The 144179-nt window shown below is 38.4% G+C and overlaps 2 protein-coding genes across 2 annotated transcripts; both read right to left on the bottom strand.

The window, feature by feature from the left end:
• Nucleotides 1–27619: 27619 nt before the first annotated feature.
• On the bottom strand, nucleotides 27620–35161 carry NRIP1 (nuclear receptor interacting protein 1). The gene has a single exon (XM_043448695.1). The coding sequence runs from the start codon at nucleotides 34847–34849 to the stop codon at nucleotides 31379–31381; it is 3471 nt and encodes a 1156-aa protein (XP_043304630.1). The 5' UTR covers nucleotides 34850–35161; the 3' UTR covers nucleotides 27620–31378.
• A 41036-nt stretch (nucleotides 35162–76197) lies between these two features.
• LOC122428652 (translation initiation factor IF-2-like) lies at nucleotides 76198–124971 on the bottom strand. The gene is made up of 5 exons (XM_043448679.1): nucleotides 124939–124971; nucleotides 122583–122741; nucleotides 121486–122367; nucleotides 102203–102284; nucleotides 76198–76321 (listed from the first exon to the last, which is right to left on the bottom strand). Exons 1-4 carry the CDS (start codon nucleotides 124969–124971, stop codon nucleotides 102267–102269), a joined length of 1092 nt encoding a protein of 363 aa, XP_043304614.1. The 3' UTR covers nucleotides 76198–76321; nucleotides 102203–102266.
• Between the last annotated feature and the right edge of the window lie 19208 nt (nucleotides 124972–144179).

Here is a 144179-nt window from a genome sequence, read left to right as displayed (position 1 = left end):
ATGCCGTGGAGGTAACAGGTTTGAGGATCTGTAAGCCTTGTGTCAGTAACGCCAAGAATTTGGAGAAAACTCTGGAGCATTTAGAAAGAATCTTAATTGGAGATCTGAATTTGGTCTAGTCAAAGTTCAGTGGGCTAGTCTATTTCTTTCTTTCTCAGTCTTTTATGCTATGTGGGCTTGAATAACTGGTTCAAGAAGAGTATAGGGCTGGAGAGGTCTTGTAGTTGTCAGATAGCTACTGATTTCTAGGTATGACGGACACTCATACCCATTTGGAAGAAAAACATCCATTCCAAAGACCTCCTCCATACATTAGAGGCAGATCATAAAAATACAAAAGGCACAGGAATAGTGACTCTCAAAATAAAGCTAAAGACAGCCAAGAAGCATTACTCATTTTAAGAAAGTCAATAACATAGAAGTCAAGCAATAACAAAAAGAATGACCCCCCCAAGAAAAAAGTTAATTAACAAAAATGTATAAAATAAGTATATAGTTAGATTTGAAAGAATATTGCATCTACATGAAACATATTTCCTAGAGCTCTTAGAATAAAAATGAAACAGATATGAAAAATTCAATCAGGAGGTAATAATTGCAGTAAAACATACTATACAGTGAATTAATGGGTTGAAAAATTGAACTGAGATATTCTCACATGAAGGAGAACATATGTACCAAAGGAGGAAAAATATAAGTGTAGAGTTAAAGAGTATAAAGATATAAAGAGTATATCCAGAAATTCCAAAGTCTAGATTATAGAAATGATAGAATGAGAGAAAAAAAATGCAGAGAAATATATCATCAAATAAATATCAACCAAAAGTTTCTCAGGCCTGAAGAAAGCATGATTCTTCAATTAAAAGTGCTAAGCTAGACTTTAAATGAGCTCAAACCCTCTGAAAAATCAACCTGCCATCAGCATAACTTCTCAGGAGCATAGTTCAATACTAGAAGATAGATGTTACTATTTTCTAAATGAAAGAAAGAGAATTATTTCATGGGCTTCCCAGCTGGTGCTAGGATAAAGAACCCTCCTGCCAATGCAGGAGATGTAAGAGATGCAAGTTCGATCCCTGGGTCCGGACGATCCCCTGGAGGAGGGCATGGCAACCCACTCCAGTATTCTTGCCTGGAGAATCTCATGGACAGGAGCCTGGTGGGCTATATAGTTGAACATGACTGTAGTGACTTAGCATGCAATTATTTCAAACCTATAATTCACTCAACTAAATGGATCAATATTTTTATTATTTTATTAAAGTAAAAGATAATATAAACAAATACTTAGAAAATCAAAGCCTGACAGTGTTTACCAAGTTAAGCAATACCTGAAAGAATTAGTTGGTAATACACATCAACAAATAAGCAGTGAATCCCCCCAAGAAGGGCATGATGTAGTTCCAAATATACAAAAAGTAGTAGCAGATTTACAGTTATGTCTAAATAATTGTTGATGGGCAGAGGAAAACCAAAAGCATAATAAACTTCAGTTAAACTCAACATGAAAGGTGGTAACATTAATGCAGAAGAAGAAAATTAAACTGAGGTAAGATTTTGCCCTTTAGGTAGAGCAGATACAGATATTTTTAATCCTAAATAACAATAGAAATACTGATCAGAAAAGACCCTGATGGTGGGAAACACTGAAGGCAAAAGGAGAAAAGGGCAGCAGATGATGTGATGATTAGATGGCACCAGTGACTCAATGGACATGAATCTGAGCAAACTCTGCAAGATAGTGAAGGACAGGGAAGCCTGGCATGCTGTAGTCCGTGGGGTCGCAAAGAGTCGGACATGACTCAGCAACTGAACAACAACAGTCAATAGAAACATAAATTTTTTAAAGTGTGTTTAAATTTTAAAAGTACATTTTAGAAGAATGGTATATACAGCTTCTCAAGCACAATGTAAAAATAAATGGATCTTAGAAGAAATACCGATTTGAAATCATCATACTATCAGTCTTCCTCTTGTACCTTTGAGGCTGATGTCAAATGCAATCATTTTCTGCCAACGATGCACTACCTTTGCTGAAATGTTTTCTAGCTATTTGTCTATTAGTAAATTATTTTACAATATATGCTATATCAAGTCACAGTGCCAAGAATTTTTTGACAATTTAGAACCCTCTGAAGCTAAAGGAGATTATTAGGTGTATGCAGTACAGGAGGCCATGTGTAGTCAGCTTTCTTCAGGCTGACTAGGTTTAATCAGGGGCTCCACTGAAATGCACTTAAAAAACCTCTGAAAAAGAACTCCCAGGCCAGCTACTACTGGAGTATTGGGTTCTAGCAGAGTCATCTGGATTTTGTAGATGCCTGATTCATGCATTCTGGTATAAACTCCAATCTGAAAACAGCATTCCTTGCTTTTTCAGATGAGGAATATACCTGATATATAGAAATTTGCCTTTCCTTAAATCCGTTTAGACACGTAAAAACAAATTCAGAAAAAGACAATCATGGGTAATTTTATTAGCATCCTATCATATTGATAAAATGTAGCCATTTACAAAACTAACTTTTCTGTCTATAGTTGGTCCAATGAAAGCTCCTGTGGAAGGTGGGGCAAGGGTGGACTTGTAAGAAAAACTAGATGCCTGGGGTAACCAGATGTATTATTCATTTAAATACATTGTAGATGGAGTCTTTTTGACTATGACACAAAACATTAATTTTTTGTTTTGAGAGATAGTTGCTCTTTTACAGATGTGTGCTTTTACAGCTAATCAGACAATGGTTGATATGCTAGTTAATTTAACTTAGTTAGCTGAATATGCACAGATGTCATTCATATGGGCAAAGTGAAAAGCAAAACTATTTGTTCCATTTTCTCTGTAGCCTGTATTATTTTTTATGACATTCATGTGGAATAAAAAAACAACTCCTCAGTGGATTTAATCTAATACATCTGTAAATCAATCGTGACTTGGTAATGCATTGATAAAATCTACCTAACATTCAGTTCTAGCTATTCTTCTCATATAAAGGCTTGGAATTATTTAAATAAAATGGAGAACACAGAGTTGGCAAGAAGGAGGAAATACTCAGCTTTTTCAAACAGCACATAAAAAGTGTCGGTAGCAGATTCTTTATATACTGAATACAGACCTTGGAGAAGAGGGTCATTAGAAATAGAATTATTGATATACCCAGCAAGATCCTCCCCAACTGTATGCACAGAGATTTATTCTACCTACAATAGCAAATGATTTCATCAGAAAATAAGAATGTATAGCGTCAGTGCCTAACTGAATGGGGTGACATGGGTTCTGTGGGCCCTGTGAGGACTGGACAATCTAGCATTAATATCTTATACAGCCTCAAACTTTGAGACCTCTTGCTGAGAAAGACAACAGAAACTCTAGATCTAATAGAACCACATAAAATGCTTGAAAGACCTTGGTACTTTGATTTTTAGGATATATGTGCTTGTTTTTGGTTTTGATTTTATGTACGTATATATACTTATATACATATATAAAGCAGAAAAATTATGTAAGGTCAACCAACTTGTGAACTAGGCCAGTAGACATGTGCTTCTTAAGAGCTCTCTGACGGAAAGGTGAAAAGTTTAAATTGAGAAAAAACAAAAAAAGATTACTTTGGGAGTCACTACTTTGGAGGACTTTTCGATTTGAAACCCTGGGTCTGTCATGCATATGCACAAACACACACACATTCACACACATACAACACAATATTGCCAGGAAGGTATCTATTTTTAGCCCAAATCCAGACTACACAAACGCCAGTGTTTGTTTTTAAAATATCTATTATTTTGATCTTACTATGTTACAGATACCATTCTAAGTGATTTATGTACATTAATCATCAAAACAGCTATATTATGATCCCTATTTTTACATACTCAAATGAAGGCACAGAGTGGTTAAGTCATTCATTCAAGTTTCACACAACTAAGCAGTTGGAAAACCAAGCCTTAAATTCAGAGGGCAACTTCCAGTTTCCACAATTTTTCCACTACATGCAGGAGACACAGGAAACGCTAGTTAGATCCCTGGGTCAGGAAGATCCCCAGGAGAAGAAAATGGCAACCCACTCCAGTATTCTTGCCTGGGAAATTCCATGGACAGAGGAGCCTGGCAGGCTATAGTCTATGGAATCACGTAGAGTTGGATAGGACTGAGCAAGTAAGCATGACCTGTACTATCACTTGCTAAATTACTTTTCAGCAAGATTGGGAAAGGACAAAATATGCATTCTATCATTGTGTCCTCTGAGTAGTGGACAGTAATGTAGACTGGGCTTTTCCCATAACAGGAACCATTTCCAGGCCACAATAGCAGCCTTAATGGAGACTTTTACCTTTCTTCTTAGAGAGGGCATAGAACAGCAGCTCAGCAAGACTAGGACATGTCTGGACAGGATTCACATTATTTATGCTAGATTGCACCACTAAAACAGGTTCTCAAGATAAAGTGGGTCTGTTCCAAGATACATTTGTGTTCTTATATATTCATTTGCTTTAATCTTGAAAACTGTATCTGTCCTGCTGGAAATTTACCTAATTAACTTAAGAAGTCCCCCATGCTGTTCCCTTATCTTCTGCTCCCAATCAACTGCAACTGTATGGTTAAGTGTGGAATACAGATGTTTGAAAAACCTGGATTCTCCCCCGACTCTGCTACTGCATAACCTAGGTCAAGTCATTTAATTGCCTTGGTTTCATCATCTGTAAATTGTAAGGAAATCTTCCAGATTTAAAACTCTGATATTCTAGCTCACTGCATCCTGTGTGGACATTTCCATAAATTCCATGAATATTTGAATTAAAAAAAAAAAAAAAAACTTCATGAGAAGACAGATTATGTTCACCTTAATCATTAATGTGCATGCAGAACTTAGTACTTAGTAGATAGTCTTTAATTCTTGTTGAATATTATTTGGAAATGTAAAAATATTCCATATATGTAATAAGTAAAAACGAAGGTAATTCATAAAGAAGCTCTACATTTGGGCCAGTAAATGGGGAATGGCCAGAAGTATTTAATTTACAATTTGACACATTTTCTGAGAAAGCTCTGATGAGATTGAGGACATGTTATTCCAGCATATGGTACCTTGGTATATTGAATATTTTAAGCTGAAGGAGGTTAAGAAAACGGCAGAAGCAGAGAAGTTAACTCTGGCCTGCTCCTCCCTTACTCTTCTTCCCTGAAACAGGTCATAAAATTCCCAGGTGAAAAGTAACCTCCCTGAACCAAGAGGAAGGAAGACATTCGTATAACCAGAAACAGGGAACTGAGGGCAGAGAAATCTATGCAAACCAACCTTGTTGAACTAACTCTTATCTTCCTAGTTACTTCTTTATCATTTACAACTCTTAGCCCAAACTCCTCTGACTTGTCAGTTCTTCACAAACTTGCTATTTCTGGGTCTAAACTGTATAAAAGTTCTTGCTCTGGTTACTTCTTTGGGTCTTCACTGTCTTGTGGACTCTTATGTAAAAATTCAATAAAATGTGTATGCTTTCTTCTCTTAATCTGTCCTTCATTTTTAGACTTTTCAGACCTAGCCAGAGACCTAAAGCGGGTTAAGGAAAACTTTTTCCTCCCCTACAGATCTAATAACAAGTGATTTTTCTCTCAGAGACTTAACTTTCAAAAACTTGAAAATAACTTTGCTTTCCCTGTAATGTTTATTTAATTTTTTATAGCCTGGGGGTTGCCAATAAATACTTCTCATACACAAAAGAACAGTGCTATTACATCACTATCTTTACTCTTATTATAGCTCAAGTTCATAAAATATAATGGAAAACTAAAATGCTGTTTAGACTATGCATTGTTTTTTCAATAATCCCCCTTGGCTCACAAGCTCCTGCACTTTTTAGCACCTCACCTAGCTTGATTTGCTAAGGTTAAACTTGGGCGCACACACTACACACATATACTTAACATAATCATTATCTTGGGAACCCCAAATGACCAATGACAGAATGCTGTGAAATCTTCTAAGTTGTTCTGTAAAGTCTCTAGGTCAGACCTAAACAACTATTACCAACTTTTTGGTAAATATATTGAACCTGAAAGTATTAATTTGAATTCTCCTTTTCTACATATTTTGTCCCCTAAAATGCTATTATCACTAAAAGTTTAATTTAGGTTTAGGTCAAATTAGTTTTAGAAAAATAGCAAGAAGGAACCATGTGTTAATTTTATATGGTTCTGAGGATTTATGAATTGCTCCTAAATAAATGAACTCTTATGCATGGAAATTCTCCCACTTACTCTCGAGGTAACCTATAGGATTAAAAAGAAATAATAGGATAACTTTAAAAAAATAAACATTTGTTTGAATTGCCTGCTTTGTTTCCTTCCATCTTAGATGAAATACTTTTCAGTAACTGCAAAGTATTTAAATTTAAATTTGCACATAATTGACTTAGATTGGAAACTAGAATTTTATATTTAGCTACATTTATTTTGCTGTTAAAGAGTATTTATTATCCTAAATTGATAGGGTTTGATATCTTAAGTCCGTTAGAAAATCTTGTCTCTGGCTTTAAAATATATTCAGAAGAAGAAAGCTCCAAATTGCACTTCTGTTGCTACCATCCTAATATAGACAGGAATGCAAAAATCATTTTTCCACTGGATTACCGTGTGTGTGTGTGTGTGTGTGTGTGTGTGTGTGTGTGTGTGTGCACATGCGCACTCAGTCATGTCCGACTCTTTCTGACCCTATGAACTATAGCCCACCAGGCTCCTCTGTCCATAGCATTTTCCAGGCAAGAATATTGGAATGGGTTGCAGTTTCCCTCTCCAGGGGGTCTTCCTGGCCCAGGGATTGAACCCAAGTCTCTTGCATCTCCTGCATTGTCAGGCGCCATAAGGGCCTCCTAATCCTTCTCCCTGTTTCCATCCTTGCTTTCCTCTACATCTACTTTTAACAAAGCAGGTCAGGGAATCTTGTTAAAATGAAGATCAGGCCATATTATAACTCTTCACAAAGTCTTCAAATGCTTACTTATTTCACCCGGAAAAAAAACAAAAACAAAAAACGAAGTCCTTACAGTGACCACAAGGTTCTACATGACCTACCAGTCACATGCACACACATTGTCACTTCACTCAAGCCACACATGGTCTCCCTGTGGTTCTTGGGGGTTGACTGGGCTTGCTCTTGCTTTAGAATTGTTACCCTGGTCAGACCCAGTGTCTGAACTGCTCTTCCCCAAGTTAACCACAAGACTAAATATCTCCATCCTTCAAGTCTCTGTTCAAATGTCACTTTCTCAAACTCCTGTTCTGTTTGCAACCACGTCCGACCCTAAATCTGTACTTCTATTACTGAACCAAACTTGAGTCCACTTGCCCAAGTGCAATAAAGCCATCTAGTGACACTGGGTTTTGCTGAAGTACAGTACAGTGTTTATTGTGAAACACTGCCACGCAAGTAGTAGTGCTGAAAAAAGCCTCAAACTCCATGAATGGTTTCAAGAAAGCATTTTGAAAGGTCAGGGAAGGGTTGAGAGTCCCAGGTCATGCACAATCTCTGATTGGTTGATGGTGAGATAACAAGGTGCTGTCACAGGGGTTATCATTATCAGTCCTTAGGCTCCAGCAGGCCTGGGGGCTATGTGCTCATGGCCATCAAGTAGTTATCTTTCATCTCTAAAACTATTCAGGAAATGTGCATCAGTTACTATTATCTGGATATTTCAGAGAGGAGCTAAAGCTGGGTTTGGGAAAGGCAAAGGAAACAGAGATCAAATTGCCAACATCCCTTGGATCATAGAGAATGCAAGGGAACTCCAGAAAAACATCTACTTCTGCTTCATCGACTATGTAAAGCCTTTGTCTGTGTGGATCACAAGAAACTGTGAAAAATTCTTTAAGAGATGGGAATACCAAACCGCCTTACCTGTCTCCTGAGAAACCTGTATGCAGTTCAAGAAGCAAGAGTTAGAACCGGACATGGAAAAATGGACTGGTTCAAAACTGGGAAAGGAGTACATCAAGGCTGTATATTATCACCTTGCTTGTTTAATTTATATGCAGAGTACATCATGTGAAATGCTGGGCTGCATGAATCATGAGCTGGAATCAAGATTGCTGGGAGAAATATCAGCCTCAGATACACATATGATCACACTCTAATGGCCAGAAATGAAGAGGATCTAAAGAGCCTCTTGATGAGGGTGAAAGAGGAGAGTGAAAAAGTTGGCTTAAAACTCAGTGTTCAAAAACTAAGATCATAGCATGTGGTCCCATCACTTCATGGCAAATAGATGGTGAAAAAGTGGAAGTAGTGGCAGATTTTATTTTCTTGGGCTCCAAAATCACTGCAGATGGTGACTGCAGCCATGGAATTAAAAGATGCTTACTCCTTGGAAGAAAAATTATGAAAAACCTAGGCAGTGGATTAAAAAGCAGAGACATCACTTTGCTGACAAAGTTCTGTATAGTCAAAGCTATGATTTTTCAAGTAGTCATGTATGGATGTGACAGTTGCACCATAAAAAAGGCTGAGAGCTGAAGAATTGATGTTTTTGAACTGTGGTGTTGGAGAAGACACTTGAGAGTCCCTTGAACTAAAAGGAGACCAAACCAGTCAATTCTAAAGGAAATCAACCCTGAATATTCACTGGAAGGACTGATGCTGAAGCTTCAATACTTTGATAGCTGATACAAAGAGCTGAATCATGGGAAAAGACAGTGATGCTAGGAAAGATCCAGGGCAGGAGGAGAAGTGGGAGACAAAGGATGAAATGGTGGGCTGGCATCAACTGAATGGACATGAGTTTGAGCAAACTCTGGGAGACAGTGAAGGACAGGGAAGCCTGGTGTGCTGCAGTCCATGGGGTCTCAGAGTCAGACATGAGTCAGTGACAGAACAACAAACACAGTGAGGGAGGGGTTTGTCCCGCAAATGCCCCCTAGGGACTTTCAGGTCCACACATACTGCTCTTTCTTTCCTCCATAACAATAGCATTTTCTAATACTGTATATAATTTCCTTAAATACTGTGGATATTACTAATTTTTTCTTTCCCCCTACTATAATGTAAACTTTGTAAAGATAGGAAATTTTTGTTTTTGTTTGCTAATGTATTTCATATACTATGGGATATTATAGGTACATCATAAATATTTGTTGAATGGGTAAATGAATTTTAAATTTTAACCATTAATTAAAATTTTCTTAAAAGACAAAACTCTAGAGGTAAGTTGATGCCATTAGTTTTGCCATTTAACAAGGTCAGGGTCCTCATTCTCTGAAATTTCCTTAATCTTTTCCTTGTCTGGATTGCCTTATAGCTTCACTATGACTGCTTCTATTCCAGGCATTTTATCTGTGGTCCAGGCAGAAAGAAGGGCTTCACCCATGGCTCTGTGGAATCAGCCTGCAGTGCAGGAGCCATAGATGTGGGTTCAATCCCTGGGTCGGGAAGATCCCCCGGAGGAAGTCATGGCAACCCACTCCAGTATTCTTGCCTGGAGAATCCCATGGACAGAGGAGACTGGCGGGCTATAGTCTGTAGAGTTGCAAAGAGTTGGACATGACTGAAGCAACTTAGCATGCATGCACGTAAGGCAGAAAGAAAGCCTAAGGAAAAAGGACAGCTCTCCCTAAGAAATTAAATTAAATATTTCTTTTCCGTATTATCACCTATAGATTTCTGCTGGCTTAAATCTAGCTGACCAGAATTGGGTCATAATGTCAAGTTCAGCCATAAGGAACCTGTGAAAGGGGTACAGGATTTCCACAGTAGATTTAGATCAATCATGAATCATCAGCTTTAGATGAGAACATAGCCAGTGGATCCCTTAAGTTGTGCCCAAGGGGAAAGGATACGAGGAGGCGATGAAGACACTGCCAGTCGTGCTCTCATGAAATTTGCACTTGACCTTCTGAGCCTAGAGTAACACAGAAAAAAAATAATATAAAAGAAGATGGGAAGTGTTTATTTCATTGAAGTTCAGAGAAAAGAAACAAAATTACAAGAGTTGGTGAATTAAAAAAAGATAACATAGAAAAGGGTTCTTGAGTTTGTTCTTGGGTAGGAGAAGACAAATCAGGAAGAGGTAAAATTGAGAGTAGGTAACAGAATATCAACTCTATAATAAATGTAACCTATCAGTGATATAGCAAAGTTAAATTATGGCAAAGTTTTATACTGTCCCTTAAGGAAAGGGAAAGTGAAGTCGCTCAGTCATGTCTGACTCTGTGACCCCGTGGACTGTAGCCTACTAGTCTCCTCTGTCCATGGGATTCTCCAGGCAAGAATACTGGAGTGGGTTGCCATTTCCTGCTCCAAGCCCTTAAGGAAACATATATTTAATAGCAGAAGAGACACAGAGTAAATAAGCCATATGTAACATGTTATCAGGTTTCCCCAGTGGGCAGCAGTAAAGAATCCGCCTTCAGTGCAGGAGACTTAGGAGACGAGGGTTGGATCCCTGGGTCAGGAAGATCCCCTGGAGGAGGGCATATGGCCACACACTCCAGTACTCTTGCTGGGAGAATCCTATGGACAGGAGAGCCTGGCGGGTTATAGTTTGGGGGGCCGTAAACAGTCGGACACGGCTGAAGCTACTGAGCCTGCATGCATGGAACCTAACATCTCCTGGAAGGAGTTGGAGCTTTTAAGGACAGGATTGAACCTCAGTGACCTAATCTAATATTTTTATTACAATCATTTAAGAACTGAGGCCCAGATATGTAAATTGATTTTTCTAAGATACATGGTTACTTTAATGGCCAAGAAAGGACAGGCGTTGAAATCTTTATATTCCATCACTATATTTCCCAAATTTCATTATAGCATGAATATCCTCCCTTGAAAAAAAATCACCAAACAGCAGTTTGTTACCAAATAGCAAGATCCTTATTTTTCTCATCCTGGTCTTCCTGAGTCCAGCTCTAGCTCTGTTGCTAGTTAAGTAACAAAAATGCGTTCAAGATTTGGATAGGCCATAGTAAAGGAGAAAGCAGAGACATGTGTCAACAATATCTGGGGGAAAATTGGATAAGAAAAGGTCAGTGTTTATAGAATTGAAAACAGCTTTGACTATTGACAGGACAGCTGTTACATCCAGAGCTTTGTATCCCAGAAAAATACTCAATTATCAAAAAGGCATTCATTCATTCACTAGCTGCACATGGTTAGAATTTTCTAAAAAAGGCATAAAGGTTACCACGCTTAAAAAGATATTGAACATTACTGTTCTTTCACGGAAATTGATTCTTTTACTATTTATTAAACTGTTCATTCAGTTGAACTCACTGAGGAGAACTGTACTGCAAATATTGAAACGGGTTCCTGTTGGAGACAGTGAATCAGCATAAGTAGGCGGGGAGCTCCGTTGGCACAAGGCTGAAAACAAATACTCTGGATAAAAAGCCCAATTTCACATCCAGGACACCAGTCTCAAGCAGTTTCATCATCAGCAAGTCTTTCCAAGTTCATCATTTGTGCTCGAGATATGTAAATGCCCCATTTTAAACTTCACAACAGCGACAAAATGTACTAAGAAACCAGTGTAGGGAGAGCGGAGGAAAACCTGAAGTCTGAAGGACTAGGAAATGAAGTCACCAGCCCGTTTTCCTCCTTGACCTCAGGCAAATGATTGACTTTGGAACTGACAATGGCAGGCTTAGAGCTATTCAGAGTGTCAAGTGCCACCTGGGTTCATGTCACTGAACAAGTAACAAAGAACAGGGAAAGAGAGGCTGAAGTAATGGGGGAATGTACATATCCAATTACATCTTGAAATCTCCATCTTTCCCAAACAAATGTAAACACTTAGATGCACCTGAATCATTCATTTCGAAAGTTCAACAGAGCCTTTCCGGGGGAAGTAGGACAGATTAAAGCAACAATAACTCCTGCTTTGCTCAACTGATTTCCTAGATTGAGCTGACAAAACTGTTCTTGCAGAAATCTGGCCTTGCTTCCTTTCTCCTACAGAATTGAAATGTCCCTCTTGGTTATAATGCTGGGGAACCACAGCAGAAAAGCCTGAGAAATCCTAGTGGGGGCTGCGGGGAGGAATCCAGAGCTGAAAGGTCTGAGTTAGGACTGCATATTGACTGGTTTTATTTACAGTATTATGATAATTTCAGAATGAGTTAATCATCTGCCAGAGCATCATCACCAGTGTTGCTGCCTCATCATCGTGTTGTTACCAGCCACTCACTCATCATCTTATTAGAGAACTAAAGGTCCCAGGTTTCCTTCAATTGTGTTCACTTATTTCTTTATTCACTGGCTTGATTTCTTATTCTTTGTTCTCCCAGTTAGCTACCCAACTAACTTTTTTTTTGCATAAAATGAGCAGGCATGATGCAAACTGATGGGGATGTGAAAGGCAAGAAATGACCAGGTAATACGTGCCCTTCCAGGTATGGAAATGGAGAAGTTGGGGCAGACTAGATTAACTGAAGCTTTGCCTAGGAGCATTGAGGAGGCTTCTAATATTAGATCACTGGCTTTGAGAAGTGGTGGTGGTGGTGGAGGAGGGGGTCGGAGGGAGGTGGAGATAAAGAATTAACCAGGAAGAAGGCATGCCAGGCAGAAGGAATGGTAGGTATAAAGGCAAATAAGCATGGATGGTCTTGGTGTGTTCAGGGAAGAGTGGAAAAGATCAATATGTTTGGAAAGAGAGCTATATAAGGGCAAGGAGGATAGGGGTAAAGACCACCAGGGAGTTTGAGGAAACGAGACTATAAAGACAGGTCACTGTCCAAACCGCTTTTCTACCTACTGATTTCTCAAACCAATGTGATATGGCCTCACCCCCACCCCTCCTCTGAAAGTACAGATGTCATAGTTGCTCAGGACCTCCTTATGGCTGAATACATAAGTCACTCTTAGGCCTCACTTTACTCACTGTCTTCAGTAGTGTACCAAAGGCTGGAAAATAAAAGTTGATTGAGTACAGGCAATAAGTAGGTGCATTTTCTGTAAACAATTTAGAAGCAATAATAAGAACTAACAAGTTTGTGCTAATCACTTTAGTCGTGTCTGACTCTTTGCAACCCTATGGACTGTAGCCTGCCAGGTTCCTCTGTCCATGGGGTTCTCCAGGCAAGGGTAGCCATTTCCTTCTTCAGGGTATCTTCCTGACCCAGGGACTGAACCTGGGTCTCCCTCATTACAGGCAGATTCTTTACCATCTGAGCCACCAGGGAAGCCCCAAAATGCCAAGTCTGGTCATTTTTTGTTATTGCAATACACCAGCAATTGATCAACAAAACTTCTCCCACTACTTTATAGCACAGGAAATTATATTCAGCATCTTATGATATCCAGTATCTTGTAATATTCCAACGGAAAATAATCTGAAAAAGGATAGATATGTGTATATATATGTGCATGCTAAGTCACTTCGGATGTGTCCAACTCTTTGTGACCCCTTGGACTCTAGCCCTATCATGCTCCTCTGTCCAAGGGATTCTCCAGGCAAGAATACTGGAGTACGTGTCTGCGTCCTCCTCCAGGGCATCTTCCTGACCCAGGGGCCGAACTCATGTTTCCTGTGACTCCTGCATTGCAGGCAAATTCCTTATGGCTGAACCACTAGGGAAACCCATATGTGTATACATGTATAGCTTTGTATACCTAAAATTAACACAGCATTGTGAATCAACTATACTTCAATTTACATTAAAAAATTTCTTTTAGTTTTTAAAAAAAAGAATAAAGAAACACTCCCCCCAAAGCTCTTTTATTGACCTAAGATCTATGCTCACATTTTAATAATATACATATTATCATACATGTCTGTTATAGTACACTTTATGTATATTTGTAGGCACAATTAAAATAAGTACGTTTTTCTTACTTATCTTTACCAAGTATCATATTCTATTGAATGTGAATTTCAGCATCCACAATTAAACCATTCACCCCAGACACATGTGGACTCAAGAGTGAATCCATAACGATTCAGAATCATTCAGGCTTGCTTTGTTCATTGTGTCTCCAACCCTATAGTACACGTATTCCCATGTTTTGAATTTGTAGCTTCAAAATAAATGATGACAGCACAGAGACTGCAATGACAAAGAAATAGAAATTGAGTTAATTCTGTCATCGTTATGTTCTACAGGTTAAGAGTTGTTATTTGTGTTTAAAATTGAAAATGGCAAAGCAGACTATATACTCTGACATATTATTTACTTTCTTGGTAAGTACAAATTTTAAATCATACATGAAATAGTTGACTGAGTTTGCATAGTATCTTTAAGACAAGTTAATTTTTTAAAAAATGGTGTTCTTTTTAAAATTACAGAACAGATCAAGAAAATGAAGATAGTTATTGATTCTTACATGATGATGACTGAAAATAATTTCACCATATAGAAGAAAGACTCAACCCTGGGTATTAAATGCACTCAGTACTGAACAAGGCAACATTCAACACTTATGACCACACTGTATTTCTGTAAATAGTCTTTTCTTTTGGTTTCCATAATACACAATCTCCCAGTTTTTCCTCCCAGTGTCCAGTCTCCTTTGCAGGATTTTCTTCTCCTCATTTCTTAAAATAACATAGTTCTCAGAGTTTTGCTCCAGGAGGTCATCTCTTCATAAACATACAAGCTTCCCTGGGCAATCTTTTTGACTTCAAAGGCTTTAGCTATCAACTGCATGCTAACCAACCTCTGAATCTATAAAATCTCTCTCCTGAAATAGCTAGTTTATCCAACTCTGGACTGAATATCTTCCTTTGAACATACCTTGAGGTGAAGTGAAAGTCACTCAGTCCTGTCCAGCTCTTTGCCACCTCATGGACTGTAGCCTGCCAGGCTTCTCTGTCCCTAGAATTCTCCAGGCCAGAATACTGGAGTGGGTAGCCATTTCCCTCTCCAGGGGATCTTCCTGACTCTTCCCAACCCAGGGATTTAATCCAGATCTCTTGCACTGCAGGCAGATTCTTTACTATCTCCAATTAACTTGTCTGAAACAGTTTTGTTAACTTCACCAATCATTTGGTAAAGTATAGAAAACCTTAATTTACCCTTCTCCTTTTTCACCCATGCCTACTCAATTGCAAGGCCAACAAATCTATCTCATAAATATCTCTTGTATCATCCACTTGTCTCTTTCCTCACCATCATTACCATTCCCTATGCTACCATGACCTCTTGCCACAATTGCTCCAAACAGCTGTCTCATGCATTGTAGACAGAGACCTTTCCCTAAAGTGTAAATCAGACCACATCACTAAACAGCTGAACATCATTCAATACATTTTGTGTCTTACAAGATGCATATGAAGAGGCCTCTTTTTACCTTCAGGGCCTCATGTCTCAGCCACTGTGATTCAATTTCAGGTATTTTAATGCTTTAAATTCTCTTCTATCTCCAAAGTACTGCTTTTGCTAGTTCCAGCCTCTAAATTCCAAAGAAGATATAATTTCCTCTGTAAAACCTGGCTGCCCCTCAAGCTTGGGTTAGATACTTTCCTGCTGAATCCTATCATAGCACGAAGTCTCTCTCTCCTACCAGTCTTTAATAATTTGACTTCAAATTCCTTAAGAGCAGATATAAATCTGTCTTACTGAATTTCTAGGATATTACACAATGCTTTCATAGTATGAGAACTAACAACTATATTGTTAAATGAATGAATATATGTATGAATCACTTTTCCTCTCATGAGAATTTCTCTTTCTACTTCATGGATCATGGCTGCTTTGTCTATGGCTTACAGCGTCCATTGCTCCATTTTGAATTATTTCATTCCTAGAAAACTTTTCCTGCGCTTTATTATTTATAAATACATTAATGATTTATTTCAGAATACATTGTAGTATAAAAAATGTGACATGCTAAATGAAATCTGGCAAGATTTTTTCCTTACCCTCAGGAAGAAAATGTGAATGGTAAATATATTTAAAGTCCACCATGTGGGAATGGAATGACTAATCTCTGGTCAATGGTGAACGTTAGATACGTTGAACTCCTGAAATGGTGAAATTGTCCTTTCAATTTTATTTATTTTTTATATTTATAGCTCCACTATATATTACAATTATTTTTAAGCAGATAAATTATGATTTTTAAGTTGAAGTTTCACTATCAAGCTCTCAAAAATTAATGGAATGAATAGACAGAAAAGTACAAGGATATAGTAGACTTGAAAAGCACTCAGAACCAATTCAGCATGATTAAGATTTATACAATTTTCACCCCACAGCAGGGTACAAATTCTATTCAAGCTCCCATAGACTATAAACCAGGAGACACTGGAACATATCCAGGGACATAAAAGAAGGTGCAAAAATTTCATGATCTAAAGATATTGAAATCATTGTGTAGATTCTCTTATCACTCTGGAATTATGTTAGAAATCAGTATCAAAAGATACTTGCCCTTTCCATTTTAAATCTGTGTATGAACAGAGGTGGTCATTTTAAGTGTCTTTTGGTTCTGAGGTCCAGGGGAGAGTATGTAGAGGGGATCAGCCCTGACTCCAGATGAAGAGATACACAAAAATCACCAAAGTTGAGGCATTTGAAGAAAAGGATGAAGCATTCATCACTGGGGATACCCAACTAAAGTCCAATGCTTAGGAAGAGAAAAAGAGGACGAGTCATATTTTCTAGCCAGCCTGACCGTCTCTTCATGTTTGTGTCAACAGCAGCGGTGCCTTCTGGTCTGGTATTTACATGGAGATGAGAGGCAACTGGATGGATGCTCAGCTCCGTGCTGCCCCAGGCAGGGCTGATAAGCAGCAGGTAAGAGGCACCTGGACGGGACTCCCCACGGGTCATCGGGGGTTCTCATCAGCTTCTCTCAGCCAGCAGGTTTTTAACAGTGGGTATGTTCCAAATGTGTCAAGGCCTATTTTTCAAACATCACTGCAGATTCATTCGTTATGTCTTGCCTTTTTTTAGACCTTGACAATAAAGGGACATTTTTAACCAAGGAAGGGAAAGAGGAGCTAGTGTACACTGATGTTTTATGACATGCTAGGATCCACATGAGATTAACCTATTTCTTTGAGATCTTTGGGGCCCTATTGTCTGTGGCTCCTTGTTATTTTCCGTTCCAGCACCGCAATTATATCTCCAAAGGGAGAGGATTCAAACCACACTTTCATGTTTATGCGCTCTGAATTCTGACATATTTCAAAGTGTGTACCTTGAGGTAGACTTTGAGGAAGTACAGGAATCTGTTTGTGTGTATGTGTGTGTCTAACTTAAGATATAAATAACTCAAGTGTGAGAATCTTTGCTTTCTTACTCTCCACGGGACAGGGAATGCTTAATACTTAAATTTTCCCACACACAGGTAAATAAAACAAAAACTCCAAAGATCTCTAATGTATTTTGTGCCTGTTTACTGCACCTACCCTAGGAAGATATTTGAGGAAGAGCATTCGGAACATTACAATGAACTCCTTTGTATGATGTTTCATTTATTTCCTGTGCAGCAGGCAAATGGAGTATCTATTTGGTGACTTAAAGCAACAGTAATTTACTCTCTCGCTGTGCTGGAGACCAGAAGTCCAAAGTCAGTTTCATTGGGCCAGGACCGAGGTGTTAGCAGAGCTACTGTCCCTTCAGAGGCTACCATCCCTTGCTCCCTCCAGCTCCTGGTGGCTACTAGCATCCCTTGGCTTGTGGCTGCATCACCCCAGTTTTTGCCTTCATGGTCACACTGCCTCCCGTTCTTCTATGTTAAATAACCCCTTGGCTTCTCACATGTAAGAACTCTTGTGATTGCATTTCATATCCATCTAGATAATCACAATATCTTCCCATGTCAAAAGCCTCAACTGAATTATACCTTCAAATACCATTTTATCACACTAGGAAATGTTCAGAGGTTCCAGGGATTAAGATATGGACATCCACATGGGGGCCACCTTCAGCCTACCATAGGTGGTGAATGCATCACCTTACTAAAAACAAATTTCTCCTCAGGCACAAGCCATTCAGGGGCAATCAAAGATGAGAACAACAACGTGTCACAGCAAGAATCAGTCTCCAAAAAAATTAAAATATCTTATCCTCACTGTGTGATTCAGAAGTCAATGAGAAGGGAGTTCCTTGGCAGTCCAGTGGTTAGAGCACTGTGCTTCCATTGCAGGGGGCACAGGTTCAATCCCTGGTTGACCCTTCTTTCCATGGGATTCTCCAGGCAAGAATACTGGAGTGGGTTGCCACGCCCTTCTCCAAAGCAACAATATAGAAGGGTTTTACTAAATCATAGAAGATCAACAGAATGGAATGTCATTTAGCCATATTAAGTTGATGTAAAAATTGTTAGACATGGGAAAATATACCTGTGAAATTTAAGTGAAGTAAATCATGACAATATGTATTTTGCATGTGAATCTGTAATTTGGGCAGGGCTCACTGGGACATCTTTTCTCTACTCCATTTGGCATCAGTTATAGCAGCTCAAAGGCTGCAATCATCTGAAGGCTGATTTATGTACTTGCTCAGTCACTTGGTGTGTTGGGCTCTTTGCAACCTCATGGGCCCATGGACTATAGGCCACCAGGTTCCTCTGTCTATGGTTTTCCAGGCAAGAATACTGGAGTGGGTTGTCATTTCCTACTCCAGCTCACTTACACATCCAGCAATTGATGCCATCGGTCAGAACACCTCTGGGTTTCCAAGGGCCAACGTCCTAAAAATGAGAGCCGGACAGAAGCTGTCTCATCTTTTATGACCTAGCCCTAGAAGCCATGCAACATTTTTTCACCACATTCTATTGATCAAGGCAGTTGCAAGCCCCAGACAATTAAACATGGAGGGAAAATAAGACTCAGTGTGTTGATGGAGAGGCAAGGTTTTGGCACCCAAGATATGTGGTAGCCGCTTTTGGAAAATACAATCTGCCAAACAAGGACATAAGCTATATACAGGGCATAGTCCTGACAATGTTAAATACAAATACATGATTACTAGTAGATCAGTAGAAAGTAGTAATAGGTTTTCATGTTAATAGAGATAACTAACAGTATTTATGTCTTGGTGGTAGAATTATAGGTGATTTTTGTTTTCTCCTTCGTGTAATTTCCTGAATTCCCCTAAATTTTATGACTAAATATATGACTAAATATAATTATTATGAATGAAACCATCAATATATTTTTTAGAAATGAGAGTAGGGGAATAACACCTTATACAGTATTTTCATACATAATACATCATGCGATCCAAGCAATAATCTAGTGGGCAAGAGGTACTGGACAAATTTTCAGGCCCAAAATCTGAAGCCAAGACAAATTCATGTTGATTTGTAGTGGATTTGAACTTCAGACTCCAGTCTTTTGATTCCAAAGTCTTCCTTTCCATTGTTCCCTAGTTTGCATGACTTCTCCTTTAAAGTGGGCTGGAAATTGCAATTATACTTACAACCTCTAGGGCAGAATCTCTCCTTTCTTCTTGCCCCTCATTCCCACAGTGACAGAAAGATGATTCCTTCTCCCCTCTTTATGCCATCTCTTTTGCTCTAGAGCTAAGTGTTGGGGCGATGTAGCAAATTAGAAACTCTTGAGTTCCTGACAATGTTCATGGAAAGAGAGGATGGGAAATGCACAAGTCTGGGATGGAGACTGGGGAGAATTCTCATGCACAGGAGACATCAAGCAGGAGTACTGGGGTGACTTTGGAGCCTGTTGCCTGTAGGCTTAAACAGCACAGGTAGGAGCTGGTTGTGTTTTGATCTTTACACAGTGATGCTGACACAAGATAGATGAGAAAAATGGAAGCAGGATGACTTTCCTAGGACATCAGTTTCTGTAAGTAAGAAGAGAAGTTTCTGAGGATGGACTAATAAAGGAGTGAGTACCTACTTCTAAGAGGCTTCCCTGGTAGCTCAGCTGGTAAAAAATCTGCCTGCAGTACAGGAGACCCAGGTTCAATCCCTGGGCTGGGAAGATCCCCCGAGAAGGAAATGGCAAACCACTCCAGTATTCTTGCCTGGAGAAATTCTTGCCTGGAGAATCACATGGACAGAACTACCTAGCGGGCTACAGTCCATGAGATCACAAGAGTCAGACATGACGTAGCGACTAAACCACCACCACCTAGTTTTAAGAGTTGATCATAAATAACTAAAGGAGTTTCATAAAATAGGTGCTGCTGTAAGATGTTATGGGAAAACCTGACCGAACCTTTTTGCCAACGCAATATTATGATACTCTTCATGTGGGTACACATTACTGTACATTCATCAAAACCTATAGTGTGTATAAAGAAAGAATGAACCCTGCTCTAAAAAAAAGACTAGTTAAAATAATGTATCGATATTGGTTCATCAATTGTAACAAATGTACCACATGAATATAAGACATTAATAAGAAGGGCAGAGTGGGCAGCAGTGTGGAGGTATATGGGGGAGGCTCTGCTCTTCCTGCTCAATTTTCATATAAACCTGAAACTGCTCAAAAATTTAATTTTAAAAGAAGCATAAGAAAAAAGAGAATAATTTTCCTGAATTAAATACCCAAGAGCCATTCAGAATACTACAAACCGAATATAAAAGTGGTGGCAGGTTGTTGCATTGAGGTTGGTCTGTTGGGTTTGATTGTGGAGCATTGAATGCAAGAAGAGTTATGAATCAGAATATTATCCTGGGTAGGATGTGAAAAGAAATTAAACAAAATTCTTGGAGAAAAAAAGAGATTTAGGTAAACTATGTTTAATAGGAAAGAAGAAAATAGTCTTTCAAAATAGCATGCGGTTTAGTCCTCAGGGCCAGAAATGTGTCATCCTATGGTTAGAAAAAAATGCTGCAGCACAAAGTTGCTAAGTAGGGTACCCTGAAGGAAGGTGGCTGTGAGTGCATTTATTTGTTGATCAGAAAGATAAGGAGGAGGGATTTACTTTGGGAATGGCAACAGGAGGAGCTCTGCAAACCCATTCTCCAGCAACACAACATAACTGGTAAAATTAATTTTAAAAAACACTCTGAAAATTTTCCTAAAGGAACACAGCAAATGAAGAAACATTATGTAAGAAAATCTATTATATCTTGCTAACAACATCTGGGCCATGGCCTACCCCTTCCCCACTCCTGCAGCTTGTGAAAGTGTTGATTGCTCAATGTGACTTTGTGACCTCCCAGCTTAGTGTGATGGAAGGTCCCTTCAAGCTGGGTGTGGTCAAGAAGATGAGGATGCCCTTCTCCGGCTCTGTTAAGGGTATCATTATCTCCTTGGAAGGGCCAGGTCACCAGCATTTCTTATTCTTGGCAAAGTTCTATACAACAGAGGCTACTGTTGACTGAAAAAAAAATACACAAACTAAACATTGGAAGTTCTGTTTTACTCAGCAGACAAGAGGCCTTAAGCCCAGGAGGCACTGAGGGACTGCTCTGAAGGGGTAAGGGAGGAGCCAGGATATATAGGAGTTTCTGCAAAACAAAACAAACAAATAAAAACCCCAGGAAGTCAAACCATCAAAAGATTAGCAAGTTAAATAGAAACAGACACCTATGTTGAGTCTGTTGAGTAAATTTAGCACTTCTCTATATATGGGAAGATGTGAGAATCTGGGCTCCTTGAAATCATTCCACTGATATGCACCTTGACTATCTAGGGCCGGTATCCTGTTTTTCTCCATCCTGAATCCCCTCTGGGTACACAGTCAGCTGCAGTGGCTGCTGGCTTGGTGGCTGTTAACATCCTTTGTTTACTGATACAGCAGATGATATTTTTTGTCCACAATGCCTTCAAGGTGAGTGCCACTGAAGGTCAAAGAATTTCTTCCTCTGCTGAGATTCTTCTCTAGGGGCAGACAATCAATTCTAAGTGTGGCAGGGAAGAATATGGAACTTTGATTGCCTTAGCCCCAGCTCATTCATAGGGTAGAGGTTCCCCACTGAAAGTAGTCAACTGAGAAGACCCAAAGCTATCATCCCCACCCAGCACTCAGCTCATAAAAACCAGGATGTTACTCTTGAGAGAAACAGGCCACTCTCTCTGCCTAAGCAATGAAACAGTGGCTCGGGGAAATTTTAACCAGGGGATGCAGCAGACCATAAGAACACAGAGTTCTGAAGCTCCCTCCTCACTTAGAACAAGTGTGAGAAACTTAAAGCCTGAAATATTCTTGAAAACAACAAAGATCTTGGTGTTAGGCAGTTGAGAAAAGGTTGGTAGTTCCATGAGAACAATGAGCTAAACCACAGGTCAACTAGTTTACTAAAGAGGATCAGAAAAAAGAGACAACTTTGAAGAGTCCTCTGGGGAACAGAACAAATCTCAATGACCTGCCTCAAAAAATACACTTGCTAAAGGACCCAATGAAATTGGGTCAGACAATGGAGATATTTATGCCCAGGGCATTGTAAAAAAAAAAAAAAAATGAGAGAGAGTAATCAGAAGACAGTAGAGCCTAATAGCTGGATATAACACCAGAAGAGGCAAATAGCTTAACAGATAGGTCAGGGAGAGAGTCCTCCAAAGAAGACCCTGCTAATAACAACGTCGTCCCAGGGTGACTGTGTTGGAAGACGTCAAAGAAGATCTAAATATGTGGAAAGACACTCTGTGCTCACATATTGGAGGATTTAATTGTACTAAAATGACAATACTCCCTAATTGATCTATACAAATTCAATACAATCCCTATTAAAATTCTATCATTTTTGCAGAAATTGATAGCCTTACCCTAAAAGTCACATGTACATTTAGGAAACCAACAATATCCAAAACAATCTTGAAAAAGAAAAACAAATTTAGAAGACTCACATTCCCCGATTTCGAAAATGCCTACAAAGCTCTAGTGATCAAGATTGTGTGGTACTGTAGATTCTTTACTGTCTGAACCACAAGGGAAGTCCAGTTGGCATAGGATAATCATATAAATCAATGGAAGGGAACAGAAAGTCCAGAAATGAACCCCCACATTTACATTCAGTTGACTCCATACCCACATACTGTATGTGTGGCAATAGCCAAACCAAATATTCATTGGTTGTCTACCCTGTTTTTGATGAATGAGTACAATAACAAAGTTCACAGCACAATTATTCATAACAGCTAAAAATGAAAACAACCCAAACATCCATCAACAGATAAACTCTGGCATATACATACAGTGGGAAATTATTCAGCAGTAATAGAGAGGAAAGTACTGATACATGCTACACCATGGATAAACCTTGAAAACATTAAGCTTAAGTGAATAAAGCCATTCATGAAAGATCACATTACTATTAGTTATAATTTGGAACAAAAGCAAGTCCTAGAATACAACTTTAGCAAGATCACCTCACCCTCATTGTTTTGCTCATTAAGGCCAGTTGGGTAAATAAGCATGTTTTGATGGTGTTAGGTTGGCTGCTTGGTTTGGTTTTAGGGGAAATGTTCTTAAGCCTCTTATCACTCTATATTTCCTGCTGATATCCCAGTTCCATAAGTCTACAACCTTACCCAAGGATGAAGAGACAAACAAAAACAAAAAACACACCTGATTTTAAATATCCAGACTCACAAGAAACTCATCTTTGATGAGAATGTAAAAGTATGATTATATTCTATTAATATAGTTCACATTAGAAGCTTTCTTGATTTGCTTAAGCTAGACAGGAGCTCTTAATAGAGAACAGCTTAGGGAGGATCCCTCTTTCTTAGCAAAACTAGGGACACTGCTTCAAACTTCTGTCCCCCTTCTAAATACATCTAGCTTTTCCCACAATTTCTCTAATTACAAAAACATTCACTTAAAAATGTCCCCTTTATTTGTTTTTTTTTTTTTTTTTTTTATCAAACAGAAACCATGAGTCATCAGTCCTACTTGGCTAGGGAAAGGGAACTATTTCATCTCCATGAAAGCTAATCTCTTCATCCTAAATATGCCCTATATTTGGTTTTTCCACTGCCATTTGGACATATAGTAAGAGTAATTTCATCTAAGACTTTATTCTTTCACTTGGGGGTTGGGAACACGAAGAGTGATTTTTCTGGACAAATAAAACGCAAGTTAAAAAAAGTTTATTAGATTCATTTTGCTATCAGAATAACAGGGAAATCATCTCTCAGCCCCCTTCCATATATATGAAAGGGAGGACCTGCTGTCACAGCAACACAGCATGCCTTCACTAAGCACCTGCTGAATCACTGAATATTTGTATTATTTTCCCGATACTCTTAGAACCTGGTAATGTGGTCTTCTAGGTTCATTGCCACTGTTAGCCCTCCGATGAATGTGAACATGAGTGCCAGTGGACTAGTTCACATGTGGCCCCAGTCGCTTGCATTTCTACACCCATAGGGACCCAGATTTCCTTGAGGATCTGAACTAGCCTAATGCTAAATCAGATCCCACCCTGATGAGGATCTTATCAAGGAGTTAGTTGTATCATACTCATCAAGAGAGCATGTTCTGCCTAGTTTTGATTCTGGAGGTTCAGGAGAATTTGTCTGCGTGTGTAAGTTGCTCAGTCATGTCCAGCTCTTTGAGATCTCATGGACTGTAGCCCACTAGGCTCCTCTGTCCATGGGATTCTCCAGGCATGAGTGGGTTGCCACTTCCTTCTCCACTTAGGGAGAGTTTAGTCCTCTGCAACGTGAACATATTCATGACTGGCAGGAAAGGCCATGGATTCTTGCCTCAGGTCTTTGTCAGTGTGATGTTTGGAAGGTTTGGCAGCTTCTGCTAAAGGTAAAAATTCTAAGAAGCTTACTGATGTTTGTAAGAAGATATGTTACAAGAGATAATTAGACCTACATTGGCAAAAATGCCAAAGTTCCCTTCCCATTCTCAAAAACCAGCTCTTCTCGTCAGGAATTTCTCAGCTGATAGAATCGAGATTAGACTGAAGAAAGAATGCTTGGCTTGGCTTATGGAGATCATGGGCCTTAGGGCTAGAGGTGGCCTGGAAGAATGGGCATTGCTTCAGGGAAACACATGAAGCTCTTTGGCCAAAACTTTGGCCACCTGATGCAAAGAGCCAACTCATTGGAAAAGACCATGATGTTGGGAAAGACTGAAGGCAAAAGGAGAAGGGGCGGCGGAGGATGAGGTGGTTGGATGGCATCACTGACTTGACATGAATTTGAGCAAACTCGGGAAGACAGTGGAGGACAGGGGGGCCTGGCGTGCTGCAGGCTATAGGGTTGCAAAGAGTCAGACACACCACGCCTTAGCAAGTGAACAACAAACTACTTTGTAAATTACTCTTTTCCCCAGTCCAGGGCAGGGGAGGCAGCTTTACATTTTTTGTGCGAGGAGAAATCACTTTTCATTGACTCATTGACTGAGCATACATTTACCGAGTGACTGCTGGTATGTTAGGATTTGGACACACTTCACACTTCTTGCCTTTAGAAGGAATATAGGTATGTTGTTAACCACTCTAATGAGTGAAATGAGAGGTCTACACAAAGCATTATGGGACTGTAGTGGTCTGAAGAACACATTGTCTGGTGGAATCATGGAGGGTTTTTTAAAAAGGTAGGTTTTTAAAGATAAATACAAGCTTACAAGGCTAAGGATGGGGAGAAGAGGGCAAAGAGAGGAGGTAATAGGCAGAGAATGTCACATGGTTTAAAGTGCTGATGCCAAGTAGGCAGATGTGCTCAGGAAACTGAATTCTTATTGAGAAGGTTTGAACACGATAATGATTGGTGGTGATGGGCAGAAAGGTGCTTAACTGTGGGCGAATGAGTTGAAACTGTGAACACGCAGGCAGGGTCAGACGTCAAGGGGCACCCAACAAGATGCAGCAAGGCTTGAGGGCACATCCAACTGGGTGCCATTAGTGTTGGAAGGATTTGCAGGTTGTGGGAAGATTGGCTCCAATGACAGCCAGAGACAACCCTTCTAGTCCCTGGAGAAATCTGCAGTTTTCTAACTACAAGAAACGTCATCTCATTCTTCTAAGGCTTCCTCAGATGACACAGTGGTAAAGAATCTGCATTCAATGCAGGACACATAAGAGATGCGGGTTTGATCCCTGGGTCTGGAAGATCCCGTGAAGTAGAAAATGGCAACCCATTCCAGCATTCTTGCCTGGAAAATCCCATGGACAGAGGAGCCTGGAGGGCTACAGTCCATGGGGTCCCTCAGTCCATGGGGTCACAAAGAGTCAGACGTGACTTAGCAACCCAACAACATTTCACTGTTTTATCCTTAAATGACCATTTCATTATCAGTTAGCTAGGGAAAAACACAATCTCAGACAACATACCGACGCTGAAGGTCTACTCTGGGGCCCCACTGGTGTTCAAAAACTACAGGCTATGACACCCATGCAATGTTAGGCCATTTCCTTTTCCAGATGTGACCTCAGAAGTGAATGCATATCAGCAAAAAGAGCAAAATGGACAGCCCAAAAGGATCATAAATTTTTCTTAAAGTTCAAAGCACTTACCTCATGAAGCTTAGTAAAAGCAAAGACTGGAAAACAGAAGGTTCTCTAGGTCTTTGTCAGTAAGAACGTAAAAAGCTGTTTAGAATGGCTGAAAAACCCTCTTCTGACTATAGTATACTATTTTAAAATTTGACTGTTGCTCAAAAGGCTTATGCATTTACTTTCAGACACCAAATATGGGCATCAGCACTTCTCCAGGACCAGTTGATGGGATTTGAATTTTATTTCCAATTATTCTGCTACCAACTAAAGAGTACATTAACTCTGGTTTTTCAGAGCAGGGGTCTTGAACTTACCTATGAAGATGGAATTTTTAGTATGTTGTAAACATTATTATGCCAACCAATTTGAGAAATCTAGTAGTGAATTAATGCTAAATGAGGTCAACAGATTTCCTCCACCAACCATTAAAAGGTGCTAGTGTCAGATACTTCTTAAGCTTGATGGAATAAACGAAAAATGGCATGCTTAACATTTAAAATCTATTTTCTATAACCAAATGGGTCATTTGGTGATCGCAGTGGTAGGGAAAAAAAAAAAAAACTTTTCCAAAATTATTTCTTTGTAAAGGAGGTTTCTACATTAAGAAGCTTGAAACAGAACTTGGCATAGTGTGGGTGATCATAATCTGATTATATTATTAAAAGTCATTGGCACTAATTTATAGTCAAGAAGAATTGCTAACTGGGGTGGTTTTTATTACATGATGTGCTTATTATGCCTTTTCACCATTTAAATCAATAAATAAAACAAAACATGGTTATGTATCTCTGGTTCTGATGACAGTGTCTGTACAGGGCATAACTTTTCAACATTTTAATTATGTAGACCAGTTTCATGTATTTCCATTACTTGGATATTATTTTAGACAATGCTTATAAACTTGTTATGGAGGAGCTGCAAAATTTTCAGATTTTAATTTGAAATTTTAATAGGCCTACTTTAGTATCAGAAAATACAGATTCACCTGTGGGAAAATGTCTTTCTCTTATATTATTATTAATGTATTTGTAAAAGTAACTTCCCTCCCCTAAGGTCATCCATTCACAAGTATAGAGGTTTTTCTTCCTTTTTCTAAATAAACTGATCTCTCTTACTTACTATGCACATACATTGCTTATCATTCTCAACTACTCATTACCTATATACATATATTAATAGCATATAGTTATTTGATATATACATGTGTGCGTACACATATTCATTTTTGCAAAATGTTTGAAGACTTTTACTTTAAAAAAATTTAATGCCCAATGAAACTTGGATAAAAACCTAATAACATCTTATCTTACAAAAAGTTTGTATCAAATCAACTTTATTTTTGAACACTGTACAAAGTTTTTCCCACTTTAAAAATCCATGATGACCATCCAGTTACACACTAAACAGCAGAACCAAGGGTGGGTAGGCCAGGCTATAAGCTGATGGTCTTTCTGAGCTGTGCTTCCATGCCCTGTCTCTGGATACACTAACTCCAGGGCCATCTTCTTTTTTTTTTCCTTTATTTTTCCAAGGATGGCAAAGCATTCTTGAAGACTTGCTATTCTCTTGACCAGAGACTTTTTATGTTTATGAAAAATCTGAAAATCAGAGAGAGCCCAAAAAAATAACAATCATTTCAAACCAGAGACAATGAATTTTTTCCTTCATTTATTCAAAGTCACTGCAGGAAGTAAACACTAAAAGATTAAAAAACAAAACAAAAAAATTCACACTGCAGTATGTACAATTTCATGACATCACATGAAGAAATTAAATTTCTAATAAAAATGACAAATTATATTACTGAGCAGATTGCATCAAAATTGGTTGTGTAAACCCCAGAATTCATACCAGGAACGGTAGTGTGCCTGTATTCCAGAACCTTGGAAAACTCCTGGCACATGTTTCCAATGGGATTAAAAAATTCATGAAAGTAGTTGTGTGAACTCTTTAGTTTGAAAAGTGGTTGACTTGATTTAAAAAGTTTTAAGACCCTTGGATTCAAAGCATTCTTCCACAAAGCTTAAACCACAGAAGTCGTGTCCAGAAATGGGATACTGTTATGTTGGGATGAACATCTGATCTGACTTGTTAAGACATTTTTACCAAATGCACAGATGCACAGGGTCCCCCATGCACTTTTCATGCAGCAGGTAATCACAACTTAAATAAAAGGCTTATTCTATACATTTGTCCAGACTTGCAACTGTATACATACATGCACAATTTTTAAACCTGTCCGATTATATTTACACTTGTACATGGAATATACAGAAACCAAAGAGATTAAAAGGCTTTTCTGCTGTATTAGAACAATACAAAATATGTATTTTTTCATTAAGGAAATCACTATTTACATCACCTTTAAAAACCAATTTTAACATCTTCATGTAACAAGTCAATATATATATATATACATATTATATATATATATATATATATAAAATATATACTCTCACCAGTTTACTCTTCTGTAAGAAGCAGCAGAGAGCAAACAGGTAATGCTACCTTTCTGATGTCAACGAGAGCTGTGGTGCCCTTTCACAAGTGACTTTGTTAAGAAGAAAGTGTCTAGATATCTAAAATAGTCCTTGAAAATGTGTGTATGTGCATCCTTGTATCTACATATGCATAAACGAAGTGCATTTAGGGATGTGTGCCCTTTCTCACCACTCTTCTTTAAGACAGTACTAAACTCAAATTGGGGACACTCTCTAGTATATCAGAACAGCCTTCTTGGTCGGGTTTATCTATATATGACATAATCTTCATTTCTTTGACTGCTGACAATAACCACCACCAAAAAACAACCAACCAACCAAAGGAAGGAAACAAAAAAAAATACAGTGTTGGCCCTTGATCTTCTTTTTCCTGATCTAAATTTCACTCCCTTGTAAAAGCCCATTTTCCCCTAACCAAGGGGGAACAATGGCAGTTTTTCTAGCATACTTCTAAGGCTCCAGAACTTTCAGAAAAAAAATGACTTGTTTTAAAAGCTTATACAGTGTAGACAGTAAGACTGTCAGAGAATAAAGATGGGATGCAGTTGAATATCTTCACTGGCCAGTGAAATTTTCATGACATGGCATAATATTCACTTCTATTATTTTTTAATATATTCAGTAACTATTTACAAATCATTCTGAGAAAAAAATAATCATTTAGGGTTTTAGATCGTATTAGGAAATAACGCCCATTTTTAATATAAAAATCTTAGAAACAACTTCAAGTAGAACAATTTCAAATAGATTTTCTTCTAATTAATAGTTGATTATATAACAGTTTTTTGGTAGGTCAGTTGCTACCTGGGTTCACAATTAAAACCAAATCTATCTGGTGAATGAACTGTGGATGGTAAAAAATGAACTGAAAAACATGGATGTGTTTCAAGACAGAAACCCCATGTGGCTCAATAATATATTAAATTCTTCCAAGAAAACATCAATGTTTCCTTTTAATCACTATTTTAAAATAACAGATCAGATGGAGTGACTGTGTACAACTCTGCCATGTATATATGCCCTTTACGTTTTTGTTTAAGCAATCTGAGTTTAGTGCCTTTCTTGGGTGTGAAATGTGTTTTCATCTTTGCCAGCACTGTTCTTAGGACAATGGTTTTCACAGAAGTTAAGGATGTATTCAGGAGGAGTTGCCAAACCATCCTGGAATCACCTGAGTTTGGTAAGTGGCCCTGTTATTCCATCCCTAAGGCTAATTAAGTAGATGTTACTCATTGGAACACACAAGTAATCACATATTTTTCCTGAGATGTTGAGCCAGATATGAAAGTTGTCCCCTCCACCCGATTTTTTTTTTTTTTGTCATAAAAAGTATTCGGAACCCGATTTCCAAAGATATAACAGTAATAATATGAAGTACAATATTGCAAATTTTGAGTTGACGTGTGACTACATTGGGGAAAATATAGGCATCAAATAGTTTGTTTACAATCCTGTTTTCTGAGAAAAGTCGTAAGCAGTGGTTTCAATTTTCAAAATCCAAATTTCAGTGTGCAGAAGAAACCCCTAGGGAGTGTATTAAGATGCAGAAGGAAGACTCCCAGGTCCACTCAGCAGAGAATTCTTGTTTGGTAGATCGGAGATGCTGCCTGGGAATCTGCGTTTTAAAGCAAGTGCTCTGGACGATGCTAATGCAGGTGGTCTGAGTCCAGCTTTAAGAAACCCTGGTCGTCAGACTCACAGGTACCACAGAGATGGTAAGAAGTGGCTTTTACAAGACATGGTGAAAACTGTCCAAAGAAAAGCCATTTTGCTTGTTAAAAACAACTTATTTCAGTTATTTAGGAAACCACCTGAAGATAAATGTTAACTTTCCTAATTCTGTAAAAGGAGGAATATTAATTTAGTAAAGTAGTTAAAATACAAAAATGGAAATCTGCCATTTTTTAAGATCTATCAAACTTCCACCAATTGTAATCAATTTTTACCAAGTAGTACAAGGTTTAAAGAGATACAGAATATTGAAAAGGATTGGGGAAGGGCAGACACATTGAGGAATCACAAAACCCCTTTCAAGAGTCAAAAATAATTTTTTTTTTTAGCAAAAGTGAAAAATGTAAGCATATATTTTTCTAATTTGTTTTGGAACTGAATGAGAAATGAAACAGCACTAGGTTTTTTAAATTCAATTACCCTTTAAAGAGTTATTATTTAATAATGTGGACTTTAAAAAATGTGTTATGTAGGTTGCTTCTGAAAAGCAAAATCAAGTACCCTAATAAAGGCAGCAATGCATTAATCTGCTGGATGGAGATTTATATTTATGCCTATTACCTGTGATCAAAAACAGAATTATCGCTCATGGGCTACTCACAGTTGTTGTCTGATGCATACAGAAGGTGTCAAACCAATGGCTAGTTCGGCAGCTTCCTCATGACATTTAACATGAAGCAAAAAGTAGTCTGCATATTTAAACATCACCATCAACCAATACTTTTCAAAACGAAAAAGTTTCAATTATACCATGCTTTTCTCAAATCATGCGCTTATTTATACAGATCTCAAGTTCATATTCGTTAGTTTTAAAAAGATCCAAAGGTGGATGGCAGGTCCATTTTATTCTGATTCCTTTTTTATTGTTAGCATGTTTCCCAGAAGTCCATAAACTTCTCCGTTTGCGCTGTGCGGGTGAGAAGCATTATTTCCCATATGGCTATTATAAGTGCTCCTTAAATTAAAGAAAGAAGCTTTAGTTTCTGCAGCAGGAAGTAACTCTTCTTTGATTGTAACCTGTGAGATACTTTCAGCAGATGAAGGCTCCCTCCAAATGTCCCTGTCCTGTGTTTCTCGACTGGTAACAGAGTTGCCTCCTTTCTGGAGCATGTAATAGAGTATTGGGTTGGTTTTGGTCAGTCTCGGAGAGTCTTTCTCATACTCATTCTTGTCCACATCTGTGATAACCCACTTAATGGGTCCCTTCTCACTGGGCATGGAACACCCATTCACAAGCCCAGCTTCTGGTCTAGACCCTGTGCAGCCCAAGTGCTCCGGGAAAGGAGGGCTCAGGGGGGCCTTGCCGACACCTGGGTATGGAAATGTCCTGTTGTCCACGCAACCGCCGGGCTGGGCGGCACCGTACATCAGTCCATTTAGAGAAGCAATGCTGAATTCAGGCTTGCTGTTGGTCGCATTGTTTCTGTGGCCTTTCTTCTTACTGTCAGCCACAGAGTTACTCCTGTGCTGAGACAAATCTCTCACGCAGTTTTCTGAGAGGAGCAGCTGTTTCAGGACGTTGAAGCTTTTGCTCTCTCTGGCCCAATTCCTGGGCTCACTTTCGCTGGCCGAACCGTGACTGGCAGGATGCTTAAACTCAAGATCACTTCTGCTAAGTTTCAGCTCTTGCTGGTTAAGCAAGGACCCATAGAGCACCTCCGGAGCACTGTGACTGTTTGCAGCATCGACTATGCTATTTTTCATCTTTTTAAAGGGGTTTTCTAACGGCTCGGTGTAAAGCTTCCTTTTCTTAGGGACCATGCAAAGGTTCCTCGATTCTACAAGTGTCAGTTCACTGTTTCTGTGACTGCTGTCCAGCTCATCAGCCAGGTGACTGTCTTGATTTTGTCTCAGCAATCGACTCAGCAGACCGTTCTTTGAGAAAGAAAAATCCTGAGGTGAGCCGGGCTCTGGTTTCAAGTCCTCGGATGCTGGTAAGGCAGGGGCGCTTCTCCGCACGGGAGGGGCCATCCCTAAGAAGGGCGCGCCCGGAGCCTCGTGGCTCAAGTGCATGCCCGTGGCATGCGGATGTAAGTCATCGCAAGGCTCAGATTTTATTTTCACCATCAGTATTTGTTCACTTAAAGCTCTATCTGTATGTTCCTGAGTGCTCTCATCTCTTAAGGGCATCTTCTCTTTCTTTTCGGCCTTCCCTTTGTTGGGATTTCCCAGCAGTAACTGGAGGACGGTGCGCCTTTCAAGCAGATTTTCTATTTCAGACCCAGAGAGTCCTGGTTCAGGACCGATTGTGTGGCTGCCGAATGCTTTCTTCTCTTCAGCTGCACTGGTTTTATTGGCTAGCAGAGGGCTGTTCAGTCTGTCAATCATACCTGCAGGTTTTTCTGTGTTCACACCCAGCAGCTGTTTACTGGGTCTCTGCTCTTCCCCTGACACGGAGGACTGCATTCCACATTGCGCTAAATTTTGTAACAGTTTACTGGCACTGAAAGTGGCCGAGTTTTGTGCACCTTCATGTTGGATGGCTTTCTCCCCCTGCGATTCTTTGCTTTTTGTAAGGTCCATCAGGTGGTTTGAGGCGGTATTCGCTGGCTTTTCAGGCTGGGGGCCGCAGGTATATGGTGGGGAATTCCATTTGATGACCACAGAGTGTTGGGAAAGGTTGATGGGAGAGTCGGCTTTGGTGGATGCAAGTAACGGTGGAGTGCTCACGGGAGTAGTCCTGTTGGTGCTGGGGCTTTCTATTACAGACGTGCGCGTGTAATTCTGTGTGCTGAACTTTGCCTCATCGCTGTGTGCTTCCTGAGGGCTGCTGTTTCTTTCCACGTTTTCTTCATTCTTGTGGCCAAGCAGCAACTGAAGAAGGGTGACCTTCTGGTGCGGATTTAGCTTAGAATTCTTTGAGGTATCTTGATCTTCTTTGACGTCAACTTCGGGGACTTTTGGATCCCACGTGTTGAGCAAGGACTGAGTTAAGTTATCCAGAGAAACAGGCTGGTCGGGTTCGGGTTTTTCTATCCGGTGTTTGCAAGACAAGTCTATGGGGACACAGTTGGAGTAAGAACTTTCATCACCACTGCTCTCATCGGTAAAGCTGGGATTGTGATCTGAGTAGTCATCAATAGTTGTAGGGGTGCTGCCCTCCTCAAAAATGCTTCCTCTCTCACTGTGACTGTGTCCGTTCATCGGCTTGGGTATGGTCTGGCTTTTAAGAAGATGTAAAAGCAAACTGTTATTAGCAGCCTGTTTTATATTGTTTCTTTCCAGGGAGTTCTTATAGCCTGCATTTTTGGGGGAAGAAGGGACAATACCCATTGGATTCTGAAACGCTGTACTTTTGCTAGCCATTACTTTGTTTGCTGATGTTCTTGCCTGACCATTAAGATGGCCTGACATGCCTTTGGAGAGCTGGAAACTGCCCATGTCCTTCTGGCCATTTTCTTGTAATCTGGCCATGGCAGCAAGTCTTTCGCTTGCTGCCTGGTTTGCATTTTGTGTTTTTAAAGCATGTTCTCGAGAATACTGCTGTAAATGGGCTTCGCTGGAGAGAAGAAGTGCTAGTTGGCTACAAGCAACACTGGGTTTGGGTGAAGTGGCAGGACTAGCCCTTTTCTCCACCATGCTTGCGACAGCCTGTAATCTTGCAGCACAAGACAAGGGTTCGCTCATGACCTTTGTTCCGCTCTGCCCAACGTGATGAGGTGACTCTATGAACCGATCTCTGATGAGGGTTTTCGTGACATCAGGGACACTGGTATCGGGCTTTTGATCTTTAGCTTTGCTTTTCTTCAACAGAGTTTTTAAGTGACTCGATGCAACCCCATAGCACCTTAAATCTTTCTCCACTTTTAAAGAATTATGACTCAGGGCATATCCTTGCTCCTTAAGGCTCTGCCTAATTTGTTGTGACAGGGCAACAGTCTGCAGCCTGGAGCTGAACGACTGAAGCAGAGAGGCCAGTACCTTGCTGTCCTGCTTGCCTTTAGGCGCACTGTCAGCCATGCCAGCCAGCAGAGCCTCCTTCTTTACGTTTAAATTTACGATGGAATCAGACAGCCTCTTCCGCTTTGCTGCGTTCCAGTCCTCAGAAGACTGCAAGAGTCTGGCTTTTTTGAGGTGCAGCATGCCAGATCCCTGATACGTGTGCGTGCTGAGAACTGGACCATCACGCTGACAGGTGGGAAACGCGCTACCAGAAATGTTAAAGTTCTGATCGTCTTCATTACGCCCGGCAGACGCTTTGTCGACGGCAGTACCTGACCCCTCTGCTGCCTGATGCATTAGTAATCCTTCTAGGTAAGTTAGAACAACAGAATCCTGGTGCACATCAGAGCCAAGCTCTTCTCCATGAGTCATGTTCAATAGAAGTGCTCACGAGGGCTTGGTTTCTATTCACTTTGAGGAATGGTTTTCTGCAGGGGAGGGGGGGGGAGAGATGTAACTTCAATAAGTGAGTGTTGGTTTATCACCTTCGATAGTAATTAGATAGAGGTATGCGGTTCCATTCCGACCAGGATTACTGCTGGCTGGCAATGATGAGACAAAAGGCAGGCAGACTGTGGCGGAGTCTGACCTCAGAGCTGGGAACTCCCAAACAAGAAACAGCAGAACTCCTCTAGATACAGAGCTGCCGTGGCAAGCAGACAGAATCCTCAGTGAATACACTGCTCTTCCTTCTTCATCTTCTGTTCCCCAGTAAACACATATATCAGTGTTCTAAAAAATAAAGAGAAAATAGTTAAGAAGATGAAGAATTAGAATTATTGCTATGATACCTGTAGGCAAAAAATACAGCACTTGTAAGTGTCTATGTGTGTATATAGACATATATACAATATACATATGTATGCACTGCAGAGCTTCCTTATTAGCTTATTGTCATTGCTATCAAATTAGAAATCTCTACTGGAAATCCTATGGATTAATCCATATTGTTAAAAAGATCTAATCAGTTAGAGAAAATACTTTAATGTTCTGTAACTGTCTTACAAGCCCACCAAAGTTTTTGAATTTTCATGAACACCTTTCTGCAAAGTTGTATGAATGGTAAGTCTCTTCTACAGCACCACAGCTCTATGAGGGGCTGGAATGAGCTTCCTTACATTATTAGGAGCTTTGGAAGGAACAAGAGAAGTACGAAAAAAGGAAAAGAGATCCTTGTGACATGAACTCATCAAATGAGTTAGATGTGGGGTTGAGCATCAAAAGAATTGATGCTTTTGAACTGTAGTGTTGGAGAAGACTCTTGAGAGTCCCTTGGACTGCAAGGAGATCCAACCAGTCCATCCTAAAGGAGATCAGTCCTGGGTGTTCATTGGAAGGACTGATGTTGAAGCTGAAACTCCAATCCTTTGGCCACCTGATGCGAAGAGCTGACTCATTTGAAAACACCCTGATGCTGGGAAAGACTGAATGGGGGAGGAGAAGGGGATGACAGAGGATAAGATGGCTGGATGGCATCACCGACTCAGTGGACATGGGTTTGGGTGAACTCCAGCAGTTGGTGATGGATAGGGAGGCCTGGCGAGCTGCGGTTCATGGGGTCACAAGGAGTCGGACATGACTGAGCAACTGAACTGAACTGAATTAGGGAACTTGCACCATTTTTAGCTTAGAAAATATGATTGTGTGCTCAGTCCTGTCTTACTCTTTGCAACCCCATGGACTGTATAGCCTGCCTGGCTCTTCTGTCCATGTAACGTTCCTGGCCAGAATACGGGAGTGGGTTGTCATTTCCTACTCCAGGAGATCTTCCTGACCCAGGGATCAAATCCACATCTCCTGCATTGGTAAGTGGATTCTTTACCACTGAGCCACCTTGAAAGCCTTGTAACACATAAAAGACTATGTATATAAACTAAGCTATCACTTTACCCCGTAGAAAATTGGATAGGAAACAAATTTAGGATAGAATTGAAGAGGAATAATGGCTTCCAGAAAACTCTAAGTTAAAGTGGTTATTTTTCATTAATTTCTTTGAAAAGAAAATTCTATAAACAGCACCGATTACATGAAGCAAGCAAGATAAACAGCTTTTCATAGAAACCTGTATTTTCAACTTTCTAAGGTTAAAATAATTTGATTTAAAGCTAGTATTAACCCAACATTTTCTTTTTGTGGAAAGGCAATCATATTATTTCTGAATCTCCAACATATGGCTGGCCTGCTTGATTTTTATATACCTGTTACTTAATGCTGCCATGTGATGTACTCTACCTGAGCACAGTCAATTACAAATAACTCAGCGTCAACACACATTTAAAAATTAGGTTTCTTTGGAGATTTACAAGCAATATATTTAGCAACTAGAACATTTCATAAAATGCTGTGATTCACTGCCTTGTCAGTGAATCTAATGGTTTATTTTTAACTTCCATAGCGATTTTATTAGAGCTTGTATACACATCATTTTCAAAATATTCAATACTCTCTTCATAAACAAAATAAGGAAGAAACTTGACTTGTAGGACAAATACTTAAGTGATTTGTGTGGGAAGGGAACAGAATTAACCAAAACATTTGGTTTCTGGAAGGTAAGAAGTACCAAACAAACGGGGAGTAAAAGTACTGAGGGGCAGAAGAAAATAGGAAAAAACAAAAACAGATGAAGGACTCACAAATTTTGCAACTCTCAAAAGCTTTAGAAAGAAAAATGTAGTTTAGAAACTAACATATTAATACCTTCTTGAAGCATTAGGTTGGTAGGAATGACAGGCAAAATGAAGAAAGATTTCTTTAAGGAACACTGAAAATACATACATATTTATATATGTGAATGGGGGAAAGTATAAAACCTACCCAGTGATAAATTAGAAGCTGGATGAAGAACATCTGTTTCAACTTAGTTGCCATTTGTATAGGGTGATTCCATTAAATTCTTAGAAAAATATTTTCTGGTTTTAACAAAAAAATTAGTGTAACACTATACCAAGAAATGACTTAATTTTGATTTTGGAACTATAATTCTAAATCAAAATCAACTCTTTATAATTTTAACAAATTCATTTAACCTGTAGTATACCAAGAATAGTAGTCATCACCATTTACTATCTGTGTCCAATGAACATTTCATTACTATTTAAGTCAGTTTGTGAATAATTTACGTAATAGTAAAGAGACAATGGAAAACAACTTCACTAGAATTTTTCATGAGAATTTACACATAGCAAACCCAATTCTTAATTCTATATTTTCCTGGTTTTGAAGGACAACATATCTGAAATGGGCAAAGGCATTTTGGAACTGATAGCTTAACTACTGTCATGCATGAACCTGTAAGTACTTTGTAAATATCGATTCTAGATTTCAAAAACATGTCTAAAAGGTTCTAGACTTCTTTTTGTATTTGTATTAATATAATTCAAAATGTGCTAACTGGAAACTTTGACAACTCAAAATTATACTGAGGACAGGAGGATAGAAATCTTCCTTGTTACAGAATTACAAAATATTTTTTGTTTTTAGATTTATTAATACCACTTATATCATTTCCAGGTCATTTATCTTCTTTCAGTTTCTTTTATTACACACCGGCCTTGTGTACTTATCAACTTCTGAACTGTTTCAAAAAATGTGGGTGTGTCAGCATCATAAAAGCAAGCCAGGGCAGGTGAGGTTCCTGTCACAAAATACTGAGTGATGAAGTCCTGCCTATTAAGCAACTAACTTAATACTGCAGGAGAAAAATACTGTGTTTCCTTTTTGCTTGAGAACTATATTGTTATGGCAGCTAGGTGAAGTGATGGATATGTTAACTAACCTTACTTTGGTAATCATGTATGTAGCACATCACCACATTATACACCTTATAAAGTGTGATACATAAATTACGTATCTATTAAGCTGGGGGCGGGGAAAGAACCATACTGTTTACTCACTGACCCTTAAGTTTGAGAAAACTCATCTAGGATACTGTCATCTGAAGACACAGCTGGAGATGTTGCGTATACACTCAATGTCACCATCATCAGTTGTGTCTGGAATGCTACTATCAGTCTCTGCATTCATCCACTAATTCACCTAATTGAAGCATCTTCGTATGCCAACTTTCTTCTCTTTAATATTAGGGATGGAAGATAGAAAATACTGAATTCTCTACTATATTTGCTAAAAATTCAAAACCAAAAGACAACAAAGATAGTCTCCAGACATTTTCTTTTTACACTCTTGAAAGATAATACAGTATTAATGGGCTATGCTATTAAAAAGTTGAAGATAATATAATAATGATGACATTTCACTACTGCATTATCCTTTTAGGCACTTTCATTAAGTTCCTTTGGCTTATTATTTTAGTCTTTATATCCCACAGTTGGAAACAAATGATGAATTCATTTCCAAAATCATAAAAGGTCAAAATGATGAAAGATATATAGGAAAAATACAGTCACTAAGATTCCATAGTCTATGTTTGATTTATAAAAAGTTCCGATGGACACATATTAATAGCGAGATACAATGTTTTTCCCTATTAAAAAACACATTCATCGAAACTTTAAAAAAGAATAAAAGTCATATAATACAATCCTTCCTACCAAACAACTTCAAACCAAAACTGAGTCCAAAGAACCCTGATAGTATATACCAAAGGTTGATGCATTTCAAGATAATTTAATAAAATTCATGTATAACCATTTACAATATTAAAATCACAAATGAAATCTTTCTCTTATTAATTTAAAATTGTTTATAAGCATAAAAAAAATCTCTTAAAAATTGAGATTTTACTGGTTCACTAGCATGCAGTAAAAACAATTGTTGTGGCAGGACATTATTAGAAAATAATAGTAAAATCAAACTAAACCATAAAAGAATTCCATGGAATCTTGGCCCTATGCATAGACAGATTTTGGTTTAGAGTTTTAATAGATAAAAGACAGTTGTAAATAATATGCATAATAACAATTCCCAACTAGGTGTACTACTGATTCTCTGAGATAAAATATTTCCACTGAAGCACGGGTTTACATTTTCCATTTGAAAATTAAGCATAGGGAAAGTTCACTGAATTTTTAAACCCTTTTAAAAATGGTAAAATCCAAGTAAAAAGATTTTATTTTTATAAATGAAGAATGGTCTTTCTCTAGCTGTTTTTAAGGAAGGGATTCAGTAACTCACTTGCAATCAAATTCCCCATTAAAAACACATTTCAATGATTAACACCTATGAAGTCACTTCATATTTATTTAAATGATATCTAATGAATACCTCATGACTTCCAACTGTTTTCATGAACTCTCCTCCAATTTCTTCTGCATTATCAAGTGACACCTGTTTGAGTATTGAATTTAAAGGTATTTCTGCAATGCCACTTTAATGAGCACTTGGATTCTTGGCTCTGGTTCCTGGAAATGCAGAAGGAATTGAAAGGCTACTCCTATTAGGCAATATTACCTAAATTTCTCTGTAGATGATTTTGGCGATGCAATATGTAAAAGGAAAGCCAAAGAGTAAGATGTTTCAGCAAGCATTAGAAGAAAAATATGTCAGTACCAAGACAATTGCAAAGTCCTAATTATTGAAACGTTTTACCTAAGCAATACAAAATCCAGGTAAATGATTCAGAGAACCCTTGGTGTTCTCCAAGGTGAGACTTTGAAAGAAAGTTTTAACAGTTAAATAAGGAAAAAAAACAACAACAAGAAAAGCTTATCAAGAAGTAACACCAAACATTTTATGCAAATAGATGAGATTAGCTTTCTAAACCAAGGGTCAATGAAAAGTTAGAATATATATGGAATATTACTGAGCCATTAAAAAGAAATCATTTGAATCAGTTCTAAAGAGATGGATGAAACTGGAGCCCCTTATACACAGTGAAGTAAGCCAGAAAGATAAAGACCAATACAGTATACTAACACATATATATGGAATTTAAAAAGATGGTAACGATGACCCTATATGCAAAACAGAAAAAGAGACACAGATGTACAGAACAGACTTTTGGACTCTGTGGGAGAAGGTGAGGGTGGGATGTTCAGAAAGAACAGCATTGAAACAAGTATATATTATCAAGGGTGAAACAGGTCACCAGCCCAGGTTGGATGCCTGAGACAAGTGCTCAGGGCTGGTGCACTGGGAAGACCCAGAGGGATGGGATGGGGAGGGAGGCGGGAGGGGGGATCGGGATGGGGAACACATGTAAATCCATGGCTGATTCATGTCAATGCATGGCAAAAACCACTACAATATTGTAAAGTAATTAGCCTCTAACTAATAAAAATAAATAAAAAAAAAATGGAATATATAAAATCCAACACTTAGTGGCACAGAACAAGAAAAAAAAAAGTACAATTTCAAATAACGGTCTTGGGATGTCACTGAAAGGTGAAAACTACAGTGTATCTTCCATCATAAATGAAAAGTTTCGGGAAAAAAATTTTAAAAATAAAAGAAATGCTCAATTGTTGTCATTTTATAGCTGGGAATCATAATGAGCACAGTAAGGGTGGAGCCTGGAGTTTTACTTATCAGAATATAATTTCTTGAAAAATAAATCAAAATGTATATATTTAAATTGCAAGATAATAATTTTCCTCGTGGTAGTATCTATTGAAAGATGACTGTGTGATTGTTCAATTTGATGGGTGCCAAGAAAATCAACTTACCTAAACACATTTTGCTCAACTGAGGGCCTCAACATTTAAAATTAGACCACAAGAGCTTCTTGCCCTTTCCCAGGGGTTCTCGTTTCAGATGTAAATACTCTTCAGAGATCCGTAACAGAAGCGACGGACACTCATGAGTAAAACAGCTGCCCAGACTGCTCTCCACTGCAACCTGAGGGACTTACATATTTTTGCCCAAGGCCAAATCTGCTCATACCTTCCAGGTCCATCAGCTTTAACCTGCTGTCAGCTGCTTCCATAGGAGGGAAATAGTGTCACTCCCATTCCCTAGTAAGAGGCTCACTAGGAGACACTAGTGGTTGACTGACTCAAGTGTCCAACAGAAGGACATACGAATCTGAGGACCTCTTCAACTCTAAAATTCTATTTCTATGACTCAAAGTAATTTATCAAATTACAGTTGATAAAAATGACAAGCATTTTAACCAGAAGGATGATATGCTGTCATAAAAGTTGTGGAAACAGCTCTGACCAATATGTTTTATAGTCTTTTTAGTGAATTTCAGGGGAAAGAAATGATTTTGAAATAGCCATACACCATACCCATTCAATCCCCCAGTTATTTATCTTCACTACTTTCTTTACTGGGGAACAGAATTTCAAACATGTTTATTTAAAAGCTAAACATGAGCTTACATTCAAACTGGAGCTGTGCTTATCTCCTAAAGACTATATACTGAATAAAATTCAATAGTGAAGATTTAAGACCCTTGGTGACATAGATAAGTGCATGAGAGAGGTAAAATAATTGTCCTGGCAACAGAAACAAGTATTTCCTGTAAATTATACGGCAAAATAAAGAAGAGCTTCTCTGTTCTGAATTAGTCTCAGAAGGCTTATGCTATGAGTTGGATTCAATAAATCCACTATTCATTTTATTTGCCTCCCTAGTTTATAGAAAAATGAAATTTACAATCAAAATTAAGAGTATTCAAGTTAGAGATTTTAAGTTAAAAAAGTTCATAGAATCAAAGAAAGGAGCTAGAGAATTAGACAATTTCTGTTCCAAAATGAAACACCCTCATGGATGCTGTGCTGCATTATCTTGCAAACAGGGAAACTAAAATATTTTTAAAGAAAATTAATTCTAACTCTAGGTTTTAAAAAATCCAGGAGGATAATTATTCTATGATAAAGAGTACCTGTGATATTTATTTAGAATTAATATTAATAATGTCTGTTCACTGTCTTCAGTTAAACAATAGTTTCTCTGAAGAAACATAAAATAATTATTAAGAAATTATTTGGTGGCACATAAGTGTAGAAAAAAAGGGTTTAAATGTAAAACTAACAGGGTTGCTGCTGCTGCGGCTAATCTTTTCCAATTGCTCTTCAATGTAACTGGTGCTTTCTATCAGATTGGAAAATCCTAATAATTTCTAATCTCTATCCAAATATGAAATATAATGGAAAATGGTGCTTTCTTCTCCTGAAATTGTTTATAGTGTGTATACACACACACACACACACCCTTTGAGACTGGAGCATGAATCCTATTAAACTCAACTATACTTTCCCCATTCCTAAAATAGATTTGACATACAGACATAAGCACAAGGTCAAGGTCATAGCTCAGTAAGAAAGATTACCAACAGAACTGATGTAACAGCTGGCCTCTGATCAAAGCTCCTGGGGTTTTGGTACACTAGGAGACACTCTGCCTTTACTCACAGGGTACACCCTGTTTTAAAGATGTTCCCATCTTTGAAGACAAGATCTTCATGCACTTTTTGTTACAAAGTACGTTCTGTTAAAACTGCTGTACTGGATCAGGGAATAAAAAAAAAAAAAAAAACTAGTGTATGTGTGTTTCAGAATCATGAGTTTTTAGGTGTATGTATATTCATGCTTAAATATTTATGTATTCATGTTATAACTGATCCCTGCTACATGACAAATTTGAAATTAATTTAACTTACAGGTTCCTGAATCCACCATGCTCCCCCAGACCTCCAAGCCTTTGTACCCACTAAAATGGAAACTGTCTATTGCTCAACATCTTGGGTCACTTCTTCTCAAATACCGATTTAACTAATAAAAGTTGGTTCAACCAGAAAAACTTTACAATGTATCCATAGTCTTCCATGATAACTTCCAAATTATCCATATAGGAAGAAACTTTGGTTAACAACAGCAGCAACAAAAATGATTCTTAATGGAGTATATTAATTAATAGTGTGATTATCTAATAAAAACATGCCTTTTGTTTCAGCTGTTCAAGCAAAAAACTTAATTTATCTTAAATTACATTTATGAAACCAAGAGTATGTGATGAATGTTCTTACTGAACCATTCTGATCAAGAAATTATTTTTAAGAATGCATAAAATGCATTCTTAATGTTGGGGTAAATTTATAATAGAAATGCTTTCCTTGTTAAATTAAGTATCATCTGCTGTAGCTTTATATAATTTGCAAATTATTATACATGAACATATAAATGTTCTCAGTTATCAGTTTTTCATTTTGCAAAATTGTTTCTGAAGAATTAAATAGGTTTGAATGAAAATACCAGAATTGCACCATCCTAGAAGACCTGCTAGTTTCTTGATAACAAAGAAAAAAGGACAAAAATATTTATAAAATTAAATACCACTGCAAATGGAACTTTCTTTACCAGGCTGAAGCAGACCATGAGTTTATCAAAATTACCAGTAATGGGCACCAATTTGTACAACAAACTTTGATAACAAAATCTGTTGACATATTTTCTGTTTTAAAACAAACAGAATTACTTGTAAAATATACTAAAGTCTATTTAGAGGAATCACTCATCAATTAATAAATATGTCCTGGGTGAAAGTGTTGCCCTGCTGGGTGAACTTTGCTTTTCCAGAAACGGTATAAACATCACAATATCCCACTTGCCCATAATGGCCCAGAACACAAAGTTTTCTAGATTAAGGGTTTTGGTCTGTGGCAGAGAGCCATCACTACAGACACAATCCACGGACAGAGAGACACAGTGATGATATGTGTGGGAAGGGAAAAAGTCAATGAACCTAACAGGTTCCTGCCCCAGGGAATTAATAAGCAAAACAACAAGAATATGCACAATGTACCTGGAGAATCTCCATGTCTTTAAATATTAACAGGCAACATTAAAACATGGTTTTTCATCTAAGTAGATGAAACTACTGGCGTGCCGTTAGTACGCTATTTACTTTCAATGGTTTCATTTTGAATGTGAAACTGCCACCCATGCCTTTCCACAATGTCTCTTTTGCTCATCGGTTCACATAAGGACACAACTTAGCTTAGCCACTGAACAACACACAAGCAAATGTCTGAAGTCAGGCACTACTGCAGTCAGACTGCCAGTAACTGCCAGTCTGAGACCCAGCTTTGCTGGTGCCAAGGTCTCAGGCAAGCTCAGTCCCTGAGCCGGGCAGTTGGTATAACCTCAGTCATGGCACATGACACTCAGCTAGAGATTGGGGTGCAGGTAGTGAGGAGGCTTTATAAGACGCTACTACAAGTTGGAGAAGAAACAGGGAGAACAGTCTAGGTCTGTGCCTTCCTGGCTTCATTTCTTGGACTAAAAATATTTCAGATCATTACCTTTTAAGGTAATTAAGATCATTGGAAACAGCTCCTACTATGAGCATCACTTAATACTATGTACTATGGGCATCATTTAATAAAATTGAAACATGTTAACATTGAAAAATGAAATACTTTAGCTTTGTGAGAATTTCTATTATAGACCTCATTTTTCTTATTTTCTTTCTTTTCATTTTGGGGGAGACAGAATGGTGACATGTGGACTGGCACATATAGATACCATACTGACACTTCTCTGTTTAGTAGTTTGTTCAATGCCAATATCAATTACTTACATTCTTATAGCAATATTTCCTCTATTTATATTTTGTCTTATTGTTCTGCTATCTATCATGCTTTCAATTGTAAAACTTATGTAAAATGAATGATTTGTTTTACTGTAATTAAATGCTTGTCATTACATGTGTGTGTGTGTGTGCGTTCTCAGTCATGTTCAACTCTTTGTGATCCCATGGACTGTATAGCCTGCCAGGCTCCTCTGTCCATAGAACTTTCCAGGCAAGAATAATGGAGTCAGTTGCCATTTTCTACTCCAGGGGATAGTCCAGACCCAGGGATCGAACCCGCATCTCTTGCATCCCTGCACTGGCAGGCTGATTCTTTACCACTGCACCAAGCTGGGAAGACCTGTCATTACACATGAGATGATGACTAAGACACAACAGTGGGAAAAATAAGAAAGAAACGAACCTTTTGCTCCGTATCCTTTCCTCTTTTCACTCACACAATTCCGACCATCATCAACATTTGATAAAATATATCATAATTAAAAATGCATCACAGAATGATGTTCCAGTGGCTCATAATCAAGCTAAAGGAATCAGGTATCTTTTCTATTCTCTAAGTCTCAGCTGAGGCCACACCCTCTTCCTCCTTGGGCAACTTTCCCTAAACTACACAGGCTGAAGCACATTTCTCATCTTTGGGACTTCACAGAACTCAATAGATCTTTCAATCATCTCATTACAAAACTATTTTATGTTGCTTATGAATGGCCCTCAGCTGGAATGTAAACTTCCTCTGAATAAGGATTACACTTTTGTCATCTTACATCCTAGCACCTGGCAGAGACAGCACTCCCAACAGAACACCAAGTCAAACTCCTAAAGCCTCAGACTATAAAATGAAGGGTGGGCTGTCATAACTGTAAGGTACTTTAAGATTGAAGGCAGTATGACAATGCTATTACAATGTTTGGTTTCAAATTCAAGGCATCACCCACTCCCCTGAATGTAACAAAAAATTTTACAAAATTAAAGAGTAATAAAGTATTTTATTCTACACAAGAAGTTCTGTGGTTTTGGAAAACATGTGCACATTCTGTTAGAAAAACTCAAGATCTAGATATTTATAAGTGAATCTTTAACATCTGTTTATAAAAAAAAGATCATTCAGTTTCCTTTAATCAGGGTCTTCCTGGCTAAGGTTTATAAGACCTACTATACTCACAGACTATAAACAAGAATGAGCAAACATTTCAAAATTCTGGTATCATAAAGCTTTTCATCATTTTCCTCTCCCGAACTACTCATTGCATAGGAAGTTGAATAAAATCTACTTATATTAAACATTTCATTGTTAAATTTTCCTTCAATGAAGACTGTATTTAAGAAACAAGTATCATATTGAAAGATTCAATCCTTAAAAACTCAGAAAAATCAAACTCATCCTAAAAAGGACATAGTGATATGGAGAAAGAAAGCATTTATGAATTAACTTTGCATCATATATTAACCACAACTGAGAAATTATTTCTCTTTGGTCATTTGACAAATAAACCACTGAATTAGATAATAATTCTATACTACACAACGAACTCTTTAAATTGTGTGACAGTGAAATGAAAGATGATCAGTTGTGTCCAATTCTTTGCGACCCCATGGACTATACAGTTCATGGAATTCTCCAGGCCAGGATACTGGATTGGGTAGCCTTTCCCTTCTCCAGGGGATCTTCCCAACCCAGGGATCAAACCCAGGTATCCCGCATTGCAGGTGGATTCTTTACCAGCTGAGTCACAAGGGAGGCCCAAGAATACTGGAGTGGGTAGCCTATCCCTTCTCCAGTGGATCTTCCCGACCCAGGAGTCCAACCGGGGTCTCCCGCACTACAGGCGAATTGTTTACCAACTGAGCTATTAGGCTGTGATAAAGACTGAAATCAAACTGGTCAAAGCTATCCTTAGGATGATCTTTTTCATCTGAACCTATATTTACTGAAGTGTTTCAAATATGAGCTTGTACTGTGTTTGGCTAAATAAAAACAATATCCTGCCAGAAAGTGATTCAATTAGAATATGTAAAAGTGATCAAATTACTTTTAAAAGACTTTATACCTGAAAATGTGAAAACCAATTAAACAAAACAAACATTATCCAAGCAGGTCTGGAATACGGATGCAAGCAGACTCAACATGTCACTGCCCTGCCTTTTCTACTTCTTCCATATCTGCACGCTGCTATTAGCAGTAATACCAAATCAAGGGAATTCCCTCCCTTAACCTGTGTTGAAGGAGTCAACTTCCCCCACCTGCCTCATGCAGGGTTATCAAATCTAAATGATGTCTTTCAGGTATGAGGAGGCTAAGAAATCATGTGGGTTCAGAAAATAGCTAACTTTGATGTAGATGGAGACAAGTCTGAAAACACAATTTTCTAAAATGTATAGCAAGTCTTATGCATTAAAAACAAAATGTATCATACTATGCTCCAAAAGCTACTAAAGCATTTGTTTTAAAGTAATTATATTATCAGATTGAATTTCCTTGCCTATCATAAAATATTGTGGGGATTTTGGGGCAGATACTTTATTCACTGGGACTACTGACTTCTTTTCAAAGCTAAACTGACAAATATTCTAGCCTCCATAACACTGGGAATACAAACTTATGGAACTTGTATAAAAATGGACAGCAGCTAATTGTTATAGAGAAACCTATCTTCCTGCGATGATTCTATCACTAGCTAACATTTTCCTAACAGCAAATGGATTCTACAAATATAATGGGACCAATTAGGAAACAGTTGAAAGGTCACCTGCCTAACCAATCATCCCATGTAATGCTTAAACCCCTTTAATAACCTGTATGCTAACACTGGTTGTCTAGGTTACTTCTGAAAACCTCCAGTGACCATGGATTGTATTTTAAGGTGGTATTTTTTAGAATCAGATGGCTCTGGGTTCAATTTCTGGCTCTTTCACTTAGCCAACTGCATGACTTTGGGCAAGTTAACTACTCTCAAAAGTTTTATTCATAAATAAATAAAAACCAATACCAACTTCATAGAGCCTCTGTGGGGACTAAACCCGACAATGCTCATGTAGTGCTCAGCACAGTGCCGGAGCTCAGGGCGGGTGCTCGGCAAGGATCACCCACTATTCAGAGAACTCATTCCACATTCGCACAACTGCAATAGCATGATATTCGTCCTTGCACTGGACTATAATCTGTCTCCTTTACACTGATCATTAGTCCTTTGGGGGCCACAGAAAACAAGGCTAATCCTTCAATTATCCTTCAAACATTAGAAACGTTATTCCACTGACTAAATCCATCACCTTGTTAAGGTCTAGATAAGACAGTTAAATTCCATTGTTGAAGGAGTCTAGCAAAGGACAAACAAAGGAATACACACACATGCACCTGGGCACCCGTCTGCAAGGATGACATTCTTTATAAATTCCTGACAGGCCAAAGTAGCATATAAATACTCCTGGGAGCTCTCCACCACAGACTGCTGGCTCCTACTGAGGTTGTTCTTGTTTAGTTGCTAAGTCGTGTCTGACTCTTTGCAATCCCATGGTCTGTAGCCCGCTGGGATCCTCTGTCCATGGGATTTCCCAGGCAGGAACACTGAAGCGGGCTGCTATTTCCTTCTCCAGGGGATCTTCCCAACCCAGAGATCGAACCTGCATCTTCTGTATTACATGTGGATTCTTTACCACTGAGCTACTAGGGAAGCCCCTGACCGAGTTTACTGTATATTAAAAAAAAAAAAAAAACACCTGCTCTCTCCCAAGTGCTTTAGGCCTTATTTCCTTCTCCAATGAAATACCAAGTTATGCTTTCTTTGATTCTTCTCCTGAGGCTGGTTAATATTATACTGGTATTACATTCATTCCCATTTTAACATACAAGCAATTGAGTGACTAGCCAGTAAGTGGTTCATCCAAAACCAATTGAGGTTCTTCTGAGTTCCAGCCTTTCCTGTGAGTTTACATTGCCATGGACTGTAACAATGAGTTTGAAAACATTTGGCAAAGCAAATGACTTTATAGCACCTGTAGAACTCTGGATTACTTTTCCAACTCTAAAATCTGTGTTTGTTGCTGCTCTTGCTTTTATCAGAAAGACCACATAGCACAGTGGTTGAGAGAACAGTCTTTGGATTCCTGACTCTGACATTTGTCAGTGGGGAGCTCTGGTCAAGACCCTGATGCTGGGAAAGATTGAAGGCAGGAGAAGAAGGAGACAACAGAGGATGAGATGGTTGGAGGCATTACTGACTCGATGGACATGAGTTTGAGCAAACTCCGGGAGCTGGTGATGGACAGGGAAGCCTGGCATGCTGCAGTCCATGGGGTCACAAACAGTTGGACATGACTGAACAACTGAACAGAACTGAACTCTGATCAAGTGACCAGTGCTTGGTTTCTTTAACTGTAAAATTGAAATCATAATAGTATCTACCTCCTCAAGCTGTTCTATGACATGGAATGGAAATCGCCTGGCATTTTCTAAGCATGAGATTAACATTAAAATTCTACCGACAGAGCCGAGGCTAGGGGACTTTATCAAATTTTCTTCACTTTCCAGTCACCCCACATAAAGCTCCTTGAGAGCTGAGACATCGTCTTTGGCATTTGTATCTCCATGCCTGATATTGTCTGTTATATGCTTGAACATATTCTATATATATCCTGAAAAACTAAAAAAATAGTTTAGACACGCATTTTAATAATCTAGCTAATAAATTCTTTAACTTTGTGATTTTGTAAGACATGTTTACTTAAGCCAAAGGGTCATTCATTTCATGTACAAAAGATGCCTATCATTTTTTCCTTCCCTGGACTTTTTCCATGAAGAACCTATTCCCTGATCCCTAGCCCCAGGGAATGGACCACATTGAGAATGTGACTAAACAGGACCGATTCCTTTCGTCTCTTGGCATATGTAATTCAGAGACTGAAAACCTTCATTTTTAGGTTGCTTTAATGAGGCCACATTTCACAGCTCATACAGAGGAGTCAGTATGCTGAGAGAAAAGAATGAAGGAGGTGCAGAGACAGAAGCAGAATGAGGAGGGCAAAAAGGAAGAGAGAGAGAACAGGCAGCAAGGAGCTGATGAATGGTTTTCCAGTTTCAAGGAAGTGCAATACTCTCCTATCACTGGATTCCTGAAGAGCCTACTACCTGCCTCTAATAAATCTCCCTCTACTTGAGCTTTGTTAAATAGGCTTCTTTCTGTTCCATGCAAAGGCAGCATCCCTAAGCTACTTCAGTAATACTATGTGAGGCAAACCATGCCCTCAAATCCATGGTTTAAAGACCTCTGCAAATATCAACACCCTTTTCCCTCACTTTTCCTATAGAACCTACACCTCATGTACTAGGTCTACGTCCAATGCAAATCTCTGATTTTCAAATGGGGAGAGCGATACAAGGAGATAAAGAAGATGTTCAAGGTCACACTGAGAGTTTGCAGGGGCAGAGCTAATAACAGAATTTCAGATTTCTTATTCCCTAGGGCCTGAACTAACCAATAAACCAGCTGCCTCCCTTGATGAAACTAAAGTATGCCAATTATCCAAACTGTGTAGGAAACACTGACCAAAACAGGGGTTAATTGGACATTGGTTGCTTTAATTCCACAAGCAGCTCTTTCCCTGAGTTACCCTGGGAGTGAAGAACATATCTTTTGCGGGGATGGGAAGGAGGCCAGCACAGGCCATCTGGCTGAACATGTCCTTTTGTCAAGTTATCCGTGCAGCGGTGTGAAACTTACTGATGTTGAAGAACTTTACAGTTTAATTTATCATTTTGCTACTCTATTGAATTTACAAGTAGATAAATCTTTATTCTCATATTAGCCAAGCAGTTTGACTCTAAAGTTCTTGAATCTACATGAACGTATATATTCTATACGGTGCGCAGGCAGAGGAGACTGAAATGTTCTGACGTTAAAGACAATTTCTCATATTCAAAAAGAGAACAATTAGACCGTTAGAAAAGAAATGAAGACTCATTTTTTTCACATGAAAAGTAAAACAAAATATTGATCTTCCTTCAATCAAGGAAAAAAGGAATCATGAAAGACACAGATGAGCCAATTTCCTTGTCCATCTTTCTGACTTCTTCCGTTTTGTAATTTTGCTAAGACAACACATTTGGACTATTACATTCAAGATTGCTTCCTAAGACCTCAGAGTCAGAATCCATCAACTGGGTTCAACTCATGACTATAGTGCCACTAGCCAAGGGCATAATCAAGAGCTGTTCCAGTTCTTAAATATGTAGTTTTTTCCTCCATCGCTTCTTTCTTCTTGTCTTTCTCTACCCCTCCCAACCTCTCAAATGGTTTACTTTCTTCTTTCCCTCTTTTAACTCCTAAGTCTTTAATTCTACCTGATTTATTCATGCTGCTGAGGACATTCAAAACTACAAAGGTTCCTGAGACTGACATCAAGACTACATTCATATTCTCTATGTTGGGAAATGTGGATGGGATGGGATGGGGTGGGTTATTAATACTGAATCATGCAAGTATCAATGCCCAACTCTGGGTTAGACTAGAATTGTCCAAACCCTGAATGATGAGCCTTGAGCAAGGTTCAAGGCCTTGAGAATGAATGGATGATAGAGAGGCTGCCTTTGCCTAATATACAAACTAGGTACTACGGCTATTAGTTAGAAGAGGGTATGTGTCCATGCTAGGAAGCTAAGGTGGGAACTAGATAGTAATAAAATCTTAAGGGAGATGCTGGTATTCCAACTCTATGTATGAACAGACTGGAAAATAAATTCTTAAAGTGGAACCCAGGACAAAGGCCAGTAGATGGGTTGTAGTGAAGTTGGCAAGGAAATAAAGACCAGATGGTTCTTGCTCAGAGGGCTAAATAGTAAAATATCACATAAGGGGGATCTTGATTTGGCTACCTCTACCATCTCCAGCAAATTATGCCCCTAAATAGGCAAGACATCTAGCTGCAGGCAGCATCACACTCTTTCGATGCCTGCAATCGAAGTTCATCAGTGAAGCTGGGTGGTGAGAAGCCAGGTTACTCTGGGTCAGGTACGGCCAGGTTATGCCTAAGGTTCCAGGTGCTTCTTTAATGTCATTTACTGGGTTTCAACTGGTCTCCAATTCTTCTTAAATAAACTTTGGTGGCTCCTGGCCCTAGATAACAGCCTTGGCTCCAAAAGTTTCAACAATTGCCCAAAGGAAGGAGTCAGAAATAACAAATATCCCATGGTAAAATAAACGAGAAAAAGAGGCAGAAGGTTCCACTGCTACAGTTCTCCAACTACATTTCATTCAAATCCTTCCTGCATATGAGGTAAAACACTTCTTTTCAAGAAGAGCTGGGTGGGATCAACAGGGAGAAGACACTGGACTAACTCCCCAAACTCCAGGGTTATGAGAGATACAGAGGAAAGACAAAAAGTAACCATGTGTTATGATTTTTTTTGTGCCTCACTTTACTTGTTGAGAAGCTTTAGGCTCAACAAGATCTTCTTTAAGATTCTATTGCATTTCCCTGGAGCTAGTTACTTTAGCTCCTTATGTTGAAGCCCTTCTTGAGAATGTTCTTGGTATGGCTAAGCACAATCACTCTGCCTTTCTATTTCTTTTCTTGTCATTTAGGGCTGATGCTCCTTTCAGGGCTAAGTATGTATTCCCATTCTAGATAGAATTAAATGCCTTCTTTCATCTCATCCTCCCCCTTTTGCCCACAGAAAGAAGACTTTTATACGTTTTGTGCGTTGTGATACAGGAACAGAAATGGTTTATGTTTCTGTATTATAGTTACATAAGAGAATATTATTTAAATTTCCAAATCAAAAACTTAGTATTTCTCCCCAAAATATCTAACTTGTAAACACAGGTTGTCACAAAATTACTACTTAAGTTGACTTACCAAGTAAGGCATCTCCTCCACCTACCCCCTTAAAAGTATACACACTGTAAGGAATACTCAAAAGAGTGACATACAGGGGGAAGAAAAATTCTTTCGTCTGTTAAAAACATTCTCAAATTCGGCAATATTTTTGTTCTAAATATATTATTCAGTAGCATAAACACTGAAGTAGAAGTGGTTGGAACCCATGTTCAGAATAAAAGGGCTATGTGGACTTCTGTATAACCAGCAAAACGGAAGAACAAAATTACACATTAAAAATTGCATACTGGAACAAAACCAAGCAAGAACGTGCTTTGAATCGCTACTATATAATCAAGAAAATGGTCATCAGATAGTTGACATGACTCAAATCTTATTTGTAAAATTATGTCTGAGAAGAGATAAAAATGGTTAAACCTTAAAAATCTCTGTTTAATAATCAGTTTTTACTTCTTTAAAAAGAATGCCAGTTTAAAACAAGCACTTATACGATTACAGAAGGTAAACTATATATTTTGCAGTGTTAAGTATTTAGACCTTTTTTGTTATCAGGGGTGGGCCTGGTAACAGAAGACTGGAAGTAACCAACTAAAATCAAGAATGGTAACAACAAAATATCAGGACTGAGAAGCTCGACTTCATAAACTATTTTACAGTCCGGTATTGGCTACTCATAGGACAAGACACCACTCCAATCTATCTCCTGTCAATCTCAACAATTTATGCTGAAGGAAATCTAAGAGTTTCATTTTCCACAGCGCATTTCTGAAAGGCGTTCTTTTATACCTTTCAACAACCTGTAAGATAAAAAATTCCTTCCAGTTTTTATTTCTAAAAGATACCACAAGCTTTAAAAATAGAAACACTAAGGCTCATCCACCAGTTCTGTAACTCTAGGTAAAACTTTCTATGCCTCCGTTTAATGTGGACAATACCAACTTATTTAGTAGGAGAGTTGTGAATGTTAAATAATACATATAAAAATCCAACACAGCAAGTCCTCCAGAAATGTTACTTTTCCCCTCTTTATGCTCCTTGTTGCTATAGATAATAACTTATATAACTGTTGTAATACAATTTTATGCTAATTAGGCAAAAATCTATCCTTTCCAAAATCAAGTAGTATAATAGGAACCAAAATAGTACCACATTGCTAATGCTTTGGATCCTCAGGTATTTTAAATGGTCTTTTTATAAGATAACACTGCAAACCCAGAACCTGGCATTTCTAATTCCTAACTGGCTGACTCTGCAATTTAAAGTGGACTCATACACAGGTATTTTACTATGACTTGATACTTTAAAAAATGTGATGCCGCTTAGTGACCACATGCCTATTGATTCCACCATCCTACTGTTTACAAGATCACCCATTAAAAGCAAACTGCCAGATTTTTATGCTGCACAGAGAGTTTCCTTGAGTGCTACCTGATCTTTATTTTCATTAACTAGAGGAACTAAAACTAACAGTTTGCCAAAAAGTATCAGTCCTGTCAGTGATAAGAGACAAATCAATTTCCATTCTGCTGAAGAATGATGAGATGGTTGGATGGCCTCACCGACTCAATGGACATGGGTTTGGGTGAACTCCAGGAGTTGGTGATGGACAGGGAGGCCTGGCATGCTGCGGTTCATGGGGTCGCAAAGAGTTGGACACAACTGAGTGACTGAACTGAACTGAACTGAAAGAAATATCATTTTTAAAAATCTTAAACATTTTCACTTGAATTTCAAAAGTCCTTTGATTTTTATAATGAAAAATACTGTTCACAGTGTAATTGATCATAACAGGGACACTGTGAAGATACTTAACTTCAAAGATACCTAAAAATGGGTAACAAACTAAAGCTAAGAGTTCAGGTTTTGAATCTTGGTTCACCAACTAACTTAACTTTTCTAAGACTTTGGAGATAATGTTACCTAATTAATAAGACCATAAAAAAAGATTTCATGAACTAAGACCTGCAAAGCACATAACATTATAAATGGTGTCTCCTAAGTACTCATAAGTGGAAGCAGATTCTATAAGCAAATAAATTTCCCTCTAAAGCAAAAGACTAAAAGGAATTCAGGAAAGAAAAAAAAAAAAAAAAAGACATCTGAACTATACTGTGTCTCGAATTTTTTCAGTACCACGAAAGACAATCCAAAACTTGTACAATCAGAGCAGTATAAATAAGAGCAAAAAGCCAAATATTAAGAATTATTCCAGTTTTATACAAATTAAAAGGGGGTACTACAATTATAGCTTCTTAGTGCAATAAAACATGGCAAATCTAACTCACATTCTTGCACAAAAATACATACATACACAATCTATATATCAATAAAAGAAGCATATCCATAAAAGGGTATCACAACATGTACCTGAAAGAACTAAGTTTCAGCCTAGGGCCTGTCACTTACTACCCTATAACCTTGGCAACTTTTTAATTACTCGTAAGTGTCTAAGTTTCTTCACTTCAAAAGAGAGAGAACAAACTGTACTACAGAGAATAGTTGGGAGGGTTAAAGGCTACACAGGCCTGCAGAATCTGTGCTGCCAGTCAGTTCAGTTCAGTTCAGTTCAGTTCAGTCGCTCAGTCATGTCTGACTCTTTGCGACCCCATGAATCGCAGCACGCCAGGCCGCCCTGCTTCTATCAAATCATCACAACACCAATAACCTCAGATATGCAGATGCCACTGCCCTATTGGCAGAAAGCAAAGAGAAACTAAACAGCCTCTTGATGAAGGTGAAAGAGGTGAGTGAAAAAGTTGGCTTAAAACTCAGCGTTCAAAAAACTAAGATCATGGGATCTGGTCCCATCACTTCATGGCAAATAGATGGGGAAAAAGTGAAAACAGTGACAGATTTTATTTTCTTAAGCTCCAAAATCACGGCAGACAATGACTGCAGCTATGAAATTAAAAGATGCTTACTCCTTGGAAGAAAAGCTATACAAACCTAGACAGCATTTTAAAAAACAGATGCATCACTTTGCCGACAAAGGTCCATATAGTCAAAGCCATGGTTTTTCCAGTAGTCATGTACAGATGTGAGAGTTGGATCATAAAGAAGGCTGAGTGCTGAAGAATCAATGCTTTTGAACTATGGTGCTGAAGAAGACTCTTGAGAGTCCCCTGGACAGCAAGGAGATCAAACCAGTCAATCCTAAAGAAATCAGCCCTGAATATTCATTGGAAGGACTGAGGCTGAAGCTGCAATACTTTGGTCACCTGATGCAAAGAGCTGACTCACTGAAAAAGATCTTGATGCTGGGAAAGACTGAGGACAGGAGGAGAAGTGGGTGACAGAGGATGAGATGGCTGGATGGCATCATCAACTCGATGGACATGAGTCTGAGCAAACTCCGGGAGACACTGAAGGACAGGCAAGATTAGTGTGCTGCAGTCCGTAGGGTCGCAAAGAGTGGGACACAACTGAGTGACTGAACAGCAAACCATCACAAAATATCACAGGTTTGTCAAAAATGTTAAAAATCTTTAAAACTATAAATGACTTTAAAGTATCACTATTTTCGTGAATTATAATATTTTGGGAAATGTAGAAGTGTAATTTTGTAAGATTTTTAATCTCCCATGAACAGGGAGGAAAGAGAACTCCTACACATGTAAACCCTAAACCAACGCCCGCACCCATAGCTTAAGAAACTCCACCAAATATGACTGAAAAAACTCATTGATGATTAGATACTCTATTTTATGTAACATTATCCGACAACTGTTGTGATAAATGGTTCAGTGCTGTGTGTGTTGTATACTACTATATTAGCTTCCTAACTGGCCCCTTGCAATACAATCTTTACACTGTAGCCATCCATTATGGTTTCCTTCTCACTTCAGATAGTTTGAATTCCTCTCTAAAGTCTACCAGGTCCTGCATAATCTGGCTCCAGAGAATCTAACCAACCTCATGTCATTTAGTCCCTTGTTCATTGTACTCTAGTCAGGTGCTGTCCAACAAAATGTAATGAGAATCACATGTAGTATTTTAAATTATCTAGTAGTCATACTTTAAGTTTAAAAGAAAGTTAAAATTAATTTGAATATATTTTAACTCGATATATTTAAAATATTATGGCATCAGTATGAAATCAATATAAAATCCTTAAGATGTTTCACATCTTTTTTGTATACTAACCACCTGACCTGCCTCTTCAGAAACCTGTATGTAGGTCAGGAAGCAACAGTTAGAACTGGACGTGGAACAACAGACTGGTTCCAAATAGGAAAAGGAGTACGTCAAGGCTGTATATTGTCACCCTGCTTATTTAACTTCAGAACATCATGAGAAACGCTGGGCTGGAGGAAGCACAAGCTGGAATCAAGATTGCCGGGAGAAATATCAATAACCTCAGATATGCAGATGACACCACCCTTATGGCAGAAAGTGAAGAAGAACTAAAAAGCCTCTTGATAAAAGTGAAAGAGGAGAGTGAAAAAGTTGGCTTAAAGCTCAATATTCAGAAAAATAAGATCATGGCATCCGGTCCCATCACTTCATGGCAAATAGATGGGGAAACAGCGGAAACAGTGTCAGACTTTATTTTTTTCGGGCTCCAAAATCACTGCAGATGGTGATTGCAGCCATGAAATTAAAAGACGCTTACTCCTTGGAAGGAAAGTTATGACCAACCTAGACAGCATATTAAAGAGCAGAGACATTACTTTGCCAACAAAGGTCCATCTAGTCAAGGCTGTGGTTTCTCCAGTAGTCATGTATGGATGTGAGAGTTGGACTATAAAGAAAGCTGAGTAAAGAAGAATTGATGCTTTTGAACTGTGGTGTTGGAGAAGACTCTTGAGAGTCCCTTGGACTGCAAAGAGATCCACCCAGTCCATCCTAAAGGAGATCAGTCCTGGGTGTTCACTGGAAGGACTGATGCTGAAGCTGAAACTATAGTACTTTGGCCACCTGATGCAAAGAGCTGACTCATTGGAAAAGACCCTGATGCTGGGAAAGATTGAGGGCAGGAGGAGAAGGGGACGACAGAGGATGAGATGGTTGGAAGGCATCACTGACTCAATGGACATGGGTTTGGGTGGACTCTGGGAGTTGGTGATGGACAGGGAGGCCTAGCGTGCTGCGGTTCATGAGGTCGCTAAGAGTTGGATACAACTGAGCGACTGAATTGAATTCTTAATTGGTGTGTATTTTACACTTACAGTGCATCTCATTCGGACAAGCCCCGTGTGGCTCATGGCTACTATACTGTAGAACATCTGGAAAGCATAACTCTAAATACAGAGATCTCCTTCGATACCAGAAGAGACAGTTCTTTCTGGCCCCCTAGCCTCTGCGTGTTGTAGGTGCCTCTGCCAGGAAGGCTCTTCCTACAGCTTCACCTTTGCCTTCTTCCACCTGCCGACGTGTGTGTGCTACGTCACTTCAGTCTTGTCCTACTCTGTGGCCCTATGGGCCATAGTCCTCCAGGCTCTTCTGTCCATGGGATTCTCCCGGCAAGAATTCTGGAGTGTGTTGCCATGCCCACCTCCAGGGGATCTTTGCAACCCGGCGATCCAACTTGTGTCTCTTAGTCTCCTGTTTGGCTGCTGGGTTCCTTATGATTAGAGACACCTGGGAAGCCTTGCCTCCTTCCACAACTCAGCTTAAATGTTACTTCCCAAGGCAAGGTTTTTCCAATGGCCTTCTTTCTGTAAATGGGTCTCTCCATTTTCCTCTAGCAGAGAAATCAGGAGACCAATTGTCTTAGGACTTCTCTCTTTGCTTGCTTTTCCTTGCTGTTATTTTTAATACTTAATTTACTGCTTGTCTTCCAGCACTACATGGTACTTACTGTTTTGTGAGGACAAGAATTAGTTTTATTCTGTTTGCCACAGGCATATCTGCGACAATGAATTTTTGCTGAATAAGTGGATGTCTATACATATTCGTAGTTTCTCTCTGACTGCTTAATTCTATACATAATACTAAAAAGCAACTGGCAGCTTAGGAAATACACACACACACACACACACATATATATACACACACACACACACAGAACTACTTGGGGTCTCCCTTAAATTTAACAGGCAAGCCAAATAAAGATGATTATAAGGTATAACTTTAAGAAATCCTTTTTATAAAGATCAAAAGAAATAATCACTTCATTTAAAATTACAAGTATTGTATTGTATAATGGAAAGGTAAAATTTTATTTAAACAGGCCAAATCATAAGAAATCTCTGCTGCTGCTGCTGCTAAGTCGCTTCAGTCATGTCTGACTCTGTGAGACCCCATAGACGGCAGCCCACCAGGCTCTGCCATCCCTGGGATTCTCCAGGCAAGAACACTGGAGTGGGTTGCCATCTCCTTCTCCAATGCATGAAAGTGAAAAGTGAAAGTGAAGTTGCTCAGTCGTGTCCAACTCTTCGTGACCCCATGGACTGCAGCCCACCAGGCTCCTCCATCCATGGGATTTTCCAGGCAAGAATATAGGAGTGGGTTGCCATTGCCTTCTCCAAAGAAATCTCTAATATTCCTCTATTTTGTGCAGTCCAGAGAAAAGTGTTGTGTTAATTGCTATCTATTTGGCATTTACATTTGTTAAGTCAGATCACCCCAGTGTCCTAAGGATCTGCAAAAGTCTATCATTGCTACATAATTCCTATAATTAAAGGAAGAAAAGTCTAGAAACTATGAGAGGCATTTGAAGACAATGAAACTTTTAAGCTAAGATTCAAGCAAATTAAACTTCACCTTATCAGCTCTGGGTTCTCACTTTTCAAATTATTTCCTCATTCTAAAGTGAGGCACCTGATTCACTTATCGATAGTTTATACCGTTATACCGTTAGATGGCAGTTTACTGCCATCTCCCCATCCCCATACCTTATATAGTTTATATAAACTTAATATTGAGCATGAGTCTAGTTCTTAAACCACATCTCCACTGCCCACTAGTTTCCCCACTGCCCCTATACTTGGTCAACTTGATTTTCTGACATCTCTAGTTATTTGTTCATTTCTCTATTGGAAATAAAACCAGCCCAGTGGGATGAAGGCAAGTCCAGTCTTGACAAGAACTGATTTTTGGAGTGACCCTCTCAGTCTTTAACGTGGATACCCATCTGACATGTACTGTTGGGACTTATTTGCAAACCCAAACTCTTAGCCCCTGGATGACTCCATGATCGATCTTTCCATGAACAATCTGAATTAGAGTGTTTCTTGAATTTATCAATTCAACATTTAATTATGTTTGAAGGGGGCCATGCCTGGTCAGTATACCTCCTTGGAGGTCTTTACCTAGCAAAGGCCCAGTTCGCTGCCCACTTTCTCTGCTCAGCTTGATTATACAATTAAAGAAAATATTGCTATAAAATGTTAAATATTAACTGAAGCAGAGACATCACTTTGGCAACAAAGGTCTGTCTAGTCAAAGCTATGGTTTTTTCAGTAGGCATGTATGGATGTGCGAGTTGGACCATAAAGAAGGCTGAGTGCCAAAGAATTGATGTTTTCAAACTGTGATGCTGAAAACTCTTGAGAGTCCCTTGGACTTCAAGGAGATCAAGCCAGTCAATCCTAAAGGAAATCAACCCTGAATATTCACTGGAAGGACTGATGCTGAAGCTGAAGCTCCAATGTTAGCCACCAGATGTGAAGAACTGACTCACTGGAAAACATCCTGATTCTGGGAAAGGTTGAAGGCAGGAGGAGAAGGGGATGACAGAGGATGAGATGATTGGATGGCATCACCAACTCGATGGACAAGAGTTTTAGCAAGCTCTGAGAGTTGGTGATGGACAGGGAAGCCTGGTATGCTGCAGTCCATGGGATCACAAAGAGTCGGACATGACTGAGCGACTGAACTGAACCAGTAATTCTGTGTGTGTGTATAACTCATTACCAGATTGTAAACTAAAGCAAACTGAAACTGTATCATTATAAATATGTATAATGATATGTATAAATATATATAATGACTTAACATCCATTTGCTTAAATTTATAGCCCATTTAGTTATGAATTAAAATTACTGTGGCTACAGGTATAACTACTGTTGGCTAGTATCAACATAATTATTACTTTAGGAGAATAATATCAGGTAAAGAGTTAACATCATGTGAAAAAGTGATCACTTTTTATAAAGCTAGCAATTTGTATTTTTGCTTTGACTCAGCTACTAAATAGTTTTATAACAGTGACCATGTATCAACCTGTCTAAAGCTTAGTTTTCTCATCTGTTAATGTACCTTTATATTAACTGATCTGTAAGGTTCTACCACTCAAAAACTCTGGTCTAAGCCTAGCTAATGTTGAAAACTTAACAATAAAAAATACGCTCATTAACTGAGTTGAGGGAAGTATCACCCACATATTTAAAGTTGTCCTCATGAATGACTTTCATCTCATGCCTTCAAGTCATAGTCATAATGATAAGTCAAATGTTTGTTTTCTCCATAGATTTAAATCTCTCTTGTTTTAATGCAGTTATAATGCAGTTTTCTTGGATGTTCAAAATAATTTGTTGGTGTAAGCATAACAGACCTAGACTCACAGAATGCCTCTAAGAAGACACAGATTTCAGTGCTTGAAAAATTTAACATCACAGCAGACCAGCATAGGAGGGAAAAGGCTGGAGGCAATGTGAGGTGAAGAAAAATCCTAAGTATGATTGTCTATCTGTGCTTGTCTGTGTTGAGAGGAAACAATTTAAGACACAGTTCGGTACCTGAACTACTCTGAGTAAAAAACAATTCTGCAAAAACAGTTTCTATTCTGGTTCTGAAACACCAAATTCTAGTTCCTTCAATACCTAGAATGCTTTTGGAACAGAAGCAAATGCTGAAAACTACTACTATGAGAACAGCTGAAAGTGTAAATAGAAAAAATATAAAAACCAAGTGTATAGGGTAGCTGGATAGACCAGCTGAGTGTTCTTTATTCCTTTGACTAACAAGTATTTATTGAGTGGATACTAGATCCCAAGTAGAGTGCTAAGCATCCTGTCTATTTTAGTAAACATAGAACACAGCTTTTGTCTGTAAAAAAAACAATCTCCTACTCCATCAAAAGAACTACAACCACCACCACAAGAAAAAAGAGTTTAAATATAAATTTCTTCTACTTGCTACTTCCTTCATTATCTTTCCATTCTGAGTTGGTTATACATTAAATATACACATTCCATGCTCTTCTTTTTTAAGGGTAAAAGATAACAAATGTTTCAAAATTTTTAAGGTAATTACAAATTGAAAACTAAAATTTTTTTTAATTAAAAACTAAAATTTGAATGAGAAAGAGTTTAGAACATGTTTTATTCTGGAAAATAAAATGTTTGAATCTTAGTTCTATGGTTCTCTACATTTTCTCAATACACATTTTTTCAAAAACAAAAAAACCCTCCGACAACTCAGAGTGTAAGAATGAATGCCGTACCAATAATTTTGATGGCTGATATTTCACTGAAAAAAAATATTTAGTAATCAATTTTGCCACTGAATTAAAGAAGTTCTTTGGAAATACCTTCTTTCCTTAATAGATAACATGACCTCAAACAATTAATGTTAATCAATGATTTATATCAGAATTCGGTATTGTATTTTTTGTTTAACAAATGCTTATAATCTTGCAAGTTGTCTAGATAATCACTTGGAAATTTAATTAATTTCATGGTTTTCATCCTTACTATGAAAAATAGTTACGTTCATTCCTTATTTCTCAAAATTATTGGTAAAATTAAAGAACTTGTTGAATAAAAACAAAAAAAGCAAATGCTTAAAAATGTTTCTCCATTCACACGTTTTTCTCTAAAAGTATTTGGGAATAAGTTGAGACCAATGTCTGTGGTCTCTGATTTCATCAATCTTCAGTATCAGAATGTCTGTACAATGTATAAGTAGTACACACAGAACAATTATTCACACATTTAAATGGGGGGAAAGTGTAATCAAAAAAATATTAAGCTATATGCTGATCTTAAGAACATAAAAGTAAACAATAGAAAACAACTTTAATCCACCAGTGAACTGTTTTTGCTTCCTCTCTCCCCTAAATCAAGGGCTCTGAATATAATCAAAGGAACACGACAGGGACAGAGGAGGCAAAGGGCACCTGCAGTTCACATGTGGCAAGAGACTTGGACAAGAGGAATTTCACCTCTCCCCTCATGGTACAGATTTTCACATAACCTGAAGCGTGTGGCTCCGGCAACAGCTCATGAATGCCTGGATCCCAATCACAGGGATTTCAATCATTTTGTGAAATATTAAAACATTTGTTCAATTCCTATTTAGAAATCCCAAATTTTACACAAGTCTCTATCTGAAAAACATTCCACAGAATTAATAATAATAAAAAAAAACTAGGAGAAACATTTCAATTTCCTTTCCCACAGCAGAATCAAACAGTATAATGTTTATACAATGAAACTAGTAAAAGAGTAAAGTAAAAATTACATTTCTTAATTTCCTTAATATAGTTTAAGGTGGTAGAGTGGCTACTTTTTCTTTTAATGAAAATCTCTTTCCTATTCTCTTCATCATGTAATGTAGGACCTTTAACAATACAATGTACTGGAAAATAATTAAAAATCATTTCCTAAACTAATTAGGTTCGGAACCACCTCCCTGGTTTCTCCCATTCATCTTGTGCTTATAATCTTATAATATTAGCTCGAATTTCATCTCTGCCTGACACATTTCAAGCAGTGAAACAGATTAGTGCCTCAGAACACTTTATAGGGTTTCGTTATCAATCAGGTTATGTTCCCAGTGATGCTTTCAGCAGAATTATCTTATTTGAATGAACTCTCATGGACTGAAGTAAACAAAGCTATAGCCCCCTCCTCTTCCATACTTCCCACTCATTTATTTCCTATTTTTTTTTAAACTTAAGACTTTCAGCACGTGCCACAGAAAGAGAGCATGTTAAATATTCCTGGAGTGTCACAATATGTAATACAATAAAACAGATTACAACCCTACCTTTCTTTCACAGCAGTGGTGCCAAGCACAGGTACACGGAGCAATCAATTTGTTCTGCAGACAGTAAGGCTTTCATAGAATACTAATGTAAAATCTCTTTTCTTTCTCCTTTGCCTTGACTCCCCAATGCCCAGGTCCCGACCAATACAAGGAGGAGGGCGGTATGTCTTCTGCTGAGATAACCACAACTACTAATCAAGTCTACGTGTACAAGGGCACAGGATTAAACCTCCACCAAGCTTGAGTCAGGGTTTGAGAGCAGCGAAACACATGCACAGCACAGTCAAAATTAAACACACACACACTCATACACCACGCACGAGCCACAAAAATACAGATGTGTCTACTTCACTGAACTAATTCATCACACTTTTACCACTGATAGTTTTTACCTCAGGGGTATGAAATTAGTTCCTGTTGAAGTGAGGGCTTAGATTCAACAGTACCTAACAGTAATTAGTTTTTTGTTTTTCCCAGAAAACGAGAATCATGATCAGTAATTTTTGCATTAAACTGTCCTTTGTTTTTAAAACAAGATTTGCACTATCCAATACAGTTTATATGGACTTAATCTCTCAAGTATTAACATAGGGTTAACAGCAGGGATCCTTAAGATTTTACACTTTAAAAAGGGTATTATATAGTTCAAATCTACTTATCCAAGAAAAGCTTGTGTATTACCAACAATGAAAAGATATCTAAAAGATCTTCATTTAGCTTTTTGCTCTTACATTAAATATAATCCCAAGGTATTAAAAAATATTTTCGGGTCTCAAAAATTACTTAAAAAAAATCTTTAAAATTTTATACTTATGTTATGGTGCTATTTTTGATCTCCTAAGCCTAGAGTTTTGAGGTTCCTTTCAATTAAGCATTTTCACTTGGCTTATTCTCCTTTTATTCAAAATATTAAAAGATGTGCCAATCACTGAGTTAGCATGATAAAGGAAGTTGTTAAATGTTTACCAATATACAATACCTCATTTTCATTTGTCTGCCTTAATTTTCAAATAAGTCTTGAAAAGTACTGATAGTCAAGGGATTACAAGCTAAATAAGAATTAAGAACAAAACATTCTAGATGACTGGAGAAACTTATGAGGAAGCTTTCTAAACCAGCTCTGTTTTCATGTACACACTTGCCTTAACACTGCTAAAATACATGTCTTATTTTGCACTCTTCCTTTTTCTTAAAAACAAAACAAAACAGCAGAACAATTAAGAAATACCAGGCCTTCAATGAAGCCCTGCAATAATGTTTAACCGATACTGATGCCTTCGTCCTTGACACAGTGACCATGTCATCAGCCACTGACATGTGGTATCATGTCATTTCCCCACCTGGCTGGTGACCTTGTCCTCTAAATGACCTAAAGCTTCCCTCAAGTAGCAGGAGGCCCCTCCCCGCTGTCTCAGCAAGGTCGAATGGGTCAGCGTGTCCTCATCTATAATCCACCACCATTTGTCAGCAGGGAGGCTGGAGGAGGCAGGCTTGCTACAAGGGGAGAATGCCCAATTAGGCAGCTGTCACACAAAGCATAGGCTGCGAAATTATCCCCTGTCAAAAGAAAGAGCAGCTGCGGGTGCCAATTACAGCAACCTTTCAACCCTTTAGGTACTGGAAACTACACAGAAGTAAATGAAGAACAATTAGTGATAACAAATCGATGAATTAGGACAGTAAATTAGAAATGACTAGCAGGTGAGCGTGGGTCATACATGCCAGAAGGGCACACCAGACTCCAGGCAAGGGCAGGGACGCACAGAATCACACTGCCATTTCCTTGCAGACAGATTCCCCTCCAGGCTTTGCTTTTGGCAAACCTAAAATCCTCTCAAACAGCCATAACCTAAAAGTGTATACACCTTTTTACTTTCCTGGGTGGACCTAGAGATTCGGCTTCTTGACAGGAGGAAAATGGTCCAGAATGAGAAGTCTAGACAGTTCTAAACTGTTCTTCTAATACCATTCACCACGTCATCCCGGGAAGCTTCATTATCTGTGGGCCCAGTATGTTATGTCCACTTTCCAGAAGTATATGCCCTGGTTCTACTTTAGTTACACTTAGAAGAAGCATCTTCTTTAAGAAAGAAACAACCAAATGCCAAGAAAGCTTTATGTTAATATTATAATGTTGAATTGAAGTTTCTCTAGAGACATGATTTTGTGTATAAAGAAATAACTTCAAGTGCTTCTGTACCTGATCTACCCAAAAAAGTATCAACTGTAAAAATTTCTTAGATTATTTGGCTCTAATCCTACAGAGGTGATACGCATTAAGTCTCAAGCTTAGAAAGCCAGTTTATTTGGACTCTTTCCAACTGATGTCCTGTAGTTAGCACTCACAGGCAACAGAGGAGGAACAGTCCCACAGAAGAGAGGGAAGCCAGTATGGCTGGTAAGTGTTTATGCACACGGTTTCATCGTGCCTTAAACAAGTCCGTATGTTAACAAACAACTTTCTTAGAGGCTATTTGAAACTAAAATTGCTTTTCTCCTTCCTGAGGAAAAACACATGTGTCTTTTTATACCAATTCTCTGAAAGCTGAGAAACTGAATGATGGGTGCTATATTCTCTAAAGACTCAAGAATGGCTACCTACTCCAGTATTCTTGCCAGGAGAATCCCATGGACAGAGGGGCCTGGCGGGCTACAATCCATGGGGTTGCGAATAGTCGGACACGACTGAGCAACTTTTACTTTCAAGGTAAATTGATTTACTAAAATTCCGAGTCACATGTGTGAAAGTGAAGAAGAGAAGGTGAGGTAATAAAGGAGTACTTTTTTCAACCCTCCTCAACCAATTAAAAATAAATCAGTTAACAGCAGAAAAAGTTTCTAATTCCTACTTCCTCAGTCAAGCCACCTGACAAAATTTCCAAGAGGTGAACGGCATGGGGAGAAAACTTCTCCTATGAAGTTTATCCAAGAATTTTATTTATAAATTATGTTTCCTCCTTAAAAAAAAAAAAACATTTGTACATTCTTAAGTTTACATTGCAATCTTCTAAAGGAATTCAAAGTAATGGCAAAGAGACAGGAATGAAGGAGTTAATGCCTTTAGAATTCAGCTTCCATCATACATGGGTGACTATCTCTTTAAATAATTTAAATCCTCTCCATCAACTACAAAGCTGTTTTGAAGCCATTTAGCTTTGTTCTTTACATGTGTTCTAATTAAGAAATGACCTTGTCATCACACACACCAGAAATCCAGGATTATTTCCTACAGCAAAAATTCACAGAGCCCCCCCAAAAACAAGAAAAAGAGGGGGAAAAAATAGACTTCTTCCTCAGTTCCTCACTAAAGGAAGTTGTTGGTTGGTTGAATGCTGAAGCAGTTTCACCGCATAATTTTTTGTTGTTGTTGAATGTCACAGGGCGGGTTAGTGTGACCTTGAGCCGCATCAGCAGCGCAGCAAGGGTCGAGATGCCTGCAGGCGCCCTTGTACTGGATTTGCAAGACAAAAACCTTCAAACTGGCTGAAGGACATCTTAAATCTCTTCAAAGGTTTTCCGAACTAATCTGGGCTGCTCTTAGCAGGATCTGTGCCAGTGTGCAAAGCAAAATTAAAAACAAGGTCTTTGACAGGATGTTGTCTCCTCTTAACCCTTCCCAAGCAGAACAGAACAAATCACAAGCATTCGGGAGACAGTTTACCTAGAAGCCTTTCTTCATAACAAATTATGCAAGCAAGCAATCACAAAGGATGAGGCAGCTATTAGTCCTTAAAACCAAACCCTCCCATTGCGATCAAAGATTTTGCGTGGGATTTTTTTTTTTTTCTAGATCATATTGTAGTGTAGAGTATATAAAACTTAAATTCTATTTGTTTATATTTTAGAGTTGCTGCAAGTGATACATTAAGACTAAGGAAGTATTTTCATCGACATTAATCTCTCAATTTCAATTTATTTTTAAAGAATGAGCTTTTAGCTGGTTAAGTCATAAACTTCATGCATGTTGCATACAGCTTACTAAAATTAAAATAAGTAAAAAAATTGCATGATATGTTTATTAAAGTTCTTATTCCTAACATGATGAATACACTGGTAAGAGGGGGAAAATATCAGAATAGTGTTTTACATAGGATAAGGCAGTCTCAGCCTTGTTATAAATCAGCAAGACATCTTTTTTTATTGTAATGTTATAGTATTTCCAAAGTAGGCCAAAAAAGAAGGTATTAATGCCAGCAGAGGGTGTGCGTCTTCTCTGCAGTGCCCTTAAAATTTAATTTAGTAGCTACAGCTCTCAGGAAATAATCTACGTGAAGAAAGAGCTATAATACTTAAAATGCAATAACCTAAAATCAGTGTAACCTGTGACATGTCAGTTTCTCATCATATGTAAGATATGCCATAATTAGTTGTAAAGAGTATTTAGTATAAGGTATAAAATGCATTAAGGTCCAATCAGTTCAGTTCAGTTCAGTTGCTCAGTCATGTCCGACTCTCTGTGACCCCATGAACCGCAGCACGGCAGGACTCCCTGCCCATCACCAACTCCTGGAGTCCACCCAAACCCATGTCCATCGAGTAGGTGATGCCACCCAACCATCTCATCCTCTGTTGTCCCCTTCTCCTCCTGCGTTATTGCAAATTATACCTGTCTGAAAAAATAGGCTTGAGTTCAAGTTTATGCTGAGTGGCAACCAAACTAACTCACTTGAATGTGGATATGCCTGGGGTCCCCAACACCCAGGCCATGGACCAGTACCAGTCAGTGGCCTGTTAGGAACCAGGCCTAATTGCAGGAGGTCAGCAACAGACAAGTGAGTGAACCTTCATCTGTATTTACAGCTGCTCCCCATCGCTCTCCCATTACCCTAAGATGGGACCACCTAGTTGCAGGAGAACAAACTCAGGGCTTCCATTAATTCTGCATTATGGTGAGTTGTATAATTATTTCAATATATATCACAATGTAATAATAATAGAAATAAAGTGCATGATAAATGTTATGTGTTTGAATCTTCTGAAACCATTCCCCGCCCCTTCCCCCAGTCTGAGGAAAAACTGTCTTCCATGAAACCTGTCCTTGATGCCAGAAAGGTTGGGGACCACTGAGATACAGTTTCCCAAATGGGGCAGGAAAAGGGTAAAGTATACCTAGTAAGTATATAACACGAGCGTGAACAGTACATGTGAAGTTTCCTTTAGTCACTATGAAAAGGAGACAGGCTATATGTGCTAAATGCTAAGGCTGAGGTTTGTAAGAAGTCCAGTGGAACACAGTGGGCGGTGCTATGCCCAAGGAGGTGATCAATGATGGTTAAAAAATGAGGAGGCAAAGAGAATGGCAGTCACTCTAGGTTCAAAAACAGCACTCCAAGGCAGGGAACTGTTCAGTGGGATACAGGAAGCAGTGGTCCAATGTGACTAGAGATTAGGCTGAAAACACAATTGGGACCAAGGACTCCGAATCAAGGTCATGTCAAGGAGCTGGCATTTATCTGGTGAGCAGTAGGAGGTTTACAGGCAATGGTGTGACTAAACGAATGTTAGAACACAAAAACAAAAAACAAAGAGTTGTAGAGCTGCTGATGGCTTGGAGGGGAAAGAAATTGAGACAAATTAGTCCAGAGAAGAAAGTCAAAATAAGGCAGGAGCAGGACAGTTAAAGAAAAAGACAACTCTGAAAAACAATGAAACCTGGTTTAAATATTTGGATAGCAATATATCTAACATAAACAGTGTTACAAAATAGGGTATTTTTAATACAAGTTCATTAAGTAAAAAAAAGAAAATAATCTACAAATCATGAGGTTTGTAGAATACGTGGCAATATGATGTATGAATTTACAAGAAAACTAAAGGTATTTAACAAAGAGTCAGAATCAGATTCTCTTGGAGATTTGAAATTTGTATATTTCAAATAGCATTCCTCACTAAGTACCAGGTAAGGATTTTGCTTATAAGGCAGCAACATGTACTTTTTCAGAAGAGTGTGATGGCAGAGTTCCCTTGCCTACAAGGGAGAGATGTGCATGGTCAGTCACTCCGTCATGTCCGACTCTTTGTGACCCTACGGACTGTAGCCTGCCAGGCTCCCCGTCCATGGATTTCCCAGGCAAGAACCCTGGAGGGGGTTGCCGTTTCCTTCTCCAATAAGGGAGAGAGGGCTGGCTTAAACCATAAAGTCATTGCTGGAGCTCAGAGTTTCATCAACACTAATGAAAATAAAATTAACTTAGCAGACGTTTACTGACTGCTTACTATGTTTAGGACACAGAATTAAAAAATAAAAAGTCCCCGACATTCTATCAGCTTTGTGCTTCTAGTTTGTCACTCATAAAGATAAAGCCCCAAATTACAGCTCACACGATGACACCAACGCACAATAAGAAGACTGATGAGTAAACAGGATGGAGCTGTCAGCGAACGAACAGGAGTCTGAACGAGCCGCCATCTTGGCGCTCCCGCGCGGCTGACAGGTTTATACCATGCAAGCCCAGGACTCTCCCGGAAGACCCAGTCCCCTTTTAATTTGAAGGGAGTCGTCAAATACTCCAGGAGACTGACTGTCCCGCTAAGACCTCAGAAAGAATTTAACAGAGTATCAGCCAAGGTAAGAGGGTAGAGAGTGACAAAGAACAGGAGTCACTAGGGCCAAGTCACTATCTGCCAGAGAGCAGACTGTACTCCCAGGAAAGGAGAGCCAGCATCGCGGATCATGTTGAGGCAAGTGGAGGGGAAGGTCACACAAAGGAGAGAAGAAGGAAAGGTCTCGAAGGGAAGACTTCCCACTCCACTGAAAATGAGATAAACTTTACTTTGTGAAATAGGAAAATGACCAAACCTCCAAGCCCTCTGGGGTAAGGAGAATCATCACAGAAGAAGTATTTGGAAGTTCATTAGTCATAAAAAGGGCTAGCACGTAAAAGCCAGGGTACTGACAGGGCATAACTAGGAATGACCTTAATGAGTATCCACAAATAAAATGACTTCTCCTTGAGTAAGCAGCTCCTTCTTACAGCTGCCAAGCCAACACTGGTAATAAGCTCCAGCACATTCTATGTCTAGACATTAATAGAAGAGTGGGTAACATGATAGACCTCGCAGATACTTTAAAAAAAAAAAAACCCAACAATTTATTAATCTATAAACACAAAAGCTAGGTTACAACATGATCAAAATAAAAAATACAGAATATTCTGTTGGCAACTAAAGTGAATTCTTATAAAGCAGCAGTTCCCAGAGTGTGGCCCAGGGACTCCGAGGCAACCCATGCATGATCCATTCAGGAGGCACATGAAGTCAACACTACTTTCTAACACCAAACTGCTATCTGCCTTCTTGTCTCTTTCCCTTCTAAGTCTACAATGGAGCTGTCTAGGGCTATAGGATGTGCAGCACTCTGTTGACGACTCCTGGAACGCATACTTGTGTAATCCTGTGTTTTAAAATTTTTCTCAGTTTAAAATTTCTAATATAGCAAATACTGGTTGATATGACCCTCTAGACAAAAACTCTCTGGGGTCCCTCAATATTTTAAGAGCACAAAAGGGTCCTGAGGCAAGAAGTTTGAAAACTGCTGCTGCTTTACTAAAGCAAAGAAACTTCCTGAGAAGCACAATCTTGGTTTTAATCTTCAGATGAAATCTCTACTTTCTAATTTTCAAGAATTTACGTTATAACTGTGACTGATAAACATTGTTCTCTGTGCAGAAATGCTTCCAAAACACTAGGGGAAAAATAAAAGGATGACCTTTTAAAAAGATTACAGGGGATATGAAATATCTCCCATCTTGAGATAGTCACTGCTATTCTGAATTTACAAGAAGCAATGACTCCACATATATTTGTAAAGAAGCTGCTATGTTGAGAGCTGAAGATAGAAGAGTAACTAAGTGATAGACCAGCCTTTAGTGGACCCACAATATTGGACATACTGAAAAAAATATAATCAGTGACATAATGAAATACTACTATAAGAGTAGGCATGAACAAAGTGTAAAAAGCATGGAAGGGCAAATTCTTGGGAAGAAGATGGGATGAAAAGGCAGGCAATGGTTTTCTTAGTGAAGATACTCCACAGAGGTGGTATGCAAATTGACTCTAACACAAGGGAGGCTTTGCCAATTAGAAAAGAAGCTAAAAGCATCCTAAAAGTGGGAGGGGCATCATCTGAGCCGGGTAGCAGAACAGTACAGTGTGTTCCAGAAACTAGGCAATTCACTTAAAGGACAAAAATTACAAGTAATTCTGTGCTCAGTTGCTCAGTCATGTCCAGCTCTTTGCAACCCCAGGGACTACTGCACGCCAGGCTCCTCTGGCCTTGGAATTTCTGAGGCAAGAATACTGGAGTGGGTTGCCATTTCTTCCCCCAGGGGATCTAAACTTTCATACAATTTGACAAAGTAATTTGCTGTCTTTTGAATTTAATGATCAAAGATTTGGATGTATAATTTGTAAGTATGCTTCTTAATTTTCAATCTGCCTTAGACAGGAGCTTTTGAAAAGCACAGTACAAGTAAGCTACTAACATAATGAAGTGAAAACAACCAAACAAAAACTAGTACTCCACCACAAATATTTTGAGAAGCTTAGCACACAGGCTGCAAGATGGTGGGGATGAAGGGTAGCAATAGCAGGAAATAAAAGCTTCAAGCTAGAAGCTTGCATGGCTTCCCAGATGGCGCTAGTGGTAAAGAAACCACCTGCCAATGCAGGAACCATAAGAGACGTGGGTTCAATCCCTGGGTCGGGAAGACCCCTTGGAGAAGGGCATGGCAACCCATTCTAGTATTCTGGCCTGGAGAATCCCATGGACAGAGGAGCCTGGCGGGCTACAGTCTATGGGGTCACACAGAGTCGGAAAACGACTGAGTGACTTACTATGCAGAAGCTTGCACAGATTGAATTATCAACAATTTCTCTAAAAGTAAATGCAAAAAAGAAAATAAACAGGGTTTGAAAATTACTAGCATAGCTCTAATCTAGAATGGAGAAATTCTAATTATCTAAATAAAGTACATAATAAGCTCTACTGTCAGAATCACACCAATTTCAGATATGCAAACCATAGGCCACATGGTTGAAGGGCAAAATGTACCAGAGAATCAAGGAAAATATCAGATTCAACACAGTTAATTAAGAAAAAACAAACCAGGATCTGTGTAAGAAGAGAAAGTGAATTGACACTTAAACCAATACATTTTAAAATTATTTTAATTAATTCATTTGAAACCTTTCATGGTAGAGGGGAAAAAACCTTAGTTGACACAGAGGCTTGGTATAGTGGGAATTTTCCTCCTAAAATAACGTTAGTGATATCCACTAAAGTATTAAGGAAAAAAAACTTATGGAAAATCAATTTTTATAGACATCAAATTCAGAAAAATGTTAATTATATGAATGCTTCCCACTGTAATGGTAAATCAGGATTGATTGAAGAAAGTCTTGATATTTTTTTTATGGTCATTTTGCTACTGGCATAACTGAATTATTTTGATCAAAGAAGTAACACAGCAGAGTGGAGTCTTGGCAAGATCTAGCACCTGTGAGAGACTGAAGCAAAGACTTCAGTATGGAGGCTTAGCAGCACAAGAGCTCCAGATGAGAAAAGAACTCTGAACCAAAATGCTGGCCATGGGAAAGGAAACTAACGATTGGGTGGAAGCTACGTTGGGAACTAACAATGGCTTATTTGAGCGGAACGTCCAAATTTTCTTGCCCAGGTCATCCATGAAGCCAGGGAAGTATAAGTGAGATAGCCAGGTTAGTTTATGGCAATGAATTCAATCAATCCCAATGACTCACCCAGATTCTGGACTGATCTTGATTTCACCAATAGCAGGTACAAAGGTTTCTCACTGAAACCTTTGTGTAGAAGTTGAAATACTTTTTAAAAGCATTATTTCCTAAAAATCTTACTTTGAGGAGTTATATAAAGTTATATAAAGCTTTATAAAATTCAGGGAAGATTTCCCATGTTGACAATTAGCCTCACTTCCAACCTGGTAACCCAAACTGATAGAATCAGCTAAATTACTGGCCCACATTTTTGTTTCTTCACATAGATACTTTATATGACAAAAAAGTTTTTAACACTTTAGACATCTGTTGAAATAGTCATCAACAATTTAATCAAACTAGGAAAAAAATAATGTACAAAAAAGCATGCTTCCCAATGAGAAATCATGAGATATAACAATAAAACTCCCCTTAGAAAATGATTATATTCAAGTGTTTTAAGCTAAACTGAGTTATGGCCAATAATCCACTTCTACTCAAGATATTAACTTTTATATTATCAATATTTATCAAAATTAGCTTATATATGTTACACACTAAGATGAACAGAGCACAGAAAATACATGGAGCCCTTTAAAATACAATAAAGGGTGAAATCTTGGTCTAAGACATTAAGAAGCTTTATAAACACTCATGTTTCATATGTTTTACAATATTATTAATTAAATACTTTTCCTTCTTTCCTAATCATCCTCTTTGACTTCTTATTCAGGACATTACTATACTTAAAAATATAACATAACTGGTTTCCAAGTGGAGCTGTATTACAAACCATAGTAAAACCTTATGAAACATTAATACATTAGCTCAGAGTCTTCAATCTATTCTGTCATATACTATATATATTCAAGATTTTCCTATTGGAGACTGATAGCCCACTGGCTAATGGAAGGCCTAGTGAATAGGTATTTTATAATATGATTCAACTTCTCCCAAACTTATTTGGCCATGAGTTCCTCATTCAAAAGGAAAAACTGTTCAACAAGACATACCACAGAAACAATACACTTAACATATTCACTTTTAAAATCTTAAATATTTAAAAACATATATAAATGACAGAGATAGTCACTAATAATTCAAATTTAATTGCTTTGAAAGTTGTTCACCATGTATTATAAATAATCTATCTCCTATCTGGAACAAAGACCTAAATTTGGTCATTTTTCAAGGCCAATTTATTGGCTATGTATGTTTACCATCTGGCGATAACAATTTATTTACCAACTGTCAAAAGTGGTTGGAGCTTACCACAAAACAAAGGTGGTGATAAATTAAGAGCAACAAACAAGACATAATTATATCTTGATGGTCACAAGAATATGAATTGTTAGAATTTTCATTTTAACAAAATTAAAAGTCAAGAATTAGGATTTAACATCAACTATGTTTCAACAAATATAAGAGCAGATTTCAGACTATCAAACAGATATCAACACATAATTATACTTGAGTAAAAGAACTTTTAATATTTATAAATAAAAGGTTGAGGAAAAAGATAACTGAATATGTGAATAAATGACTAGCAACCAATAACCACTAATAATTTTATAGTGTTTTTGTTTAATAAGTATAATGTTTTAAAGATTTCCTTGACTAAATTACAAGAAAGAATACACACAGTAATTAAAATAAAAGGGAAGTAGAATAATTGAAAGAAAAACCTCACCACTAGATTTTCTGAACATAATTAGAACAGTGAAGAAAAAGGAGTTAGTATTATCACTGTGCCAACCATATGATGCCTACAGGTAGAGAACAAATCTGGCTCAAAGTTGCCATCCACCTACTGAAACATCAGGGTCCATAAAACTCTTCTAAAACAGAGTTTTCAGTTAGCTGAACTCTTCACAACTAATTATGACCACAATAATCAGTCACTGTGCCTTTTCCCTGTTTACTTATAGTTCTTCTGTCCATGTATAAGCAGCACAAGGCCCAAGAACTTAAGACATGACAAATTCATTTAGGTTCTAGCTATACTAGAAAACAAGTAGGTTAAGTCCAAGTAGAATTAGCCACTCACTTATCTCTTTCTGCAGCACTGCCCATCTACTCATGATAATTTAATCAGATTTTTAAATCACTTCTCAGAAATGCTGAAATACTACTATCTGCCTTGGAAGAGGTAACCATTTTATATAATTCAAAAAGTAATCACTGACTTATACTATAATAAGCCCACAAAACCAAACATACTCCTATTTTTCCTCCAAATGATAATTAACTTTTTATCTGAAATCCGATTGCTATTTATATTAACTGTCCATTCTCCCTGGTTTCTGGTTAAAAAAAACAAATAATTTTTGTTTTTTCTGGTTAAAAAAACAAAAGTATCATTAACGTAAATGCTGTTCTTCTGTTAAGCATCTCAATCACTCTCTCCAGAAGTAATCTACACCTCTGAATTCTCAAGAATGTTGTCTGTGTCTTTCTTATGGCATTTAACCTCTTCCTATTGTTTGATGATACTTATTTACCTATATTTATTCTTTCCCTGTAAGTTCCTTAGTTATAAGATCATATCCTACTCAATTAAAAACACACATACACACACACTGCATAATGAAGTTATTTGCACAGATAAAGCACAAAATACAAATCTGGTAATTATAAGCTCATTTATAACCAAGAAAAGACTGTCTGAAATATACTGAAGTCACAATGATTAAGCTTAAGATCTCAGGAAAAACATTCTCACCGTCCATCTCCAAGGCTGGGAGTCTCTGCTTTCTGAGAAAGGAAATTGAGAAGGCTGCTGAAAAGTAACTCTGATGTCATTTGGAGTCTTCAGATTCCCGCTCCTCCTTCTATCTAGTGAGTATCTTAGGAAGAGGAAAAAAAGAGTTTGGCATCTATTCCAAACCAGATTCTGCAGTATCTTTTGTGAAGTTCTGTAAACTTTCTTAGTATCTTTTCTTGTTCAAGTTCAATAGAGTCATTTCACAGAGAAATATGAGTTGTTTATGAAATACTAATTTACCACTAAAGGCAAGCAACAGATTTTTGCTTCTTAGACAACACTTTACTTGATAAAAGTAGATGATTCAAGAAAACACACTGTGAAAAAGGTTCATAGTTGCGAAGAAGCACTTAGTAACCTGTTAATTTCAAATTTCTATCAAATTAATCCAATAAAGTTCCATCTAAAAATTCTAAATCCTCCCAAAGATATATTTCCAAAGTTTCTTAAAAAAAAAAAAAAAAAAAATTGCTAGTTTCATATTAAGCCTTGTCGGTTTCAATATATTACCTATGTAACCTTCCCAGCAAAAAATTTGGTAATAAATATCAAATATTTTATGTATATAGAAAGACTTCTACACCAATGTCCAAAGCAATTTTATTTTTAATAGCCAAAAACTTGAAACAACTCAAATTCCCATCAATAGTGAATGAATTATGGTATATCCATACAATGGAACATTTACTACTCAGCACTCAACAACAAAAAATGGTATACTGTTGATATAAACAACACTAATGAATTTCAAGATAACTGTGCTGAGTATAAGAACCCAGACAAAAAGGAATACATAGTGTGTGATTCTATAAGCATAAAAATGTAGTAAATGCAAATTAATCAAAAGGGAGAGTAAACAGATCAGTGGTTGCCTGGGAATAGTTGTGAAAAGTTATAAGAAGATGGGATTACAAAACAGCATGATCTTAATTGTGGTGCTGACTTAATGGGGGTACACATATGTGAACTGTGGTGTTGGAGAAGACTCTTGAGAGTCCCTTGGACTGCAAGGAGATCCAACCAGTCCATCCTAAATGAGATCAGCCCTGGGTGTTCATTGGAAGGACTGATGCTGAAGCTGAAACTCCAATACTTTGGCCACCTGATGCGAAGAGTTGACTCATTGGAAAAGCCCCTGATGCTGGGAGGGGTTGGGGGCAGGAGGAGAAGGGGACAACAGAGGATGAGATGGCTGGATGGCATCACCGACTTGATGGGCATGAGTCTGAGTAAACTCCGGGAGTTGGTGATGGACAGGGAGGGCTGGCGTGCTGCGACTCATGGGGTCGCAAAGAGTCAGACATGACTGAGCGACTGAACTGAACTGAACTGAAACATGCAGTTTATTTTCTGTCAATTACATTTCAATGAAGCTAAAAACTTGTACTTCTTAAAATGCTGTATGCCCCTTGATGTAGCAATTCCAAGTATAGAATTTTTCCTAATGAGAAAAAAAAAAAGAGAGGATATGTACACATACTTAGCCATAAGCATGTCATTACATACTACATAGCCACTAAAATATTATATAAGGGAATTAAGTTTCAGGGAATAATATACAATATTATATATTAAGTGATAAAACAGGAAACAACATTACGCTCTGTGTAACTGAATTTTTGTTTTAAAATTACACAAAAATAAATATAGTAATTCTTCTTCCAGGTACAGGTTACTTTTATTCTTTTTCCTTATCTGTATTTTTTAATTTCTTCACAATAAACGTGTATTACTTTTATAATAGATAAAACAAGTTAAAGGATGAAATATCAGCAGTCTACCACTGTCTAATCCCTTGTATGTGTATAAAGCAAACACTCGTAGGAGGCAGTGTACAGTACAGATTTCTGGGTTATCATGTCACCCTCACCAGTGACCTACCAAACAAGAGTGAGAAAGGGCAGGTCTGACAGGATGAACGGGTGTCACGCCAGTTACAGAGCACTTTCATGAACATGACCTCATTGAATATTCCTAACTCAGTGAAACAAGCAGGGGAGGCCTTATCCCATTTTCGGAGGAGAAACAGTGTGCAGGCAGGGCTGGTTAAGTGCCATGCCCCAAATGATAGATCCTGGACTCAAATTAGGCCTTGAGTATAAATTCTCATAGGAATTCTGAGAGAGTCAGGAATAATCACTTCTGATAATTTATAAGGCAGAGCTTTATACTTGAACTTAAAAGTAACTGTATTAACAATCAATTTAGTACTCCTACTAGAATATGCCAGAGGCCTTCCAAATTCCCTGAATTCCCAGTCCACCAACGCAGAAGCTACACCCAAGACAACTCTATCCTGCCCCTTGTCAATGTTATAACTGTTCAATTTTTAGTTCATTTTTTTTTTCCTTGAAAAAGAAAAAAAAAATGTATTATCTTTCAAGTTGGAAAAGAAAGTAATTGCAACTCTATTTTTGAGTATAATAACTATAAGTTAATGACAAAGGTCTAACTTAATTTACTTTAGAATACTACCTTTGGGCCGTATCTTTTTTTGCACATGGGCAGACAAGAAACAGTCTCGAAACAGCCATATTCACTGAAGAATATGACCAATTCTTGACAAGAGTAAAAGTAAACATCTTCAGAGGCTTTGCTACCACTCTCACCAGCACTCCCAGGACTATGAGAGACTCAGCAGAAGGTAAAGATAGCTCTCATTTACTGGGCAGTTACTATGCATCAAGTACTGCACTAAACTCTTTATATACAACCCTATGAGATGATGATTATAATCCTCATTTTATAGATGAGGAAACTGAGTTTAAGTGACCCAAATTACAAAACTAGTAAGAACTTAAAAGTGGAATTCTAACCTTGTTATATTTTACTTGCAAACAAAACAAGGCCTTGACAGTTCTCTGGAACATAATTCCAGACTTTTTTCTAATACTACTCACTTCCCATAATCTCAATTCAGATAGTGCAAAATACTTGGTAATGGTACATAAAGTTCATGAGTCTACATTCTTCCATGTAGAGAGGGAACAATATTCAGTATCCACAATTCACGTTTGATACTTTGCCATATACTAGAATTGTTTTATCTATTAAAGCACTATTATAACCTTTCTGAGCTAAACTTATGACCACATGAAGAATAAGTTAAAAGAATACTTAAAAATTAGCAAAAGATAATATAAAATCAACAACTATCATAGAATATGAATAAATGGAAAAATTAGCCTTAAATCCAAATCAATGAAACAATATGCCAGATGTGTTGTAAATCGTGAAGGAAGGAAGCATGCCTATGAATAAAAAACAAATAAATAAAGAAAACATTCAAATGACTTTCTTATAATTATATTGTAAAGTATTACATAATCATTAAAATATGTTTCCAAAGGATAAGAAGAGATATTAAGAAGAGGTGGCAAGAATACACAGAAGAACTATATAAAAAAGATCTTCATGACCACGATAACCACGATGGTATGATCACTCACCAAAAGCCAGAAATCCTGCAATGCAAAGTCAAGTGGGCCTTAGGAAGCACAACTACGAACAAAGCTAGTGGAGGTGATGGAATTCCAGTTGAGCTATTTCAAATTCTAAAGGATGATGCTGTGAAAGTGCTGCACGCAATATGTAAGCACATCTGGAAAACTCAGCAGCGGCCACAGGACTGGGAAAGGTCAGTTTTCATTCCAATGCCAAAGAAAGGCAATGCCAAAGAATGTTCAAATTCCCACACAATTGCACTCATCTCACACGCTAGCAAAGCAATGCTCAAAATTCTCCAAGCTAGGCTTCAATAGTACATGATCTGAGAACTTCCAGATGTTCAAGCTAGATTTAGAAAAGGCAGAGGAACCGGAGATCAAATTGCCAACATTTGTTGGATCATAGACAAAGCAAGAGGGTTCCAGAAAAATATCTACTTCTGCTTTATTGACTACGCTAAAGCCTTTGACTGTGTGGATCACAGCAAACTGTGGAAAAGTCTTAAAGAGATGGGAATACCAGACCACCTTACCAGCCTCCTGAGAAACATGCATACCGGTTAAGAAGCAACAGTTAGAATGGGACATGAAACAATAGAATGGTTCAAAATTGGGAAAGGAGTAGGTCAAGGCTATATAGTATCACCCTGCTTATTTAACTTAAATGCAGAGTACATTATGAGAAATGCCGGCAGGGCTGGATGAAACACATGCTGGAAACAAGACCGGTGGGAGAAATTATCAATAACCTCAGATATGCAGATGACACCTCCCTTATGGCAGAAAGTGAAGAGGAACTAAAGAGCCTCTTGATCAAAGTGAAAGGAGAGTGAAAAAGCCAGCTTAAAACTCAACATTCAAAAAACGAAGATCATGGCATCTGGTCCCATCACTTCATGGCAAATAGATGGGGAAACAATGGAAACAGTGGCAGACTTTCTTTCCTTGGATTCCAAAATCACTGGGGACAGTGACTGCAACCATGAAATTAAAAGATACTTGCTCCTTGGAAGAAAAGCTATGACTAACCTAGACAGCGTACTAAAAAGCAGAGACATTACTTTGCCAACAAAGGTCCATCTAGTCAAAGCTATGGTTTTTCCAGTAGTCATGTGTGGATGTGAGAGTTGGACCATAAAGAAGGCCGAGCACCAAAGGACTGATGCTTTTGCACTGTGGTGTTAGAGAAGACATCTCGGAGTCCCTTAGACCGCAAGGAGATGAAACGAATCAATTATAAAGGAAATCAGTCCTGAATATTCACTGGAAGGACTGATGCTGAAGCTTAAGCTCCAATATTTTGGCCACCTGATGCGAAGAACTGACTCACTGGAAAAGACCCTGACGCTGGCAAAGACTGAAGGCAGGAGGAGAAAGGGATGACAGATGATGAGGTGGTTGAATGGCATCACCGACTCAATGGATATGAGTTTGAGCAAGCTCCAGGAGATGGTGAAGGATAGGGAAGCCTGATGTAGTGCGGTTCATAGGGTCTCAAAGAGTTGGACACAACTGAGCGACTGAACAACAAAAAGAATATGTCACCATAACTTGATCGGAATGTGACTGTCAAGAAAGCAAGGTACTAAACTATCTAGTTTCTATCTGAACAAATTGCAGGGGCAAGGTGCTGTGGGAGATATTGGAATTACAAAGGAAACAAATCAAGTGCAGTACCAAGTGCTGAAGAGCTTCCTCTTCACTTTATTCTTTGTTTGACGAGGGCCTCTAGGTTGTTTAGAGATCAGCTTTTTGTGATCTCAGAGAAGATTTTCCTCTTCACTGTATCTAAAGTAGCTTCCTCTCTCTCTCTCTCATTGTTTAAACCCTTTGTTTTCTGTTCCCTTTATCTTTTTTGTCTGTGTCTATTGAGAAAATCAAGTTTTGTCCTACATTATTTTAATATGATACATTACATTAGTTGATTGCTTCAATGTCAAATAACCCTTCTTTTCTGGGACAAAAGCCTAAAGGTGATACCATATTTACTGGAGAAAGACTGAATACTTTCCTCCCTCTGACATCTGGGAAGAGGTAAGGATGATGGCTCTAGCCACTACTATTCAACACTGTACCAGTGACTCTATTCAAAGCAATCAGGCAAGAAACATAAAGACATGCAGATTGGAAAAGAAGATAAAAACTCTTAATTTGTAGGCAATATGATCCTGGATGCAGATTATCTTAAGCAAGCAAAAAAAAAAATGCTAATAAAATTAAGAACGTTTTGAGAGATTGTAGGATACAAGCCATGTATAAAAATTAAATGCATTTTATATACTAGCAACAAACAAGTCAAAAATGAAATTTTAAAAATTTCCACTCACTCACAGTAGTAGCAAAAAAGAATAAGATTAAGAATAAATCTAATTTTAAAAATGCAGGGATTTCCTTGGTGGTCCAGTGGTTGAGACTCTGAACTTCCCCTGCAAGGGGGGCTCAGGTTCAGTCTGATTGGGGAATGAAGATCACAAATGCCGTGAGGTGTGATACAAAATTAACATAAATTATTAAAGAAAATGCAAAACCTGTATACTCAAAATATAAAATACTGTTGAGAGAAATTAAACATCTAAATAAATGAAGATGCATTTCTTGTTCATGAATTAGAAGACTCAGTATTGTTAAGATGCAATTCTCCCCAAAGTGATCTATCAAAATCTCATACTGCTTTTTTCTTCTGTAGAAATCGATCATAAAATATATATATGATAGTCTAAAGAACCTCAAATACCCAAACAATATTGAAAAAGGAGATTAATGTTGCCAGGACTTTACCTGGTTTCAAAACTTAAATAAAACTATAATAACCAATACAGTGCGATATGGGCACAGAGATAGACAACTGAATAATGAAACAGAATAGACAGCCCAAAATAAACTGTCACATTAATGGTCATTTAATTTTCAACAAATATGCCATGGCAATTCAATGAGAAAAAAGTCTTTTTAATAAATGGTGCAGGAACAGCTGGATATTCACATGTAAAAATAAACTGGTAAGTATAAACATTTACCTCACAACATACAAAATTAGTAACTCAAAATAGATCATAGTCCAAATTCTAAGAAAGGAAACTACAAAACTTCTAGAAAAGAGCATAAGGGGAAAAAAAATCTCATGACCTTAGGTCGGGGAAGATTTATTAAATACAACAATAAAAGTTCAATCCATAAAAAAAAAAAATCAGTTCAGTCATTCAGTTGTGTCCGCCTCTTTGCCAACCAATGGATTGTAGCATGCCAGGCTTTCCTGTCCATCAGCAACTCCTGGAGCCTGCTCAAACTCATGCCCATCAAATCAGTGATGCCATCCAACCATCTCCTCCTCTGTCGTCCCCTTCTCCTCCTGCCTTCAACCTTTACCAGCAACAGCATCTGGACTACATCAAATTCTTCAAAAGATACAACTTAGATAGAAGACGAGCCTCATGATGGGAGAAAATATTTGCAAAGAGTATACATGATAAAGAAATGGTATCCAGCATATTAAAAGCCCTTAGGCCTCTGGAAGAAGATGATAAATCAATTTTTAAAAATAGGCTAAAGACTTGAGAACTTTTCACCAAAGATACATGAAAGTTTGGTAAACACACAAAAGATGCACATATCATGACTTATGAGAGAACTGCAAATTAAACTATGATATTTCACTATATATCCACTAGAACAGATATATATATATATATAATTAAAAAGACTGAATAATTCTAAGGTTAGGGAGGATAGAGAGAAACTGAAACCTTTATACATTGCTGATGAGACATAAAATAGCATAGCCTCTTTGGAAAACAGTTTGGCAGCTCCTTAAAAAGTTAAGAGTTACTACTATATAACCCAGAAATTCTTACTCTGAGGCTATAAACAGAAGGGAAACGAAAACTTACGTCCACACAAAAACCTCTATATACATGCTTACAATAACATTATTCACAACAGCCAGAAATCAGAAACAACCTATGTGTCTATCAACCAATGAATATCAAAATGTGATACATTCAATACAATGAAATATTATTCAGCCATAAAAAGGAATGAACTACTGATATATTCTATAATACAGACAAATCTTGCAAATTATGTGCTTAGTGAAAGAAACCAGTCACAAAAAACCACGATTCCATCTGTGAGAAATGTCCAGAATAAGCAAATTCAGAGACAGCAAGTAGATGAGTAATTGCCTAGGGCTGAGGATGGGGCAGGATAAGGACGGGGAGTGACGGCTAATGGGCACGGGATGCTTTTTAGAGTCATGAATATGTTCAAAAATTCAATGGTGGTGTTGACTGAGCACCTATGTGGCTATAAAGAATTCTTGAAATGGGTGAACTTTATGGTAAGCAAATTATTTCAATAAAGCTGATAAAAAAAGAAAAAAGATGACTATCTACTTAGTACTTATTAAAACATCAGAGAAAAACTTGGACTTCTAATCTTACTTATCTGCTTTTGAGCATGTCTGACATTTAATCTGAACAGCTTTTAGTATTTAACTCATTGTAACTAAATATAAATCACATAAAAAAAATCAACTGTTTTTATATACCAGTAACAAACAGAAAATAACATTTAAAAAATATCCAACATGAAAATGTACCTGAAGAATTAACTTGTAAACACTGCAAATTCTATATGGAGATAATAACGGAAAATAACCTGAATAAATGGGATGTTCCTAATAGAAGAAAGACTCACTACTATAACATGCCAATTCTCCTCAAAGTGAACCAATACACTGAATGAAATGCAATAGAACTCCAAAGGTTTTATAAGTTGATTCTAAAATTTACAATGGACAGCAAAAGCCCATAGGAGACAAGCCATCTAACCAGATAAAGCATACAGTATGGGAACTTGCTCTATCTATACAGAGATTTATTATAAAGTTTTAGCCATTAAGTTAGTGTACTCCTAGAAAAGAGACAAACTGACCATTGGGAGAAGAAATAGACCTTCACATATATGGAAAATGATATTTAATAAAAGTTGCATTGCAGATCATTAAAGTAAGGAGGAATTTATTCAACAGTGCTGAAACAATTGGTTATTCATTTGGGGGAGAAAAAGAAATTTGATCCCTACTGCATAATACATAAAAAATAAATTCCACAGGAAGTCAAGTTTTAAGTAGAGAAAACAAGTCTCTAATATTTTTAAAATAAAATATAAGAGATATCTTTATGAACTCCGGGTAGAGAAGGTTTTCTTAAGATACAGAAATGGTTACCTATAAAGCATATGATTACTAAATTCAACTGTATTATACTTTAAAATGTCCATTCATTGACAAATACAAAAAAAAAACAAAAACAAACAAAAAAATGATAAACTACAATATCACTAACTACATTGCTAAAAATTTGGAGTATAGCATATGTGTGTATCTTGCAACATTTTAACTAAAAGAGGGCAAAATAGAAAGGAGGCGTTCCTAATAAGGGGTATCAGAGGCCAAGCAGGCTGAGGCAGGTGTCCATGGTAGAAGGAGGAAACACTGGTGTGGAGGCAGGGCCCAAGCTCTGCGACGGTGGTCTAGGTGAGCAGAGCCCTCCACCGCAGCGGTCCAGCAACAGGAGGCATGCCTGAGCAAGGGGCCTGTAAAAAGATGCACCATGCTGTGCAGTGTAGGAATCCAAGTGGGCTGAGGAGGGCTTCCACGTAAATGGTTTTGAAGTTCAAAACAGAATTGTGAGGTGGTGGAGGGTCAATGAAACTGGCAGATCGACCACATACGGGGAGACTGACCAAATAAGTAAGTACATTTAGGATAATAATAGGCAAATTTTTCACTGTTAGAGGTGCCAAAAAGGGAGAAAATGTGTCTCTACAGAAAATTAATCTCTGTAATGTGGGAATGAAATTGGAGGTAGCAATATGGTCGAGGAATGACATGTCAAAAAGACTCAGAAGCCATCGTGAAGCAGATCCCACTGGCTCACTCAGGGTAAGATAAGCATCAGAATAAGTTAACAACAGTAATGTATTATAGATCACTGAATAAAATACAGTCATGAACTCACAGTGATACAAATTAATTCATTAATTAAATAAAAGTTTGATCAGGAAGGGGATATTTACAGTTTCAAAACACCTTCACACAAAATAATTATTAATTACAGAGGAAAAATGAGTAATTTCACAGTAGAGAAACCTGAGAAAAAATGATCCTCTGAATCAAGTAATCCAAGTGAACTTCAACAGTAATAGGTCAAAATGAAATCTTGTGCCACCTTATAAGATAAAAAGAGAAGACACAGTATAACATCTATGATATTCCTGCCAAATATTCATAACCTACATTCTACGAAATAACCAGCCTAAATAGTCCTCAAAGTGCCAAGATCCTGCAAGTGCCAAGATCCTGAAAGTCAAAGGCTGAAGAATGGTTTCAGATTGAAAGAGACTAAAGAGACGTGACAAGTAAAAAGCAAGTGTAAATCCATGGCTGATTCATGTCAGTGTATTGCAAAAACACTACAATATTGTAAAGTAATTAGCTTCCAACTAATAAAAATAAATGGAAAAAAAAAAAGCAAGGTGTGATTCTAAACTGGATTCTTTTGTTATAAAGAACATTTTACTATAAGGGACATTATTGGGACAACTTGTGAAAATTGAATGAGATCTGAGGATTAGATGATAGTAATGCACCAATATTAATTTCCTGATTTTCATGGTTTTATTGTTGTTTATATGAAAATGTTCTTGTTTGCAAGAGATCTACATTCATTTATTTACAGATGATAGAGCATCAGATCAAATCTTTAGGGGAAAAATTTATCTTTCTTGCACTTGCAACTTTTCTATATGTTATTCTTTTAAAATGTAAAAAATAAATGCACTTAATGCATAGTTTTAAGTACACAGTGGACAAAACACATGAATAAGCATTTTCTGCAAGAAAAACACCAGTGTTGAGTACCAAGTGAAAAGATGTTCAACCTCATTAGCAATCACAGAAAAGCAACTTAAGACCATAGTAAGATGCTACTATATTAGGAAAAGTTAAAAATTCTGAGAATTCTGAGTTTTGGCAATGATTTGACTCAACAGGAGGTTCTGATGTATGACCACTGCTGCTAAGTCACTTCAGTCATGTCCAACTCTGTGTGACCCCATAGACGGCAGCCCACCAGGCTCCCCTGGTCCCTGAGATCCTCCAGGCAAGAACACTGGAGTGGGTTGCCATTTCCTTCTCCAATGCATGAAAGTGAAAAGTGAAAGTGAAGTCGCTCAGTTGTGTCTGACTCGTAGCGACCCCATGGACCGCAGCCCACCAGGCTCCTCTGTCCATGGGATTTTTCCAGGCAAAAGTACCGGAGTGGGTTGCCATCTGATGTATGATTAGTGGAAGGTAAGTTAGCCCAAAGGTTTTGGAAAACAATTTGACATTACTTCATAAAGCTGAACATTCTCTATGCTTCTACCATTATATATGTATCCTCAAGTTTGTACATGTACACTACTATACATATAAATGATGGCTGAATCACACATTAACACACACATCTGTATCAATGCATAGATACATCAAAACAAATGTATCAAAAGCGAGTAAAATAAGCAAACGGAAACCCTCCAATAGTAACCCAGATGCCCATCAATAGAATAGTAAATAAATCCATGCAATGGAATGTTAGTCAGCAGTGAAATAAATGAACCACAATTACATTCAACAATATAAATAAATGTCAAAGAAACACAGTGAATGGGGAAAAAGAGCCAAGTCCCAGAAGACTCACATAGAATGTTACCAATTTTACAAAACTTAACAACAACAACAAAAAAACCCAAGCATATTATTTACGGAACCACGTGATAAAAACCAGTAGTATTAAAAAGAAAGTAAATGATGAACACAAAACTGAAGAGCGGCTGGGGGTCAGGGCAGTTAGGGTAAAGACACAGGCAAGGAGAAGCACACGCTGATAAGCACAACTGTGTTGGTGAAGTCCTGATTCCACGCTGGTTGGTGGGTTCTCAGTCCATCACTTTGATTTTGTGTTCCATGATTTAAATTTATACTGGGTTTACATCATTCATGTTTACATAATAAAAGGTAAGCTGCTATGGTTGGCAAATCAGAGTTTTACTTTGACAAGATTCTTGTCTAGGTAAGCATTTTAATAACTTGTACACATGAACAAATGCTAACTGCCAGACAACAGATTTTGCTAACTCTCCTTTTTAAAAAGCAAAAACAAACAAAACAAAACAAAAACAAAGGAGTATATAAAGAAATATAGTCCAAAGAACTTGAAAGTAAATTTGCAGATTAAAAACTTACAGCCTGGTCAATCAAAGAATGAGGCTAATTCATATCTACCATCAATTTGGTCTCAAATAAGATGAACATAAATGCCAGGTTAATTACTGCAAATTTACAGAACTCTCTCTGGTCATTTTGCAAAAATTACTTAACTCGGGAAATAGGTAAAGTGAAGCAATTCAGTACACTTCATGTTCTGAACAAACAGATTTCCCCTCTAAATATGCACATTTCCCCTCACTGGTCATATAGGCCAAAGGTCATATATTCACCAAGCTTGGCCAAAAGCGTGATAAGAAAAGCCTAATCCAAGTTAAAGAGCAGCATTTCTTTGCCTAGTAAATAATTTCTTGTATTTATTCCACAGAACTTTTACCTGAAAAAACTATTAGAATTCAGTTTTCTCAACAACCTCATATGAATAGAGCACATTTTATCAGGCAATGTCTACTTCATGCTCCATAATTTTAAGTTTTTAAATAAATTAGAAAAGATAATGTTCTAAGTAAGAGCTTCCACTAAATATTTCTTGAGTACCTATAATACGAAAGGTACCTGACAAGTTGCTTCTCAGCACTTTATGTGATGCATGCAGTTTGAAACTCGCACCTCTGTGTGGCATCCTTGTTAAATGCAAATAGGTGCAATAATATGGTTAAAAGACATCTTGGACTAATTCCTCTTCAAAAGAAAAGCCATTCATCCTGATAAACTCACCTTAAGACGTAATGTATTGATCTCTCTTCTGACTTTCTCACTACTGAATGATATGCCTGCGCGTTAACTAGAGGCTGTATGACACCAAGGAAGTTGGGGTCGGGGCAAGATAACCTGGACAGTTAACAACGCATGTATTTAGAAGGATCATTGACTGCACCATGTTCAGAGGAAACAGACATACCCTAAAGTTTTATCACTGGTTTTTGCGGTGTATTTCTTTTTTTGATGTGGGCTTTTACCAAGATTTGGGGTTTCAAAATTGAGGCACTGACTCAAATAAATATATTTAACATGCAATTTTTGAAACTAAAATATAGTAGGCACTAGATAAATGCTCAGTGTATAAATGCTTCTTTGAATATTCTATTTTAAAAATCAGTTCCAATGTTTCCCTGTATTTGTTCAATGGAATATAAAAATCCCTCTGCCCCCCTGCCATAAAACTTTAGTTCCCCATTTTGTACTGTCTTCTTCCTTACTGTTGTTTTTTTTCTAATATATACATTTTTAAAAGCCATTTCCTGTTATTAATGGCCAAAGTCATCCTTTTAAAAAATATATATTGATCTGTCTTCAAGAAATATTTATACAATTATTTGACAGGTCAAATTTAATGTGTCAGTAACTGAACCCCTGTTCTTCCTAATCTCAGTTAATATTAACTCCATTCTTTGAATTGTTGAGGCCCCAAACCCTGGCTGCCATCCTTGCCTCTCCTCCTCTCATACCTCACATGCAATTCGTCAGCACATTCTGTGGGCTTTGCCTTAGAAATATCTAGAGTCCAACTACTTCATACTGCTCCCGTTCAAGTCATGCTCATATCGCCTCGATTATTACAGCAGCTTCCTAAGTTGTTTCCTTGCTTCTGTTTTTAATGCCCACTTTGGTCTACTTCACACACTGCCAGTGATTCTGTAAAAACGTTACATTGCGTCACCCCTCTGGTCTCAACTGTCTCCTGGCTTTCCCCTCTGACCTCACTTCCTGTGACCCTCCTTAGTCACCCCATTCCAGCCACAGGGCATTTGACAAGAACACTCATCTCTCCAGAGCTGCAGCATCAGCTCCCATACCAACACAGCCTTTACTCAAGGCATCTTCTTTCTGGATGAGAGACTTTCCCTGCACAAAATCTGCAACTTCACACACACCCCATCCCAGACTTTCCATGCTCCCTTCTCTACTATAATTTTTATTTATCATTTGTTCATAAGATACCATGAATTAAATTGCTTTATATTTTTGTCTATTTCATCATAAGCTCCAAGGGGGCAGTGATTTTTTTCCCCTTTTGTTCACTTCTCTATACTCAGGGCCAAGAAATGGAATACAGCAAGCACTTAAAAATAAATATATCGAATGAATCAAGTCATGAGTGTCCTATATTTTACAGTCTCCTACGAAAATTTGGAGCAATTATTAAAATTGTGACATTCCCTAGTTGTGACAGATCTGAGGCAACCTTCTCAAAGACGTACCTCCTCGTTTCTTACTTGCTGGCAAACTCTCACTCTCTTATCCTTAGAAGGTGAATATTGATTAGGTCAAGCTGCTTAAGACAAGTAATGTTTATCCTGCCAAAAAGGGGTGTAGGCACAGGTATATGATGCAATTATGGCCAATGAAGTTTACTAAAAAAGGTTTTTCCACCATTAAAAAAAAAAAAGACTAGCATAGAAAAATAGCTCTCTTGCAACCATGAAGAGTGACGCTGTCAAAACATTCATGATGGTAGAGAAGAAATATGGAAAATACCTTGTGGGTCCTTGATAACATCATTATGACAATTAAACACCAGTACTCCAAACTTCCTGTTGGGTGAGATGATCTACTGATTATTTAAGCTATTTTAATAAAGTATCCTATTACTTATATCTTAATCAATACAGAAATGTTTTTCAAATATTCAGTTTCCTGAAATGTGTTAAGTCAAACTAAAGTGAAAATGAAAATGGATGTCAGGTGTCTTCCTTCCTTTTTACGCTGCATGACTAGAGAATATGTCATATGACAATAAATAAGATATCTAATGAGAGTCATATTTTCTCATCGGACTAATTGTATAGTGTTTTTGTTCTTAACTAAGAATTGAAAATAAACGTACGGCCATGTTGTCAACTGCATATTTAACTTAAATGCAGAGTACATCATGAGAAATGCCAGGCAAGATGAATCACAAGTGAGAATCAAGATTTCCAGGGAAAATATCAATAACCTCAGATATGCAGATGACACCTCCCTTAGGGTAGAAAGTGAAGAGGAACTAAAGAGCCTCTTGATCAAAGTGAAAGGAGAGTGAAAAAGCCAGCTTAAAACTCAACATTCAAAAAACGAAGATCATGGCATCTGGTCCCATCACTTTATGGCAAATAGATGGGAAAACAATGGTAACAGTGACAGACTTTCTTTCCTTGGATTCCAAAATCACTGGGGACAGTGACTGCAACCATGAAATTAAAAGATACTTGCTCCTTGGAAGAAAAGCTATGACCAACCTAGACAGCATATTAAAAAGCAGAGACATTACTTTGCCAACAAAGGTCCATCTAGTCAAAGCTATGGTTTTTCCAGTAGTCATGTATGGATGTGAGAGTTGGACCATAAAGAAGGCCGAGCACCGAAGACTGATGCTTCTGCACTGTGGTGCTAGAGAAGACTTTTCAGAGTCCCTTGGACTGCAAGATGATCAAACCAATCAACTGTAAAAGAATTCAGTCCTGAATATTCATTGGAAGGACTAATGCTAAAGCTGAAGCTCCAATACTTTGGCCACCTGATGCGAAGAACTGACTCACTGGAAAAGACCCTGATGCTGGGAAAGACTGAGGGCAGGAGAAGAGGGTGACAGAGGATGAGATGATTGGATGGCATCACCGACTCCATGGACATGAGTTTGAACAAACTCCGGGAAACAGTGAAGGACAGAGAAACCTGGTATGCTGCAGTCCATGGGGTCGCAAAGAGTCAAACACACAACTGAACAACAACAACTTTTATAGATGGAGGAACTGGGACTCAGAGCAGTGGAGGGAGTTGCCCAAAGTCATACAACAGGTAAGGGTGCACCATGATTCAGATTCAGGTCAGTGTGCTGCGATAATGCGTTCCACAAATCACTACCCATTAAGTCTCCACAGGGTCAAAGCAATTTCCTTGGTCAACTTGTCTGATCATTTCCTGAAAATTTTTTAAATCACCAAAGTTTTTGCACCCAGAACTATGCTGAATACACACACATATATACACTAGTTCTTACCACCTCCACTAGCCTCTTTAAACAAAAATATATTTCTAAGGTAGTCTAGCTTTCAGCAATTTCTATTAACAAATTCACCAAACACAGCTGATCCTAGATGGGTCCACTTATATATGGATTTTTTTTTTTCAGTAAATATATTGGAAAATGTTTGGAGATTTTATAATTTGAAAAAGCTTCAGACAAACCACATAGACTAGAAATGTCAAAAAAAATAAGAAAAAGTATGTCAAGAATGCATAAAATGATACCAGTCTATCCTGGTATCAGGATAGGCATAAGGTGAGTGACATTTAAAATAAAATTAATGATGTGTTAGTTTTCTCACTTCTTACAACTTTGCTTTCAGAGAATTATATTACCATATAGTATGCCCACAAACATAAATCTAATAGAGATGCCATAAAAATTTTATAGTGATTCATTCATTAGTGTATAGGTTGGGCTACAGCGAAATAACTGTATTGATTACACGAGGATACCATAAAGCAATCATACTGATCTTAGTTATCAACACCTGAATTGTTATACCTGTAAATAAACATGAATTTTTCTCATTATCTTTTCACATCTGATGTCTAGTGTTAATGCACATAACATCCACAGTGTTTTACATCATACAAGACAATACTGATGTAAGCAGACAATTCAATTTAAGAAATGATGTAAACATACCATACGGATGAATATAGCACAGATTTATGCACCTTCTCTTCCTCATGATTTTTTTTAATAACATGTTCTTTCCCTAGCTTACTTTATTGTAAGAATACAGTATATAATACATACAATGTACAAAATACATGTTAATTAGCTTTTTTGGCAGTAAGGTCAACTGTGGGCTATTAGTAGTTAAGTTTGGGGGGGAATCAAAAGTCATACTCAAATTTTCAAATGAATGGAGGTAGGCGGTTGGCACCACAACTCCTGTCTTTTTGAAGAGCCACTGTACATCATTTTTGTTATTACCATAGCATAAGCATCCTGAATTTTCCTCACTGGAATAAAGCCTGTTAAAACTTTTTGCAGGAAAATCTGTATGACTTTTTAAGTATCAAAAAAGCTGAGGAAATGATACTTTAAAATAAAATCTTGACCCAGTAAGAATTGGCACTAGGCCTTTTATTTTCTTGCAGTCAGCAAAAGTACAAATCTATAAAAATTCAAATAGTAGTTAAAGGCATGCATTTTGAAGTACCTACATGTGTGGTTGAGTCACTTCACAAATTCACACTTACTAAAAAAAAATGCTTTTTAACCTGAATGTGTGAGCAGGAATCACTTTTAAAACTATAAATGCTAGAAAAAGCAAGTCCATGTGGGGTTTTACCAATTGTTCTCTAGAGGGAAAAAGTATTACTGACTGCTATGCACCTTGCTTTATAGGTTAGACGCATTTAGAAGCTGCTGTTTCTAACCCTATATTAATCCAGATCTTTGGAAAAATCAAATTAAGGCCAGTTTAATCACCCAGCAAAAACAAGCAACTGCATATTGCAGAGGGCCGGATCAGAGGAAGTGGAGAGAATTGGGTCAGTAGGTGGCAGATGTTAACCGGTTCAAACTTGAAAGGCATTCAAAAGTATGACCAGAGTTTATGAACATTCTTAAAGTGGGGGAGAAACAACAACAAAAAAAGAAAAATGTATCATGTGTGGAAGAAAAAGTTCTAATAGAAGAGTGTTCTACTGAGTAAACAGTGGTCATCTGTAAACTTATATCTCTTGAAAAATATAGAATTAACAACACTGTCACATTATCTTTCTAGAATGTTACACTTGTGACATGAAACTTTATTGCCTCATTTATCAATACTTGTGGAATATTCCTGTGATGTAGACTGTATCCTCATTTTGAAGTGAAGTGGAAGTGGCTCAGTCGTGCCTGACTCTTTGCAACCCCATAGATTATACAGTCCATGGAATTCTCCAGGTCAGAGTGCTGGAATGGGTAGCTGTTTCCTCCAGGTCAGAAAACTGAGACTCAGGTTAAGCAATGTGCTAACAATCTGCGTGGAGAGCTACGGCTCAAATATAAATCTTATGGTTCTAAGACCAGCATTTTCATCACGTATTGAACTGTGGCCATGATGGTGGCTATTCTTTAACTGTCTGCATTAGAGGTAACAGAGAAATATACCCCTTGGGTTAATTATTTTGTTTGTAAAACCAAGAAAGAAAAGAAACTACTTCTGCCTTCTCCAACGAGAAAATGGGAATCCTATCCCTTATAAATGTCTTCTTCTTTTTTTTTTTTTTTTAAAATGTCTTCTTTTAAAATACAAGTTTATAAGCTAGTGACTGGTGATTGTGTGATCAGGCTATCAGAAAAAAAAAAAGGTCTAAATGTTGAAAGTTGAATGTTTTAAATAGTTCACATATATTCATTTCAGACTTTTTCTGGTGGAAAAAAGCATGATAATCTGCATCTTTCATTAATATAACCAAGAGGAAGAGAAGCTATACTATTAAAGAAGACTTAAGCAAAAATATAACAATAATATTCTGTGCTTATCAGACTAGCATTAAAGGGTATGTGACTTTCTAACAAATACTGTAATGACATTTTCACCCTTAACAGAAACTCATGGGAGTACTTAAACTAAAAATTGTTATCCATTTCTTACTTCCTGAAATTACCATGAAAATGGCAAGTTAGCAAGGACTCAGCATTAATACAATAACTCCATGCACATATTTTGAATATACTTGTCAATGTAACTTTAGTAATTTTCACTCTTAGGTTATATCCATTTCTATTAGAATAAATACAGACTGCCTTTAAGAATTTTTGTCTATAGTATAAGTAGAAAATGCTTAATATTTTCTAAACTTTATACCCTAGGTAATAAAGTAAGGGCCCTCTATACTGACTGCCTAAATACACCTAGGCGGCCTATAAAGTTAACCTCCCAAGCCTATTCAAAAGAATGTTATTCAGCTGCACATATTTTGTTATGGGTAAGAAGACTTGGGCTTCCTAGGTGGCTCAGTGGTAAAGAATCCATCTGCCAATGCAAGAGACACAGGTTCGATACCTGGGTCAGGAAGACCCCCTGGAAGAGGAAATGGCAATCCACTCCAGTACTCTTGCCTGGGAAATCCCACGGACAGAGGAACCTGGTGGGCTACAGGCTGTGGGGCAGCAAAAGAGCTGGACATGACTGAGCAGCTAAACAACAACAAGGAAGACACAATCCTCCCCTCTTCCTTCCCAACAGAGTCTCTGTCACTACTAGTGTCACCAACATCTGAGCACACACATACAGAAGATTACAGTGGGCCCACGTTTTCAGGGCCTATTCTCTGTGTGATGACGGTGCACGTGTGCCTGCTAAGTCGCCTCAGTCATGTCTGACTCTTTGTGATCCGAGGGACTGTAGCCCACCAGGCTCCTCTGTCCATGGGATTCTTCAGGCAAAAATACTGGAGTGGGTAGCCATTCCCTTTTCCAGGGGATCTTCCTGACTCAGGAACTGAACCTGCATCTCTTACCTCTCCTGTGTTGGCAGGTGGTTCTTTACCATGACCACCACCTGGAAAACCCTATGATGACAGTTTTCGTGGTTTAGCATGCTGGTCTTGTGAAAATTCATTTCCCCCAAATGTCAACCTATCTCTTTCTTTAAACTGATTTATAGCTATCATCCATGTACACGTAACACTCAGATTTTGCTTTTAAGGGGTGAAAGATCTCTGAAGGACAGAAACTTGTGTTATTCCAAAATACTTCTCTTAGCACTAGAACTATATCACAATCGAAGAAAAAACTTTTCCCAAATTCAGTCCTGTTAAAAACCTGCACTAGCCAGGTAAGCTTTTAAAATACTTCTAGGAAATAGAATTGACACAGATGGGGTCACCTTTAAGAAATTTATGGAAATCTGTGAAAAGATGCCCTTCAAAAAAAACTTATTTAACCCTAATGTAATTCAATATGAGGAATTAAGGACCAATTTTGTAAAGTTAACAAGATTTTTAAATTCATTCATCTTTGTAACTATTCATTCTAAAAAGCTAATTCATTACTTTCACCAAAGGCATCTGTAGTTTCATTCTGGTTTCAGATGAACAGTAAAGAAACTTAGAATACACAATCAGCTAACATTAAATCAACCTTGCTGTCATTCAGGTAAGGAATATTGAACAACATTCTCTATGTTTCACATTAAGACAAAGAAATTTACATGCTCAACAAAATTCAGTTTGGGTACTATCACAAACACTTGTGTCAAACTCTGGAACCGACAGATTTCTGACACACACTATCATTTCATCTTCACACAAACCGCATGCAAAAACTATGGCACAATAAGTTTAAATAACTTACAAAATATAATACAGGATGAATTTTTAAATCCTTTGATTGTTTTTAAAGGTCTAGGGTACATACACCCTGAAGTTGTTTTTTCATTAACACTAACTTACTACCCATGTATATGGAAGGCATCAAGCTAGCTGCTTTGTATATCACAATTTTATAAAAGAAATGGTCCCTTCCCTTTAGAAGTTTATAATCTCACTGAAAAGATCAATAAAATAATGCATGTGAGTAGTACTCATCAACTGAGACAGGGTCGAAGAGGGCACTTGTTCCTTTCTCTAGGGTGATCATATGCATCACAGGATGGACAGCGTGTTTGTGAAAAAAGAACTAGAGAGACAGATCACAACACATATACGATGAAGACAGCCACAACTGGGGCAGTGTAAGAAGTGTGCAGTTAACATGCTCAAGGATGAGGCAAATGCAATAAGAGGCAGGAGCCAGGTAGAAACAGGACCTGGCTTTAATCTTGTGGGCAAAGGTCTTTGTGTTCAGGGTAATGATTATCTCTTCAGAAAAGTTTTATTGTGCTGTAGTGTGGAGAACATATGAGATAATAAACACTAAAAGGTAAAAGACTGGTTAGAAAGCTACGATAGTAACTGTATAACAATCATGAAATACTAAAGCTTGATTTAGAAGATGGCAGTGGAAAAAGTAAGAAATCAAATCTCATAATTCTTTCTGTTCTAATGAAAATGACTATAGAAATACTCGTAAAAATGGTCACCAGTTATAATGTGTTGAATATATAAAGGCATAATATAAAACTCAAAACTTGCAAATAGACTTGCAGGAAAGGCTACTTAAATCATCTCATAAAAGTTACCGATGCTAAAATGGAATAAACACTTAGAACATCTCCTTTGAATGTAGTCTAGAGTAACAAATACCATTCCTCGATACTATAAGTCTTTGATCACTTTATTACAGATGACCTAAAACTGACACTTTCAAAAACTACATTAAGAAAATACCTATATAAGATGGAAAGACAACCTTTACTTCACTATACAGAAATTATTTCTTAAAAACTATCAAGATCTGCCTGATTCAGAGTAATTTTAAAATACAATGAATCTCTATATTTTACAGAAACATAAGGTATTTCTTATAAATGTACTTCTCAAGCTGATTACCATTATTTTATAACAAAATGGAAAAAGGCATGTTTGTATACTCCAAAGATGAAAGACCTGATCATAATACTACACTCTATTTTTAGAAAACTTCATATCTACATATTACTCTTAATTGAGATATACATATCAGTTTGATAAATAAACTACTTTCAACTAATTCAAACTATCAAAATGTATTACTACAAATATAATTAAAGATTTTGTTTTCTCTTCCTTCAAATACTTCCTGCCTCAGAAAGTCCATAAGGCAAAATTTGGGGAGTGAAAAATATACATTCAATAACTATTTAGTCAATAAACACTTATAAATACTCATGCGCTCCTTCTAGATGTCCAGCATTCTCTTAAACCACTTTATTGAGAAAAGATTTAGATAGAAAAAGCTGTACATATTTAATGATGAGTTTGGAGGTGAGTATACATTTGTGAAACATCACTGAGGAACCATATATATATATATATATATATATATATACACACACACACACACACACACACATACACACACACATCACCACTATGAGGAACCATATACACACACACACACACACACACACACACACCCTTATATCAAGAACCCAAAATAACTGCTAACACATGCAATTATGAAAAGTATTGCTTAATAAGCTTTACTGCTCAGGACAACCCTCCACAAATGACCACTGTCATAGACTAGTATTTCTTTATCCACATTCCAAATTCTGAACACTAAAAAGCTTAAAGCAAACCCAAGTGGTAGCAAAATCTTACCCAAGTTCAAGTAAGACAGCTTACAGATCTCGTTGCATCTCACTCAGCAAATACATTCATGAATAAACATGAACCCTCAAAATCTAGGTATTCTTTGAATATCCTAATGAATAAAAAGTCATAGGTACATTTATACGTATACAGCCTTTTCTGAGTTGCCCTGTTGGAGAAGGAAATGGCAACCCACTCCAGTACTCTTGCCTGGAAAATCCCACAGACGAAGGAGCCTGGTGGGCTACAGTCTATGGGGTCGCAAACAGCTGGATACTACTGAGCCACTTTACTCACTTCACTGTTCTACTTGGAAGATAGTGAAGTTACATCATATGTCAATTTATCACACTAAAATTAAAACAGCCACGCTTTAAAAACACACAGACACACAAAAAAAATAAAATTCTACTAGCATATAACCTAGAGGAGGAGAGACAATGTGGATCTGACATTTTGATTTTAATTTAAAGATATGCATTTTTCACACAAATGACCCCTAGATGCAGGCTAACTGCTTTAATCCCATGTTCAATTTTAAAAAATATAATTTATTCCTACACTGAAGGAAAAACAGGCTGTTTGAGACCTACTGAAACATACCATATTAGCATCTGCATGAAATCTTCCCATTGAATTTTTAGTATATTTTAACTGATATGAATTTAACTAAAGCAGTGTCTTTTTTAAAACATCCAAGATGTAACTTTATAACCTTACTGTTCGCCAGACACATGTGGCTACTGAGTACTTTAAAAGTGACTAGTCTGAGCTGCAATGAGATACAAAGTGAAAATAAACCCTGAATGTGAAAAATTTAGCATGAGAAAAAGAATGTAAAATATCTCATGATTTTATACTAATTAAGCAATGAAATAATATTTTGTAGATATCAGTATAAAATATTTTACAAACTTCATCAGCTTTTTACTTTTATTCAATGTGCTTTACTAGGACTTCCCTGGTGGCTCAGACGGTAAAGCGTCTGCCTACAATGCGGGAGACCTGGGTTCAATCCCTGGGTCGGGAAGAAACCCTGGAGAAGGAAATGGCATCCCACTCCAGTACTCTTGCCTGGAAAATCCCATGGATGGAGGAGCCTGGTAGGCTATAGTCCATAGGGTCGCAAAAAGTTGGACATGACTGAGTGACTTCACTCACTAGAAAATTTAAAATTTGAGCTAACATTATAGTTCAGTAGAACAGCTTTGCTCTATAAAAAAGACTGAGAAAAAGACTGATGATAAAATTTCTCAAGCACCTATGTTCTAGAGTGAATAATTTCACTTAATCACCAAGCAGATTAATACAAACACAGATAAAGGTCACAAGAAACATTCATCATAAATGCAAAAGTACTACTTTGTTACTCAAAAATATCCATGATTTTAGATAGTCAAAGAGGTTACTAAAAATTCAACAATAAAGTAAAAGGCTTCATTATATGATGTGAGCAATTTGTTTCAAAACCCATTTCAGTATTTCCTTAACTATAAGTATGTACAGGAGGGTTCTGGGTCTTATTTGCTTTCAATGGGGTTAGGACAGATGTAAGTTTCATGAACCAAACACATAATGGAATCAGAAAACTGACTACTTAATTTTAACAGATAGGAAAATTTCATAATTCTTAGAAAAACCACTTTAGAGTTCACATAAAGCTAGAGAAAAATAAGTCAATTTCATAATAAGAGCTATCATTAGTAAAAGATACAATGATTGACAGTTCCTAAATATGCTTAGAAGCACTCTAGGTATCTATTTACTGTAAAGTTAGACACATATATTTTGTCACATAGCAGTTCCATCCCTGTGCACACACTGATCAGAAATGAATGCTTATTTCTACCAAAAGATTTTAAAAAGTTCAAGTAACCTTATTTTAGCCCCAAACTGGTAAGATATTCAATATCCATTTACAGTAGAAGAGATAAAGGATAGTATAATTATACAATGGAATATACACGACTGGGCAGTGGGGAGGGGGGTGATATATACATGGATGACTCAAAGACATAATGTTAATCACAAAAGTCAGACACAAAAGAGTTCACACTGTATGATTCCAATTGTATGAAGTTCAAAAAGAAGCAAAACTAATCCAAGATATAAGATGCCAAAGACCAGTTTCTGCAGGATGGAGGCAGTACTGACTGGGACAGACCCCAGCGAACCTTCTGGGGTAGAGTACAGTTAGGCAGGGTGGCCGTGGTGGTGTAGTCACTCACTCATGTCCAACTCTTGTGACCCCATGGCCTGTTTGCCAGGCTCCTCAGTCTACAGGATTTCCCAGGCAAGAATACTGGAGTGGGTTGCCAAAAATCTTTGAACTAGCAAGTAAGAGTGCCAAGTTGACTATATGAAGTTAGACTTCAGTAAAATGGTTTTTTTTTTAAATATAAGAAATTATTTTTTAAAAACCTTGACATAAGTTATTTTCAAAAGAACGACTTAAAAGCAATTTCTATTCAAAATTTACATAAGAATCTCTCTATTCAACCGTGTAACTAAACTTCTTTGCAGTTTCTTTTTAATAAAAGCTAATAAGCAATTCAATTCTATTAAACCTACTCTTAATTTTGCAATTACTTGATGAATTTTCATAAATGGACAAATTACAATGGCTTTAAAAAGTATAGGAAATGTCTCTATAACTAATACTTATGAACTATTTGAATGTTTATATTTTAAAGTATGTAATATGTTAACTTTTAATTTAAAAAGATAACTTTAAATTTCACAAAATTCAGGCTTTCAGATCATATCCTCTTTCGCTGATAAAGTATACATAAAAATTAAATTTTGTATTTGGGAGTTCACTTAGAAGTTCTTTTACAGTCCTAATGTGTTTATTCAGATTTACTATTTGCTTTTACCCTCTCCATCTGACAGGAACAGGGAGAAAATGTTGTTTTGCTAATAGTGAATAACCTTAAACCTACAGAGTTCAATATACTGTGCTATAGAAATATAAAAGACTATATTGATCCAATTCTACAAACTCATAGTGCTTGACAAGTGATCACATAAGAAAATTTGTAAAACTGACTTTTGTGTTATTTCGTGTGAATATAAATCAAGATATCCAGTTAATAGTCATATGGATTCAAAGAGGTTGACACTAGAAGTTGACCTATCTTCAGTTAATAGTCACATGTAATCACTACAACCTTAACAAATATATTCTTATTAAATGTATTAATGCATTCTTCCTTTATCAGCTTCTATTCTAAGCAAGACAGCTGCCAAGTTTTTTAAAAGACCACCACAACACTTACAGGAGATATGAAGGAGGACATCAAGAAGGAAACCTGGGATATGACTGAAGGGGACCTGTGTTCACCACTGACCTCAGCAAAACTGACTGGTATGTCCACATGGGGTCTTGGGGTTGTAAAGGACAGAAACACAAAGCAGGTAAGTTAACCAAGTGACGATCTTAAAATCCTTCCTTCCCGGGAATATATCACATGTCCTGAGACTCAGGGCCTATGGAGCAGCTAAATTACTATGTTGCACCCACCTAGACACATGTGATAATGCAGAGGGAATTCAGCAGATGGACGTTCAGAGGCGGAGTCAGGTGACCTGGCTGTATATGTCCATGGACCCTGATGAAAGACTGATGGAAATACAGACGACAGCTGGTCCCTATACTAGAAGGTAGAATTTTATGTAGGCACAAAGAGCTTTAAGACTGCCTGCATGTTTAACATGTATTTCACACTGTTTCAGATAAACGGGAATTTTTTACAACTTATTTTCAAATCAAAACATTCTTTAAAATAGTACTGTGCTGAAAAGGTAAAATGTAAATATCTCAGATATTTAAAAAAGGCAAAACTGGTTCCATCTAAACCAGATTTCTTGTACTCACACAAAATTCAGAATTTATCAACATTGAAATATATTCCTCTCCTCTGTTACAAATGTCAAGCAACTCAGTTATCAATCTCTGAAACTTAAGAAAAATAAAATATGGCATAATATTCTTTCTTCCCTATAACTGAAAAGGCTTAACTACATTGTAAAAAGTGGAGGAATGAGGCAAAATACATACCTTCTGGATGTGTTTCTCCCCAATGTTAAAGTAATGGGTCCTGAGAACAGAGTTCTTAAATCGCTCACAATCCAAGCACTCTCTGAAAATTAACAAAAAGAAATGTTACTTCAAGTGCATCTTATCTCAAAGAATTTCAACAGTATCTTTTACATTGAAATCTTAACTACTGACCGAAAAAAAAATCTGAAAAAAATGTCCAAAAAAAAAAAAAAAGACATATTGCAAGTAAAACATATTCTTAATTATACATGTTTTCCTTGGGCAAGGCTGTTGATCACATCTGATAAAAAAAATATGCATTACAAAATTATTTACATCAAAACATACTACTTATCTGTCTATACACTGTATAAAGACTCTTCCATCAATTCTCAACTATATGAGAAGTAAATGTCAATGACCAAGGGGAATTATGATCAAAGATTCTGGAAGAAAAGTATTAGAATTACTTGGTAGTCAACACAAGAGTTGAAACACCTCATTTTCCCCCCCTAGACCATTAGCAACAAAAAATACTAAACTTGGAATCAGAATCATCCTAGATATAGAATGACATCAACATGTGGGACAGTTTATTCTTATAAGAACAAAAGAGTGGATGAAAAAGTCTTAGGCCAGCAAGACCCACAGCCCCCCTTTAACACTGCGGTGGCTGAGGAAACCGTGTACTGACCAATAGGCCAATGGACAGTGAGCCCAGCTGATGATAAGACAAGTACGGGGCCAACTCCGAGATTTCTCACAGCAGCATTCCACTCACACCAGCCACTGCACGTTCGTCAGGTTCACATTCTCCACAATTCTCAGTTCCTACGCCTGGGCGTCCCTGTTGGCTCAGCAGTACAGAATCTGCCTGCCATGCAGAAGATGAGGGTTTGAGTCCTGGGTCAGGAAGATCCCCTGGAGAGGGGAATGACAACCCACTCGAGTATTCTTGCCTGGAGAATCCCATGGACAGAGGAGCCTGGGGGTGCAACAGTCCATGGAGTTGCAAAAAAGTTGGACACAACTAAGCAACTGAACAACAGCAGCTGCCCCAGAGCCTGTGATTGGTTCTCAGGGGTTATAGCTTAGCTTGCAAATAAATAAATAAACCTAAACCTTAAACCCCCCAAACAAAGCATTTCCATCATTATTTCATTAGTGCCCTTCAGTCTCCTGAAAACCATACACAGATTATACATTGTTTTGAGTGATGCTTCTGTGATATCCCAGGGAAGCAGACTCTTTAACCACTCTACCTCTGGGTCACTTTGTATCCTGCTTCCTGTTACTCCCCCGGTGACTGCGAGTCTTTCATTCATCTCTGAATCCCCCAGGACCTAGTATGGTGCAAGGAAGGCACAGAGCTGATGCTGAGTAAAGTCTGCTTTATGAGTCAACGAATTGGAGAGACTTTATCACCTAATACATCATGCTGAAGTAAACACAGGATCAGCAAACAAAAGCAGGTAGTTACATGAGCCAACCACAATGGAGAATACTCAGCTTTTTTAAAAATTTCACACTTCACACGTACACATACTCAATTCCCATTCTCCAATGCTCTCCCTCTCCCCTTTCTCAGCTCGCCTTTGCAACCCTCTCCGGGTATCTAAGTCCATACTCTCCCAATCCCTAACAGTCAGCCAGCTGGGCGGCAGGGCTCTTCTCTGCCCTAGTGACCCGGGACTCTGCACCAACCGGCATGGTAACTGAACACTAACACAAGCTCTCTTAGCACACTCCTAAGCTCAGCAGCTCCTAAGCTACCCTCCATCAGCAGCAAGGAATGTCACCTAACGTGTAACCTCAAAAATACCTCGAATCATAACTAAAGGCAGAATATTCCCCAAATTTTATTAGGAGACAAGTACTTATCACCTTAACATAGAGAGAAAAAAAAAACACACACAACAACAATAACAAAAAACCCTGAAAAGACTGCCTAATGACTAAAAACAAAAAAGAGCATTATCATTTCCTATTAGGACACTACTTTTTCAGCAGCTAAATAAAACCATTACCAAATCATTTTATGTAATAAAATTTAACCTTACTTTGACCTTCCTCATACAGCAAACAAACCTCTCTATCCAATAAAGTTCCATCTGAACTATGTAAGATGATAAGCAATACCTTAATTGCATTCATTTACATGACTTTGAAACTATTCTGGGCTGAAGTCACTGACTGCAAGGTCACAGAATACAAAAAAGCAAAATGTACGCAATCTACCAAGGAGGGATGATGTACTCAGACAGTGGGGAGGCCTTCTCCCTGCCTCCCCGGGAGAGACCCAATGCTTACCGCAGTCAACAGGTGCAGCCATCTCTAACATCTCCACCTGAAATGTATCGTACATAACCGGACATACTGATTTCATAAATACACATGCAAAACATAATAAGAATATGCATTTGCTAAATCCATCTTATCTTATGGCTCTCTTATTAAAGGCCATCTCCCTGAATAGAGGCAAAGGACAATTCCATGCCTTATCAACACTAAAGATCAAAACACGCAACAGGGCTATTACTATTTCCAATGGTTCAAAAAAATAACAACTAAAAGTCAGATTATAAAGCTATAGCAATTTTTAGGACAAGGACTGCAAACACAGAACGCTAAGTATATTAAGCATTTCTGCTTTGATTTTTCACAACCTAAGCATATATTCAACTAATTTGCTTAGAGGAGCAGACTTTTTACATATCTCAAAGCCAATAATACCACATTAGTGAAAGTAAAGAAATAAAACTGGCTGATAGAAACTGGCTGCCATAAATTACAAGGGACAATGTGTATTCTTCAAAATTTTATAATTTAATATCATAACAGACAAAAACAAGTTAATCCTACAAAATATGTCTTTAGTAAAATCGTAACACAAACTAGATGTTATTGGCACTTGAATTTACTGGAGAAAACAGAAGGAAACTAAAAGGTTAGGATCTAGAGACCTTTAAAATGTACTATCAATACAAATATATAACCTCAAGTATTTATTTTAGGTTTAACGTATCATCACCAGGAGATTCATTTAAGAAGCTTCTGTCCATTAAATTAGATAAATCTCCTATATTTAATGTATTAATACTATTATACCAAAGCACTTTTATACTACTCAAGCCATACTTTTGTAATTTAAAAACGATTTAGGCAAAAAAAAAAAAAAAAAAAAGCAATAATATAAAATGTATGCCTTTTCACCTTTTCTCCCTACCTAGAAGGGCAGGACTCTTTCCATGTAAATCTATATTAGATCCCAATCATTTCAACTGATGTTACTCCACAAAGAACATAAAGATGAAAACATTTTTAAGTACTATATTCCAAAACAAACTCCAACACCTTGCTGTCACTTTGTCCTTTTAAAATGATAAATAACATATCTCACTTTCTCTCTATAAGTTAAACCAGTTCATTTTGGAATAGCTTAGTAGTAAAAATAAATGCATACATGTATTTTAAAATGTACTAGTTACTATTATGATTCACATGTAACTTTCAGTGACCATATCTTCTTTAGATAATTTAATTCTAAAACAATTCAGGATTTAACATGGGCATGGCAACCCATTCCAGTATTCTTGCCTGAAGAATCCCATGGACAGAGGAACCTGGTGGGCTCCAGTCCATAGGATGGCACAGAGTAGGACACGACTGAGGCGACCTCACACACACACACACTCACACACACACTCTCACACACACTCACACTCACACACTCTCTCACACACACTCACACTCACACACACACACTCTCACACACACTCACACACACACTCACACTCACACACTCTCTCACACACACTCACACTCTCACACACACACTCTCTCACACACACTCACTCTCACACACTCACACTCACACACACACTCGCACACACACACTCTCTCACACACACTCGCACTCACACACACACACTCTCACACACACTCACACTCACACACTCTCTCACACACACTCACACACACTCACACTCTCACACACACACTCTCTCACACACACTCACTCTCACACTCACACTCACACACACACACTCGCACACACACACTCTCTCACACACACTCACTCTCACACACACTCACACTCTTACACACACACACACTCATACACACACACTCACACTCTCTCACACACTCTCACACACACACTCTCACACACACTCACACACACACTCACACACACACACTCGCACACACATACACACACAGAGATAATCTGCATAACTATGTAACAAACAATTCATGGTTCACATATTTCAACAAGGATAAAAGCACTGGGGCCAACCCCATCTTCAAATATCATTTCCAGTGCTCTTGGTCACATTTTTAATTTCAAATCTCATGCTTATGATAATTTCTGATAAATAGAATAACATTTTGTTATTTCTCAAACACTTCCCTCTACCCACCCAAAAGACTGAATGCTTCATGTTCTTAAAACTCACTAATTATGATAATAATATCTATCTAAAGTTCTATTTCATACATATCTAATTAAGTTTTCCTTTCTTTGGATATTAGATTATATTAAAACCAATTTTTATAACCACATTCTAGCCTTTGTATGTCTTCATATGAGCTACAACCTTGAACTGAAAATGAACTTTTAAAGGCAGAACTCTTATAGTTCTCAAAACTGAAGAAGAAAGCCCCAGCCTAGGCTGTCACACACTTCATGCTAACAGCATGCATCAGCCTCGAACTGTATCCTACCCAGACAGCAAGTACACGGGTGTGTGCGCTCCTTTTCATTTCTCTCTTCTTTTCCTTAACCTCTCCCTAGGTCAGCGAACAAATACGACACTTTATATAAGTAAAGAAAGATAACCATATATATATGGTATGGAGGTAAATGATCCATCTTGTCCAAAAAAAGAGGTACCTAAATAAAGAAACTTACCAATTCTGAGTATAAAATTACATCCTGCACTGATAGGTTACTCAGATAACTCTCAAAAAAGGACACCGTAACTCAAAAACTGTAAGGAAGGGACCAGAAACACTCCCTAAGCTGAAGAGTCTGTAGAGCAGCCCACATCTCCATCTGAAACACTTGCTCCGGAACATGTTAATTGACAATTCTGTCTTGGACATTGTTTTCTTCCTCTCTCACCTGTTCGTTCCCCCACCCAGCTTGCATTCAACTCCATAAACAGCAGTTATTCCCCCATTATAAAACAGTTGACGGTTAAAACAATGAGCCAACGAAGAAAGTACAATATTCTATAACTGACGTTTACTGCATTGGCCTTGGACTTCTAATCTTTACCAGACGGGCACACAAATCAGTCCATCAGCTCATAAAGGTGTGCTTTTTTAACCTCTAAAACAGATGGGATTGGCCAGAAGTGTCTGGCATGTCAAACTGCTAATCATGCTGCCCTTTGCACAAAATAACCCACTTAAGCTGAGGCATGGTTGCACTGTAACCGACATTAGTCCGTGGGAGACCCATTTAACTGTCACACACTCCTGCCACTCCCGCTCTCCCTTAATTAAGCCTAATGCCTTATGCTTTGACCTTTTGTTCTAGCCTATTAACCCTATCTAGTACAAGTTCAATTATGTTAAACTAAAAACTTTGCTGTAAAATATTAAATGCCACGCTCAAAAACCATAAGGGACATCCTCACAGCCCTCAGTTCTATGCACCCTGCTACTCAATGCATGTGCCAGTAAAACCTCATTTTTGAAGTGATACTGATTCTGACAGAGTCAGGAAGAACCAAATCATCATTTTGGTCCAACCCCCTTATTTTCCAAACTGAGGCCAGAAAACAATAAATGACTCACCTATTTCACAGCTTCAGTTGAACCACACTGAAACTTATCTAATCTTTAACACTGATCCTCTATTCTCCATGTCTCCTATGTATAGTCAAACCACTCTGGAGCATGTTAAGGATACTAATACTTTTAACGCATTACCACTTTTCACCACCCACTGAAATTCACTACACAAATAAGCTTAAAGCAAAATCAACGAGCATGTCGACATCAGTTCTGAGGTAATCTTTCCTTTCCACACCAAAACTTTCTATCCACTCACTATTCTTCTTTTTAAAAGGAACAATGGTCATCTGTGGGAACTGCTAAATTCTGAAATACTCCCAAGGCAATAGGTATGAGAACAAAGTTTTTTTTCTTTTTTTGCTTTACTGATGCTTCATTTAAGTATTGAATCAAGCAAATGACTTAAGCTACAGAAAGCAACTACAACTGGCTACTTATCCCCATTGGAAAAAGCTGATTATCTTTAAAAATATCCTTTTTACACCTGTATGTAAATGGACTGCTATTCACATTTACTAGAGTGCCCAAACATAAAAATGGCATCATCAGAAAGAATATACACAAGGATGTATAAAATGTAATATATGCAGGTAAATGAGCAGTCAAACTGAGACAACTGGCAGCAAGCTAATGATTCAGTCTCATTCACCTTTTTTACTGCAAAAGATATTAATGTTAATATTATATATATATATATATATATATATGCATTTTTATATTCTTTTCCATTATGGTTTATCCCAGGACACCAAATACAGTGCCCTGTGCTATACAATATGGCCTTGTTATCCTTAATATTAGTATTAATTTAAATGAGACATCATGTCTTAATTACAAGAGTCAGTTCATAACATAGAAATTAAGTTTGGGTCTCAGACACTGAGGAATTCAACAGTGGGCAAGTTACACTAGTGCATGGTATTCATGTACCCTACAACATACTGATTGATACTGAGGAACAATGAAAAGGCAGTTCTGCACGGATAAAAACACAAAGTAGAATATACCACATTAATAATAAATGGGCTAATTTCTCTACTCTTTTGCTTTGGATAGTAGTCTATTAGCCTGTATATCTTCTTCATTATGACTTATAAGCTTGTAAATAGAAAAATATGCAAGTCCTGACAGATATCTTCTTTGCTTACAAAAGACATCTACTTCTAATTATGCATAAAGTTTAGTAAACATTTTTTGTCTTCACAAGCAAGAAACTGGATTAAAGTCATTTTAAGAGCATTTGTTAAACCTCCGTGCTAGATATGTGTATACCATATAACCTACACATTTTCCTTAGTATTTGAAAATTGCTAGTCTAGCAATTGTGACCTCCATGCTAAAATAATTTTATTTTCTACCTTAGCATTGTTAATCTAGTGGAATATGACAACGTTCTAACAGAAAATTCACCTCTAGTGAAGAGCAAATCCTAACTTTTAAAAACAAAAGGGCTTCATAAACTACTTAAGTTCTATCATTTACTAGGTTTTGAACAATTCCTTCTTGATATCTCTTAACTTTTAAGATTACTGAATGCCAAAATTAATACTAGATATGAGATTATAAGATGCCTATAGTATCCCAAAAAGTGAAATTCAATGCAATTAAATGTGTTAAGCTGGTAGATTTTGATGACTACTGCAAGTGAGGTCAAGAAAACCGCCATGAGGCTCTAGAAATACTTTCTCTTTTTTTTAAAAACAGTAAATATTGCCCCCAAAGATTTTGTTGAACATGCATTCTAATATATTATAAATTGTGTATTTTTGAAGAAACTTAGTATACAAAACAATTTCAAGTGCCAAGTAATTATAATGTCACCAGCAGTTTCACAGTTTCCCTCATAAAAAATATGTCTGGAAAGAAGATGATACATTTTAAAGAAGAAATATTATTCCTTTTAGAAGTTCTAATTTAAATAGACTAAAGAAAAAAATGGTACGACAGCAGTTATTATGCATAAGTTATTCATAATAATTAGCAGCTGTTATGTATTAATGCATAAAGGCTCCATTCCTAAGCCTCCCAGAGCCAGATTTCACTAATAGTTAAGATTGGTACAGTAAAATGAATGTTTTTTAGCAACCTTCTATGTAACAGGCATCTACAGCATGGATAATGCATTGATGAATAAGCTCCTATTCATGAAACTGACAGTCTACTGAGGACAGACATTCAACAAAGGTGCGACTATTATAATCAGGGGTTCAAGGAACTGTGAGACAAATCTGATCACTTTAGAGGTGTGGAGACCATGATGAGCACCTACACTCTTTTGTCTTCTGTCCCATGAGTAAGAATATTCCATTCCAATTTGCTTCACCAAGGTTAGAAATGCGGTCAGTCTGTGGCCCACATCAAAGGCTACAATTAAGTTTCTTCTCTTCTGCTTTCTTTCTAGAGGGGCGGATCTTGGTGCAGCTGGTTCAGGGCGCTGATCACCCCTGGTCTACAGTGTCATCTCTGATCTGGTACCTTTCCTCAGGAGAATACAGGAGTGGGGCCCATAATCTTGGCACTATTTCCCAATGGAACCAACAGACCCAACCACCTTCACTAGTGGTTTTAGATTATTATTCTTCGGTAGTAAGCAGAGCTGGCCTGCAAGTGTTGTGATCACACTAGTTAACTACAGTTACCTGACTCTGCTCATCTACAAATAAAATTCCCCTTATAGTCATTCAGTTGCTCAGTCGTGTCCAACTCTTTGCGACCCCATGGACTGCAGCACACCGGGCTTCCCTGTCCTTCACCACCTCCCGGAGCTTGCTCAAACTCTTGTTCATTGAGTCACTGATGCCATCTCATCCTCTGACATCCCCTTCTCCTTATGCCCTCAATCTTTCCCAGCATCAGGGTCTTTTCCACTGAGTTGGCTCTTCCCATCTGGTGGCCAAAGTATTGGAGCTTCAACTTCAGCATCAGTCCTTCCAATGAATATTCAGGGTTGATTTCCTTTAGGATGGACTGGTTTGATCTCTTTGCCGTCCAAGGGACTCTCAAGAGTCTTCTCTAGCACCACAGTTCAAAGGCATGAGTTCTTCAGCACTCAGTCTTTTTTATTGTCCAGCTCTCACATCTGTACATGACTATTGGAAAAACCATAGCTTTGACTATACAGACCTTTGCAGGCAAAGTAATATCTCTTCTTTTAAATATGCTGTATAGGTTTGTCATTGCCCTACTGAACTTTAAATATAACTCAAAAATACATGTCACATGTAGAAACAAGGTTGCCGCATGAACAGATGTGCACCTGTACTGTAAAGCTTCTCTTTTTTAAATTCTCATCCTAGAAAATATATTCCAAGTTCTAGAATATCAAATGAATCATAAGACTGTCCTGAAGGCCATATTTTAACAGCATGAGAAGAAAGCAGGCTACAAAAAACAGGGATGATGCAATTGACCCTGCTCACTCCACTTCTTAAGTAAGATCCAGTCCTGATTATCACAGGTCCTCCCTTGGGGTCAGCTTAGACTTAGTATATTGCTGGATCCATCATCAAAGGTTATTAACTATTCCTTAACACCTGGTACAAAAGTCTGTCTTTCTGAGGTAACCTTAGCAAAAACAAACAAACAAAAAAGAGGGAAATAAATCAAAACTTGATTTCTCATCCCTGGGTTTATACAGCTGCCAGCTGGAGGCTTTAAATCCTTAGGTGCTCAAGATACAGACAAAAAAATGTTTTGGAAGTTTTGAATTAACAACAACAAAAATGTTGGAAAATGAATAAGCATTTACCCTACTGTATCACACAGATACTCCTAGCAATTTAAAAAAAAAAAAGAAAGAAAAAGATTAAGTGAGAAATAAAGAAAACAAAAGGGAAAACGGGAAAAAAGGAAACAAAAATAGAGAAAGGAGGAAGATCAAGAGAAAAGGAAAAGGTGTGTAAGGCTAAATAGTAGCACTGGTCACTATTTGAGTTACAGTCTACACCAGCTACCTAGCCTATGTGCTTTTCTGTTAAGCAAGATGCCTCTAAACACCGACTTGTTTGAAAATGAGCAAGTAAGACAAGGTATTTCTAGAACAAGCACATTTATACTCAGAAATCTCACAGTTTCTATCAAATTCCTTTCCAAACTGATAGCTAAGGCTCCTATGAAAGTACTTCAGCTCCTGAAAGCCCAAGCAAAAGCAAAAGATATAACAGAATATAACACTGATTCAGCTCAGTGGAGGATTACCAGGACAGGTAAGAGTAACATTTTACTAACAGAGTGAACAATGTATTGCTTTGAGTTTTGCCTCGGTAACACCAAACATTCAGATACTGGGGGAAAAAACAGGCCGTGAATAAAACTGTCCATCTTCAAACTTTGACCTCATGTAGATTTAGTCTATTTCAATTATTTTTTTTAAATGTGTCTGAATTTATATACATTTATGAACTCAGGAAAGATTTTCTTACTCAGATTGTTCACTTACACAGTTTCTCACTTATTTGGCCAGATACAATATACTCTCAATAAAAAATCATAGTCAAACATTCTTTTGCAGCTTTTATACTAACGGTGACGTTTATCCAACATTTACTCGGCAATTCAAAATCCAAAACACACTAAAAAGTATGTATATGAACCTTACTACTCAATCTTATGTATTCAATATAGTTTCAATTTGACTGCCTTTTAGTGTATAAGGAACCACTCAGCTTGATTCTTTTGGGTTCAAAATTCCATAAATTTTAAATGAGGCAAGTAAAAAGAGGTGGAGAGATTTATAACTCCATTTCTCACGGTTCCAACAATAAAAGAACATGCCTCATGTGTACTTAAAAATACATGATGTGCCGCAAACCTCCCTAACTCAAAAATTTCTTTCCTGACCATGGTCTACTCCCCAAATGAAGCCACATGCTCCCCGTCTCTCGATTTCTGCATCCTTGAGATAAATTCACAAACATACTGTCAGTTTCCTCTTTGTATTACAGAGACTAGTTCATTAGCATAGCACAGTACTTATAATGGGGGTGAACACAGGACAACAAAAATAAAAATCATGTTAAGAGCCGTAATAGCCAAGAGATTTAACTTTTCAACCAGGAAAAGCTAAGGCTCTGAATCTGCTACAATGGCTCCTTGAAGTGCACAAACATAATTAGCCTTGGGAATACCTAGATTAAGACCATGCTAAGCTCTTTTAATAAATTATATCAAGAAACATAGTAGCTTTCTCTGCCTCAAAGAACACTGTGGTCCATTTCACCAGAGCTCAGAGTCTGCACAACTGCTCTGGGTGAATCCACCCCCTCCTGCAAGTGCAGGAGCAGGACGTCAGCTGACAATTCACAGCCAACGGCGGCAGAAACACCTGTTGGAAGCAGGGTGCCTTCCCAGTGGGGCTGCTCTTTGAGAAGCCAGGCTGCCTGAGTCCTGTGGCTATCCGGCTGGGAGCAGGGGTTTTTTTTGTTTGTTTTTGTTTTAATGATTTTCTAAAAATCAGGTAGAAACTGGTTTTCTCTTCGAAAGATGTCATATTCTCACAGATGATGATGAACAGGATGAAGAAGTAGCTCAGTCGTGTCCGACTCTTTGCGACCCCATGGACTGTAGGAGCCTACCATGCTCCTCCATCCATGGGATTTTCCAGGCAAGAGTACTGGAGTGGGTTGCCATTTCCTTCTCCAGAGGATCTTCCCAACCCAGGGATCGAACCCGGGTCTCCCACATTGTAGGCAGACGCTTTACCATCTGAGCCACCAGGGAAGTCACTCTATTCTCATAGAAAATCAAATTATTATCATTGAAATTAGTTGTGTGACCTCAGGCAAGTCACTCAGGCTTCTCTAGACTAGGTCTGTTATCTATAAAATAGAGTAGTGTTAAGCACTCAGTCGTATCTGACTCTTTGCAACCCCATGGATTGTAGCCGGTCAGGCTCCTCTGTCCATGGAATTCTGCAGGCAAGAATACTGGAGTGGGTAGCCTTTCCCTTCTCCAGGGGATCTTCCTGACCCAGGGATCAAACCTGGGTCCCCTGAATTGCATGCAGATTCTTTACCATCTAAGAGACCCCGTGGATTACAGCCTGTCAGGCTCTTCTGTCCATGAAATTCTCCAGGCCAGAATACTGGTGTGGGTAGCCAGTCTCTTCTCCAGATCTTCCCAACCCAGGGATTGAACCCAAGTCTCCCACACTTCATATTCTTTACTGTCTGAGACACCAGGGAAGCCCAAAATAGAGAAAATGATGCCTATATGTCACAGGGGAACTCTACAATAGCCAGCCCTACGCCTAGCATGAAAGCAAGAGCCCCCAAGCCTCTTTTTTCCCTGCCCCTCCTCCTCTCAATAAAAAAGGGAAATGCAACAGATAAGTAACTAAATAACTTTTTATATTTCAAGTTTGGACTCAAACATCTCTACTTTCAAAGCTACAACCTTGAAATCTTTACTGTTTCCCATCAACAACAACATATATTGATATATAGTCAGGGTTTCAGAATTTCGAAATGAAATCTAACCTCCCTGTTCTACAGAATCTACAGATGTTGCCCAGAGAGATAAAGGACTTCCCTTTCATCAGTTATCACACATTGATTCAGTAGCAGAACTTCAGCTAGAAAAGTATGTGTGGAATAATAAAACAGAGATGCTTTTTCAAAATGTGTTTTTCAAAAGTCAAACCTGAGCCTACATGACCCATTGTGCAAATACACCCTTTGGCGAAAAACTGCAACTGTGATTAACTTCATTTTGAGAGTATTTCTTAGATCCCGTTTGGTCGTGCTTCCTGTGCTTTCAAGCACTTTTTCTTGCTGTTTTCCACCTTCTTCTGTTCTCCTTCCTTTCCTTAATTTCTTTTCCAGGGTAAAAATCTACCACTCTATTGGAGATTACTATAAATTCGAGAATTAAAAAAAATTCTTTAAAATGTGTGCTTTAAAAAAAACAAAGATATAATCTCTTAAACATTTCATCTCTCTCGATATCTAGATAAATTCCTCAAGACAGCTGTCTCTTGAAACTTCTAAATCTCAAACTTTGATTGTGTCCTGGTACATGTCAGGCTCTCTTATCCACATTGTCGTTTTTAAGTCATCACAGTTATAATAATATTCTTATTCTAAGATGGTATACAAAAATAATTTCCTCTATTACTATTGTAATGCTAAATTATCTTACTTTATTAACACAGTAACATAGTTAACATGTTCACATATTATGTACAAGAAAATTTAACAATTACAAGTACACAATTCCTAGGAGAAGCTATCTTAGCCACTATGTGATTCAGCTTTTCTCTTATGTAAAGAGAAAACTAGGTACTTTTACTTAGTACCCTCACATAGCTGGTAAAGAAGCTAAAAGTAAAATAATCAAAGCCAACTGCAAAAAACACAAGTCCCAAACTTGTTAGGTTCCTGAGCTACCCTCAATCTATTAGCAAAGTACAGATTTGAAAACAAGGAGTAGCCCTGTCTATCATTTAACAGGTGACTGAAAAATGACTTTCTTAATTGCAGGTCCAAGGGTGAGAGACTCCTTTCCACCAAAGGTCTGAATAAACACCAGCATCAGGTCAGTCAGAGTTGTCCTGGTCCCAGTGGTATCCTAAGCTGATGACTCAAATTCCCAGCAGGCTTCTAGTTGAGTATTTCTTGAAACTCTAGGCTTAGTCAGACGGTGACCCGGAATTTAAGGCAAATAAGGATCTCTTCCTTCCATCCTTAAAAATATTTTTACTGAAGGACACCAAGCTAAAGAGGCAAGATGGGTCTAGAGCTTTTTAGAGCTTTTACTCTTTGAGGTGTACCAAGTTAAAAAAATTGGGGAGAGATGCTAGCTTTGAATTTCAAACACAGCTCTTCACTGTCAGAGAAGCAAGTTCATTTCCAAGTTTCTTAACAAAATGCTTTTTTTTTTTTTAACCCCAGTGCAATTTATCCAAAGAGGAAGGAAAGAAGAATGAAAGGAAGAAAGGGAGGGAGGGAGGGACGGATGAAGGTCGGGAGGGAGAGCAGGAAAGAGGCTAGCTGGCTGGCTGGCTGGATAGATGGATACACGAATGTCACAAGCATCTTCCTAGGAAAAGTTTCAACATATTCTGGAGTTCTTATTGAATTTATTTTGATCAAAAACCATGGAAATAAACTTTCTTTAAGAAGTGATTATCCATATATTATCTTCAATAACAGTTTATCTTAAAATCTGGTTTAGCTTTTAAAAAAAAAATCTTAGTAATACTAAGTAAATACAGTGGGGTTCTTTTTTTCCACAACTTCAAAGAGTAATTTTTTCTACATTTCTGAGTTATCAGTCTTCTGAATTCTTCAAATCCATACCTCATTACTCCTAGAAGAGCTCTAGGCTAAATGTTATCCCTAGCTTGGCTCAAGATACTAATTTTAACAAAATTCTAACACGGTGGTAAAATGTACCATATTTACCTTTTCCTCATTTTCATTCTCAATGTTTTATGAATTTAAGAAAAATTACGTGTTTCAGGAATAATAATATCCTAAAACATCACATTTTTTAATAATTCTTTGTAATATTTGCAAGATTATGTAGGGATCGATAGGAATTTTAAGGTTCAAAGTGCAGAGTATGTAACACAACAGTGATAACAATTAGGGTATCATCCTGCTTCCCTGGTGGCTCAGATGGTAAAGAATCCACCTGAAATGCAGGAGACCGGGTTTTATTCCCTGGGTAGGAAGACACCCCCCCTCACCACCCCCGGAAGAAAGAAATGGCAACCCACTCCAGTATTCTTGCCTGGAGAATCCCATGGACAGAGGAGCCTGGTGGACTACAGTCCATGGGGTTGCAAAGAATCGGACATGACTGAGCAACTAACACACACACACACACACACACACACTTATCTCAATAACCTATATTTATCATGAAAAATTAAAATTACTCTTCATATCTGTAGCAAAATAAAAGGAAACGTCTCTTCTAAACAAACTCTACTTTTCAGAACTCTAAAAATTCCGTTTGAACATTACATTTCAAGGAATAAGAAAACAACAGATGGACATCTACACTGCAGTTCGCAAAAAAACCCTGATGAGGTTTCAGAGGTCTCTTTGGTCCCAATTTTCCCCCTCCCCTTGAATCACCAGATACTGTGCTTAAAGAAAGCATTCTTTCTGGGGCTATTTACATGAAGTTATCCTTATCAGCAATCTTATGAAAGAATTCTCCAGTTATACTACCCAAACCTCAGCACTCTGTTTTCCATGTTTAATAAGACCCCTGGAAAACACCATATCTCAAAAGAATAAAGAAAAGATGGTCTATTTTTAATTCATTTCCTTTGAAATAAACTAAGTCCTGTTTCTATGCTGGTATCCAATTTTGACCTTCCACTTTATAGATATATTTAAGAGACATTCAAAAACAGTGTGCACATGCCCAAGTGGGGAACTTGCCATTTCTCCCTCTCAAACCACCACTATTTATATAATATTGCTGCCCTCATAAAAGGGACTCCATTACCATCAGCAATTCATGTTCCTGCTTCAGTACCAGATGCAAAACAGGATACAGAAACAAGATCTCTCTCCTCCATTTACTTTTTTTTTTTTCATTCCAACCTCTGGATATAAGCCTCAGTTCCATGCCATTGGCCTGCTTCATCATCTGACACTCTCGATTTTTACCTTCTCAAGTCTTAGTGACCCTCCTGGAGTAATATTCTGTCAATCCTGATTATTGCGTCAATCTAAATATTACGGAATGAAGTTTACTCATTTTCCCCTCTGTCAGTCCCCTCGCAAAACTGCCACTTAAGGAAATGCATCTTGAACAATTCGCCAAATCAAACTCATGATCCTGAAAGTGCCTCCAACCACTACCCCGCCCTGTTCTGCTCAGAGCGTCTCTCTGACTTTTCCATAGTAATCAAAAGTTGCTTTTCATAAAAATATTTCTCTAGTTGGAAGACGGATACAAAGGGCTTTGTTAGAACAGCAAATGCTTTTTTCCCCAGTCTGCACCCGTGGAGCACTAAACCACTATGAAACCAAACCAAAACAGAACCCACCCTCATGGTGCGTCAGCCACGTGAAGGGGCATCTGGAAAGAGCACAAGTGTAAAGACCCTTCATCCCAACACAGCTAAGAAGCAAAATTACAAATGAAGGCAAGGTTAATGGGAGAAAACACCCACAGATGTAGAAGCTACTCATTTTAAAGAAGGGGACAAGAAAGCAGAAACAACAAGGAGAAAGGGAGGTGGGGTGAGGACAAACTGGAATGCTTCCACCTATACTTTAAAACCTGACTGCAACCGGAAATCTGAAGTTTGAAAAGCAAAACTCAACCTATCACAATTTAAAGAGAACAATTTTTTCTTGATAAAAATGAGCTGTTTCGAACTTATGTGGGGCAGAGTTATTTTTTTAACCTGATCCACAAAGCTATCATTGCTCTTTCGGAACACTTAAAAATGACCTTTTAAGTTTCTTACAATTGTCAAGTTTTAAAACCTAATCGCTTTAACATCATATATCCTAAGCCACTCTGATTTAAAACTACTTCTGTGCCACCTTCTTCCAGTATCGGTTTGCAATGGAATCTGTACAATAATAACCTTCCTCCTTCTCATCTTTTCAGGGAGCCAAGAATGACATATCTCCTTATCTCCCTATTTGCGCCATTAGACTGACATATTTTGCCTCATCTGTCACCTTCCATAAAACTCTGCTTTCGGATATGAGTTAATTCATTTTTAGTTGTCCTTGATGTTCTAAAATAGTGATGTTTGACAGAATTAATACAGTGCTCTAGTTCTCTCTGTTCAACTGGTATTTAATTAAAGATCTTGGAGGCCATCTTTCTCTCGGGTTACACTGTTTAAAGAAGGAATGTTACTTCCTCCCAGGACAATGTGCTAAACCACATGGCAACAGAGCTGTCTTCTTAAGGTCTCCCATCCTCCCATTTAACAGATTGTTTTACTATGTATAAACTACCAGCAGGACAGATTGCCACTTTATTTCACAGTGATGCTACTTTTCACATCTCTGAACTGCAACTTTACTATAGCCTAACTTCTCTCTTACCTTTAAAGTTTCCAGAATTTCTGGAGTTGTGATGCTCCCTTACATTTTTATTTGATCATTGCTTTTGTTTCACTTGGACCTCAAAAAAGTCCTAAGGGTATTAAATTGTAAGATGTCTTGAATCTCTGGTGACAATGCAGAGAGCCTTTAAGCAATCAGAGCTACCTAAGTCACAGACACAAAATTTCTTAAAGTCTTTGGAATTAATATCTTTTGGCAAATAGGCCACTTAACTTGATATGTCATCATTTTCTATTGTAAAGGTAGCATGCATAATTTCAACTGGCACCTGTTATTTATCATGCAAATAATCATTCTCTTGGATGGCCTTTTGAAAGTTAGTATTTAATAATAATTCTTTGGCTGTATCAGAACCACAAGAGGCATGTCCATTTAAGCAAACTTCAGGAGCAATAAACTAACAAACAGACTCTAGGTGGTGGTATAGGTTATTTTTTATCATGATGTTTTGCTCTGAAAAAACTGCAAGAGTCAGAGGAGCCTTCCACCTCTTTTACAGATGTCTTTTTACTGCAAACTTATACAATTTTAGGGTGGCCAATTAGTAAAAGTTTGGAGACCCACACGGGAAGCGGGTCCAAGCATTAAACCTGGTTTTCAACTACCTCAAAGGCATTGTAGAGAGCGCACTGGGGTAAAACCAACAATGAGGAGTCCTCCTTTTTGTTTTTTTTTTTTTTTTTTGGTATGTATTTTACTCCTGCTTCTAGGGCACTTTCAAGGGGTAAGTGTGGAAAGAGGTCTTTCCCCACCAGAGTGTAGGAAACAGACTAACAATCCTGTAGCCTGCAGGATAATGGCTGTTCCACTGCTGGAATCTTCTTTGTCTTTAGGAACTAATTCCAAGCAGAGAAAAGTTAGCCCTGGTGATGAAGCCACTACTCTCTGAAACCAGTTAAACCCAAACCACATTACCAAACCGCTGGGCAAAACCAGAGCAACTTACTTCAAAGCTGAAAACATTTCAACATACTCCAGGCAGCAACCCACACTTTGGTGCCAGGCAGATGAAGCACCATTTGTTTAAAAAGTCCACTTATTTCAGTGTCTCTTCAACAACAAAGGTGGCAAACTAGTGATTAACCACTGAAGAATCACATCGGGAAGATGCCACCCACTTGCTAAAGTCATGATTCACTAATAAGCAGGTTCAATGCAATTCATAACTTTAAAGAATGAATTACCAAAGCCCTCTGCTTCACAAACCACTCCCTCCCCAAAAGTAGAAAACAACCATCATCTGTAACTCGACAACCATTTTTTACTTTCACCCTATGGATGGACACTCTTCCTCTAAGAACAGTTTTTCCTGCACAATCTCACATTTAATCATTTATATTACCGGAGACAAACTCCAGTTCCACCAACTGAATGAAAAGTCCCCTGTGGCTAAGAACGTCTTACTTCTTTTCCAACATAAAAACGCCCTATTAAAAATGTTTTTAAAACGCAAAAGTACAATTCAATAACGAGATAGATGGTAAAAACTCCTGTGATACTTCAGAGATCAACATGTGTCACAGACTCCCAGCTTGCTCGCCTCTAAGACATAGTTGATCCCTTTGTTCCCGCAGACGGAACAGCAACTCTTGATTAAAATTTGGAAAACTACTTTGGAAAGGTTGTGAGGGTTTGCAGAATATTTCCCGGGAAACCCTTCATAAGACAATATCCACTAGTAGTACATGGATGTAAGAGAGAAAAACGAAGCCTCCCAGGACCTGTACGGGGTTCACTCTAGAGGTGAACTCGGTTTTCTGGCTCCGGAGAAAAGTGATGGTTGAGGCCTCGGGTCCCAGGGGCCTCGCCCTCGGGAAGGGAAGGATAAGTACCAACGGGCCGGGCTGGACCCGAGGGTCGGCTGGGGGCCGGGAGCGCGGACCCCTTGCCTACCCACTTTCCCCAGCCGGGATCAGGCCAGCTCAGAGCAGGGAGGCACCCGGGCGAGAGGCGGGGAGCTGCGCCCGGCGCCGCCCAGGACGCCCGGGGCAGCAGGACCGAGAACCGCGCGGCGAGAAGCGCCCGGGGCTCCGGGCCGAGGGGGACAGCCGAGCGGGGGCGCGACCCCGACCCCCGGCCCGGCTCCGGGGCCACACGGCGGCCGCCCTCCCCGCGCCCCCCCGGCCCAGGACGGCCAGGAACGCGCCGGTGAGCCCCCCGGGCCAACTCCACAACTTGCCGGCCCCGCTGCCCTGGCCCCCCGAGTTCCCGGGGAGGTTCGGAGCCGGCAGGAGAGGCGGGATGTGCCCGGAAGCCGTCCCCCGCCGCCGAGCCCAGCCCGCCGTCCGCGTCCGCTCCCGCCGCCCCGCAGCGCGGGCCCCTCGCCGCCCCGACGCCCCCCGAGGCCCTGCCCGCCAACGCCAAAGCCGCCGCGGGCCGCGCTCCCGGCCGCTTCCGGCGGCGGCCGCCGCTCCTCCGAGCCCCCCGGCCGCGGCCGCCACTCACCCGAGGCCGCCGCGGCTCCGAGCGCCGGGGCTCCGGCCGGCTCACTCCGCGAAGGCGCCCCGCCGCCCCGTCCTCCCTCGGCGCCCCGGCGAGCTCTTCCTTCCGATCGGCTGCGCTGCCGGGCGCAGCGGCCGACGCGAGGCCACGGGCGGGCGCGCGGGCGAGCGCGGGGCCGGGTCGTACCTCCGCCTCGGCCGCCGCCGCCTCCTCCGCCGCCGCCGCCGCCTCCCGAGTTCGGGGCTCTGCTGCAATGTCTGCGAGGCTGACTTTGAGCGCCTCGCTCGCCGCCCGCCCGCCCGCAGCCGCGCTCCTCCCTCCGCCGCCGCGGCGGCCGCGGCCCAGTCCCTCCCCTCGCCGCTCCACGCCATTCAGCTCTTCAGCCAAGTTTCTTAACCCTTTTTTCCCCCCTTCTCTCCCATTGTCACCGGGGCGGCAGGCACGCGCTCGAGTCCCGGAGGCTCGCGGGAACCGCGGGGCACCCTCGGCTGGCTGGCTTTCCTCCTCGCCCGCCCTCCGGCCGGCCGGGCGGGGGCTGCGGGAGCCCCGAGGCGGCGGGAGGACCACGGCGGCCGGGAGAGGCGGGTGCTCCAGCAGCCCCCACCGCCGCCGAAGGCGCCGGGACAGCTCCTCCTGGGGCTCCCGGAGGGGGCAGGGGGGACCAGTCTCGTGACCCAGGCCAAAGGCCCGCGAAGGGGGCTCAGCCTGGGGGTCGCGACGCCCCGGGTCCCTTCCTGGGTGCCGGCGTCTTAGGCTTCCTTCTCCGCCCACTTCACCCCACGCCCCGTGTCTCCTGGGCTCCCTCTCGCCCACCCCCCCAACTTCCACCACCTTGTCATTTGTGTGTCTTGCTTTAGTCTTGGGGGGTGGGGGGCGGAACGGGCGCTAACTGCGGGCCCCTCTGATCCGGCGCCCAGCACGTAGGAGGCACCCAGGGATAATCGGGGGTGAGTCCGAGAAGAAAACTGGGAAGGAGACCTGAGGAGCGCCGGGTTCAGCTCCTCGGACGGAAGCAGGGTTTATCTTCTGCTGCTTTGTCACTGCGAAGTCTCCAGCGGAGTCGGTCCGCGAATCGACATCGTCCTCGGACGGAACCTGACCCTCCAAGACAAGGCAGAAGGCACCCGGCTGCCGCTTCTCGGGCAGCTCTCCGCGGGTTCAGGCTCCGAGTAAGAAATAACAATTACATCACGAGGCCGGGGCGGCAGCCCCTGAGAGCCTCCGGGTTTCCTGCAGCCTGATCTCCCTTGAACCCGCCTCTAAATTGGGGGGGATACGGATTGGTGAAGAGAGAAAGTGGAGGGAGGAGTGAGTCATCCGAAACCATCATTTCCCTCTTCTCCCTGTATTTGCTGTTTTAAAATCATCCTCAAGGCTCTCCCCAAACATCAAACTAGAACTATTAACACCCCCGCAACACCTCCCCAGATGTCAGGTTTCTTTTTGACTCTAGCATCTAGCATTTAGTAACTCGCCATGAAAAAAAAAAAAAAATTGCCAGGGGAAATGAGGACCGTTGCAGAAATTGTTTTTGCTTGCTGCAAAAACGCTAAAGTACAGCTTAGCCTCACTGTAAACTCCGAAATGGCATGCCTGTGTTTAAACAGTTATCACACAAAACAAGTGAGTGGATAAGACACTCCATTCCTATGTGTAGGTTTTCAGATCCTTAAGGATTCGACAGCATTTGAAAATAAAGTTGCTAGTGCACTTAAAAAAAAAAGAACTATCCAAGTCATAGAACAGTATTCTATGCCTGTTATGTAATGGTTGTGTTGTGCGTGTAAGATGTCATTTAACCTTTAAAAATATGAATGAGGATTTGGGAACACCTTCACATTCTTAAAAGGAAAAGCGATTTTTCAGGTTAGTGCTTAATAATACAGCACCTAGCGCAGTGCTGGGCACATGGCCGGAAGATTTTGCTTCATGGTGATAGAGCATTTTAGAACAATTATTTTACATCACCCTAGTGATTTCAACTGTGCGATCTGTTGCCATCTTATATATTTAAACCTCATATGAGAGCTTATTATTTGTATCTACCACCATTTAAAATCGGTTCAAGGCAGCTTAGTAAAGTCCACTGTTCCGCAGGACGACGTTTATCCAGGATTGATTCAGAGCCAACTGTTTCAATTAAGTGATAGGCATCATTATTGGAGTGTGTGTGGCCCTTTAAGGAATCAAACTAATTTTCTTTAAAACTGTTTTTAACCGTTGGACAAATATTTTCTGAAAAGTATTTTAGATGTTTCTATTTTCATAAGCCGTTTTTTGGCTTTTTCTTAAAAATTCAGAGTTAATTTTGATAGTAGGTTATGATGAACTTAACGACTACATCAAGTTCCTGTTCTCTGTCAAGCTCCTTCCTAGGAGTTAGGAAGGCTTCCAGGACCCCAGGACATATAGAAGCCATCAGTCCTCACCCTGAAGGACTCCAGGATACTATGACTCAGTGATCACCTCTGTCTTTGGTAGTTGCTTTCTCTCCCCCTTCCCTAACAATCTGCTGTCTTTTCTCTCTTTTCTCAGGGTGCCTGTCTCTAACATTATCCTCCTCTTCTGATTGGCAGCTGCTAGTCTGGTGCAGACTGAGATTCCAGATAGCCTCATTTGTCACAATTCAGTCTAAAGTAAAACAAAATAGGTCCCATATAAGGAACTGATGTGCTCACCAAGGAGAAAGGCAGGTGAACTTTAAGTGCATCGACCTTGTGACAGATATTTGGACTACTCAAATGATGCTTTAAAAAGCATTCTTTTTGCTTCTTAACTGGGTTTTAGATCATTGTGGTTGGTAGATAAACGACCTCCTGGTAAATAAGATTACACAATTAATCCAACATGCCAAATACTGGTCCTGCCCTTTTTTACACTCCTGTTTAAAAGTCTACTGCAAAATATTAGATAACAGAGCTCCTCATTTCATTCTTCATCTATCTTCTCAAACCCACAGAAATCCAATCCTTGAAATCCTGAACTCTTTTTGATAGTACATTAGTGTTAAGTAAATTGCACACCTTTTGTGGAATTCATTTTTAATCATTCTAATTGTGTTGGGGCTATTTTGTTGTTGTACTTTGTTTTTTAAAAAAAATCAATACCTAAATTTCCTGGCTAAGAGAGTCATTGTATGGATACTGGGACATATATGTAATAGAAGAATGTCTATTCTGGAATTTGTATTTTGAAGGCAACTCACTCTAACCAATTGTGATGTGAAAAAGATGCTCTTGAGCTTTTATACTTACACACACAACTATTTTTTAAATTCAGGGTTCCTGTGGGATCAGATACATATAGTTCAGGCTCAGTGTTTTTATCTGCCACAAAGAAGTTGTCTGGGAGAGGCATGCTTATGATGTGCTCCCTGAATCTATCTGTGATAGAATTTTTCACTCCAGTTGGTGACTGGGTATTTACTTATCGGTATCCCATTCTAGCTGCAATCACCTCGGGCATAGGGTCCGTGTCTTTCTGGTTCATGTTTGGATATGTCCCCACTTATCCCTGTGTTCTGTAAATGGTGGGCATCCAGTAGATATTGGGCAAGATACTTTAACAGTAGAAAAGGTTTGTATAGGCAAAGCTATGGTTGTTTGAGTAGTCATGTACAGATGTGAGAGTTGGACCATAAAGAAGGCTGAGTGCCGAAGAACTGATGCTTTCGAACTGTGGTGCTGGAGAAGACTCTTGAGAGTCCCTTGGACTGCAAGGAGACCAAATCAGTCAATCCTAAAGGAAATCAACCCTATTCATTGGAAGAACTGATGTTGAAGCTGAAGCTCCAAAATTTTGGCCACCTAATGCAAAGAACCAACTCATTGGAAAAGACCCTGACACTGGGAAGGATTGAAGGCAAAAGGAGAAGGCAGTGGCAGAGGATGAGATGATTAGATAGCATCACTGACTCAATGGACATGAATTTGAGCAAACTCTGGGAGATAGTGAAGGACAGAGGAGCTAGGCATGCTTCAGTCCATGGGGGTCACAAAGGGTCAGACATAACTTAGCGACTGAACAACAACTTTCATAATCCAGAGGACAATCTGTATTTCTAGTTTGGGTACAAGTGTGGAGTAAGGGAGTTCAGAGAAAATTTTACAGAGAAAAGAATGCTTTAACTGGCTATTAAAAGGTAAGAATTTGCCAACTAGGCCAGTGGGAAAGGGTTCTTAACAGAGGGAAAAGACTGCCTAACAGTAGTAAGGTGTGAAGAAAACAGAAATATGTGTTGAGAAGTATTGAACTCACCTTATACACTATGAACTAATGACTAATGAACTATGACAGAGAACAGAAATGTACACAGATGAAAGTTCAGTATAGTTATGCAATTATAGTCCTTCAGCATCTAGAGAAATGCTGTCCAATAAAAATATAAAGTCAGCCACAAATGTGAGCTGTGGATGGACTTTTAAATTTTCTAGTAACCACATTTTCAAAATACAAAGAAACAGGTAAAATTAATTTTAATAATTTAACTATCAAAAGTGTTATTTCAGGGTGTATACAACATAAAAACTTTTCAATAGACATTTTATATTCTTTCATTCAAAGCTACATTTCAAAATCCCCTGGGGTTTTTACACTCCTAGGACGTCACCTTCAAGTACTTAATAGCCATGTGTGGTTAGGGGCTACTGTGTGGGACAATGTGTCTCTAGAGGACAGATAAAATCTTTGATGGTACAGTTAAAGGAAATTTTCTTAAGATGAAAATCTGAGTCTTGTGTAATCTATGCTTTTAGTTGTGTTGATTACTGGTGTTTAACTCTGCTGTGTTATAAAGACTACTTTCTTGTGTCTCGGCTTTTATGCCAATTAGAGAATCAGCGAAGTTTACATTTTATGTACTGTGTCTCCATTAACCATACTGTAGTTACAACTAATTGTATTTCTATTAACTCTGGTGATGGACTGTAAATGTAACCTGACTGTATAGCTTTAAAAAACACTATAAATTTGGAGTTGAATAAACTGTTAAAAAAGTCTTCCTTAGAGCACAGAACTACTTCTCTGTGAGTTACCGTCAAGCATCGTCCTGGCTATAGAAGCCCAGGGTTTTGCTCTTCAATTCTTCCGTGCCCATGCACTTATGGAGAATATTAGATTGGTGCAAAAGTAATTCCAGGTTCAGTCTGTGAATTTTAAATCATTAAGGAAGTTGGAAGTGAAAGTGTTAGTCGCTCAGTTGTGTCTGACTCTGCGACCCCATGGACTTTAGCCCACCAGGCTCCCCTGTCCACAGGGTTTTCCAGGCAAGAATATTGGCATAATTTGTGATGCCCTCCTCCAGGGGATCTTCCCCACCCAGGGATCAAATCTGGGTCTCCTGCATTGCAGGCAGATTCTTTACTATCTGAGCTACCAGGGAAGCCCTTTAAATCATTATAACTAGGCTCAAACATCTTTATTAATCAAAATAGGAACCATTACAATCAACACATCTTTGCCAATGAGAAATAAGTTTGTTTATTCCTGCAGTGTAAAAATTTGTGCTTTGGGATTTAAGTACTCTTGGAAAACATTTTCTGCCTCATGCTAGTTGTGGAAGCATTTTCCCTGCAAAAAGTTATTGAGATGCTTGAGGAAGTGGTAGTCGACTGGCAAGAGGTCAGGTCAATATAGCAGATGAGGCAAAGCTTTGTAGCCTTCACAGCCCAATTCATTCAACTTTCTAAGCGTTGGTTGCACAATGTGCACTGGGGCATTCTTGTGGAGAAGAATTAGGCTTTTTCTGTTGACCAATGCCTGCTGCCAATATTGCAGTTTTCAGTGCAACTCATCTATTTGCTGAGCATGGATTCAGAAAGCTATCGCGGATCAGAGGGACAGCAGACTACCAAACAGTAACCATGGCCTTTTTTGGTGAGAGTTTGGCTTTGGGAAGTTCTTTGGAGCTTCTTCTAGGTCCAACTACTGGGCCAGTTGTTGCTGGTTGTTGTATGAAATCCACTTTTCAGCACACATCACAATCCGATTGAGAAATGGCTTCTTGTTGTTGTGTGAAATAAAAGAAGATGACACTTCAAACTGATGATTATTTTGATTTGATTTTTGCGGTCAGCTCATGAGGCACCCACTTATCCAGCTTTTCACCTTTCCGATTTGCTTCATTTGCTTCCAATTTGCTTTCCAATTTTCTAATGACCATAGAATGGGCCACACAGAGTTCTTGGGCAACTTCCCGTGTGGTTGTCAGAGGATCAGGATTGATGAACCTCTCAGTCAGTCGTTGTCAATTTATGATGGTCGGCCACTACTCTTCCCATCTTCAAGGCTCTCATGACCCATTTTGAATGTGAATAAAAAATGCTCAAATTTGCATTTTGTCTACCATCATTTCTATAGTCTAAAATAAATATAAACAGCAAGTAATGTCATTAGCAAAAAAAAAACATAAAGTAAGAAATGCACATTAAAATGATGTATAACAGAACCACATATATTTAAGAATATATTCTAATATCAAACAGCAAAGTTCAACAATGCAAAACACAATTACGTTTGCACAAACCTTCATAGCTTTCTTCCCCACAGATTTCTTAATAATTTAGGAAAACGATAGAGTCATCCCTTGATATCTGCAGAGGATTGGTTACTGCACCTCCCACGAAACCTAAACCCTCAGGTGCTCAAGTCTCCTGTAAAATGGCAGTAGCGTTTGCATCCTAGGAACATCCTTTCTTATATTTTAAATAGCCTGTAGACTACTTATCCCCTGGAGGTGGGCATGGCAACCCACTCCAGTATTCTTGCCTGGAGAATTCCACAGATTGAGAAGCCTGGCAGGCTATAGTCCATGGGGTCACAGAGTCAGACATGACTGAGAGACTAAGCCCAGACTACTTATAATACCTAATACAATGTAAATACTATGTAAATAGCTGTCAAAACAATGTTAAATGTTGTTTAAATAATTGCCAGCAAGCAGCCAGTTGAAATTTTCATTTTGAAACTTTCTGGTTTTTTTTTTTTTTTTTTTTAGCATATTTTCCATCCTTGGTTGATTAAACCCATGGATATGAAATGTGCAGATATGGAGGGCTGACTGTATGCACTTTGCTTTAGTTTAAGGTTCTCTGAGTAAAATCTCTAAAACTGAATTGAATTATGTTTTACCCAGTTGATCTATTATACAGATGTATATTTGTGAAATCCTGAAATATCCTATTCATTTATGACAGGACTATGTAATGAGATCTACATGACCCATTTCTACATAAAACAATAGGATTTTGTGTAACATTTACATGGACATATTACGCTGACATATCATCAAAACTGACAGATTTTCCTTAGCTTCATTGGGATTTCTTGGGTTTTTGGATCCCTTAACTATACTGCATGTTTTCTTTTGGGGGTAATGAGAAAGCATCATCCATATTTGCCTTCCATAAAGTGTCTGCCTTCTCCTTCCACACTTTTTCAGCTGCTTGTATGCAATCATTTTCAGTTGTTGTTGTTGTTTTAAGATTCAGTTTTCAGGATTCATTCTAGTGAATAAATTGCGTGCCCTGGTTTCGCCAGTCCTTGGCACTCATGCCCCACCAGAATAAAAGGGCTCCAATCTCATTACGAAAAACTGCACAGGAACCTACAGACAGGGTGTCTAAATGTCTTTATCTTAGCTCTTCAGACCTTTTATGGTATTCAGAATGCTATAGCCCCTGCTTACTGCTGCAGTTTCAGGCAGGTGGCTGCCTCAAACAAAGGCTAGTGTGGATTTTATTAATATATACATATGTGTGTGTGTGTATGTTGTTGTTTAGTCACTAAGTCATGTCTGACTCTTTTGTGACCCCGTGGACTGTAGCCCACCAGGATCCTCTGTCCATGGGATTTCCCAGGCAAGAATACTAGAGTGGGTTGCCATTTCCTTCTCCAGGGGATCTTCCTAACTCAGGAGTCAAACCATGTCTTCTGGACAGGCAGGTAGATTCTTTACCTCTGAGCCACCAGGGAAGCTTAAATATATAGATAGACAGACAGACAGATAGATAGATAGATATAGATATCTCCAGAAAATTACACGTTGAATATTAACTTTGGCTGCCTTACAATTCTTAAGTGGCACAGAACAGTAAGGGTGAAGGATGGTTTATTCAGCTCAGCCCAAGTGTCAGTAATTTAGTGTGCAAAACAGTGTGTGTGTGTGTGTGTGTGCACACAAAATCTTGCATTGATGCCCATATGGAAGTCCAGAGGATTTCCTGGATAATTCTTTTCTGACCTGGGAAGAGAATTTTTGATAAGCAGCATAAACTCCTCATGTCCCAGGAAGGCTTATAGCAGATACATAGCTCAATAATTTACAGTAATAACTACTCCAACCAAGCTTTATCCTGTTAGGTAGCTCAATGATTTATCCTGTTTAGTAGCTCAGTGAATTCTATTTCCTAGAAGCCAGATATCCAAGAAATCTAATCCCAGTTTCCATCAGTTAGTAACTGCATTTAAGTTACTAGTAACAGAAACGAGAACTAACAATGACTTAACCAGTGTGGAAGGTGATTTTTCTCCACTGTTAAAAGGTCCACAAATGGCATTTGGGGGGCCCCTTTGATGATCCCATCATTACTAAGCACCTGGATTGCTTCTATCCTGTCATCGTTAGCTCTTTACTTTCATTCTAGAAGTTGCCTCATGATCTTAATTGATTGCTGGACTTCCACTCATCAAATTGCATTCCAGGCTGGAAGAAGGTGGATGGCCTACCACCTTTTAAAGGAGTTGTCCTGAAAGAAGCAGCCTAACAATGCTCCTGCTGACATCTAATTGGATGGATTCAGAAGGCGTGTGAGGTATATCGTATTTTGGCTAAAAATAATACTCAAAAATCAAGATTTTGTTTCTAAGGAAGAAGATGAGACTTGATATTGAGCGAGTATATCAGTTACCTCATGCTCAATAACAAATCATCACAAAAATGAGTAGCTTAAGACAAGAAATGCTACCATCTCAAAGTTTCTGATAGGTAAAGAATTCAGAAACAGCTTAGCTGGATTATTTCAACACAAGGACTCTCACGTGGTTGCAGTCAGGATATTGGCAGGGTCTGCCATCATCTGAAGGTTTGCCTGGAGGTGGAAGATCCAATTTCAAGAAGGCTCCCTCACAAGGCTGTTGGCAGCAGGCCTCAGCTCCTCACATGGCTACTGGCTGGAGGCCTCAGGCTCTGTCCACAAGCTGCTTGAGTATCCTGCTGACTCCCCGCTAGAGCGAGCTATCCAGGAGAAAGCAGTGATGAAGTCCCAGTGTCCTTTATGACCTGGTTTCCTAATTGACACAGGATACTTCCACTTTATTCTATTAATTAGAAGTGAGTCACTAAGCTAATTCCACTCACCAGGGGAAAGTCATCCTAAAGGGAAGCAGAACAAATGACATAGCTTAGAACCTCCAGATTAGGCTATTAGCGATTTTCTGTCATGGTCCACCTCTTTGGTTTTCCAGACCCACATGCACACCTTTGTTTCATAAATAGAACAGTCTCACTGCCTCTCCAAGGGATCAAGACCCAAGTCTCTCTCTTCTACTGCTGTTTCAGTAACAGATATGCAACCCTCTCTAAGAGGCCCAGATGGGGCTCTTCTAGGTTGGTAACCAGTTAAGTAAAGATATATTTTCACCATAAAAAGGAATGAATTTGAGCCAGTTCTAGTGAGGTGGGTGAACCTAGACCCTGTTATACAGAGTGAAGTAAGTCAGAAAGAGAAAACAAGTATCATATATTAACACTTTTATATGGAATCCAGAAAAATGGTACTGATGTACCTCTTTGAAGATGCAGAGGTAAAGAACAGAATTGTGGGATACAGCAGGTGAAGGAAAAGATGGGGTGAACTGAGAGTGTAGAACTGAAACATATATCTTACCATACATAAAATGGATCGCTTGTGGGAAATTGCTTAACCCAATGTTCTGTGACAACCTAGAGGGGTGGGAGGTGGGAAGGACGTTCAAGAGGAAGGAGACATGTGTATACTCATGACTGATTCATGTTGTATGGTAGAAACCAACACAATATTGTCTGGCAGTTGTCCTCCAATTAAAAAAATAAAAACAAATTTGAAAAGATATGTTTTCAGCTACCAGCACGCGTAAGTTTTCAATGATGGAGAAGAAATGGGTCATTGCAATAAGCTGATGTCCTTTGGTGACATTAGGTACCATTTCACAATAATTATCAAAACCTACTGAGCAGGAATAACCAGGACTCTCTGCCCCAGCACTGCAGGAAGTTTCTTTGTTGGCCAACCTGGAAACTCCTGGTTGTTTCTCTGTAATGCTCTCCTTCATGCCTTGCCCTCTATTGCTCCTGGATCTACCTGGGAAGGTTCATCCTTGTCAGTTTTCCTTGACAGATATATCTGAGGTGGGCATGGGAGTGGGGTGGGGTAGAGTGGAGGGCAGGATGTACTTCTTGGAGACTTCATGAGATTTGAAATATTGGAGTTGTTTTAAAGTTTTAACAATCACAGAATGTTGCAGACCAAGTTTTGGGTTTCTTTGGGAAGATAATTCCTTCAAACACTTAGCAAACTTGACTTGTTTTAATTCTGTTCCTTGTACAAACTGCCATAGTCAAAAGACTTGCCCAGACATGGTTTTTGAGCCTGCAGATTCTCCTCTCTTCTTTGCTGGACTCTGTTCTCTGCCCTTCCCTCTGGCCCTTAAATTAATGGTGGCTACCTTGAGAGCATCTGAAATAATAGGCTTATATGGGGAAGCAATACAATTCATCATCTCTTGCCAGCAATATCACTGCTGCTTTATGACAAAGCAAGAGCCTTACCTCCTGCTAACACTGTAGTTTCATGGCTACAGCTTCAAACTTCTTCAAGTTCAGATACAAAAAGGCAGATGAGTTGTTCAATACTGCAAGTTCTAAATCACTGGGCTCTCCATCAATGCAGTTAGTGGGCACAGGCAGAGAAGGCCTTCTTTAGCAAACCTTTACTTCTTTCCATCTCTACTGAGTTCATCTAATTCAGAAGATTCTGATAAAATTAGCAAAAATGAACCAACACCTACTAACATCTATGGATACTATGAGTTCATTCTATTATTTCCTTGAACACTATAACCTCAGGCAACAGCTATCTTGCTTTTTAAAAGTAAACAAGTGAGACACTAAACAAATATTTGGCTACCACATTAAAGCTAAATTCCAAGCCCTCACCATCCAAAGCTTCTCCTAAATTAGTGTTACTTGCACCTTCCAGCATCTCATTTCTGGTACCAATTACTACATAGGTCATGCATGGTTCTTGGTTTCAGAAAACAAGTTTAAATTTTTCTAGTTTAAGCAAAAATGAGTTTATTAGAATGTAATAGATAATTTATAATGTTTCTGTTGATACTCAGGAACCAGGTTTGGAGGATATATAGGAGAAATATACTGTTGAACACTGGGGTGGTCAAATGGAAACACTGTCATTATGTCACTTACACAAGTGAAGATACAGATTAAATTCTAGGTCCTCCATTAAAGTTCTATAGATGAACTGAACTCCTCAACCCCTTTACTTGCCAGAATAACCCTGTAGATTCTCTCTCATGTTGTTCAAATCCACCTTTCTTGTCTTAAACAGGTGCATCTGGTTGGTGGAAACCAAGTAGTGTGTGAAACTATACCTTCACCTGAATCTGAGAAATATCTATAACATTCACCTTTCCAATCTCTAGTAACCAGAAAAGCATACTAGAAAGAGATAGAATGGTGCTTGGTGTGTTATTCTTCAGTATTTACTAAGGATCAAAGGGCTAATTCTGAGTTTTAATTATATTTTAATTAATAAACTTAAATTTATTTTATTTTTGAGTAGTCCTTATAGTCAACAAAGAAGTCCAAAATGCAGTACTTGGGTGCAATCTCAAAAATGACAGAATTATCTCTGTTCATTTCCAAGGCAAACCATTCAATATAACAGTAATCCAAGTCTATGCCCCAACCACAAATGCCAAAGAAGCTGAAGTTGAAGGTCTCTATGAAGCCCTGCAAGATCTTCTAGAACAAACACCAGAAAAGGATGTCCTTTTCATCACAGGGGACTAGAATGCAGAAGTAGGAAGTCAAGAGATACCTGGAGTAACAGGCAAGTTTGGCCCTGGAGTACAAAATGAAGCAGGGCAAAGGCTAACAGAGTTTTTCCAAGAGAATGCACTGGTCATAACAAACACCCTCTTCCAACAACACAAGAGACAACTCTACACATGGACATCACCAGATGGTCAATACCGAAATCAGATTGATTATATTCTTTGCAACAGCAGGAGCAGAAGCTCTATACAGTCAGCAAAAACAAGACTGGGAGCTGAATGTGGCTCAGATCATGAACTCCTTATTGCAAAATTCAAACTTAAATTGAAGAAAGTAGGGAAAACCACTAGGCCATTCAGGTATGACCCAATTCAAACCCCTTAAGATTATACAGTGGAAGTGAGAAATAGATTCAAGGGATTAGATCTGATAGACAGAGTGCCTGAAGAACTGTGGATGAAGATTCATAGCACTGTACAAAAGGCAGTGATCAAGACCATCCCCAAGAAAAAGAAATGCAAAAAGACAAAATGGTTGTCCGAGGAGGCATTACAAATAGCTGAGAAAAGAGAAGTGAAAGGCAAAGGAGAAAAGGGAAGATATACCCATTTGAATGCAGAGTTCCAAAGAATAGAAAGGAGAGATAAGAAAGCCTTCCTCAGTGATTAATGCAAAGAAATAGAGGAAAACACTAGAATGGAAAAGACTAGAGATCCCTTCAAGAAAATTAGAGATACCAAGGGAACATTTCACACAAGGATGGGCATAATGAAGGACAGAAATGGTATTGACCTAACAGAAGCAGAAGATATTAAGAAGAGGTGGCAAGAATACAAAGAACTATACAAAAAAAGATCTTCATGACCAAGATAACCACGATGGTGTGATCATTCACCAAGAGCCAGACATCCTGCAATGCAAAGTCAAATGGGCCTTAGGAAACATCACTATGAACAAAGGTAGTGGAGGTGATGGAATTCCAGTTGAGCTATTTCAAATCCTAAAAGATGATGCTGTGAAAGTGCTGCACTCAATATGCCAGCAAATCTGGAAAACTCAGCAGTGGCCACAGGACTGGAAAAGGTCAGTTTTCATTCCAATCCCAAAGAAAGGCAATGTCAAAGAATGTTCAAACTACCAAACAGTTGCGCTCATCTCACACACTAGCAAAGTAATGCTCAAAATTCTCCAAGCCAGGCTTCAACAGTACATGAAACGTGAACTTCCAGAGGTTCAAGCTAGATTTAGAAAAGGCAGAGGAACCAGAGACCAAATTGCCAACATCTACTGGATCATAGAAAAAGCATGAGAATTCCAGAAAAACATATACTTCTGCTTAATTGACTATGCTAAAGCCTTTGACTGTGTGGATCACAGCAAACTGTGGAAAAGTCTTAAAGAGATGGGAATACCAGACCACCTTACCCATCTCCTGAGAAATGTGTATGCAGGTCACGAAGCAACAGTTAGAACTGGACATGGAACAGAGGACTGGTTCCAAGTTGAGAAAGGAGTACATCAAGGATGCATATTGTATCCCTATTTTTTTAACGTATATGCAGAGTACATCATGCAAAATGCCAGGCTGGATGAAGCACAAGCTGGAATCAAGATTGCAGGGAGAAATATCAATAACTTCAGATATGCAGATGACACCACCATTATGGCAGAAAGTGAAGAAGAACTAAAGAGCCTCTTGATGAAAGTGAAAGAGTAGAGTGAAAAAGCTGGCTTAAAGCTCAACATTCAGAAAACTAAGACCATGGCATCCGGTCCCATCATTTTGTGGCAAATAGATGGGGCAACAAGGGAAACAGTGAGAGACTTCATTTTCTTGGACTTCAAAATCACTGCAGATGATGACTCTAGCCATGAAATAAAGACTCTTGCTCCTTTGAAGAAAAGCTATGACCAACATAGATAGCTTTATTATGTTCAACATAGACAACATAATAAAAAGCAGAGACATTACTTAGCTAACAAAGGTCTGTCTTGTCAAAGCTATGGCTTTTCAAGTAGTCACGTATAGACGGATGTGAGAGTTGGACCATAAAAAAAGCTGAGCATTGAAGAATTGATGTTTTCGAACTATGGTGTTGGGGAAGACTCTCGAGAGTCCCTTGGATGGCCAGGAGATCCAACCAGTTCATCCTAAAGGAAATGAGTCCTGAATATTCATTGGAACGACTGATGTTGAAGCTGAAACTCTAATACTTTGGCCACCTGATGCAAAGAACTGACTCATTGGAAAAGACCCTGATTGTGGGAAAGATTGAAGGCAGGCAGAGAAGGGGACAACAGAAGATGAGATGGTTGGATGGCATCACCAACTTGATGTACATGAGTTTGAGCAAGCTCCGGGAGTTGATGATAGGGAAACCTGGCATGCTTCAGTCCATGGGGTGGCAAAGAGTCTGACTTGACTGAGTGACTGAACTGACTGAAATGACTGAAACTTATATTTGAGAAAAATCTTAACAGCACATACAATAAAATTAAAAAAAAAACATGCATTATGTTGAACTAGTATGTTTCCCATTTGTTCTAGGGTTCTTTTCTTGTTCTATTCTTGTTATTATTGTTGTATTGTTGTTATTGTTGGTCTATCTTTCTATTTTAAAGCCAGTAATAACATTTCAAAAATGTTTGAGGCATATCCCCTATGCAAATGAATCATTGACTGTTCAGTTCCATTCCCACCCACTCTCTTTCATTCTAATCACATGCACCTCTTGCTTCCAAGTGGGCATGAGCAAAGTTGATATGAATGCCTGAAAAACAGGACTGCTTGGTCATAAGAAAAAATATATATATATCATCTTGAGCTGAAAGTGTGTCAAATCAAAAGAGAATCCTAAGCCAAGTATCCAGTAGAGAGCAAGACCCAAAGTTTCTGAAGTACATAAGTGTTTTAGGTTGTAGGATGAACAATAATTCATCCAGGGGTCATTACATTTGGGTAAATTTTGCATTGATCATATTTCCTTGTATTCTAGCTCTTGGAAAGTTGGTCAGAATGTTAACCAGTATGCTATATCATGACCTTGTTGGGACAGAAGATGTACTCTCTCTTGGAAAAAGTGTTTTTGGTTCTAAAGAAGAAAGATGTATGCAATTAACTTGAGAAGAAAGAGACTTCTAAGGTGTAACTTGTATGGAATCCAAGAAACTGTTGTCCTACCTGTCTTCAAGAGCCCATTACCCTTGATTCTGGTGCTCCACCAATAATGTGCCTTTGTTCTCCCCTTCTTCACACTATTTGTTGGTTCAGTTCTCCAAAGAGAAAGGTTGGTTACATTATCAACCAGCCAGTGAACCACTCCTTTCAGGGACAGGTCTATCAATCCTGGTCTATCAGCCAGAGCCAGTAAGTGGAGGTGAGGGAAAGTTCATTGAGTACAAAGGATTGTCATTCCCAAGACTGTGAATAGGACTGATAAGTCTACAAGAGTAAGATGGGGTGTGGTAGATTAGTAAACTAATGTTTCTGGTACAGCCATTATCTTTCACACTGTGTAAATTAAGACTTGTAACACTGTAACAGCATCATTAATCTTATTTACAAACTGCTTACAAATTAATGTGTGTGATTCTTATATACAAAATACATTAAACATATTCATTCTTTCACCAATAATTTATTGATTGCCTACTAAATACCCTGTGTTACACTACACCAAGTTCTCTTAATACCAAATGAACAAACCATGGTTACTAGCTTTGTGACATCCATACGAGGGGCCAGCTAATATTTAATTTGATATGTTCTTTAATAAAGATATGGTTAAGATGTGTGTTATGGAGGAGGGAGGCATTGGTTCATATTTTGGGTATTCAAGGAAAGGCTTCTTCCTTTGAAAAGTGATTATTGAACTCAATCTTGAGTGATGAATTTACCAACATGCTTTTTATCCCCCCTATGGTCATCACTGACTGGCTTTCATAAGTCTATTTACTCTAACATCCTGTCATCAAATTCTATTATGCAGGTGTTATTACCCTTCCAGGAAGTTTCATTGATGGTCTATGTGTCAATATTTAGGGCTAGCATGGTATCTTATCAATTATAAGAAGACCCAGATTCCTCCCATAGGGTAAAATTTATTTTTCTACTGCCAGATGGCTTGCATGCACACCACAACCTTTCAGGTCTCTTTGTAGTAGTTGTTTCATGTCCATAATCTCTTCCTTGGTATCAAGGCCAGGCTTAAACAAAGCTGTAAAATGTGCCAACCTTACCTTTGGTACCAATAAATGCTCTTTTTTCTAGCTCACAACTTCATAGTAACATTGTATATTTATGTACCAATTTTCTTCCCAACACACTACCAATTGTCACATGTACTACTAAGAAAGAAGATTGAAATAAAAAATGACATAACACTTTCTTATAACATGGAATTTTAATCATACATTTATTTATTGGAAGAACCCTTTTAAACTTATACATATATAGATTTAAGAAATCTTTTATATTATAAAATATATTATATTATCTTTTATATTTTCTTTTTATCTGTGTATAGATAAAAGTGAAATATAAGTAAAATAGATTCTTCAAGATATTCCTAAAATGTTTTACATTCAGTCTGTCTCCCAGGAGTCACTTTTTGACTCAGTCATTGATGTCTACACTGTATGTTGTTTTTTAAATGTGCAGTTTAATCATTTTTGTCATCAGGATGACTTGGAGATGTATCATTTTTCTTAAAAGAGTGCTCCGCACTGTCTCTGAATTTTTTCCAAACTGCTGACCTCCGCTGGTCATGTTTTGATGTATACAGATACTGGCAAATGACACCCACAGACAGTGACTGTAAGATACATCCTGATGTCAAAGATGTTATAATATCAAATGATGACTCAGTGGTATATAGCATAGAATCAAAGACATATGATATTACTCAATAACTTCCAGAGTGTTATTGCATACATTGTGTCTCTTGAATATCTTCATCATAATATAAATCAAGTCAGCATTGCTTCTCATTGTACAAGGGAAGTACTGAATGTCCTCCAAATTAAATATCTTGCCTCAATGACCGAAGACTAATGAGTGGAGGTGGTACTATGTTTGGTAGAACTAGGGCATCTTATTCATAATCCAAGTCTCTTTCCGCCATTTCATGCTACTCATCATCACGCCTCTTGGATACTCATAGACCTATCTTGTGTTTCTCAACCTTCCACCTGTCACTTATCTTTAACCATAAAAAAGTTTAATCCAATGGTTTACAAACTATGTTATGCTTTAGAAAAATACTGATGTATCAAGATTTTCTGCTTTTCAAAATCAAATAACAGTCATCATTTTCCAATTTATAATGGAAAAAAATTGGTTGTCAGATCATTCTTTAAATAAAATATTTCTGATGGATTTCTTTAAACCTAGTTCCTGCTACTATTTAACCATGCTAGAATTTTGTTTCACAGGTTATTGAATTTGCACAAAACGTATAACCATTTTTAGTTTACTGTAGCAAAATTACCAGGTGTTATGAAAAAAAACTTTGGTACCAGTGTTTCATTTCTTAAACAAATATGAAAACTTTGATTTCACTCATTCTCCTAGAAGCCTGCTCTCTTCCAGGAACATAGATAGCTCCGATACACTAATCCCTGTTAATAAGTTGGCTGGTTATTATGTGAAACTCCTTAGAGGAGCTCTTAGAAAATTCACAAAGAACGAATTGAAGAGTGGAAATTTGAGACACTCCATAGGTCAACGAAGAATTTTTTTATTTTTTTTTTCCTGCTATTTCATGCACTTTCAAATTTCTTCAATTACATAACATGAACAAGACAGTCTTCTTTTAGGATAGACTTACCTGTGATCAACACTTTTTTCCCAGGTCCCCTTTAAGGAGAGTAGCTCAACACTGCATCAAAGAACCAAATTTACAGGTTCTTTTTACCCAGGAAAAAGCTGATGCACTTAATTAATCTTTCCAGGAAGCCAGGCTGACTCTTTCTACTTCAACACATCATATGTTTAAAGCATGTATAATTTAATCCTATTTGAATGATGTGTGAAAGAGAAGTGACATTAAATAGTAAGAAAGCTCTGAAGTGAACTGAGCTATATAATTTGGGCAGATGCATTCTTAATATCACCTTTAAAGGAACTTGAAGTATATTTGCTGGTGGGAGAAAATATAGTATAGGTTTGAAAACTATCAAACAGCATCTGTTGCCGTCTCCATTTTGATTAAAACATGCTCACAGGGAAAATAGTGGTTTGTTTGTTAAGTCAAACACTAATGAAACATTTGCTATGATAATCTCTTTAATTTGGACAACATTTGGCAATAAAGTGCACTCATTGGATCATTTGCCAGTATTTTGGTCCTCCAGAGTTAACTGAGCACAGCTAGGTCTAATACGGTAATGGACTCTGTTAAAACCTGGGCATATGCATTTCGCATGCTCCATTGTGTTCTTCTCTGGTGAAGAGAGATAAGAAATGTTATTGTGAAGGCATTAAAGGTTTCTCATGGACATAAACACCATGAGCCTGAACTGTCTCATTTAGTCATGTCTTGATTCCATAGGCAAGGAACCAGAGATCAAATTGCCAACATCTGTTGGATTACCGAAAAAGCAAGAGAGTTCCAGAAAAACATATACTTCTGCTTTATTGACTCTGCCAAAGTCTTTGACTGTGAGGATCACAGCAAACTGTGGAAAAGTCTTAAAGAGATGGGAATACCAGACCACCTTACCTGCCTCCTGAGAAATCTGTATGCAGGTCAGGAAGCAACAGTTAGAACTGGACATGGAACAAAGGACTGGTTCCAAATTGGGAAAGGAGTATGTCAAGGCTGTATATTGTCACCCTGCTTATTTAATTTATATGCAGAGTACATCAAGAGAAATGCTGGGCTGGATGAAGCACAAGCTGGAATCAATATTACCAGGAGAAATATCAATAATCACAGATATGCAGATGATACCATCATTATGGCAGAAAGTGAGGAAGAACTAAAGAGCCTCTTGATGAAAGTGAAAGAGGAGAGTGAAAAAGCTAGTTTAAAACTCAACATTCAGAAAACTAGCATCATGGCATCTGGTCCCATCTTTTCATGGCAAATAGATGGGCAAACAATGGAAACAGTGGCAGACTTTATTTTGGGGGGCTCCAAAATCACTGCAAATGATGACTGCAGCCATGAAATTGAAAGACTCTTGCTCCTTGGAAGAAAAGCTATGACCAACCTAGACAGCATATTAAAAAGCAGAGACATTACTTTGTCAACAAAGGTTCATCTAGTCAAAGCTATGGTTTTTTCCAGTGGTCATGTATGGATGTGAGAATTGGTATATAAAGAAAGCTGAGCACTGAAGAGTTGAACTGTGGTGTTGAACTTTTGAACTGTGGTATTGAAGAAGACTCTTGAGAGTCCCTTGGACAGAATGAGATCCAACCAGTCCATCCTTAAAGAAATTAGTCCAGAATATTCATTGGAAGGACTGATGCTGAAGCTGAAACTCTAGTACTTTGGCCATCTGATGTGAAGAACTGACTCATTGGAAAAGACCCTGATGCTGGGAAAGATCGAAGGTGGGAGGAGAAGGGGACGACAGAGGATGAGATGGTTGGATGACATTACTGACTCATGAGTAAACATGAGTTTGAGTAAGCTCCAGGAGTTGGTGATAGACAGGGAAGCCTGGTGTGCTGCAGTCCGTGGGGTCACAAATAGTCAGACACAACTGAGTGACTGAACTGAACTGAACTGATTCCATATATCTTATGGATCAAAGGCACCACAGCTATAAAACTCAGGAGAGTAATGAGGATTAAAGATATTAATCAAGTCATCATAAAATGAGTTGCTAATTAATCTTCAAGTACAGTGTATATGGTTTTTGAATTAGTCTATGGTAGTTGAAGTGAAAGCATAAAATTTCTCGCATGTGAAACCAACTCAACCCAGTAGTAAATGCCAGTAGAAAACAGAAATAATTCATACTACCACCATATATAGTTTTAGGGGCTTCCCTGGTGGCTCAGATGGTAAAGAATCTGCCTGCAATGCAGGAGACCTGGGCTCAATCCTTGGATGGGAAGATCCCTGGAGAACGGAATGGCAACCGACTGTAGTATTCTTGCCTGGAAAATCTCATGGACAGAGAAGCCTGGCGGGCTACAGTCCATGGGGTCACAAAGTCATGCTCAGAGCATGACTGAATGAATAACACTTTACTAATAGTTTGTAGAAACTAGACTATTTTAGAAATGAATTGGTTCTCATTTCTAAATCATTGCTTTTTTAAAAAAATTATTTATTTTGGCTGCACTGGGTGTTTGTTGCTGCTCAAGGGCTTTCTCTCTAGTTCTGGTGAGTGGGCGCTGCGCTGTGTGCTTAGGCGCTCCGTCCCGTCCGATTCTTTGTGATCCTGTGGACTGTAGCCCACCAGGCTCCTTTGTCCACGGGGATTCTCCAGGCGAGAATACTGAAGTGGGTTGCCGTGCCCTCCTCTAGGGGGCTATTCTCTAGTTACGGTGCTCGGGCTTCTCATTGCAGCGGCTTCTCTTGTAGAGCATGGGCTCTAGGGCATGTGGGCTTCGGGAGTTGTGGAGCACCAGCTTATTTGCTAAGTGGCATGTGGAATCTTCCCAGACCAGGGATTGAACCCATGTTTGATTAGCAGGTGGATTTTTAACTACTGGACCACCAAGGAAGTCCCTAAATCATTGTCATAAATGTTATGTGTGTGTGTTTGTGTATATATACTCACACACAACACCCTCCAACACACATGCACCCACAAACCAATTTTGGTGGACTTCGTGTTAACATCTACCACTTGGAATAAGTTAGCCAAGTAACTAACAGACAAAAACAAAAGAGAAAGCAATCCTTCAGCTTCTTTTGGCTCCTGCAAAACCAGAAGGATCACTTACACAGGTATACTTGAAAAAACTGACCTGACTATGCCTTCCAGAAGGTATAAGTGGGTAGATCATCGTGTTGAAAGCCTTTATTGCTTTGGGATTATTGTACCATTGAAAGAAGAGTAAAGTAGTGACATTTTTAGTGGTTTATGCCATTACCATAGCCTGAGATGCTCTCTTATTTTTTGTCTATCAGAAGACAAAATCAGCTCAAATACCACGCTCTATGTAAAATTTACCTTCTCTAAAGGTATTTCTTATACTTTGTTAGTATTCATTCATCCGGGCTTGGATATGGTTGAATTTCCAAATGTCCCAGGAGCTGTTAGACTGTAAGATCCTGCAGGATTTCATCAGATCTGGGACCATTTGGAAGCACCGTCAGTGGGGTCAGGCACTGGAGCTGTGTAATGAAGATGACGTGGCACATGGCAAGGGATGGCAGGAGCCGAGATAGAGGAAAAGTTGCCAGTAGCCATGACGGTGGCTGGGGTTGAAGAAGCAGAGAAGAAGTAATAGAAGTGGAGCTGGAGGCGAAGTCAGTGAGATTAGCCTCAGGTCTGAGGAGCCGACTCTGATGTTAGAATAATATTTCCACACCTCTTCCCACATCATGGCTTCCACCTTGGATTACATTTTAAACAACAGCATGTAATTGTGTATTTTCAGAATGCTTTTTTTTTTTTTTTTACTTCATAGAGGTGTTACTAAACTTTATCACTTAATATTGTATTTCTGAATGAATCTTTTGCTCATCTCTAATACCGGACACCACAAACATAGCTTCCCAAAGGTCTTCTTAGTAGAGGGTCAGTGACTGCAGCAGATTGGTATCAGACAATTAACTTGTCAGAGATGATCCTTATACACAAGTTAGTTGTTAAGAATCTATTTCTTCTTGGCCAAGTCTTCCTAGGGATTAGCACAGTGCCTGATACCTACTTGGACCTCAATAAATATTTGTTAAGTGAGTGACTAATAATAAATATTTATTTGGAGCTCATGTACCTCAGACATGGTGCAAAATACAAATATTGTATCCTTTCACAGTAGCTCCTATTATTCTTATTTTATAGATGAGTAAACTGAAATTTGAGAGATTTAATAACTTGTTCAAAGTTACACAACTAGTAAGTGGTGAAATTGGGGTTTGAACTGAAGAAAACTATGCCCAGTATAGCACACGACTTCTCTATGCCAAATATATGAATGAATGATGAAATGTTCCACATAAGAGATCATCATAATTCTCTAGGTTAATGATGCTCCAAGAGTATAAAAATTACTGCCCATTCTTATCAAATGTTTACTTATGAAACTAATTTTTGCTAATTTTTTTACATGAAATTAGATGGAATGCTCTATCAAAATTTTCCAACTTTATTTTTAAACTTAACACATCTACAAGATAAAAAGAAACTTAAGATGACAACTACTTCAGTAAAGAATGATAAGCAAAAGACCAGATGCTACATATTTTTCAACTGCAAAAATATCACGGGAAGCCAGCTGGATCTTCTAAAATTTCATGATGTCATCATATGGCTTTGAGATCTATTTAGTTGGTTCGTAATCTTATTAGCTTATCTCTGCTTCCAGTCATGCACTAGGCTTTAATTGCATAGGTTTGTTTATAACATTGTTAGAATCAGAGTTCTGGTCTCATGTTTCATGCAAGAATCGTCTTCCAGGATGATGCACAAGAACTTGCCACCCTGCAGAGTACCTAGTGACCCACAGCAAACT

The sequence above is a fragment of the Cervus canadensis genome, chromosome 27, assembly GCF_019320065.1.
Source record: "Cervus canadensis isolate Bull #8, Minnesota chromosome 27, ASM1932006v1, whole genome shotgun sequence".
Classification (NCBI taxonomy): domain Eukaryota; kingdom Metazoa; phylum Chordata; class Mammalia; order Artiodactyla; family Cervidae; genus Cervus; species Cervus canadensis.
The sequence above is the reverse complement of the archived record's forward strand: the minus strand, read 5'-3'. Positions and strand labels throughout refer to the sequence as shown.

Coding starts and splice junctions, on each gene's coding strand:
- NRIP1 (XM_043448695.1), bottom strand. CDS start 34,849: ATGACTCATGGAGAAGAGCTTGGCTCTGATGTGCACCAGGATTCTGTT.
- LOC122428652 (XM_043448679.1), bottom strand. CDS start 124,971: ATGAACCAGAAAGACACGGACCCTATGCCCGAG. Junction 122,742..124,938: donor ACACGGACCCTATGCCCGAG/GTGATTGCAGCT, acceptor CCCCCAATTTAG/AGGCGGGTTCAAGGGAGATC. Junction 122,368..122,582: donor CTTCTGCCTTGTCTTGGAGG/GTCAGGTTCCGT, acceptor GCCCGCAGTTAG/CGCCCGTTCCGCCCCCCACC.